The sequence below is a fragment of the Anabrus simplex genome, chromosome 11 (assembly GCF_040414725.1).
Source record: "Anabrus simplex isolate iqAnaSimp1 chromosome 11, ASM4041472v1, whole genome shotgun sequence".
Lineage (NCBI taxonomy): Eukaryota > Metazoa > Arthropoda > Insecta > Orthoptera > Tettigoniidae > Anabrus > Anabrus simplex.
The window spans coordinates 40617443-40761621 of NC_090275.1; the positions used below are offsets into that span (position 1 = coordinate 40617443).

Sequence of the window (144179 nt, forward strand, 5' to 3'; positions counted from 1 at the left end):
CAAACGTATCTCGAAATGTCGAAACTAAATGAGTGAAGTAACTGTCTTAATAACATCACTTTTCATTGGATTATTTCGATTGCCTCATTCGTTCGAAGGCAGTTCCGAATGAGTAATCGAAAAAATAATCGAATGGAAAAAATCACTATTCGATTGCCTCATTGATTCGATTGGAGTTTCGATTAAAAAATCGAAAAACTAATCGGATGGAAAAGATATTCACTATTCGATTGCCTCATTCATTTGAATGAATATTTGAAAGATAATCGAATGGGAAATACAACGAGTAAATGAAATAATCGAATAAGCGATTTTTTGTATTCGATTATCCCATCACTATCGCAAACGTAATATCGTCGGGGTCGGAAGGGAACAAGAGTTGGCCAAGGGATGTCGAAGAAAAAAAGGTGAAGGTGGGGAGCTAGTAAGAGGAAGCAATTCCAGACTCAGCTAGTGGAACCGTGGCCGCCAAGTCGAGAGCTCCTAGTCCCGCTAAGTCGCCTTTTGTGAGAGGTGGGGGATACCATAATGCATTCTATCAGCCCTACACACAGGGAGAAGCATGCATGTACGAGCATCACGAAAACACGGCTGAAGAGAATTTAATAAAAATCGGTATTCAAAGTCGGGGAATAAGTCACTACACTCTAGGCCATAAATAATTTTATTCACGCTGAGTGAAATGGTAGTTTAGGGGAAGGTCTAACATTTAATTCTCAAATATTTATGTTATTAGTGGTCCTGTCGATAAATACTCCATAACTAAAGTTATATAGTATTGAATTTACGATCATTTATGTCTTATTCATTTTTTTGTTTTGCTAGTTGCTTTACGTCGCACCGACACAGATAGTTCTTATGGCGACGATGGGATAGGAAAGCCTATGAATGTGAATGAAGCGGTCGTGGCCTTAATAAAGGTACAGCCCCAGCATTTGCCTGGTGTGAAAATGGGAAACTACGGAAAACCATCTTCAGGGCTGCCGACAGTGGGGATCGAACCTACTATCTCCCGGATGCAAGCTCACAGCTCCGCGTCCCCAACCGCACGGCCAACTCGCCCGGTCTTATACATTTTTACCGTACCGACTATGATAACAGAGGTTTTCATAAGTTTGGATTTTTGTTGCTCTAAGTCCATATCAGCGCCGAGTCACGAGAAAATGGGTAAACAGAATTTTATGAAAAACGGAATGTATACGTAAAGTCAGGGAATAAGGAACTACAGTCTAGGCTATAAATGATTCTGTAAGACCCCCTAATAACACAGAATCGAAAGAAAACTAAATGTGTAGACCTACAATATAGAAAGCTCATAAAACTGATCAATAATTACAACATTGACCATTGTTTGTTGTGATGTGCTTTGTGTCTTCTGTTGCCACTCATCTCCGATAGATGGGATTACTGCTGCGTACCGAGTTTCTTTTTTAAACTTGCTTTACGGCGCACCGCCACAGATAGATCTTTGGCGACGATGGGATAGGAAAGGGCTGGGAGTGGGAAGTAAGCGGCCGCGGCCTTAATTAAGGTACAGCCCCAGCATTTGCCTGGTGTGAAAACGGGAAACCACGGAAAACCATCTTCACCGATAGTGGGGTTCGAACCCACTATCTCCAGGATGCAAGTTCACAGCTGCGCGTGCCGAACCGCATGACCAACTCGTCCGGTCGTATCGAGTATAACAGCCTGCCTAGATATTGGCGGTAAATAGCTGGGGAGTTCGATAACTTTCTTATTTAGCATGCCACTCCTCTGGTTTATACATTTTCTGAGACTACTAGTATGTAACACGCTGGTTCATCGTAGCATTCGAGCTATACAATCCCTACTATGAGGCACTGATTGGATTGAGCAGTGCGTATATTTAACGGAACAATGGCAGACGAGTGTTCATGGCTGTCTGCGGCTTGGTCATTCCAGCACTGGAACTTTGGACTGTTAGATCGGCACCGTAGTACTGTTCGTAAAAATGAGGAAATGTGCGGTTTTTCATTTGATCGAGTATTTAATATGATAGGATTTCTTTCAATCGCTACATTCTTACTGACGTTTTTGTAATGACCCATGTTGACTTCAGTTAGAAAACCACAAAGACGGTTTTCTGAGAATCCTGTAGCGAAGCACGGGTACATCTGTTAGTCTATTATAATCATGTAATTTCAGCACAACATCAAACGTCTAATTCAACTCAACCATAGTAACTGAGACAATAAATAACAATGTATGTATTTGAGCTAAATCATGGGTGTAGAGTAAAATTCAACAATGTAAAAATTAAATAACAAAGATGGAGAGAAATATTTTGTAAAACCATAATTTTTGACAAATGGGAAAATAAAGACATTTCATACCAAGGGGGGTAGGCCTAGTCTCACAACCCCCCCCCCCAATATATCCCGTCATTTAATAACTTTAAAAAATGGGTCAGTCACGAGTGTGAATTAAATTTCAGTCATTTTAGAACCGGGCGAGTTGGCCGTGTGGTTAGGGGCGCGCAGCTGAGTTCGCATCCGAGAGATACCGTAGTGGGTTCGAATCCCACTGTCGGCAGCCCTGAAGATGGTTTACTGTGGTTTCCCACACCTGACACATGCTGGGGCTGTACCTGAATTAAGGCCACGGCCGCTTCCTTTTCACTCCTAGGCCTTTCCTGTCCCATCGTCGCCATAAGACCTATCTGTGTCGGTGCGACGTAAAGCAAATAGCAAAAAAAAAAAAAAAAAAGTAATTTTAGGACAAAGTCATGAAACCACAGGTATGTAGCTCTTCAGATAACATTATTACAGGGAATCGGCCTGGGGTAGTGAGAACACCCCGCTTGGTAATGCGAGGGTTAATGCATAAGGAATTCTTGAAAGGAAAAGTCAGGTCGCTGCATTCGTATTCCACGTGTAATTGGAGGTCCTGTAGCTATGATCACGAAATCACATAGATCTACAAACTTTTTGAACTTAAAAAGTGTGAGGTGTACATGGCGGCAATGGTGTCCCAAATGATTGTGGCAGGTTTCACTATTATTTTCTTATCCAACCTCTGCATGCCAACACTTATCCTCTTACTATCCCACCGCGGCAGGTAGGCTACCGGTAGTAGATTCACGAGACATTAGGTGTGTTCGTTTTCCAGCCTTCCATGTCTCTCTCTCATAGATTATCTATTTGTTTTTCACCTTAAAAACTACAAAGCTAGTATTGCAGTCTTTACTTTTCATCAATAAACCATGTCTCATCCTAATACACAAGCTATAGGCTACTGTATGTGTGTGTGTTTGTTCTAGGATAAGAGTCCTTTAGTTGGAATGATGAACGGTTTGGAATTTTCATTTATTAATGAGCATCATTATGTTCAAAAAGTTAGTTAGTTACTCCTTGTCAGAGGTGAAGATCATTGCGTGAAAGTTCAATATCACTCCGTGTTAAGTGTTGTGTAGTGCGGAATTATTATGAGATAGGGAGAGATCGAAACTCGGTGTCGGCGCATAGCCTACTCCTTTCAAAAAGCATCGAGGGGGATCTGCTCTAGATTTAACATCTCGATCCGACGGACGAATCACGATCAACAGCGTTTCACTCTACATGAGCACTGTGGCGAGGACTGAATAGAATAGAATAGAATAGAATAGAATAGAATAGAATAGAATAGAATAGAATAGAATAGAATAGAATAGAATAGAATACTCTTATCCCCCAGTTTCCGAGCACCTGAAACTGGGAGGGAGTAATCATTTATTGTAACTTAATCCAAAATGTGTTTTTATGCATGCATTCCTTTCCCTATTACTACATTAAACATTACAATTAAACTTACCAGGTGTATGCATAAGTCTTTTCCGGTTTCACTAAGAGATGGCGCCAGCGAACAGTACGCAGCGTATGAATTTGACACATTCGTCAGTTTGTTCGTCTGACAATAACCTTTACCTAACAACACACACAAGTTGAGTCCGCCAAACACTAGCGTCTGCGTTGAATCGTTCAGTGATCATGTCGGCGTTTGTGCCTGAAAAAAAAACATTTGCGGCACGCATTGTTTTCTTATTTAATCAAAAGGAAAAGGCTGTGGAAAGTCATCGTTTGCTGGTAGAAACATATGGTGAACACGCTCAATCGATTAGAACATGTGAGACATGGTTTCGACAATTCTTGGGTAGATGCAGAGTTGGTCTCGGCCCATAAGTGGCCACGGCTGGTCCGTGATCTAACAGCTCTGCACTCTGACCGGCCAACCGAGCAGAGGAGGGGTGGCCACGGCACTACCGTGGCTCTACGCCTCTGCATTCGGTAGACGGGACAGGGCTGGACCTCACGGCCCAACCGTCGGCTGTCCTGAGAATGGTTTTCCGTGGTTTTCCATTCCCCTGCACTAAGGCGAATGCCGGGACAGTTCCTAATATAAGCCACGGCCGCCAACCCCCTCACCTTCTCCGAACATCTTCTTCACCGAACAAATCTCCCGGCCTGAGAGACGGCGTCACCGTCTAAGAGGCCCGCCTCCCCCTTCAGGGGAGGAATGAAAATATTTTAGTAGTAGTAGTTCGGCAATTTAAACGTGCTGATTTCAATGTGAAAGACAGTGCGCGTTCTGGTAGACCACAAAAGTGCGAAGATTTTCAGCCCGGCGAAACCGTTAATGCACAACGATATCGCCAACAAATGATTCACCTAAATCACGCATTGATGGAAAGACGACCGGAATGGGCCAGAAGACATGGCAAAGTGATTTTGTTACACGATAACGCGCCGTCTCATACAGCAAAACCAGTGAAAGATACCTTGAAATCACTCCGATAGGACATCCTTCCACACCCGCCGTACTGCCCCGACCTGGCGCCATCTATCACCTCTTCGCATAAATAGGGCACGCGTTCTCAGAGCAGCACTTCAGCAATTTCGAGAAAGTTAGAAAATGGCTCGACGAATGGTTTGCCGCAAAAGACTAGTTTTTCTGGCATGGTATTCATAACTTACCTGAGAGATGGGCGAAGTTTGTAGAAGCCGATGGACAATATTTTGAATAAACAAGACATTAATTTCCCTTGAAAATTACGTGTTTTATTTACCACAAAAAAACCAGCAAAAACTTATGCATACACCTGGTATTAACTATTTCAATCCAGTTTCTAAATTGTAATTTTTTTATTCTTTAACGTTTATTTATTTACTCTTAGACGTTAACAGAGTTATAGTTGGGCCCACGAGAGTTGAAGTCTGACATTTGAGTGGTGAAAGCAGTAACTACGAAGCACCTCAGTCTGCGACATATCACCCTGTCATACAGGCTGAATACTTAATCAACTATGTTGGCCTAATGTAATTCAATAAACTTTGACCCGTTACTAAGCTCGTGCTGATAATTCCGGCATTTAAGACAGAACACGTCATTGCCGATAAATATGAGCTTTAATATTCACGAAACTGGCAATAACCTCAACAAATACACTAAATAGAGATCAGAACTGTACAACTAGCCACTGAATTACTTACAAAAAAATAAACTAACAACGAAAATAATATTCAGGAAACAAACATGTAAATAATTACATAAACCAGCAACAACTAATACAGTACCACTCGGAATAATATCACAAAAGCGACTGAGAGCAAGACAACCCACATGATGATAGCATCCTTAAATGTGGCATCTCTGTTATCGTTGCATTAGTAAAGAGCTCATTTTCGAGCAGCGTTTTTCAACTTTTTCTCGCTGAACGTCACACTTCAACTCTCGTGGGACTAACTATAATCTAGGACAAACATGTATCTCACCCTCCCTGAGTTGTATTAGTGCTTACTGTTGTGTCACCAGTCTTTATAGAGTTATCCTACAATTAAAACATACATTTTGAATGAGTTGAATGACTGAGTGCCATATGAATTAGTGAGTGAATTATTTCATGATTGAATTTATTGTGCTCGTGAATGAATGAGTGGATAAACACTCTTCTCACCCAGTCACGGATAGTGGCGAGGGCTGCAACTGGTACACAATCAAGTGATTAAGAATTGTATACTACCACCTCTCCTTACCCTGCCAGCCAACATTCTGAGTAGTGTCTTGATGCTGAGTTGATGCCTCACTGACCATGACCACCAGGTGGCCTTATACAAGCAATACTCTAAAATCCAAATCGGTCCATTAGTAGAAGGTTAGACTGAGGCATCTTAAAAAGTGATCTTAGCTTCAAGTGAAGCAGTATGTGATACAAGAAAGCTTTCTACCGTGACTGGCACATTATAAATTACACACTCTTCATCAAGATTAGTTCCTCTAAGGGAAAAAAAGACCAGTCCCATTACTCGTTAAAATAGCCTGAGAACTGAACCAGTGTTAAGACCCATACATTAGGTGGAGTGCCATTTGGGCCAGGTGTGAGAGGAGATCACGAAATGAAACAGTAAACAAAGCAGATATTAATCTCCTTGGAGTCTGACATAGGTGCAAGAAATACGAATAGGAACGAAAAATAATTTAATGGTCATACATTCATTATTACATCTACGAAATACTTATCACTAGCATCGCTTCTTTCATTAATATGATTAGGAATGTAATACAGCAATGTGCACAAGATTTTCATCAATTCTAAGTACCGATGTTAGAATTGATCGTTGTTTTATGGAACGTGACAACACGGTTATCAGCCTTCTGTTACATTAAGTAAATCGAAGAATGAGTAAATCGGCCCCGTGATCTAGGGGCAAAGAGACTGCCTCTTATAGGGAGGTCCCAGGTTCTATTTCCTGCCAAGCTGGTGACTTTTACCTGGATCTGAAGGCTGGTTCTAGATCTAATTAGTCTACGTACGAACAACTGATGTTGAAATAGCGGCTCCAGTCTAGAAGGCCAAGGATAACGGCCGAAAGGATTCGTGGCGCAGATCACTCCCCAACTAGTAATCTGCATGCCTTCAGGGTGAGCAGCGGTCGCTTGGTAGGCCAAGGCCTGTAGTACCATGGGAGGAAGAATGGGTCACGGGTAAGGCAAGACAACGGTCAAGAAAGGCAGGAAAATAATAGACTCCCTAGATTCTGCCCAACGTAGTACCGTTGATATTAAGAAAAGATTAAGAAATTATGATGCTTGTGTGAAGGGGCCTAACATCTAGATCATCGACCCATTAAGAAATGACCCAAGGAATTTAGACCGTTGGTGGAGTTTAAAAAAAACCTATGGCATGCACATCCTATTAAGGCCCTTACTCTACTAATATGACTGCTGCCTAACCAAATGAACAGCGTGAATCGAAGTGTCAAATGACCAGCGTTTTGACATCCTAAGTCGTATTGTTTAGCTTTCTTGACCGGATCCATTGGCTTTCATGTCAGATAGCTCATAATTTTGTCTCACGATTCCAGAACTCAACTAGAGGGGGTGGTAGTGATAATTGTTCAATCTTATTTTAACATCAATCGAAATAAGAGATCCGATCCTTCGAGGAATGAAGGTATCAGCAAAAGAAAGAGCAGGATCCCTATGATCTGCCACAGAGTTTCTGGAGAATGTTATTTAGAGTTTTGATTTCGGCAGTTCTGTTGCTCATGCCCGCAGTTTTAACCTTCACAATTACCCTGTATTCCCTGGCTGGTGCTAAGCGAGCAACAACATACTGGGAACCAGACCATCCTCGACATCTTCTGGTAAACATTACACCAAACATCAGAACATGAGCCTAGTACAAATACGCCATGACAAACACAACTTGATCCCACGGTCGTCTTGAAGATTGGTGGTGGTGATTTTCGTTTTAAGAGTTCATTCAACTGAGCACTAATCAGAGGCAAAAGTGGAAAAGATATAACCCTTTGAAGAATCAATGAAAGAGAAAGATCCCTCGCAAATCTTAAACTGTCGGGAATGAAGAAACAAGAATTGAACAAGGGAGATCGGATAGGAAGGGAGAAAGTAGGGAGACTGGTACAAGTAAGTAGAAACAATCGTCTGAAAGATTGTGAACCTCTAAAAGATTTTTAGTGCTCTAAACAAAACTTTCTTCTTGGTCATTTGCAGTACAGTGAGTACCTTTCCTTTCACTGACTTATTCAGTTTAAGATACACTTAAAGTCATCAATGCCGGACCAAAGATTGAACAAGGGAAGTTTCTATCTTTTGTAAATGTAGGTATCAGTTAAAAATGGAAATAGTTAATGAAACATGAAAATAAAAGATTCCTTATTCTTTGTAATCCTAATTCTGTCGGAATCTAGAGACATATTGTTCATGAGAGACAAATTCTTCTTCTTCATCTGTTTACCCTCCAGGGTTGGTTTTTCCCTCGGACTCAGTGAGGGATCCCACCTCTACCACCTCAAGGGCAGTATCCTTCATTGGGTCAGGGGATACAACTGGGGAGAATGTCCAGTAACTCGCCCAGGCGGCCTCACCTGCTATGCTGAACAGGAGCCTTATGGGGGTTGGGAAGATGGAACGGACAGACAAGGAAGAGGGAAGGAAGCGGCCCTAGCCTTAAGTTAGGTACCATCCCGGCATTTGCCTGGAGGAGAAATGGGAAACCACGGAAAACCACTTCCATGATGGCTGAGGTGGGAATCGAACCCGGGCCTCCAGGGGTCGCAGCTAATCACACTAACCACTACACCACATAGGCGGACGAAAGACAAATTGCTAAAAATAAAACGGATAAACCAAGCACAAAAATGATTATAGGCATTAACGAGTGACAGGCCTTTGGCAACAAGTGACAATATTACGGAAGTAGAGGAGCCTGTTTCTCCTCAGCACACCAATAAGTTCTGCTTATTAATCTCATACTCCAGGAACAGTGATAATGGCATTTGCATGTCCACTCCACATGGAGTCAGTGTTGTTATACAGGGTAATTCAAAACCCAGCACACCGGGCGAGTTGGCCGTGCGGTTAGGGGTGCGCAGCTGCGAGATCGCATCAAGGAGATAGTGGTTTCGAACCCCCACTGTCGGCAGCCCTGAAGATGGTTTTCCGTGGTTTCCCACTTCACCTCCAGGTACCTAACTTAAGGCCACGGCCGCTTCCTTCCCTCTTCCTTGTCTATCCCTTCCAAACTCCCCATCCCCCCCACAAGGGCCCTGTTCAGCATAGCAGGTGAGGCCGCCTGGGTGAGGCACTGGTCATCCTCCCCAGTTGTATGCCACGACCCAGAGTCAAGCTCCAGGATGACGCCCTTTAGGCTGTAGAGGTGGGATCCCTCGCTGAGTCCGAGGGAAAAACCGACCCTGGAGGGTGAACAGATTAAGAAGAAGAAGATGAAGAAGAAGAAGAAGATGATATGAAAAGTCTATTGTGTTTTCAACTGCTGTTGATGATGAACGAACTCTCCGTGTGCGCACTGTGGTTTACAGTACGCTCTGTATCAGTAATTTTTGATCATGTTCAGCACTGAAAATGAAATGGCGTATGGCTTTTAGTGCCGGGAGGTCCCAGGACGGGTTCGGCTCGCCAGATGCAGGTCTTTTGATTTGACTCCCGTAGGCGACCTGCGCGTCGTGATGAGGATGAAATGCCAGGGAAATTAACCAATGATGGTTAAAATTCCCGACCCTGCCAGGAATCGAACCCGGGACCCCTGTGACCAAAGGCCAGCACGCTAACCATTTAGCGATGGATCTGGACATGCATTTCAGTGGGCTTGGCAGACTGATATGTAATAGCAACTTCTGGCTCAGTGAGGAAAGCAACGGGAAACTACCTCACTCCTGATTTCCCTAGTATGCCTCTTCAGTGACTCCTAGGCTATCTATGACAGCTGTTGGTGGAACTGTGGAGGTTCAAACCAGCCTTCGGGCTGAATACCCAACATACATACAAAGGTTACAAGGGACATGTTTTGCCCATAACTAAAGTTATACAGAATTAAATTTTTGATCATTTATGTCATATACATTTTTACCATACCGGCTCTGATAACAGAGATATTCATGAATTTCAATTTTTGTTGCTAAGTCCACATCAATGCCGAACCATAAGAAAATGTGTGAACAGAATTTAATGAAAATCGGTATGTTAAGTCTGGGAATAAGGTGCTATAGTCTAGGTTATAAATAATTTTTATTCATGCTGGATGGAATGGTAGTTTAAGGGAAGGTGCCTAAAATTTAATTTTGTAATTTTGTAGTCCTTTTGGAAAGTATTACATACTGTAACGAAAGTTATAGAGATTACAAGTTCCAACCTTTTATGTCTTATACAGTTTTACCATACCATGTATGATAAATATAATTAATGAATTTAGACTTTTGTTGCTTAGTCCATATCAACACCAAGCATTGCTTACATGGAAATATTGTTTAACCCGCGAGGGGTCGCGTCCGGTCGTTTCAATCATTTGTGTTTATTTTTATTAATCCTTCCGCAAACACTGTTTATTATACGTCCTACCCCTCAGTACCTTTCAATGGACTCATCCACACTTCTGTCACACGATTATCCCTCTTCACTCCTTCAGTGATTGACCCGGTCAATGACTGGAAAACAGGTTGTAGGTTTTCATTATGTTAAAAAGTGTTTGACTGTTTTTAAATAGTATTATATATTATTGTAACAATACATAGCGTATTAAGTAAGCATTTGGTGTTTTATTGATTTCTGGTCGAAACGACCATACGCGACTCCTGACGTTATACTCGGCACACGACCTCTCGCGGGTTAATTGAGTTAACTGGCAATGGTTTTTGTCATGATTGTCTTAAGGTATAAAACCGTGAGGTCATCGGTCTGTATGAACAAGCAAAAATGTGAAGATTATTATAAAAAATGAGAAAAAATTGTTAAGGAACGATTGCTTGATGGATAAGATGAGAGGGAGTCGTGAAAGAAGGAAGGGCTGCCTTTACATTATATGTTGCAATATCCCAGAGTCAGAAGAAAACAAATTGTGAAGGCCTACAATATCGAAAGCTCATGAAACTGATCAACAATAATATTATATTGAACATTGTTGTGTTGTAATTTGTCTCTTCTGCTACTCATTTCTGATAGATGGGATTACTGCTGTGTCCTGAGTAAAGCAGCATGCCTGAATATTGGCAGAAAGTAGCTGGGAAGTAAGATAACTTTGCACATGCTATATGATTTTCCCGTCAACAATGGGTACTACAGCTAGTATGTAGAAAAATTACTTACACTTCAATTACAGCAAGAAAAAGAACATTTTCCTTTAACACGTTAAATTCATTGTAGGCAGTGACAGTACAGGGCACACAAATGATATGCAAGAAACTATTCCATTTATTTTCAGACTTTCATAACTTACCACTTTCTAGCACTTCAACACTTTAAGAGTAAAAGAAATAACATTACTTTTAAACCACTCATAGCCTATTTATTACTCGTGAGAACACTACACACAAAAGTAACAATAGCTTAGAACACAAACTTACAACTACTATTGAAGATACTCAGTTTTTCCGGTCCACAAATGTGAACCTCAGTGGCCTATCTGGAACTCCCATCAGCCTTGCTGTGGCATTGATACTTCCATAATGGTACTCAATTCGGAAGTTACGAACAAGCTGGAACATAAACAAAAACAAAAGGGGTTACTGATAGTTGATCAAAAGCATGGATTCAGTTAAGTGAGTCAGTTATTCTAAAATCCTTTTATGTCATCATAACTCCCAAGAAGGATTAAGATTTATCGAGTGCAAAAGACTTACTAATACTTTTAGATTATCAGTTGACAGATTAAAGTAAAATTTCCATTAATGCCGAAATACTGTTTAACCAAAATGACCAGCAGCTTTCTTTAAAAGTTTAATATTAGTGTTTTCAATAACCCCCCGCAAAGAAAAGAGCAAAGGCAATGACGGTGAGTCACTGGATATTTTGCCATGAGTTACTACCAAACTAGTGTCCGATCATCAGGGGCCGGATTTTGATGATGTCATCTTTTAATTGGTGAATCGTACACATTACTAACTTGAATCCTAATCATTGCCTCCCTAATTACAGGAATGTGTATTTATTCCTTTTTTTGTCATTATTTTGCCACTTTTTACTTTTACATCATTTTTTCAGTTTTGCCACATCATTTAGTCATTTCCAGCAATTTGTTATATTAATTTCTTGTTTTAAATCCATTTACTTTTATTTTGTATTATTAGTCGATTTTGTGCACTTTCGTAGGGTAATCAACATATCTGAATATTGCAGACATTTCAATACACGAGAATATTCTAACATCAAAAGGTGTTCAGCCCCGCGGTGTAGGGGCAACACGTCTGCCTGTCACCCGGCGGCCCCGGGTTCGATTCCCGCCCGGGTCAGGGGTTTTTAATTGTAAATGATTAATATCCCTGGCCTGGGGACTGGGTGTTTCTGATGTTCTTAATATTCCTTTCCTCACATTCAACACTCTACACTTCCGCCATTTCAAAATACATGCAGGTTCACAACATATGGTGCAAAGTCGGGGCAAAAGATCTTCTTAGGTCGACGCCTCGAATAAACAGCATTATTTTTTTAAAACATCAAAAGGTTCACTATCCACTTCAAAAACTGCAAAATAAAGTAATCTCCTACAACACTCATCTTTATTTTGGGAAATCTACATCACTGGAGAGCGATAACATATATGGCTTCTAAACTGGATGGGCTTGCAATGAGAGAGGGAGGTATTTTTTACTGTCTGTTTGTTTGTTTGCTTGTTTTCCAACCCTTGCCCCATTTCTCTACAGGATCAGGTATGAGGTGAGATGAATCTGTCATGGAGGGTTTTTAGGACTGGATGCCCTTCCTGATGTTAACCTCACCAGAGGAGTTAATGAGATGAAATGAATGATACAATATATGATAGTAGGAAGGGAGAAATTTAAACTTGATGCTGGCACATAGCCCACTTCCTGTCGAATAGCACCAAGGGGTCTGTTCAAGGCATAACGTCTCCATCTGACGAATAACTATCAACAGCGTCATATGCCCTCACTCCATATGAGCACTGCAGAGAGGTTTGGAACTTAATCCAGGCTTTTGTACGCAATCTAGTGATAAGAAATTGTGTACCACCACCTCCTCTGCCCTGCCGGCCAACATTCTGATGGTGAAATTTTTTTCGACCAATGGGTTATCCAAAAATGTCCTTGTCACTTTATAGAAAAAGCTATTGTATATGAAATGTAATTACTGTGTCGCCTTAAAAAAAAGTATGTACTGTATTGTCCCTATCACGAGCCAGAGGCTCAAGGGACCTTTTGTCACCAATAAATAATAATAACCAGCTAACCACGGTGTCAAACCGTTTAGATTTCAATGCCCTAATGATCATAACCACCAGGCAGGCTTAGGTATTTTTCACTGTATCAGGTAAAAATTCATATTTAAGTCAGATTGTTGAAGTAAACCTCATCAGAAGAGTTAATGAGATGAAATTAATGATGTGATATATGATAGTAGGAAGGAAGAGGGTGAAACCCAGTGCCAGCACATAGCCCACTCCTGTCAAATAGCACCAAGGGGTCTGCTCAAGGTTTAACGTCTTCATCCAATGGACAAATCACTATCAACAGCAAGAGAAAAAAACACTTTCCTTTAACACACTCAAATTCAATACCTGAAAATTTTGAAGCATATATTGCACAGAGGAAACTTGCAACAAATACCCTCACGTGAATAAGACGTGAACAACATAAACAACCAAGACAAAATAGGACAGGATTTCCTGTGAAATAATTCCAGAGAATATTACAAACAACTTAGACCCAACATAACAGATAATAGAGCTATTTACAGAACTGGTAAAAACCAGGAAAGTTTCTTACTTATGTATGTATCAACAACATGACCAGAAGGATAACAACAGCATGGTAGCGATGGAACCAAAAGTTATGCAAGTAGTTTAAGGGGTGCCAAGTGGAACAGTTGCACTGGAGACTAAGTACGGCAAATCTCTCATTCCTGACTGGACAAGCACAAGACAAGTAGGATCAGGCAGGATGAGTAGGAATAGGGAGAAGAGGGCTATATGTACGTCTGATGACTTGGTCCAGTAGACAATTCTTGTTCCAGTGTTCTCTTCTCATTCTGGTGCTCTTAACATTACTGGTTCTTACTCTGTACTTATAAAAAAACTCTGCACAGTCTTACTTCTAAATTGAAGTTTTGCAAAACAAATGAACATCATCTTTCCTCTGTTACCAGCACACTATGCCTGTGAGAACAGCTGATGCAATACGACCGTGGTAAACAGCCCTAGTAAAATGTAATACCATACTCAGAAAAACAAATGAATATGGATTGAAAATAAATTCAGGTCATTAAAACATAATCAGGGTCCTGATTAGTCATGATTTTGAGGTGTGAGTTATTGGCTGATGGTGCCCAATATATGGGAGGAACATGTCCCAATTATGATGTTAATAATAAAGTATAAGTCCTAATTATTAGAAATAATATACTATATTGAATAGGTGGACCATTTTTAAAAATATATTGATATTTTAATATTATACAGTATTTAATAGCATATCTTGTTGTTGGAGATCATGTGATTTATTTCAGACTCAGACTTCCTACAACAGGCTTACCTAGATAGACAATATTTTACCTATGGATAGCCATAATTAAGTGGGAAGGGGTAACAGTGCTCTATAATCTATGGCCCAGTTCCAAAGCATATACAGGGTCTTTATTTATGCTTGGAAGGGACTTTCTCACTCGACCTTGGCCGCCAGTGACGGTTCAGTTGCCGGCTACCGCGCGTGCGTATGTACAGCAGAATACAGTGCTCAAAATCATTATCATGCATTTTACTCACCATGCTTACAGTTTATGCTCAAAAATCATTATCATGCATTTATCATGCATTTTACTCGCCATTTTTGCAGTTTATGCTGAAAATGTTCCCCATGCGCTGCCCAAATAATCGGCATCTCCTAATGAAGTTTTCGGTTACTCTACCAAGTTCTTCAGCACTGATGGATGCAATTGCAACTCTTATATTGTCTTTAAGTTCATCTAGTGTGTGAGGGTTGTTCCCATAAACTACATTTTTTAACATTCCCCACAAATAAAAATCACATGCCGTTAAATCTGGGCTACGAGGAGGCCACAGATTTTTACTTATGATCCTCGTACCAAACATGCTTCAGTAAGGAGATAACGACCTTTACGTCTATTTTTATTGTTTACTGAACCTGTAGGTTTGAATCTCTTGGCCACTTGTTTTATTGTCCGACTGACAGGAATGGGTCTCCCTGGAAATTTCTCTCAAAACTTTTGTCTTGTCCTAGCGTACGATTTCCTGCACTTAATGTAAGTATTATGCAGATATACACGTTCAAGTAACGAATATTTCACACACATTATATCACTGTACACAATCACAAAAAAACACTATACAATACGACATACAGTACGCAGTAGCTTCATTGAACACCCTACTACCTTGGAGTTCAGCTCTCAACAACTGCAGAGTGCCAGAAACCGTGCGCGCCAGCGGCCGGCAGCGACTTGTCATCGGCAGCCAAGTTCGAGCGATAAACTCCCTTCCAAGCATAAATAAAGACCCTGTATAAGCAGCATGTGCTTGTTCGAAGTGAAAGTATAATTTAAACAAGCTATAGAATCAGTGAATACATGTAAAAGGTATGGCATCAAAGTGTATGGATTCATCCCAGAATACCATGTGTCAATGCTAAGATTATGAAACTTGTGTTTATGCACAAAACTAGTGAACGGCGTCATATCAGTGTGTACAGTCGAGCCACTGGCTGTCCGACTCTGACATTTCTCAGACAGTGTTGCCGATTTTGAACTATACGATATAAACTCACATCTAAAATATTTCACGTATACGTAGATCAGATTCTGTGTTAATGCGATCGAAATGCGTACAGAAATGTGCGAAAATTACTTCTAATATATTGAAAACCAACACTAGTGCAATCATAATAATAAAACGTTCCAATTAAAATTAACTGCACTCCAAGAACTGAGTAAATGTAATAACAAAACACTCCAGTCAAAGTTATGCATATTCCAAGAACAGCGTAAAGATAATAACAAAACATTGCAGTCAAAATTAAGCTAATTCAGAGAATAGAATAACCGTAACTCACGAAACAGTAGGCTATAGACGTAATATAAAATAACAACATTAAAACCGAACTGTGCGAATAGTATCACCGTCATTTTAATAAGTCAGAATAAAAAATAAAACCCTGAAAATACTATCAACGTGGTAATAAAAATGTCGCTGTTATAATAAAACCTCAATATGCTCATAGAATAGTAGTGCCACAATAATAAAATATTGTAATGAAATGAAACAAATTATGTAGCCTACTCACAGGGACTAATCCAAAGGGAATACGCCACACTCTCCGAAAATATCGGTGTCTTCGTCCTTGTCACTAATGTCACTGCTATCATCCTCATCCAGGGAAATAATAAGTTCTTCCACTCGACATTCAACAATTTTATCAGCTTCTTTTGCCTTGTATAGATCTTGTATAGATCTTCCCAGGTGTGACTCACAACACTTTTCCACTTATCCGCTGTAACAAGTTTGACTACCTCGTGCACTAAGCGTTCAACATCAGTGAGGTGGAAAGATTGGTTATTTTTGGCAAAATATCCTTTAACTTGTGCCCAAATTAACTCAATTGGATTAAAGTGGCAGTGGTAAGGAGGAAGCCTAATTACCCTATGACCCTGAGCCGTAGTGGTGGAGTCTACTTCGTAGGTGCAAAATCTAGGCTTATGGAGTTTTACACTTTGTAGCGGCTCCGCCTTTGTCAATTCTGCAGATATCCCCGGTACATTATTTCCCACCAACCACTGAAGAATTATATATTTCTGTCTTTCATTGTCGGTGCTTTGTTTAGTTGCACAAAGTGATAGGGGGCATTGTCCATAACAATTACGGAATCGGGACTTATGTTTGGTAGCAAAGAATTTTTAAACCACTTTGTGAAAGTAATCCCATTCATTTCTTCGTGATAATCATGAGTGCTCTTTGATCTGAAAAGAAGCATAGCTCCCGGAAAAAAAAAATCCATTAACGCCACCTGCATGAAGCAAAATAAGCCTACTTTCCTTCCCAATAGGTGGTTTGAAAGTCCCTGCTACAGTTTCATCTGACTAGGCCACTGTTTTACAATGTCCAGCATTTACCCACGTTTCATCTAACTACACCACTCTATCAGGACTAATCTTCAGAATTTCCCTCAAAAATCTACCTCGCCATGGTACAATTTCACTTCTCTCCATCGCAGCTAATTTCCCTGAAAATTTCTTCCAACAAAAGCCAAGTTCTCTCAGTATTTTACTTAAACTGGTCTTCTTCCACTGAATAAGCAAGATTCTTTCAAAGAGTCAAGTAATTTATCATGCGTGGGAAATACCCTCCTCTTGTAATAACTATAAATATGTTGCCTTATCGCATCCTTTTCAAATGCATCTAGTGATGTCTTAGGACACTGTCTTGGTCTTCGTTTTTCAGGAGTACTCAGCACTTCAGAGGGTGTATTAAGATCCACTGGCCACTTTTCTTTTGTAACACTTTTCACAATTGTCCTACCTACTTTTAAAGCATCACAAACTCGATCCACCACTTGTAACAGGAAGAAGAGGCCCACCGTTATCACACTCTTTCTCAAAATATTATATAAATTCACGGCTTTGGCTCTTACAACAACTGATTTTTTCCTTAGTCATTTCCGATGATCCGCTGGCCATGTCACAATAACAAAAACAAACAGCTTATACACACAGTGAATGCATGCACTTCATGCAGGCTAGCAAGCAACTGAGGCCACACGTGTTTCTCTTCAAAGAGTGGCATCACCACACTAGCAGTACAAGAGAGGCATGGCGACATGAATGGTGACTGGTGCTTGCTGTTAAATCTTAAATCTGGTGCGCCAGTAATGTCAGGCATTGCAAATCGTGACGATTATTCTACCACTAGCAGAACTCTTAGTATTCTTTGTGGTAAAATAACTTTAATTAAAACAATAATATCAAATTGACGAGGGGTGTAGGTTTCAGTGATTTTATATTAAAATCATACGGCACATTGTAAATTCATAATAGTGTTTTCAAGGTTATAGTTTCAAATCGCCGCAGGTTGGCAATACTCTTCTCTACTCTTATTTTTTCTTTTCATCACAATCTGTCAGGGCCGGACAGCCAGCGGCTGGACTGTAATCATTTCATGTCATCGGATTCACTACAAATTGTAGTCCAGTCCTCGCTGTATTTTCCACCTGCTTTTGTTACAAGATCATTTTGTTGTATATAGGGAGAATTGTCCAGCATTAATAATATTTCAACTGGTGATAGCCGTCGTTACAAATAGCAATGCTCAAGCATGAGGCGAGTATTAAAGTAAGATTTCGGGTGACAGTTTGGTTCTGGTCCACACAACAATACTATCATCCTAAAAAATAATGGATCTGTCAAAAGCTAGATTATGAGTGAGATAATGAACAAAGGCAGCTATTGTTAATTGAGAAGAAATATGTAGCCTTAGAAGTGAATTTTATATATGAAAAGAGGGCCCATATCAATGTATGTGAAGATCCCCAAGAACACAAAAAGATGTGTTCGACATCATGAATGACATCATTACCAAAAAGGCAGAAACAGGATTCATTATCGAAGATGACCTGTTTCCAGTCCTCTCTTGGCCAGTTAGCCCACTAAAGTCATAGTGTTTTGTGTAGTTATGTTGGAATTGGGTTCTTGTTGGATATTCTAGTTGAGATGTGAACAAAATTCAGCTCCCTGCCTAGCGTTCAATCTGAAATTGGAATTTGTGGTCCATTACTGATGATGTCTGCAACTGTTGCCTCTTGGCAAGGGACACTTCATATGAAACTTGCATGGAGTACTTTTATGACCAGAGTTAACATATTGGTTTGATATCCATCACATTTCCTTCCACTGCCTAAACACCAGTAGTGACCTATGGGCTGAATGACAGGTGAAGCTCATTTGGAAGCAAGGATTCTGCAACCAATCCCCTACCAATTGGATCCTTGTAAATAAAGAACAATTTGAAGTAGTTTCATCAAGCCAGATAAACAATGGAAAAGGAAAATACAAAAGGATAAAGATGATTACAGATGGCAACAGAACAGGAACACAGGACAAACACAAAAGGAGGAAAGGAACGGAATTGGTAGGTTTTCTTCTTATCCCACGTTTCCCACATCAAGACCAAAGACCTGACAAGGCGGCCACTCACAGTGAATGTTGAAGCTAGGAAGCAAAAACGAGCACATCGGGGACTGAGAGGAATTGGGATTGATGAGGAGAGAGCCAAACTATCTGTAGATGGCAGTGTATGAAGACGTGGAGATTGTCCTTGTCTTTTTGTGTTTTATTTCTATTTCTCTCTCTCCCCACAGTGACCTGTCATTGTGTTATTCCTACTATGTATTCATTTCATTGTTCCTGTCTTTCTATATATGACTTAAAGTAGTTTCGATGTTGCTTGAAATTACTCTTTACCAAGTGTGTTACTGTAATACACTACTTACTATATAATTTTGCAGATACACTCCACATGGACATATTTTATTACACTGTCACTTCTTATTATTCTTTTATGACCGCATAGGATCACTTTAGTCAGTCCATCATTCAGGTATCTTTGAAGGGATTGTTCAGGCTTTGCGGTCCTCCCAGTACTTCTTCAAGATGCTCCGATCTTCGTGCCCTTTCCTTAGTTGAAAATGCACGTGGTGTTGGTTTGTTTTGATATAAGAGTAAAGCAGAGGTTTGTATTCTTCAGTTTTGCATTCAATTTCATCTTATTTGTGGTGTCTTCTGTTGTGAGGCCTATTTCCTTCAGATCCTCTCTTACTTCTTTCATCCATTTACATCTTGTTGTGGTATTTTTTTGAGATGAGATTGTGTTGTACTAGTTGTTTCAGAAGTCTCAAATCCTGCATCCTCATGATATGTCCAAAGAATCCCAGTCTCCTCTTACACATAGTATCTGTAAACTGTCACTTATAACAAGACACTAATTAAATGTGAAACTGTTCTTTCTTTGACCTTCACTGCATAATAGATCATAATATACTGCACTAGGGAAATCAAAAGAAGAATAGCTCTTGCTAAACAAGCCTTTCAAAATAAAAGAACTCTTTTAACAAATACCCACAAAGGTTTAGAAACAAGAAAGGCTCCTGTAAAATCCTTTGTCTGGAGTGTACTACTTTATGGTTGTGAGAGCTGGATTATAGGAAGAAAGGAAAGAGATTCACTGAAAGCAACTGAAATGTAGATTTGGAGGAAAATGACAAGAGCATACTGGAGTGAAAAGAAAACAAAAACGAATCCCGATGTTCTAAAGGAAATCAATGAGATGGAGACTGATAAAGGATTAGGGAAAAAGGAAGATAAAACTTGCAGTCATATTCTGAGACATAATTACTTCCTAGAATGTCTTTGAAAGAAAAATACTAAGAAAGGAAGATATATTTCGAGGATGTCAGAAACTTGATGGAATGTAGAAACTACAAGAAGTGAAGAGAATGTCAGGATTGAGAGAAGAATGGTTGCAGCGACAAGGCTTAGCCTTTAGTGTGTGATGATGATGATGATGCTGTACTTATAAATACAAATCTAATGACTCTGCTCAAAAGACAATCATGGACTGAAAGTACTGGTACTCAGAAATGAATGAGATATTTACAATCAGGAGGAGAAAAAGGGATGGCTTAAAATGTACTGCTCCTTCTCTCTCGGCAGTGTCAATGAAACAGAATAGCAAGGGAGGCTACAAGGAGCTTTCAGTGGAACACCTCTCAATTCTCTAGCAGGGTATTTTCCAAGTTCAGCATGCTGGGCAATGACACTATACTCCTGAACTTACCATACTCTATCAAGTGGAAATGAATTTCCACCCCCTTGGTCCTCTTCTTGATATGGGATCAGAGATGAGGTGAGATGAATTTATACTGCTTGATGCAGTATCATATGATGCAACCATCGCGAGCTGGGCCAAAGTCAGTGGTACACCAACGGTGCCGATTCAGTATTCTTCAGTGAGTTTCATCATGCTGAGAATGTTGTTTTACAAAGAGTTAACACTGCTGAACTTAGTTCTTAAACAATCAACTAGGTTGCATAATGCTCCCTAAGAGTGGTGATGGTGGTGATTATTGTTTTAAGAGGAAGTACAACTAGGCAACCATCCTCTATATAACACTAATCAGAGGAAAAAATGGAAGAGATCTGACACTTTGAAAAATGAAGGTATCGACCAAAGAAAGACAAGGGCCACGAAGGGCATGAAAATGAAAGACACCCTAGCCCTCACAAACCTAATAGCGTCGGGGTTGGAAAAGAACAAGAGTTGACCAGGTGAGGTCGGATAGGATAGATGAAAGTGAGGAGCCTGGCACAAGTAAGTGGAAGCAATGCCAGGACTCAGCTACCGGCCCCATGGTCACCAACCCACGCTCCAAAGTTCAGAGCCCCTGGGGCCCCTTTTAGTCGCCTCTTACGACAGGCACTGTGGGTGTTATTCTACCGCCCCCATCCACAGGGGGTTGCTCCCTAAGAAGTACAGCTCCCTTCAGGTGAGGCTCACTAGCTACCAGTGATGTCAATAATTTCAAGTTGACCGGGCGAGTTGGCCATGCGGTTAGGAGCGCACGGCTGTGAGCTTGCATCCGGGATATAGTACATTCGAACCCCCTGTTGGCAGCCTTAAAGAGCATTTTCCGTGGTTTCCCATTTTCACACTAGGCAAATGCTGGGGCTGTATCTTAATTAAGGCCACGGCCGCTTCATTCCAACTCCTAGGCCTTTCCTATCCCATCGTCACCATAAGACCTATCTGTGTTGGTGCGACGTGAAGCCACTAGCAAAAAAATTTCAAGTTCACGTCATTAAGCATCTTTATATTTTTCTTAACCCTGCAGTGGTCCCACACAATTCTGTGTTATAGAAGGTCACGTGGCACCTGAGAAACACTACTTTGGTTGTGAGGCAGTTATGCTACTCCAAGTTTCGAATAAAAATTGACATTAATTTCAGCAGGTTTTGAAAGGATGAATGTAAATTAGTGAATCTAATTTATTGATATAAAAGCAACAAGGCATTAGAGCAGGAACCTAAAACGTCTCTCTGACACAACCAGGTAGCATTGTTCTACACCCATCGTATTGCTAGCCCAAATTTCCTTTGCATTTGTGTGGTTATCCTCCCTTTCAGAACCTAAGTATGGTATGCCAATTAAGACCTTTTTTTCACATATATCGGTAGATCGAGTGGCCCTATCTCTGCTGTAGTTTGTTTGAACCTCTTCAATTTTCCCATTTGTTCACTCCACTATAGTAGATTATCAAAGAATAGTTCCCAGCATTCTTTAGGAGTTTTAGCAAGCTTCGTAATCCCTTTCACACCAGATAAATGCGTGACAAAATTCATTGCTGCGTTTGAATATTTCTAGGAGGATTAGCTTTACGGCACTTAGAAAATCCATTTTACCCTAGGAAATTATCACTGTCATTTTCTCCCATTTCATCGCTACTGTCTGCATCTTGTTCAGTGTCAACACTTTCGCTTCTGGTTTCTAGAATATCCTCCTCCTCATCATTGCGCAATTCACCCTCTTCATCATCATCATCAGCAATCAAGGTTATATCTCCTCTATTTTCCATTCATTTTTAGCATTAAAATATGAGAAATATACTATTTTGCAAAAACTATGCAATCTGAGACATTCTGAAGAATAATTGCTGCAATAATATTGTAGGTAATACTCCAAAATGGGAACTTAATTTGTAGTGGTGAAATTCGTGTGGTGTCTATCAGAGGCCATTGACACTTGTGTAACAATAGATCACCACCCCCGAGTTAGACCATTGCCTATGAGATATTAAAGGTCGGGAAATACAGCACACTAAACTCAGCCTCAAGATACTTCTGACTACCGCCACTAGAGTTCTCTTTACTGAGCTGTCTCGCCCGCTCATTGCCACACATTTGAATATGAAAAACTATAAATGTTCATTAAAACTAGAAACTTCAGAAGTCACCAAATAGATATGAGATAACAAATAGGCCAAGAACAATTGTAACACTTATTTTCAATAACGTATTTTTTACACTATACTAAAACGAAATAAGTAATTGATGAAAACTTTGTGATAAATTAAGACAAATACGTCAGCAGCATTAGCAGTTCAGGGGTTTTCAATTCTGAAATTCTTGAAGGCATCGCCCTGATTGGAAATTTCCTTGGTGTGATTGTCCAGAATCTGTTTTGGAAACCTTGTTTATTTTACCTAGTCTTTCCTGGTCACAACAACCAACACAGTGAAAGCATTGTAGGAACTTGGGCACAACATAGACATTTAGCTTCTTTACCAGGTTTGTTTTTCCCAAGTAACGCAAAGCAGATCATGTGAATTTTAAAATGTTTCTTATTAAATACAAAATGTTTCTGATGGATACTGCATTCTAATTCGGTGCGTTAGAGAACTATCACTGGTGGCCGATGATAGTCCTTGCAGGCAGGTGTCACAGTGTGTATGCTCCTCAGCCACTCTTACCAAATAGCCAACTATAATTACCAGGGAGACAAGCTCCTAAAATGACCATTTTTACCATTCGTTTCAATTTGGTTTACTTTTTCGTGAAGTTCAGATACCTTTTTTTCTGATTTCATTACCTGTATTGTACTTTTCAATTTAAAGATTATTTTTCTTAATCTGATAGCCAGGCTGAGTGCCTCAAGACAGTTGAGGTGCTGGCCTTCTGACCCCGACTTGGTAGTTTCAATCCTGGCTCAGTCCGGTGGTACTTGAGGTGCTCAAATAAGTCAGCCTCATGTCGTCAGATTTACTGGCACTTAAAAGAACTCCTCCGGGACTAAATTCCAGCATCTCTGAAAACCGTAAAAGTAATGAGTGGGACATAAAACTAATAACATTAATCTTAATCTGATATTTGATTTTCTCATCAATATATATTTAGATTTAACTGAGCTACTTCTAGCCTTTCTTTGCCACAGAAACAAGACTTGTACTGCTTTTTCTTTTGTGGCTGACATAGAACAGTTATTTGCTGAAGATATGACATGTTCATCATTATCTGAATAAGAAATTTTACTAAATTTTGTTGGTAATTCATCATTTTTGGGAGCTGGATTCTGTCTGCATTTGACACTGGGTTTGTGAATAGGATACACACTAAAGACAGAATGAACTTTGTTGGGAAGAATTCATTTGATTGATGTGCTTACACTGAAATTTGATGTATTTAAATGCAGGCTACACACTCGGGAAGGTTTGTTAGGTATCTAAAGGGATCCAACTTTATACCACCTTGTCTCGAAATAGCTTGCCTGAATTTCTCTCTTAAACTGCTCTCCAAAGGGAAATTATGGAAGGTCACATTTTCTTGTTTTTTACCGATATCTGAAGTACACTGAGGTACACAACAGCGCACCATCTTCTCATCTTCACAGACCATCACAGACCTTAGCCTACAAGGAATACAAAGCCTGCTCACTCGCAGTGTTCTCTTCAGAAACAGTGTCCGCCTGGCAGTGCGCATCTTTACCGCTGCAGCGCTAGTATACCACCTCACATCAGCACTCAGTAGCATTGGTAACGGGAGTTAAAACCAGCACAAATTGACCTATATACTATACTTTCCTGTATATTATATACATTACTGAGCAGAATGAAGTAGAAAATAATTAATGTTCACCTTTTACCCCTAAGAGTTCAATTCAGCTGTGGATTTTCATTTCAGATAACACAGATAACTGTAGAAATTTATGTCTGGCATTTAAAAGCATATATGGTCTGCACTAGATATTTTACTACCGCACCATAGATTTTCAGTGAAAAGGAACGACTTTAACTATTTTCCTTGATATTTTCTTCTCATAAATTGTTTTTCTTGTCGAGAAGTATTCTCAGCGATACTCATCTGTCAAATATCAGAGAGGTGCAGAAACTTCTGCAGTATTATTCTGCTTTGTTCCTCAGGATGATCACTTTTCCCACACTGTAGAATAGGATTTTTAGCAACACGTGGCAACAGTATTTCGGTTAATGTTTGTGCTGTTTTTGGACTGCCCAGCGTTACCGATAACATTTCGTCCGTTATTTGCCCCAGTTTCATCAGCAGTGAAACAAAACTTGGCTTTGGATACCTGAGACCACTTCTGTCTTTGATTTTTATTAATGACGTTAGTGGAGATGGACTCTGGATACTACTAATTTTATCAACACACTCTTGACATGGCATGCAGTCTTCGACAACTCTTACCAAATACCCTCCAATATATGCCATTGCAGCACTTGACGGAGCTGTCACTAAGGTTCCATAACTTATTCTTGGTACCAGCTACACAACAGAATAAGGAAATTATTATCATCAGAATAGGAGCAATAATAATAAGTAACCTAATTTTTGCTGTCTCATGGTCTGCCTATTTACTGTATCATACCTGGTCTGTTTATTGCTTTAATCCATAATTCCCTAGTTGGCTCTTAGCAAGGGAATTCATGGAAACTAGTTCCAGGAACTTTATTTCTAGAGCCTTGTTTACAAAACAGAACGCAGCAGTTCACCAGCGTAATATGATTGACGTATTTTAACCATATCCTTTTCCCATTTGGCCAGTGTGTGAATTAAGCAGAAGGTGTCAGGTTCCAATTCATCCTCAATTTACAAGAGCTTACTCGTTTCACATTGGATGGTAAAATTTTCTGCGACGTTTGCAGCAAGAGGTGAGTGAAACTTGTTTTATATTTCCCCATAATGAATTATTATCACTTTAACAAAATCAACACGGTGTTTTAAATAATGCATATTAAGATACATAAAACTGCAGCTACCTAAAAATACTCTAGAGCCTGTTTGAGAGTCTGTTTTAGGCAGTTAAAATAACATTTTAGCACCTAAAAATCCGAGGTCTAGTAATCACTATATCAACAAACACAAACACCAGTCCCCGAGCCAGAAGAATTAATTAGACGTGATTATAATCACCCATCCGGCCGGCAATCGAATCTGGGACCTTCTGAACCGAAGGCCTCAACGCTGACCATTCAGCCAAGGATTCGGACAAACAAAATCATTATTGAGTTTCATTATTTCTATCGGTATTAACATTCAACTTTCGTCACCAGTAAGCATACAATATGTAGAAATACCGCCAACCGACGTGTTCATGTGAGGTTGAATTGCAGCGCCTCTAGCGGCAAATATAGCATCCACATGGTGGACAGCTATGAGTGGCTATTGGGCAGGCTTTGTATTCCTTGTAGGCTAAGCACAGACACACAGAAACCTGACATCTAGCGGCCAAACCGTGAACAGGATCGGGTCATCTTTTCAGCCATATATTAGTAGCTATGTTCCGGCCGTGTATATCTCATAGGCAATGGTTAGACTAACACTGGCATGCTGATTCTTTGTTATGTTGGTTGTGAATAGTTACTTGTAAGGTAGATGGTATTTCCTATCAGTGACCTTGGTAGTTTCCTTGCAATGACAGAAATAATCTTGTGTAGTGTCTCTCAGATGCTGCCCGACAACTCCAGGGTTAATGTACATTGTATTCAAGAGTTGCTGGGATGACCCAATTTTCATGGTTCAAACTTCTTTGCCTTTCATTTATTTTACCTTTGCTGTGAGCATCCACAGCTGCAGCTCTGCTAAACTACGCCCCACGCAGGAACGGGGACCATGTCCAAATGGAATTGCAGCAAACGGGTGGATGTCCTGATCATCTGTGAGCCAGCGCTGTGGCTTGAATTTATAAGCATCCTCAAAGTTCTCTTCCCTTAATGATGATACATGGCTAGCCAGGAGCATGTATGTCTGTAATTGAACAGAGAAAAGTTTGGGATGAGCAAACATGAAGATGGAACAATTATAGTTGATTAGCTACAACATCAAAATAAATGCAGGTGGTTATATTATTGACATTATTATCAAAATAAATCTCTAATAGCAATCATAGCACATGAGTTATCACATACAGTATACATATTATATTGAGTGTTAAAGTAACACTCTATTCTATTGAGCTAAAATATAAATTAGAATTCATTCATCTCAACATCAATACACATTTAAGAACGAAAATAGATAAATATAATGCTAAATTTGATGCCATGGTCTGCTGTCTGATGGCTTCCTTCCACAGAATAGTACTTGATAGGTGGTGGCGGTGATTATTGTTTTAAGAGGAAGTACAACTGGGCAACCATCCTCTATTAACACAAGGAAAAGGTAGGAGGGGTCCAACACTTGAAAAAATGAAGGTATTTGCCAAAGAAAAATAAGGCCCTTGAAGGGTGTGAAAATGAAAGACTCCCTAGGCCTCGACACCTAATACAGTTAGGGTTACAAAAGAACAAGAGTTGACCAAGGGAGATCAGATAGGATAGATGAAAGTGAATAGCCTGGCACAAGTAAGTCTCAGTTACAGACCCCATAGATCCATGCTCCCAAGTTAAAATCCCCTGGAACCCTTTTAGTCACCTCTTATTAAAGGCAGGTGATACCGTTATCCTACTGCCCCCACTAGACAGTCAACACTATTGTCAATTTTTATTATTACCTAGGTGGAGAAGAATAGGAATGAACACAAAAAGTAAATGTGATAGGTCAGTGTGAGCTGCACAGATAAGAGAACAGAGACTGATGAGGACAGAGCCCATCTATAAATCTAGCAGTATGTCAAAATGAAGAGCTTATCCTCTTTAGGAGGTAAGAATGCATAGATCTTCCGTGACCTACCCTCAGCCTATACAAAACTACAGCCTCTCTCTGTGAAGACCTGAAAGAGGACTGCCACGAAGCAGTTGTCTTCTTAATGGTTCTCAGCTTATTGGGAGTTCAGATAGCTAGCCAGTCCAAGACGTCAAGATGGTTTGGCAAAGCTGAGAACAAATATCCATAACAGGTATGTTCATATGTCTATGTGGTAAAAGTACTGCTTCTTGCACAGCTTGATCTGCCAGTTCGTTGCAATTTCCACATAGCTTGGAAGCCCTGTGAAGGTGATTCTGGTGCCACCAACATCACAAAACCTGGCTTGAAGGTCAAAATCTACTGCACCAGTGGGTGTTGCAGAAAACATGTATCAATAGACTGTAAAGAACTTAACGAGTACATACACAGGAGAAAGCAACCCTGTTTGTTTCTTAGCGCAAACTGCAGAGCTTATAAGATGGTGAAGAGCTCTGTAATATGTATGCTACAGATGCTGGGAAGTGAGGCTGATATCAATGAAAAGGAACGAGCATTCAACATTATCTCAGAACCCTCCGTGAAGACAAGCTGTGTGATTGGATATTGATGAAAAAAGTCATGGAAATACCTCTGATGAACAGAGGCTTTTGAGTTCAGCTTCAGCCCATGGAGTAGATTAGCCATATATCCAGTTGTGGAACAAGGAATGGAGGTACTTCGCTCAAGACAACAGCCTATTGCCATATCCACCTCACCACGTAAGCTGTCAATGCAAGTCCCAACTAGTCGTGTGGCATTCAGCCGGTTTTCGTACCTCAGTATCAAAGAGACACATAAATACTATCAAAAAGGTTCAATGCAGTTTTTTATGCTGAACCATATGCCACACTACCTTAGTCAATACGGGAACAACTAGGAAAACATAACAGTCCCATACAAAGTGCGGTTGAGAAACTTAAGCATATTAAGTCTCTTCATAAACCTTCAGCTGATGAATGTGTGGCTGCCATGTTTGTATCTTATCAAAATGGAGTTCCAGAAACCTGCAGCTCTGGATCAGATTGTAGAAGCACTTTGGGGTTGATAAGGAGAGAGCCAATCTATTTGAAAATGGCATTGTATGAAAATGTGGAGATTGACCTTGTCCTTTTGTATTTCCTATTTCTCACGTTTCTGACACTGATGGTGGTGGTGGTGATTTTTGTTTTAAGAGGAAGTACAACGAGGTAATCATCCTCTCTGAACAAATAAGTGGAAAAGAAATTTAAAATATAAAACAAAATTATTTATTCAACAAAGGATTTTGGAAACGCAGTACAAAATAAAACAAAACATAATTATAAAACTAGGCCGAAAGGATTACTAACGTATCAAAAGGGAACGTACATTCCCTGAGTAACAGTACACTTGTAATTTACATACCCTTGATAAGTCCACTGTCGCACATAAAGCGGATGACGAGATCAGCAGTAGTCGCGTCATCGGCTAGTATGCGTTCGAGTGTTTCCTGCAGGCCGAGGCTCCGTCTTAGGCCAGAGAGATCGGCACACTCTGTGAGGATGTGGGCCACGGTGAATTCGGCACCACAAGAACACACTGGGGGATCTTCCCTCTTTAGGAGATAAGAGTGCGTAGATCGTAAATGACCTATCCTCAGCCTGCACAGTACTATGGCCTCTCTCCGTGAAGGTCGGAAAGAGGACCGCCACATGGCAGTTGTCTTCTTAATTGCTCTCAGCTTGTTGGGAGTTCCGATATCTAGCCACTCCGATTCCCAGAACGCCAAGATGGTTCGACGTAGCTGAGAACAAACATCCTTAGCAGGTACATTGACGGGTCTTGGAGGTAAAAGTGCAGCTTCCTTTGCTGCTTCATCCGCAAGTTCGTTTCCCGCAATCCCACCGTGGCTTGGAAGCCACGCGAAAGTAATTCTGGTGCCAGCACCCCTTAATCTGGCTAGAAGGTCATGTATCTGCCGCACCAGTGGGTGTTGCGAGAAACAGGTTTCAATAGACTGCAGAGAGCTTAACGAATCGGTACACAACAGAAAGTGGCTTCTTTCGTCACGCAGTGCAAACTGCAGAGCCTCTAAGATGGCGTAAAGCTCTGCAGTATACACGCTACATACTTTAGGGAGCGAGATCTTCGTACTCATATCATCAATGACAAAAGAGCAACCAACATTATCTCCGATTTTAGAACCATCCGTGAAGATAAGTCCCGCGGCCGGATATTGGTGAACAAAGTCCTGGAAATACCTCCGATGAACGGAGGAATCCGTGTTCACCTTGGGTCCACAGAGCAGATCTAGACGTATATCCGGTCGCGGAACCAACCACGGAGGTACCTCGCTAAGAGTTCGTTCAAGACAACCACCGATATCAATATTCAAATCATGACACAAGCTATCAATCCGAAACCCAACCGGCCGTGTGGCATTCGGCCGGTCTTGGCACCGCTGGTGGTATTGGGTGCGATAGATGCATTGATAGCTTGGATGTAGCGGCATTTCACGAATTTTGGCAGTGTACGTTAAGAGTAACTGCTGCCTCCTTATCCGTAAAGGTGGAACTCCCGCTTCAGCAAGCAGGCTGGGAATGGGGCTAGTACGGAAAGCACCCGTTGCCAGCCTTACTCCACTATGGTGAATACTGTCTAAAAGGCTCAGCGTAGATTTTGATGCTGAGCCATAAGCCGCACTTCCATAGTCAATTCGGGAGAGGACCGTCGCCGTGTAAAATCGTAGCAGTACATCACGGCCAGCCCCCCACGAAGTGCCGCTGAGAAACTTAAGCATGTTAAGTCTCTTCATGCAGGCAACCTTTAACTGACGGATGTGGGGCTGCCACGTAAGTCTCTTATCAAAATGGAGACCCAGGAATTTGCAGGTGTCAACCACTGGTAAGACACTGTTTCGCAAGCGGAGCTCTGGTTCCAGATGCACAGGCCGACGTCAACAGAAGTGTACAACTGAGGTTTTCGCTGCTGAAAATCGAAAACCATGTTGCAGGGCCCATCTGTCGACTCGGTTAATAGCTTGCTGTAGCTGTCTCTCTGCAAACGCCACACTTCCGGAGCTGTAATGCAGAGCTAAGTCGTCTACATACAGCGATGGAACGACTGCGGGCCCAGCAGCGGCAACTATGCCGTTGATGGCGATTGCGCACAGCGTGACACTCAGTACCGATCCCTGAGGTACTCCATTTTCCTGAACGTAATATTGAGAAAATGCATTCCCTACTCGGACTCGAAAGAGACGGAGGGACATGAAGTTCTCAATAAACGTAGGCAAATTTCCCCGAAATCCCCACTGGTGTAGAGTGGAGAGAATCCCATATCGCCAGGTAGTATCGTAAGCTTTTTCCAGGTCAAAAAACACGGCGACTAGGTGTTCCTTCCGGAGAAAGGCCTCCTGAATGGCGCTCTCCAGTCTGACCAGATAATCAGTGGCAGACCGATGAGAGCGAAAACCACACTGGTAGTTAGACAAGAGGCCCTCCCTTTCCATGGCCCACACAAGACGCCGGTTAACCATCCTTTCAAATAGCTTACAGAGGCCACTTGTAAGGCATATTGGCCTACAACTATCCAGAAGTTTTGGATCTTTACCTGGCTTGGGAATTGGTATTACAATTCCCTCACACCATTGAGATGGAAACACTCCCTCACTCCATATTCTGTTGAATAGGGTGAGGATATCCTTGAGACATCTGTCACTCAAATGCTTCCCTCACTCCATATTCTGTTGAATAGGGTGAGGATATCCTTGAGACATCTGTCACTCAAATGCTTAAGCATTTGATTATGGATTTTGTCCGGTCCAGGAGCCATATCTCTGCATAGCGCAAGTGCACTTCGCAACTCCCACTCCGTGAAGGCCACGTTGTAGGGATGCGAAGCACTAGAGGCAAAAGAGAGATGGTGGGCCTCTGCTTCGCGCTTAATTGGAAGAAATGCAGGGTCGTATCTCCTAGAGCTGGACGTATCTGCGAAATGTGACGCGATGTGGTCTGCAATGACTGAAGGAATCGTAACTATATCTCCATTAATGGAGATTCCGGGTACTGAGGGCACATTCTGTACTCCGACAATACGGCGGAGTTTTGTCCACACTTGTGATGACGGAGTATGTGCCGTGATGGATGACACATACTTTTCCCACGTAGCTTTCTTATTTTCTCGAATAAAAAAACGGGCCTTCGCGCGCAGACGCTTAAATGTGATATGATTGGCCATCGTAGGATTCCGACGATAATGCTTAAAAGCCCGTCGGCGATCACGTATGACTGCTGCAATTTCGTCCGTCCACCATGGGACCTGTTTCCGGCGACGAATACCGGACGAGGAAGGAATTGTTTCCTCTGCAGCAGCCAAAATTCCAGTAGTAATGGAAGAGACGTGGTCATCAACAGACTCCAGCATATCATCAGCCATCACTGCGCGTTTTGTAAATTCTGGCCAATTTGCCCGCCGAAGTAACCAGCGCTTGGGTACTTCGGACTGTCTTTGATCCAAGAGAGACAGAATTATCGGTAAGTGGTCACTATCACAGAGGTCGTCGTGAACTTGCCACCGTAGCAGGGGAACTAGCGCACGGCTACACAAAGTGACATCCAGGTGTGAGAATGTGCCATGCGCGCTACTGAAATGTGTCGGTTCCCCTGTATTGAGCACACAAAGATCAAATAGGTTGATCATTCGCTCGAGCTTCCTCCCCCTAGAACAGGAAGACGGAGAACCCCATAGTGTGTTACGGGCATTCACATCCCCCAGGATGAGGAAAGGAGGAGGCAACTGAGCGATCAAATCTTGTAGTGCATGCATATCAAGGTTATAATCCGGTGGAAAGTACACGTTGCAAACCGTTGTCATTACTGGCAACGGAGTGCGAACTGCAACTGCATCTAGCTGAGTATGGAGCGGTACTTCTTCGCTGAAGATGTCGGAGCGAACTAGGGTACAAACGCCCCCAGTTGCCGCGCCATCCACAGCTACTCTGTCTTTGGAATAAAGACGATATCCTCTCATAGTCGTGTCGTGTCTAGGTCTCAAACGAGATTCCTGTAGACAGACTATGGAGGCCGCATAGACGGATATCAGTTGACGTAACTCAGCTAGGCGACAGTGGTAACTACTGCAGTTCCACTGCAATAGTGCCATTGTGTGGATTGGTAGTGTTGCGAAATTAGGACAATTGCTTGCCCTTCTTTTTGTCAACTACCTGCCATTTTCTGCCGTTGTTGTCGGTATTGTCGTCACCATCCACGACAATGAGTGGTTCAGTCTCCATTGTCTCCTCAGAAGAAGGAGGCGCGGTGACTGGACCCTCCGCGGACGGTGATCTTATTGGTCTGGAACAGTGGGCTTTCTTCCTGGGAGAACTAGGTTCTCCAGAAAGTGATCGAACAAGAGGGCGTCTGGCCCTCTCGCTCTTGCCCACCGTTTCTCTCTTTTTGGGAGGAGAGCGGGCAGATGGCTTGCCGGATTTCTTCGGTGATCCTGTGGACCCCGACTGAGTTGGAGAAAGCTTCTTCTCCAATGTTTTAAGGGAGCTCTGTGGCTTCACCTTCTCCTCCTTTATGATCTGGGCATTGGAAGGAGGGCTGGACTTTCCAGCCCTATTAGGGGAAGTCTTTCCCCCCGCCCTGTTGGGAGAGGACTTCCCAGCCGAACGTTCCTGGGAAGGGCCCTTCCCAGGCAACGTCGACAGTAACGCTCTTTTCAGTGCTTCACATGCTGAATCTCCAGTTTCTTTAGTTACTGAATTTTGTTGCTGGCTTTGACTTTTCAATGCATTTTCAGTACCGGTGTTCTGTACAAAACTCTGTGGAGTGATCCGTACGTTTGCGACCTTTTCCGCGAATGAGATGTAGAACTCCGGAGCAGCCATGGACTTGAACTTCCTCCGGGCGTCTGGATAAGATAGCTTATCCAGCGTTTTTATCTCCTGGATCTTCTTCTCCCGCTTGAATGTGGGGCACTCCTTGGAGATTGGAGCATGCGTACCCGGGCAGTTGACGCACACAGGTGGTGGTGTGCATTCAACCCCAGCATGCTCGCACTTCCCACACATTTTGCAGGTCGTCGAACCTGTACATCTCAATGAGGTGTGGCCAAACTCTTGACAGTTATAACACCTCATTGGTGCCGGAATGTACGGACGAACAGTCAGACGATACATTGCTACCTTTATTCGTTCAGGTATGGTCTCAGCGTCGAAGGTAAGGATGAAAGCACCCGTATCGAGTAGCTTATCACCCACATGCCTCTTCAACCTCTTCACGTCGGTTACGCCCCGACGTGCTAGGTACCGGATCATTGTATCATCGGAAGACTTAACCAAATCCCTGTGGAATATTACTCCCTTGCAAGAGTTAAGGGTTTGGTGCTTCTCGATTTTCACCTCTACCTTTCCGAATAACTTGGCTTTAAGTAGCCGTCTGGACTGTTCAGCCATAGATGTCTTAATAAGTACGGATCCATCACGGAGCTTGCGCATCTCGTCGACTTCACCAGCAACAATTTCTTCGATGGAATTGCTGATCATGAAAGGACATTCATCAAGAAAACTCTTACCATCGACCCTGGAAGCAACCAGGTCGAGGAAGACGTTCGTCACTTACATAATCCACTGGAACTGGAGTATACCGCTTGCGTTTCTTGGCAATCTTGGACGCAGTTTTTTGAAGGGTGCCACCCTTTGAATTAGTAGAAAGTAAAGAGAGAGGTTCCGTTTCTTGGTCCCACGAGTACTCACGGAAATATGACGTCGACCTCCGGCAGAGCCAAGGAGATTTACCGGAGGCAAGGCTATATACTCCAGAGGGCGCCCGGTATCTGGAGGGGGTCGCTTGGAACTACTCACCCAGTAGCCATGCATCACCTCGCCACGACCCGAAACTTGTGATTGGGGGAGGATAAAACCTCCGTGCTAACCTAATTTTTTTAAAAATTTAATTAAAAATTTTTTTTTTAAATTATTTTTTTCTGTAATGTCTAACCTAATCTACCCGAGGCAGAGAGGGTGGCCAGACAGGAAGAGGAATGAAATTAAAGATGGTGAGAATAGAAGTGTAGAAATAGTGATGAAGAATAAAGAGCACAGACACCTCTCAAGCAACTCGGGGGACACCTTGTTAGTCTGGCCCTACACCGAGGCCTATCCAGCATGGGTAACCCTGAGCTGGCACAGCCCTCGGGATCAACAAGCACACAAGCCCCCACACCGACTTCAAGGTCATGGTGTCCCTAGAGGGGGTTCTGACACTGATCTGTCTTATGTTTTTCCTATTACAGTTGAAACTGTTTATTGCTTCACAGGTTTTAACAATGTATTGGATACAGTATAACAGCAAAATCTAATGGTCCTGTCTAAATCCTATATAAACAATGTATTTTAAAAATTGCTTAGTATAATGTCACTTATTACGATATATCATGTAAAACAGCATATTTTGATCACATTTCCAGATAAATGTATTGGTTAAAACATTCAATATTATTTTTTGTTTGTTACATATTTGGGGATTGCTGACAAAAATGTAACATTTATTATTGTAGATTTCAAATCAGTCTGTCAAATAGTCGAGGCAAGCATCGCTGTGAAGATGACGTAAAAGAAAAGGAAAGTGTTTAATATTGAAGAAAAGTCAAACATAATATGGCGATTAGAAAATGGGGATACAAACCTCAGCATTACAAGATATTAGAATCATTCCATATTGACGGTTTTCACTTTACAAAGGTGAAAAATGAGAGTATCCTCCTAATTCAATACAATAAATATTCCGTCATTCCGTGAAGGAATTGGTCGTATCACACTCAGTGATTTCTGCAATTTAGAAGGACAGAGGAAAAGTAAGTCAGCTCATCTGAGCACAAAGATATTAAAGAATCATTAACGAAGATGGTTTAAGCTGCAAGGAACGAATAATGTGCCGGTCAGTGGACCTATTCTTCAAATGAAAGCCAATGATATTCCTTTTAATCCTACTGCACAAATACTGATTCAGTAGTTATTTCAGTTATGTTTTTGATGTTTTAACTTAAACCTTTTAATTAACCATGTAAGTGCACAGTCTATAATTTACAGGTATGACATTTTTAGCAACAACAAAAAAACTGTATGTGCGACTATCGGCTATAATAAAGGTATAATAAAGGTATATCGGCTATAATGACCTTGATTGGTTGGCCCTTCGCAGTTGTTATAACTAATTTCGACTGTATATGTTCCTTTCACTCACAGGTTATGAATTTCATTATGGTGCTTATTTACAATTGATCACTATCAAAGGGTAGAGAAGGTTGCACCTAATGGACTAATGGTATTGAATAAGTGAACCCTTTTCTACCCTTTGGTAGTGTTCCTTTCACTGTTCTTATCTTCTATGAAAGTGCTGATTTACACTGGTTGTTCCTTTCATTTTACTAGATATTTTCAAGCTGATTATATATCTCCTTGCAGTAAAAAGTAAATGATTTTCACTCACCCCTTTAGGAATTCTGTAGCAGTGTAAGGCAATGTCCTTGGGCAGTATACGTGTTATCACTGGGATAGGAGGCTTTAACCTGTAACACATACATTATACACCTGAATGATAAATTACTTTTCATCGCTGGTGATGAGGATTTTGGAGGATATTATTGAGGATGAGTGCAATTTGCAACCAGCTGAAGAATGGTGGAAACAGTTAAAGAAACGGAAGAGGCATAAAAGGCTTACAAATGTAACACCACTCGGGTTAGAAAGAAACAAGAATTTACTAAAAGGCTGGATAGGAATAATGACAAGGAGAAGTCTGGTAGAAGTAAATGGAAGTAACACCAGACTGAGTTGTGGTGTCCTGAACACCATAAAATACCTCATTATATTGTAAGTCTTTAGGAGAGAAGTGCAAATAATACAAAAGGGAAAGGGAAACAAATTTATTCACAATACAGTAAGACAAATGGTGATGGAAATTATTTGTATATATTGCCAAGTATATGAACCTCTAATACAAAGATTATAATTACCAGTGAACATGTTCAGTTGGCGCCAGTGTCTAGGGATAGCGAGCCTGCCTCTTACTGGGAAGATCCGAGTTCGATTCTCGGACAGGTCAGGTCCTTTTACCTGGATCTAAGGGCTGGTTTGAGGTCTACTCAGACTATGTGAGAACAATTGATAACCATTTAAAAATGGCGGTCATTAATATTGTAACAGAGAACGTGGGGGCTGGCAGCAGGTAAGTGCTGGTGGAGTGATGAGCAAATAAAATAGCCCCAGCGAATTGTTGTGGCATATGATAAGGAAGTTCACTAAGCTTCTTCACAGATTTTGGAAGCAAGCTAACAATGAAACGGCATCTGCAATAATTTGGAACTGCGAGATGCGCTGGCATTAATAAAAAGTCCAGCTGGGAAAATGTAGTCAGCCTGGAGTGAGTGAGTCAGTAACAAGTTGCTCGGGAATACACAGCAAAGAGTAAGACGGTCTTGAGTCAATAACAAGAAAGTCCAGTGCGAGTTGGTCAGTAACCAGTCATTTGAGAGGTCAGTGAGCCACCACAAGAAATAAACTTCATAATTAATCTGTATTGTCAACCTTAACAAGATGAAATGAAATGTCGTATGGCTTTTAGTGCAGGGATATCCCAGGACAGGTTCGGCTCGTCAGGTGCAGGTCTTTATATTTGACTCCCGTAGGCGACCTGCGCATCATGATGAGGATGAAATGATGATGAAGACAACACATACACCCAGCCCCTGTGCCATTGGAATTAACCAATTAAGGTTAAAATCCCCGACCCGGCCGGGAATTAAGACCCGGGACCACCTGATCCGAAGGCCAGTACGCTGACCGTTCAGCCCACGAGTTGGACACCTTAACAAGATAGATCTTATTGATTGGGTAATTCCACCTTTAAAATACTGTACAATATTATTCCTTTTTATTTTCTTTTAAAAAGCGGACATGTTTTGTCTCTACCCACTTTTTGTGCTATCTTCTGCTGCCCAACACTTGGTGTTGAGTCGCTGCCTGGGCAGTCTACTTTTTCTTATAGCAGGTGCTATTTATACTGTGTGAAGTTGTGTTAAGAAAGAAACTGAACTTTTGAAATAGCACAACAACCAATAGAGGAAGTACGGCTAATGAGCACACATAGCAGTGGGTTTAGACAACAAAGAGCCATTTGCCACATTTTGCTCTGATGAGTTGATGAGCTACAGCCACTGAAGTGAGCACTTGCACAAGCTGTTCCTCGGATTCATGCCAAAGTGACACTGAAAGCACTTGAACAATCTTTGTGTGTATGAAATTTTGTTACAAACTTGGTAAAACTTTTATGGAGACATCATAACAGGCAATGAGATGTGGGTTTATGGCTATGGTGTTGAAACAACTCCACCACTGTCTGGTCGCAAGTTGGGAATGGGAAACGAGGAGGGTTAGCTGGCTTGGCAACCAGCTGTAAAAATTGCTAACACCAAGTGCCGAGCGGCGGTAAATAACTCGACCCCCCATAGCGGCCAACGGCTTCAGGCGGATGTGCCCCTTTGGATGGGGTGATGGTCTCCTCAGTGAAGGAAATGACACTGCAATCCATCATCTGCGTTTTTTGCCCAATGGAAAAAACGGACGGAGGAACCTCCTTTTTGTGGTTTTCAACGGTCGTGGAGGCAGATGAGGTCATGCCAGACAGACTGGCTGTGAAGGCGCAACTCAATAGTATTTCAAGTCTGTGACAGTCTGTTGCAATCGTGCTACTAGAGCCTGTATGTCGCACTTCATTTGTGCCGAAGGGTATAGTTCCGAGATCATAGTGTGTGGGTCACTTCCTTGCAAGTTGCAAACCACCTTAAACAAAATCCCATTTGTGATAAGTTTTCCTGCTGTCACGCCCTTCAACCCAAGCTCAACGGTGATGGGATAAGGATGGTGGAGGCAGGTTTTCAGATGAAACTGGAAGCCTCCAGTTCAGACTGCACGTTGGCAGCAGATTCAGGACAATGCGACAAGAGATCTGTGTGCCATCCCAGAAAGTGTGTTCCAGGACATTTTCCAAATATGGAGGAAAAGATGGGACTTGCATATTGCCAGTAGAGGAGACTACTTTGAGGGGAACAGTACTTAAAGTGTTGTACAATAAGTGATAAAGATGTTATAGCAAAAGTTTGGTTTCTTTTTAACAGCCCTCATATAGCAATGCAGAAAGTAGTTTATTATAACATGAGAGATGGATCACAAAGAGAATCATTATCATTTCTCACCTAGACCTTACATTCCGAGATTTAAAAATTACTCACTCACTCACTCACTCACTCACTCACTCACTCACTCACTCACTCACTCACTTCGTAGGCTTCTGAGAGACGTTAAGTTCCCGTGCCGATCTCACAATCCTCTTCCATCCTTTTTGATCTTGAGCCTGCTCTTCCCAGTTATCAATTTGGAGGGTCCGGCATACCTTGTTGATCACCTTCTTCCAGGTGCTTCAGGGTCTTCCTGAAGGTCTTTTCCCATTGTATAGATCTACTGGTGCTCTGTTATCCTGCATCCGCAGTACATGTCCAGCCCAGTATAATCTGTTGGATTCTATCACACCCATTATAGTGTGTTGTTGAGAGAGGGTGGAAATCTCATAATTAGATCTTTTCTGCCAGCTTTGACAGATAGGATTGTGCCGTGGACCAAATAAACTTTATTCTCAGAGACTTGCAACTGCTGCTGCTCTTTCTTGGTTATACTCCATGTCTTGGAACCATACAGAAATACTGGTCAAATGATTGTATTGTAGACAATCATTTTTGCATTCCTTGTTAGAAACTTAGAGCCTAATATAGGGCTCATAGAGTAAAACGCCATATTTGCATTCTTAATTCTAGCTTGGTGTTCCTGTTGCCTTCAGTTTTACTCATCGATTAATATACCAAGGAATTTAAACTCCTCTACCCTCAAAGGCAATTTGTCAACTTCCTCATGCTTCAGTCTCTGTACAACTATGTAATGTGTCTTTATAATTTACCTGTAAACCAATTTTTGCTGCTATTTCCTCTAGTTCCATGAATAACTGCCTAATTTCTAATTCACTGCAGCCAATAAGAACAATATCATCCACATATGCAAGGAATTTATGTTGTCTCCCCAATATGATGCCAGCAGGTACAAGAGCTAATTTCCTGATAATCTTTTCCAGTGCAATGTTGAATAGAAGAGATGGTGCATCCCCTTGTCCTGTCCACTTTTATTCAGGAAGGCACTTGATTTTCTGCCCTTGAGCAAAACACAGCTAACATTACCATCCACACACAGTTTGTACATGTTAATTAATTTTATGGGAAAGCCAAACTCCATCATGATGTTCCACAACCCTTCTCTATTGATTGAGTCATATGCCTTGAAGAAATCTATAAAGAGATAACGAACTTACTCCTTGTGTTCCCACACCTTATCATTAATAGTCAAAATTGCAAAAATATTGTCTGTAGTGGATCTGTTACTACAAAAACCATTCTGATAGTCCCCAATAACATTTTCAGCAAATGGTTTTAAACACTGTAAAAGAATAAAAGACAGAATTTTGTAGACCGTGTTTACAAGAGATATACCACAATCATTTTGAAGTTCTTCCTTATCCCCTACTTCATGAATTGGACAATAAGTGATTCCTGCCATTCTTTTGGAATAACTTCATCATTCCATATCCTTAGAATGATCTTATATATGTATTTATGTAATCTTTCTCCACCATATTTAATAAGCTCAGCAGGATTTTTGTCACCACCCAAAGCTTTGTTGTCTTTTAAACATATAATACTTTGTAAAACCTCTTGATACGATGGCTCTGGTATTTGTTCTTCTGATGGGGAACTAGATGGTTTGCCAATACAGGTTTCTGGACCAGCACAATTCAGCAAGGAATTGAAGTATTGCTTACAGTAATTTGATCATTTGTCCTGATCAGTAATTAAATTTCCAGACTTATCTCTCATAATACTTGATCTTGGTTGAAATCCTTTTTTAATTGTGTTGACAGTTCCATACATCTTGTGGATTTTCCTGTTTCTGCAGTCATCTTGGATTGATTTTGTTTGTTTTCTCGGGTAGATTTTTTTTCTTTCTATAAATTAATTTACTACATTCTTTCTGTTTTTCTCTGTATACTTCCTCAACATCTACATTCTTATTAGACTGCAGCCACTTATTATGCCATACTGCCACTTCATTAACTGCATCTTAACATGCCTCATCGAGCCATTCCATTTTCTTACTAACACCTTTTGGTATCAGTTTCATTGCTACTGTTGTCATGATTTGATTTGTGTCATTCCACATTCATTCACAAACTTCATCATTTGTTTCGTCAATGTCTTCTATAGGATCCTCTCCCAGAATATCAAATCTGTTTGTATTTTCCACATTATACCTTAATCTTTCATCCTCCTGCTTCAGTTTCTCAGTGTCAACTTTGCATCTTTCCTCAGTCTGTGACTTACAAGAGGTTTTCAATTTAATTTTAACAGAAGCAATTATCATATTGTGATCAGATCCTCTCTCAGCTCCTCTGTAAGCTCTGATATCAGTTATGGAGCTTCTATGTCTGTTATCAATTACTACATGATCTATCTGATTGGCAGTCTTACAGTCACACGAATACCATGTTTCCTTATATGTTTGTTTATGTGGGAAGGTGGTACTCCGCACATTCATGTTTCTGGATGTAGCAAAATTTAGTCTAATGGCATTATCATTGCTTTCATCATGCAGACTTTCCCTTCCTATTGTTGGCATAAAAATTCCTTCCTTTCCAACTTTTGCATTGAAATCACCCAAAATCATTTTGACATCATGTTTGGGTAATATATTGCACAGTTCTAACAAATCCTCATAAAAGGAATCTTTAACATGATCATCCTTGTTTGTGGGGCAGTTCAAATGTTAAACCATTTAGAGTGTAACCCCAAATAGCATAGTCTTTCACATCTTCAAAGGACAGCACTGATGATACTAGTAAATTTTGGACACAAAATGCAGTACCCAATTCGTGGGGCCCAGTTTCTTTACCACTCTTAAAAAGTGTGTACTTCTCCATGTCCATGTCCTCCATGTCCTGTATACCATTAAATAAATAAAAAATTACATGTTGTTAAAATTGTAGCAAGGTATGCTTACCTTAATCTCTTTAGAATCATGTTGAAGGAACAAATCTTTCTAAATAAAATTACCTCAGTAACTCAGAGAACTGATTCATACAAACTCTCACTGCAATATCCAGTAGGCCAACTGCTAAAAATAGATCCCTGCCCTAAATTCTGCTGTAGGGAAAGACAGCAAATGTTACCTCACTTTAGTTGGTGCTACCATCAGTGGCTGCTCGTGCTGAATAATGTTGGTGGCTCTGCTCTGTGACACCCATTCCATTGCAGTAAGTGTAATAGACAAATCTAAATTTGTATTGCATACGGGAAGTGTCAGCTGAGCTCGTGTGAATCCTTCCTCCAACTGTGCGGAAACACTTTACTCCATGTCCTATCAGTGTGAAGTTCTCAAAAATGTACCAAAATAATACAGGTAGACGTTCATCTCAATTTGTAAGACTCCGATTTAGAGGGACATCGACCATATACTGTAAATAACCGACTTGTACTCACAATTAAAAAGTTACAAAAATAAAGCCCCTCTTCCGCTTATCGAAAAAAAACTGTTGACCTATCGACACATTCATATTTACAAAGGTTCCGAGACCTGCATACGTCTTTGGGAGCTGACTTTCTTAATGGAGGGGGAACATCATCTGATGGTACTAGCGTTTCTGTTTTCATTTTCACAACTACCTAACTCGGAAGAATTCACTACCATTACGGAAAAACATAGTCATGATTACTTGTAGGCCTAAGAACTTGCTCATTCACTTCGTACGAGAGAGAATGTTTTCGGTTGTTTGATAGAATTATGCTGAAGTCCTAGTCATTTACACAAAAGATAGAGAAATATGCATACCCCCAATCTTAAGGTATAGTACGTGCACCTTTTAGTGATACATGGACACCCTAGGGCTAAATCAGTCGACCTCGGTTATCTTCGAGATTCGTATTGGCAACCTTTGAAACACAAACTATGAATCGCTTATGTCCCCCTGTGGGTAGGGGCGGTAGAATAACACCCACGGTATCCCCTGCTTGTCGTAAGAGGCGACTAAAAGTGGCCTCAGGGGCTCTGAACTTTGGAGCGTGGGTTGGCGACCACGGGGCCCTCAGCTGAGTCCTGGCATTACTTCCACTTACTTGTGCCAGGTCCTCACTTTCATCTCTTCTATCCGACCTCCCTTGGTCAACTCTTGTTCTTTTCTGACCCGACGGTATTACGTATGGAGGCCTAGGGAGTCTTTCATTTTCATGCCCTTCGTGGCCCTTGTCTTCCTTTGGCCGATACCTTCATTTTTCAAAGTGTCGGATCCCTTCCATTTTTCCCACTGATTAGTGTTATATAAAGGATGGTTGCCTAGTTGTACTTCCTCTTAAAACAATAATCACCACCGACACCTGAATCGCTTATGCATCACTGCACGACATCTGGCGTACACTTTACGTACTAGTACTGTTGGTGTTTACACAGCAAAGCCAAAATATCGAATTAATGCTAGGAACAAGATTCGTATTGAGAAGTGTTATATAATATTATATAATGTGTGTTGTTGGTTTAAGATAATAAAGGTTTAAAAAATTCATATAGATCGATCATATTGATTCAATTCAGATTTAATTTCCATTTAGTTGGCAGTATGACTGGAACCGGGAGAGCTCCCTCCTTACTCCTCACCCCTGTACAAAAATCAATCACTAAAATGTGTGCGAATAATACGTTGTTTGAAGACTTAACATGAATAGTAAATTGATTTTGTGTTACTTAATTACAACCATCCTCTTTTGTCACGCATTTATCCTGTATTTAAGCTATCTGGGCTTTCTTTCTACTGAACAGAACTATCACAACTATACTGTAGTATCTGAGAATGTTGACATGTAAGAATTTTAAACCATATCAATATCCACACAGTTTGGAAAGTTCTCTATTTACACTGATGAGTACAATGGAGGGAGCTTTCCCCAAATAGTAGAGATTTCAACATGCTCGCTCGCTGCAGCAATTTGGTGGCCCTGGTGCTACCTCTAGTGTATTATTTACTAACTCGATGGTCACGGGAATAGGCCAGACATATTGCAAGGCATGCAGTTCATACAGAACCTTATGGGCGACTCTTAGCCATTTGGAAAATTCTAAATTCCCATGGAGGGAATTAGATATTTTTCACCAATAGGGCATGTCAAAAGATTTATCTCCCGTATGCAGTTATCAGACTGTGCCTCTTATAAGGGCTTCTGATAAGTTCACCTGTATACACCCCAGCGTCAGTGGGTAGGGTCTGACACATCCCACTCTGATGACTCTAGTGACAGACCTAAGATGAAACGCTGGTTAATAGAGCAAACGCCTGAAAAGCCTTACATCTGATATGTTTTTGACATTCTTAGCTTCCTATCGGAAGAAAGCTGTAGTTAAATGTGCTCTCCTAATGTTCTGTCATTGACAGATCTAAACAGGGTTGCCAGATCACCAGCAGCTGTATGGGTATTCATCTTTGGCTCGATATAAACACTCAATATGAAAGATGGGATCGCTAATCGCTGTATATTACCGTATATCTTTCATTGTGGTGGTTCTGCAGCTCTGCAGATAGTATTATGTAGTTGCGCCTGGCTACCAAGCAGGTGGTCTGAAGAAATGCTTGCTTAGATCCTGAGCATCAAGTATAGAGTGTATGGTCAGGCAGCACAGTGAACATGGTTATCAGAAAGCGTGCAGAATGAATGTTTAATTTATGAGTGGAGTTCTTGTTGAAGGTACATTATTAGTGTTGCATTCCTACGCTTATTGTTGAACATTATTTGTATTAACTATCAGTATGGTGATGCATAGTATTGGACAAGAGATATTTCCAGTTGAGACATTTCTCCTGAAGAAGAAATTGTATGACCATTCGCGAATTTCTACACCATTTCCATGGCACTGCAATGTCTTTGAGATAAAACATAATTAAGTTATTCATGAAATGGTGAGAAACAGGTTATCGATGAGCGGATAATTAGTTGTGGACTTAGGCCCCCTCTTTCCCTCAATTTATCCCGTAAGGACCCAAGGTCAAATTTAGATATTTTAAAAATCTTTTTTGTGTTAAATGGGTTCTTAGGGAACAGAATAGGACAAATCTGCAAAAATAATACTTTTGATGGCAGTGGGGGCAAACAAGTCACACTAATTGTGTGTGCACAAAAAACATAAAATGCCTGATGTGTCATATATTATGATACAGGGGATTGCTAGAGGTTAAGTGTCTGTGACTTTTAGTTCTGGGTAACTTTACAACAGAAAATATGCAAGAACAATCCATGTACTCTTGAAGCCCTGGAGAATTAAATCAGACAGCTGATACATGAAATTTCAGAGGTGGTGATACGAGTGGTTCGGAAATATTGACGCCGATGCAACATTTGTATCAAGAATAATGGACATTATTTTCAACACCTGCTTTGATGAAAGATAAAATTAGTTCTCAACTTCATTCATTATGAACTCTTAACTAATCATTTAGGCTTACCGCAATGAAAATGAACGCCTGCCTACACTGCTATATTTTACCGGTGAATCTAGCAGTGGATTGTGGGTAATCTGTTCTGCCAACATATCCACTGCATAGCACGGTAACTTTCTGCTGCCCCTCCCTGTACTAGAAGTTAAAATGTTAGTAGCTGTGTTAAACCTACCGAAGGCTCTCCTTTACACAGGCTGGAAGCAAGCGCAGCTTGAAGATGTTCCTAACAGTCATCTTAGTGTCCTTGTATGGTAGGATGGGGAGTACCTCATCATACAACTCCCGTTGTATTCTAGGAGATTTCGAAAGGTGGTAGAGCAGGAAGCTCATAGCATGTGCCGTCGAGTTGACACCTATCAACAACATGTCCAGCAGCACAGTTAGAATGTCCTCAGGAAACAGCCCCTCATTCAGGAGGAGTGACTCCAGCAGAGGTAGAGTTTCGGTATCCATCTGCTGCTCCTTGTTTGACTCCAGCTCCTTTCGTTTCTGTAGATTCTCCTGAGCTGTCTTTATGTGATTGGCTAATATGCTGCAACAGAAACATACATTTATTTATTTATTTATTTATTTATTTATTTATTTATTTATTTATTTATTTATTTATTTATTTATTTATTATAAGATTACAAAAACATCCTATATACTGTATGTAACTGAAAGATGAACATAAAGAGAGCAATGAAAATACATAAGCCCACCTCCATGGTGAAGTGGTTGGCGTTTTTAGCTGCCACCCCCGGAGGGCCAAGTTCGATTCCCGACTCTGCCAGGAAATTTGAAAAGTGGTACGAGGGCTGGAACAGGATCAAATCAGTCTCAGGAGGTCAATTGAGTAGAGGTGGGTTTGATTCCCACCTCAGCCATCCTGGAAGTGGTTTTCCGTGATTTCCCGCTTCTCCTCCAGGCAAATACCGGGATGGTACCCAACTAAAGGCCACTCCTGCTTCCTTCCTTCTTCCTTGTCTATCCCTTCCAATATTTCCATTCCCCCACAAGGACCCTGTTCAGCATAGCAGGTGAGGCCGCCTGGGAAAGGTACTAGTCCTCCTCCCCAGTTTTACCCCCTGACCAAAAGTCTCATGCTCCAGGACACTGTCCTTGAGGCAGTAGAGGTGGGATCCCTCACTGAGTCTGAGGGAAAAAGTAACACTGGAGGGTAAATAGATTAAGAAAGAAAGAAAGAAAGAAAGAAAGAAAGAAAGAAATAAACACATAAAAATATACAATATAAAGTCACTGAGTGGAGTGACTGCTATGGAGCCAAGCTCTGCACTCGGGAGATGAGTGGGTTCAAATCCCACTGTTAGCTGCACTACGAATTTTCTGTGGTTTCCCACTTTCACTTCCATGCAAAGTCCGGGACGGTTCCTATTCATAAGCCCAAGTCAATTCCTTCCATCTCCTTACCCAATTTCATTCATTTCATCTTCATTAGGTTTTCAGGGATGAAAGGATGCGAAAGGGCTAGGACTGGGAAGATAGCAGCCATAGCCTTAATTAAGGTACAGCCCCAGCATTTGCTTGATGTGAAAATGGGAAACCATTTTTAGGGCTGTTGATGGCGGGATTCAAACCCACCATCTCCTGAAAGTAAACTCACAGCTGTGCAACTCTAACTGCACAGCCAACTTGCTCAGTTGCCCTCACTGCAGTGATCACCAATACCAGGAAGACCTCACACGGGACAGGAAGGAGATGAATGTGGACCTCACATTTTGCAGTCCAAGCAAAATATTAGTATTCAAGGAAACAAGAACAAGAGATCACATCAAGCATTAAGGTATACAGAAGGTCATTCAGGACTTCTGGTGATGAGTCTGAAGGCCGCTGGTGGCACAGTTATCAACTTGAGCATGTCAAAACAGGGAGTGATGATTCACGTCAGTACTCAGAACGTGTGTGTAGAGTTTTGTGACATTAGCTGCAACGACACCGAAGTGGATTGACCCTTACTGGGAGGGCTATGGAACAGCCATTCCCGATGCTAAATATAGCTATTCTGAAATCTAAGCAATGTGCAAGAAGCATGATTTCTTGATATTAAAGGTGGTGATGGTGGTGGTGATTATTGTTTTAAGAGGAAGTACAACTAGGCAACCATCCTCTACATAACACTAATCAGAGGGAAAAATGGAAGGGATCCGACACTTCGAAAAATGAAGATATTGGCCAAAGGAAGACAAGGGCCACGAAGGGCGTGAAAATGAAAGACTCCCTAGCCCTCGCAAACCTAATAGCGTCGGGGTCGGAAAAGAGCAAGAGTTGACCAAGGGCGGTCAGATAGAATAGATGAAAGTGAGGAGCCTGGCACAAGTAAGTGGAAGCAGTGCCAGGACTCAGCTGAGGGCCCCGTGGATCGGTGCTATATGGAAAATTAAAAAAAGGCAAGTGCTGATGGGGCTTAATTCCAGAGGGTAAAAAGAAATACATGCAAATCCACGACCAGCCACCAGCCCTACACCATAAGTGGTGAGAAAAGTGAAGGCCCTTGTTCAGATGGTAACCCTGTCCCCCAAAGGACTATCATCTGTTTTAACAGTTAACACCATAATCAAGAAGGACCTGCAATTAGAAAAGCGGCATGCACGCTGAGTTCACAAGCTGTTGCCTATCACATTTTGGAACGTCGCACTAACGCAAGAAAGCTTTATGAGGGCTACCTGCTAGGGGACAGATGGAAAACTGAGGCAACATTAGATGAAGCATATGTGTGCCTTAGTGACTGTAACAAACCCCATTTCATTTACTACCCTCCTAGAAACAAAAAAACAATATATATATATATATATATATCAAACATTGTATAAAGAAAGACAGGAATGAATATTGAATTTTCACGACCGCATTGTGGGTTCGGATCCCACTGGTGTCTGGTTGGCCATTTTTGTTCTGTACTTAATATCTCTTCAACACGTACTAAGTGTACGTAACACGACCTAATAGGTTGAAAGTTGGTTTTGAAAGCCAGGAATGTTTTTAAACGGGTTTCATGATCATTGCTGGATACTGCTACAATGGCAAATTAACCCTTCGCCGTGTTGCTAATAATATAAAGGTGAACTCTACATACTCTCAGCAAGAGGAATACCCATTTACAACACAGATATCCCAGCACTGTATAGGAGAGCAAAAAGTCAGGTATGGGTATATCAAGATAAAGCATCCAGCCAAACTTCTCATTCCACTCATCTGTTCTTAGAGAGAACGGAGATTGAAACAGAAATCCATGCCATTCCTTTTACTGGCATTCTGATGAAGGCACCCGATGGGTCACCCAATGACTTCTGTGCATATGGACTCCTAAAAAGAGCCTTAGGAAATAGACGGCCATGTACTATCAATGGCCTCTGGAAAGCCTGCCAAGAGGAGTGGGATAAGATAGACATGCTAGCTCTGTCAAAAAGTCTGTTGCAATGGAAATTACATTGTTGGGCTATAGCTAGAAATGCTGGCTTTGCAATTGAACATAATCGTTAGTGGAGACATGGCTTTCCATAAGCTAATTACCCTTCAAACATCGTCTCTAGAGATCCCGAACGATCTTCTGTATTGTACTGTCTTAAGAAAAAATAATAATGGTGTGTGATTTCCGGAGAGACCTGGTGCAGGTCTTTCGATTTGACACCCTATAGGTGACCTGCGGATCTGTGAGGATGAGGCCCTATCTAAGATGAAATCTAATGCTCCCTAACCATACCACGAATTGAACCCAGGACCCCTTGAACCACAGGCCAGCATGCTAGCCATTTAGCCATGGAGTCAGACAGAAAGAAAATGAATATATTAGATACCATTATTACATGATAATACTGTATTTTTAATCAATTTCTAGTTAATAACATGTTTTTCTACTAAATCTACATTGTAACAACTCTTTAGTACATTGAAGAGCAGCACAGTACCTGTCAATATCGTCGCATCCTTTCACTAGTTTACACCAACTGGGAGTCTCCGCAAATCGCCACATTTGGAAGCCTGCTTCACATTTTCGTAGGGCAGCTGTAGCACTCAGCAAGGATCGCATTAGATGACCTGCCTCAGAGTGGGGCTGAAGGCCTTCATCCAGGCAACCAAGACGCTTGTTGAAAGCTACCAGGCCAATGCCTAACACCAAAATGATCCTGTATGAATAAGGTAAGCTACTTGTGAAATTTACGTAATGAAAATGAAGTAAAGGGTAGGCAACTAGGGAGAGGAACTAAGAATTAATAAAGAATAGAAAACTAGGAAGGATGATAAGAACACACACAGGGATAAACACAATGATAAGCTAGTGTGGCCAGAGGAAGATTTGAGCTTTTTGTTGTCCTTTGGTGTTTTTGTATTGCTCATTGTCTCTTTTTTGTTGTTGGTGGTGGTGTTGATGATTATTGTTTTAAGAGGAAGTTCAACTAAGCAACCATCCTCTACATAACACTAATAAGAGAGAAAAAAATGGGAGGGATCCAACACTTCGGAAAATGAAGGTATTGCCCAAAGGAAGACAAGGGCCATGAAGGGTGTGAAAATTAAAGACTCCCTAGGCCTCGCGACCTAATACCATTAGGGTCAAAAAAGAACAACGAGTGGATCAAGGAAGGTTGGATAGGATAGTTGGAAGTGAGGAGCCTGGTACAAGTAAGCGTGAGCAATGCCAGTACTCAACTAAGGGCTCCATGGTTAACAACCCATGCTCCCTAGTTTGGAGCCCCTGGGGCCTCTTTTAGTCTCCTCTTATGACAGGCAGGGGATACCACCCACAGGGGAACACCCTCACATCATACTGACCTTAGTTTTCATCCTTTGTTATCTTCCTAACCTTGTACATAAACTTCTATCTTTGATTTATAATATTTATTAATCATTCACCCTTCAGTAACATTTGAAAACTTTGTCCCAACTTCATGGCCTATGGCATATCAAAAATATGTATACACACACTTTAACAGATGGTATTGTAACGTCGTGCGTCAATTCGAACGTTAACATTATTTACCCGATACCTCCATTTCTAACTCGTTGTTGGGCTGCCTAATCAGATGAAATGGGGTCGCTCAGCGGATACCTCAGGGTTTTTAAAGGCCAAGTAAGACATGTAATCCTACTTCAAGATACGCTTAACGTGAGTACGAAGAGAGTAACAACTCACAGGTGACGCCTATAGAGACACATGACACAATATAACGACCATCAACAATCCTTTTTTTAAATCAGAGTTTCAACCACGTGAGAACTGGTCATGGCTAAATGGAGTACTTAATCAAGAAATTCTCTTAGCTAAGCAACTAACTTACGAACTAGGCTACAATGAAAGAACTCATGATACATAAAGTTGTAGAAAATAAACAAGATATTTATTGATTAAATATTGGACTATTAAACTGGAATGCAAGGCATTACTTGACGTTTCACATTACAAATGTAGATTGTGAGTCAGCGCTGGCTCGTAGAAAGAGAAATAATATGTAGTCATAAACTATCTAGATCAGTTCCTTTGTGAAATAAAATTTGCGTATGTACATATTTACAATCGATCACTGGACATCTAAGGTCCATACTGAAGTTAGTCATTGATATAACACCAACATAATCAAGTTGTTATAAGAGCTCATTTTCTTTAAGATTAATTAAACAAGTCTGAATTAAATACACGGTTACGCTGAAATGTCTATAAGGTCCACTAATAAACTCAAACTTGTAATTGAACCAAATCACAACTTTAAATTGCAGGACTAAACTGTATATCACAGATATTTAATTGCCAATCATATTAGAGTTGAGCGTTGGGAATATTCCAGTAAATTGTAGCTGATACTCAGTAAATGACGAGTCACTAGTAAGGAAAATCTATATAAGTAACTCGACTAAGCAAATCTAGATACATAAATTTAAATGCATAAATCCATATGAATAAGTCTGTATTAATAATTCTGTATTAATAAATTTGTATTAATAAATCTATATTAATAAATTTGTATTAATAAATCTATATTAATAAATCCGAACTCATGCTTTATTGCCACGTTCTCGTTGTGCATGGATACTATTTACGAACTAAGGCACTTGTTCCTAGTGCCTGTCAAATTAGGCTCCTACTCTGACATTTCCCTAGCTGTAGTTCGTTGAGAAAATGCAAGTTCAAACAGAGAATATGTTAATCTATTCAGCTATCTAACTAACTTCAACATAATCTTTGGCTGTCATACACATGTCTTTTAGGCTCAATGTCCCTTTCCTTCGTTATATTCCATAACATTCTACTTCAATGCAAGCTATTTTATTCATACGCAGTTACAATGCAAGCGCTATGTTGCAGTATTCAGACGCATAATATCATATTCCTCGGTGTCGTGAATGCCTTCGGTCAAATACAGCTATAAAACGTATCGTTGTATTCCTATATTCATACAACACATCTAAAGTTGACATACGATCCCATCACAAGCATAATTCTACAATAGTAAATTCTGTTCATACCTTGGCTTATGTTACTCCAGCGGTGTGGGCAATCTCACGTATACGAATCTAAAGAATGTAGTGTGGCATATCTTAAACTGCAGGCACTCAATGGCCCCTACGTAGTGCATATAAAACTTCTCATATCACTATATAACTCGTACTTTTCCTCAAGCTAGCACAATTGCAATGTTACTTCAACATCCATATAATATCTCAACATCGTAGCCTCAATATTAACTCGTCGCGTTCCCAAATACTTGACCATGTCAAACTACCACACTATGTTTCTTAAAACACCATTTTAAAGTTGCTATATCTCATAACCTATGATTGAGTTCAATGCCCTTATTGCGAATAAAAATAATGAGTGATTCTATATGTTTATTTTACACCGCACGCAACCAATCGTGACGTTGACTTGTAGCATTCCCAATACGAAATCTCTGCAATCTGCCAGTATGTCATTACAATCAGCTGTTTTCACAAATTCTTTTTCAAACCTCGCGCAACATACGTGTATTTTGACCGATATACGATGACGTATATATCCAACACATTAGAATCTTATGCTATGTTGCTAGATCACGTAACTACGGATTTAAATATCTCACACTTCATTGGTAACATTCACTTGCATTTCTTATATATCGGTTTATATTTAGCCCATCGGCACATGCCTAAGGCACACGTGTAGGCAAACCAAAAATTATGCGATTAAATATTGTAAATGACTTAGCTCGCTCATGGTTGGTCCTGGTCCAGCTGTTCTGCTCCCAAATAGATGTAGTTGGGTCTGCTGTTAGCTCATGGGTTGGACATCTGGAACATCATCTGCTTCCTCATCACGGGATAGCTGTCGGTTTCCCGACGCCTTCCTCATCATGGCTCGGTCGTATGGTTTCCCGTCGCCTTCCTCATGATGCCTCGGTCGTATGGCTTCCCGTCGCCTTCCTCATGATGCCTCGGTCGTATAGCAAGATGTACTGGTCCCCAACTTGGTCCATCATGTATATTTAGCACATCATCCTTATGGTCTTCTTATCAGCAACTAAATTAAGGATTATAGTGCGGTGAACAGCCATTGTATAATTCTTTTTGATGTCCGTAATCCTTAAATATATTATTTCCTTTGTGGCTCTCCGACGTATATCTTCGACCTCGTTGGTGTTGATTCCAGTGAATGTATCTCGGTCGGTCGCTTCTTGTAGATCTTGGGAAACTAATTTCTATTCTGATTCAATAATTTGAGATGTATCTCTTCTTGTATGAGATCCTTTTTTTTAATGCTGGTTTGGTTTCCCTTTGCAGAGTCTCGATCAACTGCGCTCCGTATCCACCCATGCTTATCTCGTGGTACTTAGCTGATTCCTTTTAATGTCTCTAATCAACTCTGCTTATTTTTTTTGATAACTTGACTTATTTTCCTCTCGTTTCTGACGCTTTTTCCTATATTATAGCTTCTGATCCTTTCTTCTCCTTAAAAATTATATCGCGGTCGGTAGTTCCGTCTTCACTCTTCGTTGAGAAAAATTAAGATGGAGATCTCTTAACAATCAAGTTTTCTACTTTTTTTTAAAAACAATACAGTAGACAGTCCACTGTCCGTTTCACCCTCAATACTCGACCGTTCCATGACGTGTATGGCCTCTTACGTCACCGCAACTGGTGTCTATTCTTTGCTTCCTATAGGTTAAATGGGCCATACCTTCTCTCGGCGCCATTTTGAAAGCTGTCGCGGAGGTGTGAACGGGCACAGTATCTGCATATTATTTTCAGAGTTGCACTAAATTATCCTTGGAGTATGCAGCATGGTGTTTTTTTCAACAAATGTTGTTACCCATACGACTCTCATGACTAACATGTGACATATGATAGTGAATCAATATGCCTGGAGCACGCTTGACTTTTGAGGAATGAAGGCTCATTTTAAAGTGGTGGTTGAAGTTTGAAAATGTTGCTGAAGTTCAACACGTGAGGAGGGATCAATTCGAAACACAACCTTCAATGCGCTTGACAATTACACGGCTTTGAATGAGTTTGAGACGCATGGTACCATTTATGAAGTGTAAAAGGGAAGATCTGGAAGAGTGGTGGTGGTGATTTTTGTTTTCAGGGGAAGTAAAACTAGGTAATCATCCTCTCTGAACAAATTACTAGGAAAAAATAATTAAAATATAAACAAAACTATTCAAACAACCTTCACTTACAATACTCCTGGTATTTTTCAAGTAACAAATTTATTTAAGAAACATGATTTTCAAGTGTCTTTTTCAACCCATAATAATAATTGCCACTTGTTTTTTAATCACAATGTTGTAAATTCTAGCAGTGATCATTTGTCTGGCTCAGTCATATATAGAGACGAGAATTATAGGCACTAAAAACAGTTAAAATTGGCAGGCATATAGGCTCTTAAATTAGCCAAAATAGGCACATAAATAGGCACTAACGTGTAAAATAGGCAACAAAATAGGCATGAAAAAATTACTTAATTTAATAACACACTCAATTACTATAAAAAGAATTTACAGCAAGCAACTTTTTAATGTTTTCCGGTCAAAATCTTGTTCATCTGTCATGCAGAATGATTTTGTACTGAGGGAAAGATCTCTCAACATCACATGAAGTGATCAGACAAAACTTCAGTGAAGTCACTTCATCTGGTTTTAGTTCAATTGCTTCATCTACCTCACTTCATAGCACCCTGGCTACTTTAACCATCACTTTCCATCCCAGATTCCGCTACAGGACCCTATCGAACTTCTTGCTGACAGCGGCTACCTTCCCAGAGGTTCTGTCTAAACTTCCCCTTGACTTCTTCCACAATCCTGAATGACATGCCACTGTTCTTCAACTTGGTGATTGCTGCCGATAGCTTGTTGAAGTTTGTTCCCTCTGTGGGTTGGTGCGGGGGCGGGTAGAATAACACCCACGGTATCCCCTGCCTGTTGTAAGAGGCGACTAAAATGAACCCCAGGGGCTCTCAACTTGGGGAGCGTCATTTGGCGACCACGCGGCTCTTAGCTGAGTCCTGGCATTGCTTCCACTTACTTGTGCCAGGTTCTGCACTTTCATCTATCCTACCCGACCTTCCTTGGTCAACTCTTGTTCTTTCCCGACCCTGACGGTATTAGAGTACAGATCAGATGTAAGGCTTTTCAGGCGTTTGCTCTATTAACCAGCGTTTTGTCTTAGGTCTGACACTAGACTCATCAGAGTGGGATATGTCAGACCCTACCCACTGATGCTGGGGTGTATGTAGGTGAACTTATCAGAAACCCTATATAAGAGGCACAGTCTGATACCTGCAATAGGGAGATAAATCTCCACAATGGAATTATTGTCCGCCTAAAAGTACTTGAGGCCCTTCGTGGTCCTTGCCTTCCTTTGGCCGATACCTTCATTTTTGAAGTGTCGGACCCCTTCCGTTTTCTCTCTCTGTTTAGTTAGATGATGGTTGCCTAGTTGTACTTACTCTTAAAACAATAATCACCACCACCATCACTGTTGAAGTCTGAAGGTGCTCCAGTTTTTGCAGGATTATATTAGCTCCCACCATTGCAGTGCATACGTCTGAAGAAAATTGTTGTTGGTCACTGTTCATAGTGGATTGGCGCAGAAAGGCTGCGTTGATATAGCTTTCTGTAATTGTGTCAGATGCATTGCAATATATCTATGCTGATCTATTTGGCTTTTTTTTTTTCAAATTTGATCTGAAAAATAATAAAATTTACTTAAATTACGATATTCCTATATCTGTCCGACTTGTTGGCTGAATGGTCAGCGTACTGGCCTTCGGTTCAGAGGGTCCCGGGTTCGATTCCCAGCCAGGTCGGGGATTTTAACCTTAATTGGTTAATTCCAATGGCTCGGGGACTGGGTGTGTGGCGTATTCAACATTAGAAATCATCCTAGGTAGGGCCCTCATCTTCATCTTCACAGACATGCAGGTCGCTAATAGGCTGTCTACTAGAAAAAGACCTGCACCAGGCCCCTCCGGAGGCCATAGACCACTATTATTATTATTATTATTATTATTATTATTATTATTACTATTATTCCTATATCTTAAATTTCTACGGTTGGGCTAATTGGCAATAATGCTAAGTATATGCATTTGTTTCATAAAGGAGACTTTTTTTTGCTATGTGCTTTACGTCGCACCGACACAGATAGGTCTTATGGCGATGATGGAATAGAAAGGCCTAGGAATGGGAAGGAAGCGGCCGTGGCCTTAATTAAAGTACAGACCCAGCATTTGCCTGTTGTGAAAATGGTAAACCATGGAAAACCATCTTCAGGGTTGCCGACAGTGGGGTTTGAACCCACTATCTCCTGGATGCAAGCTCACAACCGCGTGCCCCCAACCGCACGGCCAACTCGCCTGGTAAAAAAAACTATTAGAGATTATGTTTCCAGAAGTACGAAACTTTAAAGTAAGAACAAGGGAATTCGTAATTTCCATGGAAATATATCCTGAAAGAGTTTTCAATTATAATTTGGCAGTATCGTGTCCAGTTCAATGGGTGAAAAAATAATAAAAATGACGTAAAACGATACCTGAGTAACGTAGAGGAGATACCCTTCCCTTATGCTTGCCAGGGACCCACCAAGCTGCCCTAGCAGTATTCTTATTTATCTAGAAGAATTAAAATGGAGGCACTATAAATCTCAGATTTGTGAACATTTTGTTGCTATTCGCCGGCTTTGGTCAGCCAGGTCAGCTGTCATGAAGACTATTTTCCATTGCCTGCAATAGATCCTGCATCATATGTGCCCAGAAGGCTGCCACCCTCGTTAAAAATTAGAAAAGCGCATAATTCGAAATTGTCGTGACAGGCGCCCCTAACCTTACTTTTTGTCACAATTTAGAAAGACTCTAGAGGGGATGCTAGAGGCTTATTGGCCGCTTTGCGGCCCCAACCTGGGAGCTTAGGCCCCCCAAACACTCTTTGCATGCGTCCAGCACAACGGTTACTAACCGGATCTCACCAATCCAGACCAACGTTCTTTTCACTGGCCTGTTGTTGTAAAGATAGCGTTGGCAGCCTTGTAAAACACACTGTGACATCATCCTAGCCGTGCCAGATTGGATCTGCAACCTATGGTTCGCGAAGGCTTAGCGGAAGTGTAATAGAGTTCACTAGAGCTTACACATAGCGCTGTGAAAGTTATGATTTTTTTTTAAATTACATTTCGGTTTTAAATCTCTATTTTCGCAGGAAATGAATCATAGTTCAAAATACCAACTTTTAAATTTTCATCCACTCTGTGAATAGAGACCACCAGTGTTCTAACTATTCGTTCAGTAATTAAATGTTTGTTTATATTTTAGTGATGTAAATGATTGGAAATTCACAACTAATACAGCATTTCAACAAAACAACTTGCCACAATACATAAATTAATAGGCCTATAAATGCTACAATGAAATGCAATCGTAGTTCTCAATCACAAAAGAAAAAAAAAAAGGAGCAAAGGAACTTGCTATCTTACAATAAGCTTGGTAGAAGACTACCCTTCCATCCGTAGTGAAATTGGGATCCCCTTTAATCCACTTCTTCAGCCAGTAGGACTTCAACAATTTTTCTTTGGGCATTGCCACAGGCACACTTATTTTTCTTCGCCACAATAAATCACAACACGTTCTGAAGATAAAGCGTACGCGTACAACAGTTCGCATCGTGAGGGAGGTATAGGGGACATGGGTTGTGCAACATAGGTTGACGTTGATTGGTTCTCGCATATATCTTAGGAGGTTGGAGGGGTTGAAGGCTTCGAGGTCAAATTGTACCTTGTTTCTCTTGATGAAAATTTCCCAAGAAGTATTTCTGGTAACTTCCAAGAATTCCCATTTTTGTTTGTGGGGTAAACAGATATTGAGAAATGAGAAGATAATTCTGTCGAGCATACCAGCTACAATATAATGCACTGGAAGAAAATCAGCTTCTTTAAATTACAGTCAAAATGCACCAAATAGGCATTTTTACTCCAGACACAAACACCTGAAATAGGCATTTATAGGCATAATAAAACCAACGAAATCTCGCTGAAATGACCTTAAAACAGATATCTCAAAAGCCTACGTTTCTGACAACAGGAATAAAATAGGCAAATAGGCAAATTCCCATCTCTAGTCATATATAGGCTTGCCTGCCTCCATTGTAAGGCTTCTTACATTGGGCAGACACATCGTAGTTCTACAACCCTATACCTGGAACATGTTAATGCTAAAATCCTCGTAAGTTTTCTCCACTTCACTCCTATATCTCAATCAATCAAGATTTGACCATTTTGCAAAGGGTTAGCATAGACAACCTCATAAATGTCCTACAAAACATATTCATATCTTTGGATGTTACATAATCTATATATGACAAGAGTTTACTAAAACAGCTTTGGCAAATCCGTACATCCGTTCTATTGGACCGATTTGCTTCATTTTTGATTTATTCTCTCTGTAATTACCTGCTGGTAAATCAAGAGACATTTATAGGACTTAACTTCAGCCAACTTTGAATAAGCATAAAATCAAATCATTAAAGGAGCACTCCAATAATTGCAGGCGAAGGCTTACCCTAACCTGCAATACATTCTGTACTTAGTGTGTTGCTAAGCGACTACTGTAACACTTCATTAATATTCTGATATATGATTTTCATCCTTAGTAATGTGATTGCATGCAGTCGTGTTTAATTACTACCTGTCAAGCCAGAGAGTATACCCTTCCAGTGATCTTGAAGAATACTATTTTCTGCTAGATACTCTTTGATTCTCTGACCTTCCCCAGCTTCTAAATATACTCAACAGATGGCAGAACATTGATAATCTACTTACCTGAACCAGTATTTACTCACTGCCAAATGTATGTTGCACTATCTCAGGCAAGATCGTTATAAAATGTTAAGATCCAGATACTCCTGAATGGAAAGAAGTGTTACAAATGATATTACAATTGAATTATGTACCATTGTTGAATGTTCATAAAAATTACTGAAAAGGGCAGGCAAAACAATGACTGCGACAGGCATATCAAGACGAGTTATCTGACCTATTTATAATGAATGCTGCGGAGCAGTACGTGTCCACTAGTAATAATTTTAATACTCACTCATTCCATAGGCTTCTGAGGGACGTAAACTTCCCGTGCTGATCTCACAATCCACTTCCATCCTTTTTGATCTGGAGCCTGTTCTTCCCAGTTAAATAATTTCAATAATAATTTTATACATTTTAGAAAATAAAAGTCCGTTATATGATCAAATCCCTTCTTTCCTTGATTTGCTCGTAACTAATAAAACTGGATTCTTTGTAACTAAAAAACTCCTCCGCTACATTTCCCTCACTAGCGCATCTTCCCTTCCTCCTTCCCTCTCGCCACCCCCCTCTCTCTCTCTCTCACTCTCCTGATCAAGCTCCCTCGCACACCAAGGCACACGGTTACAACATTAGACATGCAACGGCAGCCGCTAAGACCGGTCGCGCCACCTGAGGAGTGTCATCTGTGAGAAATAAAAAGGGGGTGAATGTGTTTTCTATCTCTTCCTGTTTACACTTTAAGCCCTCATCATTTTTTCACTTTATTTTTTTGGTATTGCTTCTTCTTCTTCTTCTTCTTCTTCTTCTTCTTCTTCTTCTTCTTCTTCTTCTTCTTCTTCTTCTTCTTCTTCTTCTTCTTCTTCTTCTTCTTCTTCTTCTTCTTCCAGAATCCCAAATAGAATACAGCATTCTGCAACATTTTCCACAGCAGTTTACAAGATCTGTATTGTTAAATTCAACCTTCATTTCAACCTTGTGAAGTCCTCTCTTCTATACAATTTAGGTTAATCACTACCTCAATTATGGCTTTGAATCATCTGGAAGATTGTTATGAACAATGTTTTCAAAACGAGACCAATTATACAAAGACCTCGTAAAATTTTTAAAAGGGATATTTTTAAATATAGCAAGAACAAGTGTATGTATGTTTTTTAATGTCTTTTAATCAGTGTTTTTTATGCACTATTTTTCTGATCTTAGTTGACATAAATGGATATTTGTTATTTATAGGAATCATGAGTGTATGACAACTCTTTACTTCCTGTAGATGTCTATGCTGGAAACAAGTGGCTGATGATGTCCCAAAGAGACGAAACAAGCCCTTGCAAATATTTTGTTATTAACGTAATTTAATCGCTAACATGATTTTATTATGCACTGAAAAAGTGGAAACCTCAGGTCTTTTTGTTTTGAAGTAATATACCACTTAGTCAAGCAGCTTATCTCCTTTCTCCCAAGTCTTCTCAGCCTAAACTTTACAGCATTTTCATCATTCTACTCTTTTGTCGGAAATCACCCAGTACAAATCGAGCTGCTTTTCTTTGGATTTTTTCCAGTTCTCAATTCAAGTAATCTTGCTAAGGGTCCAATACACTGGAATCATACTCTTTTTGGGGTCTTGTATGACAATTAAGTATGGGCAGAGGAAGCAACCAAAAGGAGAGACAAAGATGGACAAGAAAGGAAATCCTGAAATAAGGAGATATGCCATATCTTCACAATTTGCTCCCTTCACGGTGGCTCTCTCTTTATTATACCCAGGTCTTCTTGATCTCATTCTTTTCAGCTTTTGACAAGCTCCTTTCTAGTTCCCTGTTTCATCATGGGAATGAGCATTCTTTGTCCTTGCTCCCTTCGAGTATTTTGGTTTGTCCTTATCTCTTTTTGTGTTGCTTCCTAAGTCCACACTGATCTATACTGTGTTTATCCTTGTGAATATACATTTCATCATTTCTAGTTTTCCTTCTTTGACATGTGTGCATTCCTCATCTGTTTCTAGTAAGTCATTATTGCTCTGTTTTGCCTTTCCTTAAAAGGAAACATAATTCTGAACAGAATTATCCTGTGGATTGATAGCAAAAGAATTCAACTGACAATCTTACTTACATTCAAGGCACCATTTGTAAATCTCCATGTAGAAATTCTTAGGAACTTCTTCCTGTCTTGAGCGGAGGTTCTGAATTCTGTTAGAGAAAAAAAAAAAAAAAAAAGGAATGAAGATTATATTTAGAAAACTTTTGTCTGTATACAACTAGTATATAAATCATATTATACACCCATCTTCACGTATAGCTTGGAAACTACCACGTTAACGAGACAAGGCAACTCAAAACTCCAAGGTGCAGAAATGAAATTCCTATGCACCATTATACAGAAGACCAGGAAGGTCAAATTCAGTGGTGGTGGTGGTGGTGATTTTTGATTTAAGAGGAAGTACAACTAGGTAATCATCCTCTCTGAACAAATTAGGGGAAAAGAAATTTAAAATAAAATAAAATAATTTATTATATAAAGGAATTTGGAAACGCAGTATAAAACAAAACAAAAAAATTATTGGATTATTGTAAAAGGGGTGGTGGTGGTGATTATTGTTTTAAGAGGAAGTACAACTGGGCAACCATCCTCTATATAACAGTAATCAGAGAGAAAAAATGGAAGGGATCTGACACTTCAAAAAATGAAGGTATCGGCCAAAGGAAGACAAGGGCCACGAAGGGCGTGGAAATGAAAGACTCCCTAGCCCTCGCAAACCTAATAGCGTCGGGGTCAGAAAAGAACAAGAGTTGACCAAGGGAGGTCGGATAGGATAGATGAAAGTGAGGAGCCTGGCACAAGTAAGTGGACGAAATGCCAGGACTCAGCTGAGGGCCCCGTGGTAGCCAACCCACGCTCCAATGTTCATAGCCCCTGAGGCCCCTTTTAGTCGTCTCTTATGACAGGTAGGGGATACCGTGGGTGTTATTCTACCGCCCCCACCCACAGGGGGAGATTAGGGAAAAAAACTACTAACGTATCAAAAGGGAACGTGCGTTCCCTGAGTAACTGAAAAAGTCCAAGAGCAGGTGGGACTAGGAGACTCCCTACTACAGAGGATTCTGAAAGAAAGACTGAAGTGGTTTGGCCATGTAAGAAGGATGAGTGCAAGAAGGACTGCAAGAAGGGAATATGAAAGAGAATTAAAAGGAAAAATACCAGTGGATAGACCCAGAGGAGAATCGACAGATCTGGTGAAGAAAGATGTCGAGGAGAGAGGAAAAGATTGGGAGAAGATTATGAGAGAACAGTGGTTCATGGACAGACAAAAATGGAGCGGGCTCGTACACCATACCCGGGCAACTGGAGATGGTCAATGATGATGACGACAGCTAGTATACTAAGATGCTGTAATTTATTTCCTTCCAGTCCATACTCTTAAGTGAGGACTCTCTTGCATTATAAACATTGTTGATTGAGATTTCAATTTATTTATTTATTTATTAGTGTGGCTACAGAAAATCTCTAGCTTTAGAGATGAATTTTGAAAACATAAAAGCAAGTAAGGAGAGATAAATCTATATAAATAATAGAAATTTAATTTACTAATCAATTTTGGTATAAACATGGTCCAACTGATAATATGGTGAAATGGGACATATCAGCAATCATGTTTAAGAATAACAAAAGAGAAAACAGAAATATATCTAGTTTCATCATAAATAATGTTACATCTATATATATAAAATAAGAGCTTTGTCTGTACATTGCTCAGAATTTGAAAATAATGGTATTTCTGTATTGGTCATGTCCACATTAATGAGGAAATGCACTTTTTACTTTTCTGTAATTCCTGTCTGTCTGTCTGTCTGTCTGTCTGTCTGTCTGTCTGTCTGTCTGTCTGTCTGTCTGTCTGTCTGTCTGTCTGTCTGTCTATCTGTCTGTATTGTACCAGGAAAATTTATGGAGCACAAGAGCATCGGAAGGATCTCAGGTAGTATACGGTCTTTCCGAAGCAGGTACAGAGAAGGAAGCTTCGCAGGGCGAATAATAGATGGTATTAAATTTTTTCTGATAAATTTATTAATGATTTAAAGAAAATCACCCTGCTCCTATTACTCATCCAAATATCAAAGATTGTCTTGAAATTAAATCTTCCATCAACATGTTCAAATTGAAATTACTGTAAGTTGCAGAATTTTTAAATGCTGGTATAATTCAACAAATATAATCTTCGTTGCATATATCTTCTTGATATATGTAAAATGTCCAGAATGAATTATTGTTCTCAATAATTTCAGTTAAATAAACCCTAAAGTCCAATTACGTTTTCACTTATGAATTCAAATTAAATGAAACTCAAGATAAAAACATTGCTCATAAACCTTAAATTTAAATTACTTCGTCAACTGGCTAAGATTTCAGAGTTCAAATTAAATCTTGCAAATTACTTCTGTGAAATCCTGAAGTCTGTCTAAGTCATTATAGATTGAATATGATTTCAAATTACACTTGCTTCAGAAAAATCTGGAAGTCCAATTAAGTTGTGATAGAATGATTTCAAATTATTCACTCAATTCAAATATCCTAAAGCCTTTTTATGTCGTTATAAATAGACCTACAGTTCTGTTAATTTACTTCCAATGGTTTCTATAAGTAGTAGAGTTGAAATTCACACGACCAAAATATTTTTATGGATTAGGCACTTCCACTTGACTAACGTAGCACTAGAGTATGGTGATTGATAGAGTGCTTTGGTAATAGGTTAGTTAATGTTTTAGTGCAATATGATGAGATTATTCACCCAAGAAAGATTGTAAAATGCACTTATATCACCTGAATTCAAGTTGAAATGCGGCTCCGCAGATCGGCGGCTGGAACTCCCATGGTGATCAGCCTGAGGTCGAACTCAGCACCAACAGCAGCAAACCACGTTTCATCCCTCGATGTTACCACGTCTTATCCCTCGATGTTACCACATTTCATCCCTCGATGTCACCACGTATCATCCCTCGATGTTACTACGTATCTCCAACATTGCAGCCTGTCCCACATTGGATTCGGTGTTTAAAGCAATATGATGTTTCGACACTTTGCCAAGATTTCCAGTGTTTGTCAGAGTGAATGGACACACGGGAAAGTTCAATTGGCACGATAATACAAGACGTAGCACTGTCAATTACGAGTGATTAGTGTTGCACTATACACTTATATGAGTTTACTTTGAAGGTTGAGTCAAATGTTCCACCTTTATAATACCAAGATTCTTTATTATCTAATTATTTAAATATCATTTTTTAAAATATGACAGGACATGTTTCGTCTAACTTGTAGACATCATCGGCCGCAAAAGTCTTTAAGAAAAAGCAACAAGGACAAGGACAAAACAACACAGTAAAATGATTTGGGTATCTGAATACGTCAATTAAATTGGTGAAGAGTGTTCAGGATTGTTCAGAGCACAACACTTGAAAATATATGTTGACATTAAAATTAAAATTGTCCACATGGGATGATTCAGTAAAACTTGGTGTTAAAATTCTTCTTTTTTAAAGGTGCTGTGTTGACATACAATGTTCTGTTATCAAAAACATATCAGATATAAGGATTTTCAGGCGTTTGCTCTATTAACCAGTGTTTCGTCTTAGGTCTGACACTAGACTCATCAGAGTGGGATGTGTCAGACCCTACCCACTGATGCTGGGTGTATGCAGGTGAATTCTATTCTTATTCAAATAGTTGTTTCATTCTCCCCGTGAGGGGAGCGGGCCACCAGTCCAACAAAGGGACTCTTTGGCCGATTACATGTACAATAAATTGTTGTGAAATGTTTTATATGAGTGTGTGCTAATAGCACATTTTATGAAAGTTTAAAAAAAAGTCTTCTTTTGTAGAACACATCAGCAGAAATGAAAGTCTGTTTTTGAAGTACGAAGCACTACAAACTAAACATAAGAACAGTAAACATTGTTTTCTTGAAGAGAAAGAATATGGAATGAAATGATAAACAAGATTGAAATTTAAATGTACAAGCAATGACATAATATTATTAACCAATTCTTGTCCAAGTGAAAAAGCCAAGTCGTCATAAGTTCTGAGAGGTCACACATACACTGAACACAATTGTAATCAGAGATGGCGGTGGTATCGCCTTTAATTCCACTAAATGTGTAAGGTGGCAATGGAAAAATAACCGGAATAAGAACCTCAGTCAGAATGGAGCTATCGGTAGTGGTCCATAACTTTATGTGTGTTTAGCTTTAGTCGTGGGCTGAGGTCGATGGTGGAAAGAGGTGTTTGATAAGAGGTGTTGGTTTTACATATATTGTGTGGGTACAGTTTGAGGGAAGTGGTGGGTAGGGTCTGATACATCCTACTCTGATGAGTCTAGTGTCAGACCTAAGACGAAACGCTGGTTAATAGAGCAAACGCCTGAAAAGCCTTATATCTGATATGTTTTTGACATTTTTGACATGCTCTATTGGTGAAAAATATCTAATTCCCTACATGGGAATTTAGAATTTTCCATTCGGAATTTCTAGGCAGGCAATAATTCCATTGTGGAGATTTATCTCCCGTATGCAGTTATCAGACTGTGCCTCTTATATAGGCTTCTGATAAGTTCGCCTGCATATACCCAGCGTCAGTGGGTAGGGTCTGACACATCCCACTCTGATGAGTCTAGTGTCAGACCGAAGACAAAACGCTGGTTAATAGAGCAAACGCCTGAAAAGTCTTATATCTGATATATTTTTGACATGCTCTATTGGTGAAAAATATCTCCATGGGAATTTAGAATTTTCCATTCGGAATTGCTAGGCGGGCAATAATTCCATTGTGGAGATTTATCTTCCATATGCAGTTATCAGACTGTGCCTCTTATATAGCAAGAGATGCACTTTCACCATTATTGTTTATTATATTGATGGATTAAATCATAAAACTTGTAAAATAGAGTATCAGTAGTTATAAAGTGAATGCTTTGGTTTTTGCGGATGATGTGGTGATTTGGGAAAAGGGAGAAAAGGAAGTAAAAAGGAGACTGGACATTTGGAATGAAAATATGAAGGAGTTTGGAAAGGTAATTAGTGAAAAGAAAACTATAGTTCTGCATTGTGGAGAAGAGAAAAAGAGAAGCCAAGTGAACATAGACGGAGAACGGTAAGAGAATATAGAACAGTTTACATATCTGGGTAGCATTATTAATGGAAGTAATGAAATCAACCCTGAAATTAATAACAGACTAAGTAAAGGTACAAAATTTTATTATCAAGTTAGAGAGCTTTTATGGGATGACAAAGTATCCAATTGAACGAAATTAACATTATATAAACAGTATTTCACACCAATTGTAACATACTGACTAGAAACGCTGGTAACTAATAAGAGAAAAGATAGTAAGATCCAAGCAGTAGAAATGAAATTTTTAAGAACATTGGTTAAAAAGACAAGAAGAAATAGAATCCAAAATTATAAAATCAGAGAAGAGCTAAATATAGAACCGTTAGTACAGAACATACAGAAAGCAAGACTGAGATGGTTCGGACATGTAAACGGAATGGGAAAGGAACGGATAGCAAGAAGGGAACTAGGTAGAGAAGTTAAGGGAAAGAGACCAGTTGGAAGATGGAGAAGAAGGTGGATAGATCAGATTTGGAAGGACATTTAAGAAGCTGGATTGGATGTGGTGGAAGTAATGGAACAGGAAAAGTGGAAGGACAGAGAGGAGTAGAGGAGGCTTGTTAACCACACCCGGGTGACTGGAGTGGGACATTGATGATGATGGTGATGACTGTTCAAGATACAGAAAGCAAGTCAGCAAGTATTTTATTTCCTTGGAATAATTAAAATAATTTTAAATCAATTTAGAGATAAAAATGGGAATTATAGAAATCATCATCATTTAACAGTTCCAGTTTCCCGGGTACTGCTGGCGAGCCTCTTCCATTCTGTCTTATTGAGATACGTTCTGTTGTTAGTGATGTCCTCCAGTGTCCTTCCCCGATCTGCAATGTCCATCTTTACGATGTCCATCCAGTGGGTTCTTGGTGTTCCCACCATCTGTTTCCCTGACATGTTGCTCCAAGTTAACATATGCTGTCCTTGTTGGATCCATCCTCATTACATGCCCAAACCACCTCAGTCTGGACATGTTGATCCAATCTAACAATGATGTAACAATCTCAGCTTCCTTCCTAACCACATCATTCCTCAACTTGTCCAGGTTTTTATTTTTTTTTTATTTGTGAATCTAAGGAACTTCATCTCGGATGCTGCAACCTTGATGAGTCTTTCTTAGTGAGGGTGAGGTTTCAATACCATAGGTTAAGACTGGTATGAAGTACTGATTGAACATCACCAGCTTTGATTTTGTTGGTACTTTGGGATCCCAGAGGAGTGTTCGTACTTGCTGGTAAAAGTGAGAGCTCTTCTGCACTCTATTTGCCACCTCCTTTGTGGCTAGTGAATCTAGAGATATTACACTGCTGAGGTATGTAAAGCTTTCCACACTTTCTAGTGGAAGGTTTCCTAGCATGATGTTCGCTGGTCGTCCCTCTCTGTTTATTGCCATCATTACTGTTTTGAGTTCACTTATCTTGATTTTGAAATCCTGGAACTTAACCTTCCATTCATTCAGTCTCAACTGTATTGTTTCTCAATTTCTCTCCAGATCATAACATCATCAGCAAAGCCCATTGCATTTAGTTCACCAGGAATATAATAGAAATATAAGCAAACATAGGTTCTAACATCAATTTAGGCATTTTTAGGCACTATAGGATCACCATTTCTAACCTTATAAAACCATGAAACATGTAAATACAACTTCATTTTAAGCCCTCTCTTCAGAAACAAAATAAGTTTTTGCCTAAAATCCAATGTCTAATGATCATTATAATTATTAACACTATTCGTATTTCGAACAAACTCACATTCTTTTTGCAACCCACGATTTCTTTCACAAATGATCAAAACATTTTTTTTTTTTTTTTTTTAAGAACTCATTTTATAACCAGCGGGCAGGTAGAGACAGACATACCGAACAACCATTTCATCAGCTATTACATCCAGATGGTCACAGTACTGGACTATACAGCGCTGTAAAGGTGTTTCCAGCTTCGTTCGTAAATCTTCCCATTTGGGGCCGGATCTGTAACAATAATAAATTTGATATAGGTAATTCCTAGTAATGCTTATGTCCTGTAAAGATAAGCCAAGTATACAAATAAACATGAAAGATAGAAAGCAAGGAAGGATAGGAAAACAAAACAAATGTCTTGATATAAGCCAAATTACTGACAATGGGTGTAAAGACAAAAAACTGCATTGAAAAGACACTTTCTTCCCAGCCCATCATCATATTTTTGTTAGTTCCAGCTATATTATTAACCAAATTCTAATTAAGATTCATTAATATAAAAATTCCTATTTTATCACTACAGATTTGTTAACAGTTAACCTTTCATTACAAGTAAATGGTGCAACAAATTTCCACATAGAAATGATTTCTTCATCCAGACCTTTTTGCTAATTGCTGTCTGGCTCCATGGCTGCCATGGTTTGATTCCCGACAGGGTTGGGAATTTTAACCATCATTGGTTAATTTCGTTGGCACGGGGGCTGGGTGTATGTGTCGTCTTCATCATTATTTCATCCTCATCACGACACGTAGATCACCTACAGGTGTCAAATCAAAAGACCTGCACCTGGAGAGCTGAACATGTCCTCAGACACTCCGGCACTAAAAGCCATACACCATTTCATTTTTTCTAATTGCTTGAGATCCACACTGTATGTGGATTAAACCCATTTTTATGGTCGGATGCCCTTCCTGACATCAACTCTATGTGAAGGGATGTATTAACTGTTGTGTATTTCTGTGATGATTGATGTGTGGTGTGGACCATTATACGTAAAGGAAAAGGAATGCATTGAGAATAATGCAAACACCCAGCCCTCGAGCCAGGGGAATTAATCAGATGTGGCTAATATCCCCAGCCCAGAAGAAAATCGAACCCTGAGCCCTCTGAACCAAAGGCCACTACACCAACCATTCTGTCAAGAAGCCCGACTTTAATATAGAAGTGATATTTGTAACAAAATAATTATTTACAATGAATCTCTATTCTTTCATTCATGCTGTACATTTCATTAAAAGATAATGAGATTTGTTTCTTATGTAGGACTACAGGCTTTCTAGTACACAAAGCATTCGAAATGTCTGTGTCTTTATAATCGAGATGGCGATAGAATAATGTCTTCTAGCAGAGAGGAGTCGGCTGTTCCACATGTAACTCATAAATATTATACAAATAATACCTTAGAAGTGCAATATTGAATCCCTTACTGCCACCAAGGCCACCATGTTCGTAAATTTATCTGATCTTGCAGCTTACAAAAATATATAAGTCTGGCTGTTATTATGCTTCTAGCTCCAACTCAAAGACCCACTACTTCTATAAATGTTCTATTATGGAACTGTAGGTTTGTAGGCATCACAGATTTCCTTATGTACTGTTTAAAAATTTATTAATGAATTAATTAATTCACTCATGTCAATCGTGTTTTACCATTTGCTTTACATCGCAGCAACACAGATAGGTCTAACGGCTATGATGGGATAGGAAAGGGCTAGGAGTGTAAGGAAGTGGCCATGGCCTTAATTAAGGTATAACCTCAGCATTTGCCTGGTGTGAAAATGGGAAACCACGATAAACCATCTTCAGAGCTGCTGACAGTGGAATAAAGAAGTGAATCACACTAACCAAATTTGCACAACAAATGATTTTTGTCCAGAACTGCACCAAACCTACAGCATTATCACTGGTAAGCAATAAGTCCTGTTCCAAGCATGAACATTTGCATAAAGGACACTGACACATTCTTTGACAGTCTGTTCTTCCCCACAAATGTAGTTGGTGTCTTCTGTCTTGATATCCCATTATTTGAGAGCAGATTTGGACCAGCCCATATAAGTTGTAGACCACATATTTTAAATATCTTGGAGCTACAGTGCAGCAAGATGGTGAAAGTGCAGCTTGATCCCAAGACTCAGGGCGGCTCTTAAATGCACTGAAGAGAAATTTCCTTAACAGCCCACCTGTGACTAAATCCACGAAACTTCTGTATACAAAGTGATAAATCTCCCTACCTTGCTCTATGGCTGTGAAACTTGGACATTGACCAGGAAACACCAGAGTAGGATTCAGGCATCAGAAATTTGATTTCTCTGCAAATTAGAGGGGAAAACAAGAAGGGATAGAATCGGGAACCAGACACTCAGAACTAGTCTTGACGTCTCACCTGTGCTCGAGAAAATGGAACAGAGTCAGTTATGATGGTTGGAACATATCCAAAGAATGGATGACACCAGAATGACTAAACAAGATTTGGATGCCAGAACGCAAGGAGCAAGATCGCGGGGGAAAACTCGAAGAACATGGAAAGAAGACGTGAAGGCAGCTACAGAAGCCAGGGGTGGAGAATGGAGGAGAGTGAAGGTGCTGGTCCAAAACAGAACTCGCTGGAGTATCCTCTGGAAAAACCTCAACACAGGCGAGGCGAGGTGAGGTGTTAAACAGTTAAGTGACCTCCACACACTCCAGTCCTTGTTGTGGCCAACTAGAAGTTGTTGACACAACTCCATCTAGTCTTGAGATTTTGACTTCCACATGGTTAGTAGCTGCTTCCACAGGAGAACTCTTGCTTTGCCTGAAGTCTCTTTCAAGACATTTGATGTACACATGACCCTTTTCCTGAATTTTAGTTTTGAATGAGGCAGCTGGTAGCCAAACAGTATGTGGGCTTCATTATTGTTAGCCTGAAGTTGTTCATGGTCAGCAAGAACTTCCTAGTGAATGGTTGGAGGAAATTCAGAAATGATGAAGTGCTGCTAAGGAAAATTCTTGCCTTCCTTGCTACCAACAAATGCTTGTCATTATACTATACAATAAAAACTGATAACAGAAAGTAAAATTACTAAATTCTGATTTTAAGCTTCAGAATGTTATACCGAAATAGAAATCAACTTCTTGAATGAACCTTAATATTCAGGAAGGGCAGTTTTTGAACTTACAGCATGAAAGGTCCTGAATTACGAAGCTTGCGATAGCTCAGCCGATACAATTCAAGGGAGTCGAGTGCCGAGCGTACAGGGTAACGTCCTTCCTGTCGATACACAGTCTCGATGTGCTCAGGACGATTCACAAACACTATGTCTCCTCCAAAAGGACCCTGGAGTCGCACTACTGGACCATACTTTTCGAACATGTGACTGAAAGGACGGGCTGCACGATTCCATGTCATGTTAGCACCTGTAAAGCAAAGAAAGTTCTTTAGTATCATATTTGGCTCTATTGATCTCTCTTCCAGTTGTCAATGACTACAGAGTGGACAAATACCATTTTATTAGTACAGTAACATTCCTCTTATGCAATACCGGGACACAAGTTTCATCAATGGACATAGTATATGAAATGGACACGAACAAAGAAGAATATTGATCTATATACTGTGAATCACAGTCCTGCATGATAGCTCACCATAAACATAAGAAGATTGAATATCAGGTCAGGAATACAAAGCTGGAATATAAAATACTTAGGATGTGTATTCTCCCAGGATTGTAGTGTAGTAAGCAAAATCAAATCAAGCTAATGCAGTGAGCTCACAGTTGCAAAAGAAGTCAGCTCTCATATGAGATTTTCTTTACATTGATCTGCCTTCAGACAAAATTTGCTGTATGGGAGTGAAAGTTGGGTGAAATTCAGAATATATTATTCTTAAGTTGGAGGTAACAGGCATTAAGGTAGCAGGAATGATTGTTGGTACAAACAGGTGGGAACAATGGCAGGAAGGTAAGAGAGTGAAACATAACACGGGCCAATTATAATATTTCAGATTTGCTGTACGATATAAATCCTGCAATGAACAATGCATGTCAAAAACATCAGCGCTCTCAAAGATGCTGGATCATAAAGTGGGAGGGAAGTAGGCCTACTTGAGTTTTTGTGTGTGCTAGAGAGGGAAGTAATTTTGCTGCTCTGAAGTAAAATTCCACTTCATTTGAATATTTCATTCTGTACAACCTTCAACATTCATTTTTTTGTGACTGTCCCAACAGTGGGGACAATCATAACTGTCAATGATGCAAATAAACATTTTATTTCTATTATTCCCAAACACATTTATTCTTAACCTTGTGGATGCAGAGAAAATTGTAACACTTTTTTATAGAGAAGATTGTGACATATTTTCTTCTCTTATGGTTTAGATTAGACCGCCTCTGTGGTGTAGTGGTTAACGTGATTAGCTGCCACCCCCGGAGGCCCGGGTTCAACTCCCGCCTCTGCCACAAAATTTGAAAAGTGGTACGAGGGCTGGAACAGGGTCCATTCAGCCTCGGGAGGTCAACTGAGTAGAGGTGGGTTCGGTTCCCACCTCAGCCATCCTGGAAGTGGTTTTCTGTGGTTTTCCACTTCTCCTCCAGGCAAATGCCAGGATGGTACCTAACTTAAGGTCACGGCCGCTTCCTTCCCTCCTCTGTGTCTGTCCTTTCCAAACTTCCCCTCCCCCCCCCCCCCCCCACAAGGCCCCTGTTCAGCATAGCAGGTGAGGCCGCCTGGGCGAGGTACTGGTCATTCTCTCCAGTTGTATCCCCCAACCCAGAGTCTGAAGCTCCAGAACACTGCCCTTGAGGTGGTAGAGGTGGGATCCCTTGCTGAGTCTGAGGGAAAAATCGAACTTGGAGGGTAAACAGATAAAAATGCTTGTTGTTTTAAGGGGCCTAACATCGACGGTCATTGGCCCAAACAGATAAAAAAGAAGAAGATGGTTTAGATTACTGAATTAATTACAGTATAGTTTAAGAGCATGTATTCATTCATTTTCTTAATTTACCGATAAAAATTAATTTACAAATTATACAGTACAGACAGTTAAACTCAAAACAATATAGAAAAATCATAAAATGAAATTAATTAAGATCAATATTAACACAATTTTGAGACTGCTTCAAACTTAAACAGAACATATTACAAAAGAAAATTTTTTAACACTCCAGTGGTCGCGTGGATCACAATAGTGATCCAGCCATTTAGTTTCTTTCTCTCCTGTTTTTCGGTATGACTATTGACCTTGATCATCTGTGTACCTTTCTCGCGCCCCATCCCCTCTCTGACAACGTAGTAGTATGCTAAACTTTACTGATGGTTGTTAAGTTATAAAGCAATTTATTCTTGTAGATCACAACTGTGATCCGTGCGACCACTAGCGTGACTTCTTTTAACTTTGTTTGCTTTCTTATTATGATGTCTAATCTCAGTTCATATGCATACATCTACTCTGTTTTATGAGTTTATATTAATTATTGGTATATAAGTACAAAATGGATGACTATGAGAATATAAATCTATGGCTGAATGAACCAGACAGTGAGGTGGTGGTAGTGATTATTGTTTTAAGAGGAAGTACAACTAGGCAACCATCCTCTATATAACACTAATCAGACAGGAAAATGGAAGGGATCCGACACTTCGAAAAATGATGATATCGGCCAAAGGAAGACAAGGGTGTGAAAATGAAAGACTCCCTATCCCTCGCAAACCTAATAGTGTCGGAGTCGGAACAAGAGTTGACCAAGGGAGGTCGGATAGGATAGATGAAAGTGAGGAGCCTGGCACAAGTAAGTGGAAGCAATGCCGGGACTCAGCTAAGTGCCCTGTAGTCGCCAACCCATGCTCCAAAGTTCAGAGCACCTGGGGCCCCTTTTAGTTGCCTCTTATGACAGGCAGGGGATACCGTGGGTGTTATTCTACCTCCCCCACCCACAGGGGGTACAGACGGTGAGGTACCTCAAAAACATTATGGAGGGAGTAAGTGAGACAAATCACAATATCCGGTAATTTTTTTTTATAAATGCATGCATACTTACATTATATTGTACAGAAAATAAAGTTTTTCATAATGCATAATCATATTCATTGAATAAATAGCACAGAATAGCATTATACCACAAAGAAAGTACGGATCACAATTATGATCCATGCGACCACTGACGTGAATTTTCTTCGCGTGACCACCGGAGTGTTAAGATGAGAAAATTTGCCAGTTAAGATGAACTGTGATATGTTCCAAACTGCTTCTCTGTGTAATACGTACACATTTTTCCTCCTTGTGTTTTTTTTCTTAAATCTCAGAACATTTCATGATCTCAATGGACTTCTTCAGTGAATCACTTATTGCAACTGATTAACATGAAAAAGAAATGCTTCCATGATTTTTTGTTGTGTTATTTTGTGATAAACATGTATGGCATGATGTGGCATGATCCCATTAATATACTGTATCCTGAAATAAAAATTTCCATGTTACAATTGACCCTTGAATCTTTTGTGACTGTCCCAATAGTGGGGACAATCATAACTGTCAATGATACAAATATATTTTTATTTTTATTTCCCAAACACATTCATCCGATTCATCTGATGAACTTGCTGTTACTTTGCAATGCACATACGATGTGACAAGAAACATTTTAATTTTAGCTTACAAGGGGAGGTCACGATGTCCGCATCACCGATTTTGTTTGAACTTTATAGGTTGGTAGTACTACATCACAAAAACACACTGGCAAAGTAGTAGCATGCAAATCTCAAAAATTTTCGAAAAAAGCAGTTTTTGAAAATGTCAAAAAAGTTACAAGAGGTTTAGCATGCCAGGTACCATCAAGCAAGAGACTGTGGTGAGGTGGTCGACTGGTTGCACTTAAATGTGTATGTATACCTATCCGTTGGTCTTGTTTCCTGATACGAGGTCGGGGATGAGGTGAGATGAATTTATATGGCATGTTTTTATAGACAAGTGTCCTTCCTGATGTCAGCCTCAGTTGAGGAGCTAACGAAGATGAAATGAATTATAGTGAATGAATTAGGGTAAGGATGTGGAAGGATTCAGCTGCGGCCTATGAATAGGAACAGTCCCATCATTTGACTGGATGTAAAAATGGAAAACCACAGAAAACCATTATCAGAACAGCTGACAGTGGGATTCGAACCCATGTGTCTTCCAAATGCAGAGCTTGGCTCCATAACCGTAGCACATTAACATGCATGGCCACTCCGCTTGGTAGGTTGCACTTAAATACATACTTTAAAAAAGAAGGACATCCGGCCTTAAAACAGGGCCAAATCCACCTGTGCGACACAGTTCGCACCCACAACCCCACAGGTGTGGGAAAAGCGGTATGAAAAGAAGAAGAAGATTAATTAATTCAGCGCGTGTCGCCTTCGGAGAGGTCAGGTGCAGGTCTTTGATTTGACTCTTGTAGGCGACCTACACATCGTGATGAGGCTGAAATAATGATGAAGACGGCACATATACCTAGTCCCTGTGCCAGAGGAATGAACCAATTATGGTTAAAATTCTGGATCCTGCCAGGAATCGAACCCAGGACCCCTGTGACCAAAGGCCAGCACGCTAACCAGTTAGCCATGGAGCTGGACTATTCATGATCTGTATAGTGCTTGTACAACAGCATTGTGCTAAAAAAATGACACAACAAATTCATTGTTGGTTAACACTTCTGAAGATGAAATCACCACATACCTGAAAGAAGATCTGTTGTTCCCCATGTCTAGTGTTTACGATTACCACAAAGTTTACAAAGCTGTGATGAAATATTTATGTATATCACCAGCAGCAATATTTTCTGAGAGACACAGCAGGACTCATGTGCAACAGAAAGAGAAGTAGGCTCAATGCCGACAGTGAAAATGTTTGTATTTTTGAACAAAACTTATAATTCGGTACTATTTAGTTACTATTTCGCCATCCATTTCATTTTAAAATTGTTTTGAAGTAGTGTCAACACTTGGTTTGTGGAAAGATGTATAACTAGAACTACATAGCACAATATATTTAAATTTAATGTACAATTATGCAGATATTGAAGTGTTAACATAAAAAAGCCTATTTGTTAAACAATAATATATTTAGAAACATGTATTTTACTATTTTATTTCAAAAATGGAAGTACTGGAGTATTGAATATTGAGGTAAAAAATCATATATTGGTATCGAGTATTGAAAAATATTAGTATGGACCCATTTATACTAATAGATTAAACCATGAAAGGTATTGACTTGAGTTAAGTAAGCTTTCAGACATAAAAATAATTACCCCACCAACCCCTTTATGTCAATATATATGGTTTTGCACCATTACCTCTGTACCACATGACCCTCTCACCACAAGCATGTCAAGGTAGGCCAATGAAAGAATATGACAGACTGACAAAGGCATGTCCATAGACACACAATGAATGGCATTAGCTGATTCGCTGGAATATCACCGTAGATTCCCCAAAGTGTCTACCAGGAATGATATACCACGCAAGACATGAATCTCAGTGTCAGAACTTTGGTCGCAAAAAAATTCTATCCCGGAGATGTGGTGGTGGTGATTATTGTTTTAAGAGAAAGTACAAGTAGGCATCCGTCCTCTATTAACAATAATCAGAGAGAAAAAATGGAATGGGTTCGATACTGCAAGAAATGAAGGTATCTGCCAAAGGAAGACAAGAGCCACGAAGGGCATGAAAATGAAAGACTCCCTAGGATTTGCTTTTTTTTTTGCTACGGGCTTTACGTCGCACCGACACAGATAGGTCTTATGGCGACGATGGGATAGGAAAAGCCTAGGAGTTGGAAGGAAGCGGCCGTGGCCTTAATTAAGGTACAGCCCCAGCATTTGCCTGGTGTGAAAATGGGAAACCACGGAAAACCATTTTCAGGGCTGCCGATAGTGGGATTCGAACCTACTATCTCCCGGATGCAAGCTCACAGCCGCGCACCTCTACACGCACGGCCAACTCGCCCGGTCCTAGGATTTGCAAAACCAAAGATAAGTGTCATATATGTCAATGAAAACCAGTTTCAAACTCGACAGGAATAGCTACAGTCCACAAATGCTGATATATACGAATAAATTTCTGCAAATGCTGGTACATACCAACCAATTTCTGAACAAATACTGAGAAGGGAACTGCATGCAATGAACATATTTAGTTGAATACCATGCAAGAGGCCACTTCTCACATCAGTGTATAAAACTGCACATCTTGAATGGCCCACAGAACACCAATACTGGACTGAAGTAACTTGGAAATATGCAGTGTGGTCTGATGAGTAGCGATTTTGTCTTCTTTCCAAAAAAATAAAGAAGTAAATAAATAATCATAGGACCTCAGTTACCTTGGTGCAGACCTTCTGAAGTGGTGACATCTAGGAGGCCAACCTACCAATTTCAACCAGTGTTGCCAACTTGGCGGATTTTCCGCTAAATTTGGCGGAATTAGAAGACTGCCGGTGGAGAAATATAAAATTTAGCGGACAGCAGATTTTTTGGCGGAATTCTAGATTTATTATAGCGGAATTTAGCGTTCTATCCATTGTGTGTTTTTTAAAAATTTCTACTCCAGCCTGTCTCCGAGCTATTCTGTATTTCTTGTCAGGAGCTAGCAGTCACATGAGGAAAACGTTATTTGGATTTGATGTTACGAGATCGTGGTATAATAAATTTGTAATGCGTGGGGAAAGGGTACTTATCTCTTAGTTGAGGAATGACGACAGATAATGAAACTATTTATATTTATGCTATGACGGAAGACCAGATAATGAACTGGCCTGTTCTGTATGTGGGCCTTGAGGTAGATGATTCACCTAGTTTGCACCCGGTACTAAAACGCCTACAAGTTTTAGCTCGCTGCCACACAGGCAGGGTGGCAGCACGGGCGATCCACGTCCTAGCACTAGCACAGCAACAGACGAGCCCGCCTTTGAACTCTTTGACGTGAATGAGGATGACTAATTGACTTTTTAAGAATATTCCTCTCACCAGTCCCAGTGAAACTCAGAGATCAGGTGAGTGTAGATATTTACTTTTACTATTATTATGTCCGGCTCCATGGCTAAATGGTTAGCGTGTTGGCCTTTGGTCGCAGGGGCCCCGGGTTTGATTCCCAGCAGGGTCAGGAATTTTAACCTTAATTGGTTAATTTCGCTGGCTCAGGGGCTGGGTGTATGAGTCGTCTTCATTATCATTTCATCCTCATCACGACGCGCAGGTCGCCTACGGGAGTCTAATCAAAAGACCTGAATTTGGCGAGCCGAACTTGTCGTCGGACACTCCCAGCACTAAAAGCCATACGCCATTTCATTATTATTATTATTATTATTATTATTATTATTATTATTATTATTATTATTATTATTATTATTATTATTATTACTCATTTTTATTGCTCATTATTTGAGATTGGATTTCTTGGTGGAAGTTTAGCGGATTTTAAGTAGTATTTAGCGGATCTTGAAAATATAAGTTGGCAACAATGATTTCAACATTCTAAATATGCTGCCATCTATCAATGACAGCAGAATTCTACTAGATGGATGCTATAGCTAATTTTGTCGGATGACTCTGAGAGCGCCCCAAGAGATCTTTAACTTGCCAACAACAATGACATACCGGTAGTGCAAAGAATTTTTATTGCCCTTCAAAAAACGATCACCTTGGCTGAGCTCAAACCAGCAAACTTGGGATAATGAGTTGGAAACTCCATTGTTGATCCAGTGAATGATGCAAGGAGTAGAGTGCACCGACGGTTTAATGAGGCATTTCATATGCAATATGTGGAGGGTATGGTTCAAATGGGTACTGGGGTCTATGATGGCACAGGGGTGTTTTTCATACCAGATTTGAGTCAGGAGCTGATGATCTAGATGATATGTCACTTTAAAAAACAAGCATCATTATCAGCATCAAACACTTAAGTTGTAACTGTGAACATGAACCAGCATGAGTATCTGGACATTTATCCAAGATTTCTATGCTGACCATGCTGTGGACACTCCCAAGATGACTGTCATGTTCCCGGAGCTCAATGCATGAGTGCACGGTCTGAGAAACATTTAGGCACCCTGTCATATCTGGTGTGGCCCACAAGGAATCTCCATTTGAATATTACTGAAAATATGTGGGACATTTGGAGCAGCCGATCAAACACAGATATCGGTATCCACATACTTTACTGGTATTATGGGATCTTCTGAGGAGGGTGTAGATTCACCTTGATGCGATATAGGATACCTGCACCACCTTTTGGAGTCACTTCCTCATCGAATCCATGCAATTATCCAGACCAGAGCCAGTGTTACCCAGTATTATGTTTGTTCTAAAGGGGGTGACTAATTTTGTCTGGGGTGTTAATAAAATAAATTAAACTTCTCACGTGTTGTTATATTAATGACTAGCTGATGTACCTGTGCTTCGCTACGGGTTTCTCAGAAAAACTAACTTTGTGGTGAAGACAACATAGGTCATTACAATGATCTTGGTAGGAATGTCGCAGTTAAAAGCAATGTTATATAAAATACCCAATCAAGTGAAAAACCACACATTTTTTCACTTTTAACGAACAGTACTACAGTGCCAATCTAATAGTCCAAAGTTTCAGAGCTGGAATGACCAGGCCGTAGACAGCCGTGAACACTCCTCTGCCATTATTCCGTTAAATATGCACACTGCTCGTTCCAATCAGTGCCTCAGAGTAGGGATTGAATAGCTCGAATGCTATGATGAACCAGTGTGTTTTATACTAGTAGTATCAGAAAATTTATGAACCAGAGGAATGGCATACTAAAGAAGAAAGTTATCCAACTCCGCAGCTACTTCCCACTAATATTCAGACAGGCTGTTACACTCGGTACGACCGGGTGAGTTGGCCACGTGGTTAGGGGCGTGCAGCTGTGAGCCTGCGTCCGCGAGATAGTGGATTCGAACCCCACTGTCGGCAGCCCTGAAGATGGTATTCCGTGGTTTCCCATTTTCACACCAGGCAAATGCTGGGGCTGTACCCTAATGAAGGCCACGGCTGCTTCCTTCCCATTCCTAGGCCTTTCCTGTCCCATCGTCATCATAAGACCTGTCTGTGCCAGTGCGATGTAAAGCAACTAGAAAAAAAAAAGAAACTTCCTTCACACTCCTAGCCCTTTCCTATCATCGCCATAAGACCCATCTGTGTCGGTATGACGAAAAGCAAATTTTAAAAAATACTCAGTACGCAGCAGTAATCCTATCTATCAGAGATGAGTGGCAACAGAAGATACAAAACACATCACAACAAACAATGGTCAATGCAATGTTACTGTTGATCAGTTTTATGAGCTTTCTATTTTGTATGCCTTTGCTGGCAGGATGTAGTGTTTACAGTGCACTATGTCTTCTGGTATGGGCTATATCAAATTTGTTACTTTCATTGACCTGTCTCAGTCTCATCCTTGGCTTTGACAATATGAAAGTGACCGAGGTATGAGCGATTCTAGTAATACTGTTCCTTATGCAGCCAGTCCCTGTTATGAGTGGGTGAAAATATTGCTCATAGGGTTGGTTGGTGCATGCATTTCAGTGGGCTTGGCAGATTGATATGTAATAGCAACGTCTGGCTCAGTGCGGAAAGCAATGGGAAACTACCTCACTCCTAATTTCCCTAGTATGCCTCTTCAGTGACACTTAGGCTATCTATGACAGCTGTTGGTGTAGCTGTAGAGGATCAAACCAGCCTTCGGGCTTAATACCCAAAATACATCTATTTTGTAGGCCTTCAAATTTAGTTTTCTTTTGACTCTGTGATATTAGGGCATTTTATAAAAATATTTATAGCGTAGACTGTAGTTTCTTATTTTCCGAATTTACATACCGATTTTCATTAAATTCTGTATACCCATTTTCTCCTGACTTGTCACTTATTTGAACTTAGTAACAAAAATCATGAATATCTCTGTGATCATAGCCGGTACGATAACAATGTATAAGACATAAAAGATCGGAAATTTAATACTATACAACTTGAGTTTTATGTAGTATTTATTGATGTGATCACTAATAACATAAATACTTGAGAATTAAATTTTAGGCCTTCCCTAAACTAGGTACCATTTCACTCAGTGTGAATAAATTATTTATGACCTAGATTATAGAGACTTATTCCCCAACTTTACATACCGATTTTCATTAAGATGGGACCACTAATAACAAATATTTGATAATTAAATTTTAGGGCTTCCCCTACCATTATTCTCAGCGTGAATACAATTATTTATAGCCTCGATTGTAATGACTTATTCTCCGACTTTGCCTACCGGTACCAATTTTTATTAAGATAAGACCACTAATAACAAATATTTGAGATTAGCTGATGTACCCGTGCTTCGCTACGGAATTCTACATTGTATACAGAATTGTAGGTTAAGTAGAGTACTTGTGAGCAAGACTGTATTAAATTGCATAGCTCTTAACGTTACCCGGGAACACGACGGAGAAATCACCAAAGGTCTTTTCTCATACAAAGACTGCGTTAGGGAATTTTCATTGTAATGGTAGGCCCACTTGCCTACCATCCGTCACAATCAGGTTGGGGAATTGCATTATAACGGCAGACACTCAACTCTCCACCTGCCTTTTTACATCCTCAGAAAGACTGTCGTAGTGGTTTCCCCAACTGAAATGAACATAGGTCATTACAATGACGTCAGTAGGAATGGCGCGAGTAAAAGCTATGATTTCACATGAAATACTCGATGAAATGAAAAACCACACATTTTCTCAGTTTTAACGAACAATACTATGCTGCCGATCTAACAGTCCAAAGTTTCATAGCTGGAATGACCAGGCTGCAGACAGCCATGATCCGTGAACACTCTTAGTCTTTTTTCGGAGGGGGGCTCGATTAGTGTAGAGTCCCAGGGCAAAAACAATGCCCTTTTACTAATCTGTTTCCTAGGAGTACCCGATGAGTCAGAAAATCTCAATTCACTACACTGGCGGCGAAAAAATCTATCTGACTCGGAGGCAATTTTTTCCTCCAAGCCAGAGGAGAAGCCCCCTCTTCACTGGTAATTTTTAATAAAATGAATGTAGAATTTAATAAAAGTGAAGAGGAAGAAACTCTTTTTAAGAAAATGCTTTTTTCAGGGTTGACTTTTGAGTTATTTAGTGAATTGTGGTGCTATAATTTGAAATATGTCTAATTGTAATTCTAGACCAGGTCATACTACTACTACTACTACTACTACTGCTGCTGCTGCTGCTGCTGCTGCTGCTGCTACTACTACTAAGTGAGCCTCTGCCTTAAGAGTGCACACTGCTCTCTCAAAACAGCACATCAGAGTAGGGATCGAATAGCTGGAATACTATGATGAACCTGTGTGTTACGTACCAGCAGTATGGTATCAGAGAATGTATGGACCAGACGAATGACATGCTAAAGAATAAAGTTTTCTAACTCCCCAGCTATTTCCCACCAATATTCAGTCAGGCTGTTATACTCGGTACGCAGCAGTAATCCCACCTATCAGAGTTAAGTGGCAGCATAAGAGACAAAGAACATCACCGCAAATAATGGTCAATGTTATGTTATTGTTGATCAATGTTATGCGCTTTCAATATTGTAGACCTTCACAATTAGTTTTCTTCTGACTTTGAAATACCACTCTTATAATAGTCGTTAGAGTAAAATTGAATAAAACATATATGGTCGGAAATTGTAGTCTCTATAACTTTTGTAATGTAGTACTTTTCGATAGAACCAATAACATAGGTATTAAAATATTAAATTTTAGGCGCCTTCTCCGACTCTATATACCAACTTTCATTAAATTCTCTTAACCCATTTTCTCGTGCCTCGGCGTTGATATGGACTTGGCAACAAAAATACAAATTCATGAATATCTGTGTTATCAAAGCTGGTATGGTAAGAATGTATGACATAAATGATCAGAAATTTAATTCTATATAACTTTAGTTATGTAGTATTTATCAATAGGATCACTAATAATATAAATATTTGAGAATTCAATTTTAGGCCTTCCCCTAAACTACCATTTTACTCGGCGTGAGTAAAATGATTTATAGCCTAGATTGTAGTGGCTCATCCCCTGACTTCACATACTGATTTTTATTAAATTCTCTTCAGCCATTTTCTCGTGATGCGTGTACAGACAGACAGACAGACAGACAGACAGACAGACAGACAGACAGACAGACAGACAGACAGACAGACAGACAGACAGACAGACAGACAGACAGACAGAAATTACAGAAAAGTAAAAAGTGCATTTCCTTGTTACTATGGACATGACCAATACAGAAATACCATTCTTTTCAAATTCTGAGCGCAATGTATAGACAAAACTCTTATTTGATATATAGAGATTTAAATTGTAGGCCTTCCCCTAAACTACCATTTCACTCAGCGTGAATACAATTATTTATGACCTAGATTGTAGCGACTTATTCCCAACTTTGCATACCCATTTTCATTCCATTCTCTTCAGCCACTTTCTCGTGATGCGTGTACATACAGACAGACTGAGAGAAATTATAGAAAATTAAAAAGTGCATTTCCTTGTTACTGTGGACATGGCCGATACAGAAATACCATCCTTTTTAAATTCTGAGCAATGTACAGACAAAACTCTTATTTTATATACATAGATGGAGGATATTGTCCCTTGTTGAAAACTTAATTGTCTAACACATGTTATTATGAAGTATCTTTGAAGTGTAACATGAGAATGGCAACCATTATCTTGCTCATTTAACTTAACCAGGGAGTTTCCACTGAGAAACGAACATTCATAGCGGGGAATATATTTCGACTGAAAACGAGTTAATTCATCAAGAGTATTACTCTTCCGCGAACAACGAAGGAACTCATCCTGCCCATTATGCATTTCAGCGAGTGACGAAGTGCATGCAGGCCTCTTTTATTTTGTTTTTTTGCTAGTGGCTTTACGTCGCACCGACACAGATAGGTCTTATGGCGACGATGGGATAGGAAAGGCTTAGGAGTTGGAAGGAAGCGACCGTGGCCTTAATTAAGGTTCAGCCCCAGCATTAGCCTGGTGTGAAAATGGAAAACCATGGGAAAATATCTTCAGGGCTGCTGACAGTGGGATTCGAACCCACTATCTCCCGGATGCAAGCTCACAACCGCGTGCCCCTAACCGCACGGCCAACTCGCCCGGTCATGCAGGCCTTTGAGGAAGACGAGTTATCTAGTCCTGCCAGTTTTGCCATAAATATGTCTTATGACTGATGGACATCTGAAACAGAAGTTAGCGTCACAAAATAAGTAACAGAAGTGTAACCCTGGCAGCCATGCAGGCTGTAATGTGAGGTATGGATTGATGGTTAGATAGTGTTACCTAGCAACCGTGCTGGCTATGTCTTATGACTTGTGGTAATTTGAAATTAGCAGCCATTGATCGATGGTCATGTCCGAGAGATATATTTATGATCATTTGATTTTCACACAGGGAAAAGTGTTTTCTTTTTATTTGCATTTCCTAATTCAAACTGCAGTTCGGTATTGCATTCGACTTCTTGCAACTACATTATGATAGCCTACTACGTCTGATACTAAATAACAACCAATAAAATGATGCTACTATTGTAATGTATTATTATTATTATTATTATTATTATTATTATTATTATTATTATTACATTTTATGAATTTGTATTATATAACAATATAGCAAGAAAAGCAGTAAAAAATAGAAGTACTGTACTGTGCATGATGTTACAAAAAGATTATTCTAAAGCAATTCTCAGAATCATGTTCCTTCAATGACTCTCTATTTATAATGGTACAGAAGCAAGCTCACTGTGAGTTTCACCACTTCTGTTAATCTCTCTATCCAAAGAGCTGTCATTTAAATCATCTGAATCAATGAGATCAAGAATAAGTTCATCATCCAAACGAACATGCTTAGCAATTATGTATGGAAGAAAATGCAATGAAATATTGGTGTACAATGTGACGCAGCAAGTCTGGATCCTATTGACATCTACAAAGCGATCACAGAACTACACTCAGCAACAAAAAGTTATGAGATAACACGTCCCACCAAGCAGACAACAGCTTTTGGAGGCTCTAGACGAGTTAAATCGTCATTATCCCATTGAGTAATAGTTATCCCCAGTTAAGAGGTTAAATACAAAATTACATTTTCATTGTGAGATATTTGATATAGAGGGAACTAACTTACCTAACATATTTATGAAATAGGACATGGCTCCTGCTGTGAACTGAGTACTGACAAGAGGAAGATAGCTCCAAATTCTTGCCATGATCTTGAGAATTTCAGGTCCAGGCATTTCATCAAAGGATATGGCAATCTTCAGCTTGTCATCTTCATCTTTACTGACATCCAGAACAGCTTTGGTGTCGGGTACAAACAGTTGCTTTGGACGAGGTACTATTTCAGGTTCTGATATTGCAGTACTCCTCACCTGAGTAAGAGGTTCGGCTGATGGTTCAGGTTTTTGTTGAAGGTCCGGTTTTGGCAGGGGAGACGATTTTGGCAAGGGTGCTGCTCTTGACGAGCTAGACGTTTCTTGGCGAACCTGAGTAACTCTCCGTAAATCATATTGTGGTAAACCTTTTGTTAATTGTCTTGAAAAGGGACGGCTCCACATTGCAATTGTTGGTTCCTACAGAAGAGAAGAAAATGGAAAATATTCCATTAGATCATATGAGTTAATTGATTACTGTTGAGAAATATTTGAAATATAAAAAGAAGCCACATATCTTAATAAAACTTAATAATTGCATGTTTCATATTAAATTAAGACAACTGAAGCATGTTTGCTCATGTACATAATGTTTATATTTTGGACATCTGTGGATATTTCAATGCTAAGAGCATAGGTATTTAGTATATATTTGTAATTTTTTGTCAGCCTCCATATTTTGTGATGACAATGGTGATTGAAGTTGTTTTATGGAGTAATCAGTCCTTTTAAACACTAATTAAAGGAAAAATAGGAAGAGACTCAATGCAGAAACAAGGTCTGTCTGTTAGGTCATCAGCCTAGAGCAGAAGTTTCCAATTACTACGGGCTCGAGGGCCACATTGGAAATCCTATGTATGATCGCGGGCCGCACTTTAGTAATAAGCCAATTTTCATAGCTCAACTGAAATGAAAGTTTAATAATTTTAATTGCTTAAAACACTATTTTAACATTGCATTAAAAAAGTGAAATAAAACATAAACAAATATTATAACACCCAGGACAATTGAATTTGGAAGAAAAGCACCCAACAATGCCAGATCATTTAAGAAAAGGCTAGGAAAACAACAGATAGGGAACCTGCCACCTGAGCAACTGCCCTAAATGCAGATCAGTAGTAACTGAATTTTGATCATTGGAATTAATATTTGGAACTCTAGTTAACCAGCATTGTGATTCAAAATGCAAAATCTTATCCAGGATTGGACAAGCAAAAAATATGTTCAATACCATGAGGACCTTATTTACCAGCCGAGAACAACCTCCAGCTCAGAGTTCGAATGCTATGGTGTTATGTCTTTCCTGTCCTTCTATATGGTTTTGAAGGGTGGACGCTTAGAACTTTATTGGAGAAGCGTATTGAATCTTTTGAAATGTACTTATACAGAAGAATACTCCGAATATCTTGGGTAGAAAAGAGGACAAATGAAGAAGTCCTCAACATCTTGAACAAGAAGAAAGAGCTTCTCATAACCATCAAGGAGCGTAAGCTCAGCTACCTCGGGCACATCATGAGAGGTGAACGATACAAACTTCTCCAAATGATCATTCAAGGGAAGATTGATGGGAAAAGATCTGTGGGAAAACGGAGAAATTCCTGGCTGAAAGACTTGCGGCGGTGGTATGGACATACATCGATAGAAATCTTCCGTGCTGCCGTTTTGCGTGTAATCATAATCAATTGGATTGCCAACCTTCGAAGGGAGACGGCGTCATAAGAAGAAGAAATGACAAAAAGGGAAAACAATACCTAAAGACAAACTAGAATTAATAATGTAGTCAAAACAGAACTTATACAAGAACAATTTAGTGGGAGTAGTGTGAAGGGAGCAATGATATACAGTTGTAAGAGCCTACAGTCCCATCAATGTACTTCCAAGAGCACTTCCCTGAAAATTTCTGCCCCGTGTACCAACCAGTAACACCAATGAGAGAGGAATGAAGAATTGAAGCCGCTTCTTATACCAATGGCAATTCATTGCATGCTACATTGCATAAAATGTCAGCAGTAAGGTTGGCATGGAGTTCAAGATTTGGTATGGTTCCCATAGCCATTTTTATAATGGTTAAGACCTAGCACTAGCATTTGTGAGGGCTCATTTTCTGCCAAAGTTTGTATTTTAATTTTTTAAATAAAAAATAATCTATTCAGACCAAGTGAATACTTAAAAACAGGAAATAATATTAAAGAATGAATTAGTTCTGACTTGGGTCTATAAAGGGTATAAAAATTAACACATTTTTAATGAGCTATGAAATATTTTTTAAAAATTTTCTTCACATTAAAATATTTCTTTTTAAAGCCCTAATGACCACCATTTGGAAACCCCTGGCCTAGAGGCTGGTTGGATCCTCAAATAGCTCTACCAAAGGCTATGCAGTTAAAGGAGAAACCGCAAAAAACAATGGCAGCACCAAAACGAAGCATACTAGGCAAGATGTGGAGTGAGGTAGTTTGTCACTGCTTTCCTCACTGGGCCAGAAAGTGTTGTAGAGCATGACTGAGTGGTGGTGGTGGTGGTGGTGGTGATTATTGTTTTAAGAGGAAGTACAACTAAGCAACCATCCTCTATATAACACTAATCAGAGGGGTAAAAATGGAAGGGACCCGTCACTTCAAAAAATGAAGATACAAGGGCCACGAAGGGCATGAAAATTAAAGACTCCCTAGCCCTCCCAAACCCGATAGTGTCAGGGTCAGAACAGAACAAGAGTTGACCAAGAGAGGTCAGATAGGATAGTTGAAAGTGGTGAGCCTGGCACAAATAAGTGGAAGCAATGCCAGGACTGAGCTAAGAGCCGTGTGGTCGCCAACCCATGCTCCAAAGTTCAGAGCCCCTGGGGCCATAGCATGACTGACCCTATGAGCAACACCTTTCATAACACTCAGATACATTAGTCGTACTCTGATGTCATTACTCACCACCACTCATACCCCAGCAGCTTCCATTTTGTCACAGCCATGGATGAGACAGGGACTTCGGAGGAAGCTATACTTTGCTCTGGCAGAGAAAGAAATATCAGATAATAAAAGCAATGAGCTTTGAAGAGTAAGGCAATGAGTCTTTCTAGGCTTGTAATCCTCAAGGTTGGATAGAAAGATAAAAAAAGAGTGGCTTAGCACATTTTCAAAGATATTGGTTTAAATATCCTTTTCAGTAGATACCTAAAGCACATGAATCTCAGAATTTATCAAGGGGAAGAAGTAGATAATAAAATTCTGGAGCAAGAAGAGTCTGTTGTACCAGTGGTGGTGGTGATTTTTGTTTTAAGAGGAAGTACAACTAGGTAAATCATCCTCTCTGAACAAATTGAGTGGGAAAAAAAAAATTAAAATAAAACAATCGGGAGGTTGTGGGTTCGGATCCCACTGGTGTCCGGCTGGCCATTTTTGTTCTGTACTTAACATCTCTTCAACATGTACTACATGTACGTAACACGACCTAATATGTTGAATGTCTGTTTCGATTAAAACAATTGTATTTATTCACCAAAGAAATTTCAAACTGAATTACAAAATTAAATCAAAAATGATTATATTAAGCTGGAAAGGTCATTAACAAATCAAAACAGAATAAAAGTTCCGTGAGTATACCCTTGATGAATCAACTCACACATAAAGCGAATGATGAGCTCAGCAGTGGTCGGGTCATCAGCTAATGTGAGTTCTGAGTGTCTCCTGCAGGCCGAGGTTTTGTCTTAGGCCAAAGAGATCAGCGCAGTCTGTGGGGATGTGGGCCATGGTAAAGTGTGCACCACAAGAACATTAGGAGATAAGAGTGTGTAGATTGACAGTGACCTGTCCTCAACCTACACGAAACTACGGCCTCTCTCCATGAAGGCCGGAAAGAGGACCGCCACAGTGTAGTTGTCTTCTTAATTGCTCTCAGCTTATTGAGAGTTTGGATAGCTAGCCACTCCAATTCTCAGGACGCCAAGATGGTTCGACGCTCAGACCAAATATCTTTAGCAGGTACATTCATAGGCCTTGGAGGTAAAAGTACCGCTTCCTTTGGAGCTTCATCCACAAGTTCATTTCCCGCAATCGCAACATGGCTTGGGAGCCACACAAAAGTGCTTCTGGAGCCAGCTTCACTCAATCTGCCTAGAAGGTCATGAATCCACTGCACCAGTGGGTGTTGCGGGAAACAGGTGTCAATGGAGTGCAGAGAACTTAACGAGTTGGTACACATGAGAAAGTATTTTCTTTCGTCACCCAGTGCAAACTGAAGAGCTTCTAAGATAGCAAAAAGCTCTGCAATATACACACTACAGACACTAGGAAGCAAGATCTTTATACATATATTATGGGTGACAAAAAAGCAACCCACATTTTTCTCCTGTCTTAGAACCGGCCACGAAGACTTGTCTCGCGGCCGGATACTGGTGAATGAAGTCGTGGACATACCTCCGATGACCAGAGGCATTTGTGTTCAACTTGGATCCATGGAGCAGATATAGCCATATATCCAGTCATGGATCTAACCATGTAGGTGCCTCGCTAGAAGTCTACTCAAGATGATCACCGATAGCCACATCTTACTAATTTAAAAAAGAATAAATTAAAATTGAGCATATGTTTGTGTTCCAATTTTTTTAAAATTCATTTACCTTGGTGTGGTATCTTATGCTTCTCACTTCACTGTCTCTCACCAAGACACCATTAGAGAAGTACATACTTTTATAAGATTTGACTAAAAGGGAAATATTCTGGGCCTCAGGAGGTTAAGACAACGAGGACTGTCCTGTTCAGTTAGTTTTTGAGGGAAGTGTAGGTAGTAGGAATCATGGGGGTGGATCAAGGCATGAATATGACAAATAGATTAGGCCTAGAGAAGAGGGAGAATGTAGCATTTACACTAGAGTCCCGTTAATCCAAACCCCGTTAATCCGAACGTCTGGTTAATCTGAACTGAAATATTCAATTTTTAAAAAATTCTCCTTATTGAAATGAAAGAATAAAATATAGAATGCAGATTTACTTGCATTTTATTAGTCATATTTTACTAGAATAACTTAATGTAAACATAATTACACATCATAAACCATCAAATACTGGTCGTTTATCTTTATGAAGTATGTTAGTTTCTTTTGCCGTAGTGATTGGAACCTACTCGAAGATGCAGCGTTAAACCAGCGTCTCATATACATCACATCAGTGGGCGTAGCAGCGGAGTGTTGCTTGACGTAGCGTACGTCAAGTTCTAAGGCGGCCGCTGCATCTGAATGTGACACTAGTTGTTCATTGTGGTCTTCTTCATCGTCACTCTGTTCCTCATCAGTTCCAGACTCTTTCTCTACCATAGCTACACTTGGTCTGTTTGTAATTGATGACAGTCAGCTTCCATCCAATCACTATTAAATAAACATCACAAGCAGGTCTTCGCATCCCGGGCACAATGCAAAAGTGTAACCCGTTATCATTTAGGAAACAAGTTTTAACCTAGTTCTAGTTGTTTTCTCCTCTACGGGTTCTTAACTACCCTACTGTAATTTGATACAGTATTTTATTAATGTAACTATAAAGAATGGACATTTCATGTACTGTATTGTAGAAACTATTTTCCTCAGACAGTTGAGGCGCTGGCCTTCTGACACCAACTTGAAAGGTTCAATCCTGGCTCAGTCCGGTGGTATTTGAAGGTGATCAAATACGTCAACCTCGTGTAAGTAGATTTACTGGCACGTAAAAGAAATCCTGCGAGAGAACATCCTGGCACCTAGGTATCTCCGGAAACCGTAAAAGTAGTTAGCATGACGAAAAACAATAACATTATTATTAGAAAATATCTTCCGGTTAATCCGAAAATTTCATCATCCGAACAGACTCCGGTCGCAATTAGTTCGGATTAATGAGACTCTACTGTACATAGAAATGGAAAGGTTAGCACAGGATAGGGTCAGGTGAGAGGCTGCATCAAACCAGTTAATTGACTGACAACAAAAACTACAACAACAAGGCCTGGATATTTCTTATTTATTTAGGTATGTGGCTTATGAATCCATATAACATGCTATCTTATTTGCCATGCCCTTGCCTACAAATAGTGCTGGGCTGAGTAGCTCGGACGGTAGAGCGCTAGCTTTCTGAGCACAACTTTGCAGGTTCAAACCTGGCTTAGTCCTGTGGTATCTGAAAGTGCTCAGATATTTTGCTACTTGCTTTATGTCACACCGACACAGATAGGTCTTATGGCGATGATGGGATAGGAAAGGTCTGGACTGGGAAGGAAGCGACCATGGCCTTAATTAAGGGGGAAACCACAGAAAACCATTTTCAGGGCTGCTAACAGTGGGATTTGAACCCACTATCTCCCAGATGCAAGCTCATAGCTGCGTGCCTCTCGCCTCTAACCGCACGACCAACTCGCCTGGTGAAATTGCTCAAATATATCAGCCTCGTGTTGGTAGATTTACTGGCACGTTAAACTTGTGCAAGACAAAATTCCAGCACCTCGGTGTCTCAGAAAACTGTCAAAGTAGTTAATGAAAAATAGAATTAATAACATTATTATTATTACCCACAAATCATATTGTTTACATTGGTGAAGCTTCCCTCTTCCTACAGCGAGTACAAAGATTCAAAACGGCGATTCAGGGTTCATTCACACACAGAAAGCTAGGGACTAGTTGATTCACTGTAAAAATATTTTTTTTCTCAAACTCTTTTCTTTGTACATTAAATTTAAGCACGTTGCTGCATTTTTAATTGATGTTGTTGTTCAAATACTAATTTATGCTATATTGAACAGTCCCATCTTTTGTTACAGGAATCAGACAAGTTGGCTGTGTGGTTAGAGGCACCACGGTGTTGAGCTTGCATCCGGGAGATAGTGGGTTTGAATCCCACTGTCAGCAGCCCTGAAGATGGTTTTCCATGGTTTCCCATTTTCACACCAGGTAAATGCTGGGGCTGTACCTTAATTAAGGCCACAGCCACTTCCTTCCAACTCCTAGGCTTTTCCTATCCCATCATCGCCATAAGACCTATCTGTGTCAGTGAGACGTAAAGCCACTAGCAAAAAAACAATTGTTACAGAAAGTGCACACCTATAAAAGAAAAACCAAGAGAGCAACTTGCCCCCAGAAATAATGCTACAAGCAGCAAGAATGATAAAACTGGAACACATCTGTGTGAAGTGTATCAACAGATCTTGATACATCCCATTAAAATCCTTAGCAAGATATTGCACAAAGCATACACAAGAGGAGTTAAATGACAAGTATTATAGCAGTACAAAAAACAAATTTGGAAATGAAAAACATTGACAAAAAGCTTACTAAAAAAATCCAATGAAGCAATATATTTTAGGTTGTGTAAGTTATCACCAGTGTCATTTAAATTCATAGCAAAATTAACTTAGCCTCAATTGCAAGAGAGGAATTTTAAAATAATCATGTTTTTTATAATTAAAACTGTAACTGAAGTATTATCTAAGAACATAAAGTTACTGTAATTTCCTAGCCCGATGTAATGCCTATACTTATTCTGATATGTTATTTAAAATTATTTTATCCCTTATCCAATCACCCTTTTTTGGTGTGTTAAGGATTTTCCTGAAGATGAAATATTTCTTCTCAAAGCCTACCTCAAAAAAGTAGCTGTTATTAATTAACAGGCCTTCATTAAAAGAAGATCCAAACTTTTGACTCAATTTCATCTTCTGACATGAATCAGAACTCCCAAAGGAGAATTTAACAAATTGGCATGCAGAATTAAACATCACAGATCCACAAACATAAGAAAAATTGGAACTTGCAGGCATTGACTGGTTCACTTCATTTATGAAAAGGACATCCTGGACTGTCAGACAGCACACCGAGAGCTACAATCCTTGTCAGAGCTTCACCATTTAATAAAACCAATGTGGAACTTTTTCTTAATAACTACAATGCTGTACTTAATCATTTTCAAGCGTGGTTCAGCTGATATTTGGAATGTAGACAAAACTGGGGTTGTAACAGCCCACAAATCAGATAAGAGTTCTAGCTCAAAGGGGAGTTAAGCAGTTAGGGAAATTAGTCTCCCAAGGAAGAGAAAATCCTGTGACAGTAACATCAGCAGTGTCTGCTACAGGAAATAAATACTGTGCCTCTTTTTTGGTATTCCCCTGGATTCATTATAAGGACCACTTCATATCACAAGGTCCTCCTGAAAGTGCAGATGGGGCCACTCAGAATGAGTGGATGTCTGTGCCAGGGTTTCAAAATTATCTGAAGTATTCTGTTAGAAACACACGTTCAGTGGATGTCCTCAGTTATCTTGCTTCTGGACATCTATGAAACCCACTTATCCATAGAAGGATTAGACTAACTGCAAGGCAAATGGCATCAATTTGGTGTCATTCCCACCACACTGCAGTCACAAGATGCAGCCCTTGAACAGAAGTACCTATATAAAATTATATTAGCACAGCATGCAATTATTCATTGGCTTTGAACCTGGAAAATTTCTGACCATTGATCATACTCCTGAGATAGGGAATAACACATTTACCTCTTGCAGCAAGTCCTATTAAAATCATTAAAAGGATTTAATGCCACAGGAATTTACCCCTTTTCAAGAATCCGACTTAATATTGAGTTATGTAGGTAACAGATTGGCCAGATCCGAACAAGGCAAACCTTTGTTCCGATGAAACACCACAAGAACTGTAATAGCCCTGAAACAATGGAAAATGTTGGCCATCCAGTTGTGCCTACTAGACCATCCATACCAGACAACCAGTTATCTACATCAACTAGTGGACCTACAATGCCCGAATCAAGGACCGAGTTACCGATTAAACATTTGCAGCGATGACCCCTCAATAAGGCCTTATCCAAAGGCTGAAGTCAGAAAAAACAACTAGGAAAGATAAAAAGAATAGAACTGGCCATACTTTCTGACACACCATAAAAGAAGCTCTTTGAATACAGCTGGAAGCTACCAAAGCAAAAAAGCTGAAGAAACCAACTGCAATCAAAAGACTTATAATAAACAGACACAGAGAAAGAAAAGCACACTCAAAAGATGATGATGATACCTGTGGTGGTGGTAGTGATTATTGTTTTAAGAGGAAGTACACCTAGGCAACCATCCTCTACATAACATTAATCAGAGGGAAAAAATGGAAGGGATCCAGCACTTCAAAAAATGAAGGTATCGGCCAAAGAAAGACATGGGCCATGAAAGGCATGAAAATGAAAGACTCCCTAGGCCTCAAATAGGTACTCTGGCCTGACACAAGTGGAAGCAATGCCAGGACTCAGCTGAGGACCCCGTGGTCGCCACCAATGCTCCAATGTTAGTTGCCTCTTACGACAGGCAGGAGATACCAAGGGTGTTGTTCTACAGCCCCCACCCACAGGGGGGCAGACTAGGAGAGAAATGGATTCAATGCACAGAATGTTGCATACAGGACATATTTCAAGTGTGCTAATTGTACTTCAGATGACGATTTTTTGACTAAAGGTTACGTGAACGAATTGGATCCATGAAATGTCACTGTAATATTTGTCCCAGATGGAAGATGGAAGATAATAATTGCTTTTACTCAAATGAAGTGTAAAATCTGTGGTAAATTAAGAAACAGTACAAAATACTTTACTTGTAGAGAATAATATGAATAGGTACTTCTGGAAGTACACATGGCCGTGAGGTTCACTCAGCCTGCACCAACATATTTTAAAAGTATATATTAAACTCTTCCTTATAATAGGGTACATATTTTATTACCTTACAACTACTTTTTCTGCTACCGGTACGTCGCAGAACATATTTCTCTAGGAACGACCGCTGATTTTACACTTTGTTTGAGTAAAAGCAATTATTATCTTCCATTTGGGACAAATATTACAGTGACGTTTCGTGGATCGGATTCGTTCACATAACCTTGACTAAAATATGTAATTCATAAAGGAAAACTAATAACGAACAATATTCCTGATTAAATATGTATGTCAACAAAAAATTGTATCAACACATGTTTATAAATAATCAGTGATTTGAATTAGCCTATGCCCTATTTTCTCGAATAAGGTATTTTTATAGTGTCAACTTACCCCAGGTACCATGTCAACTTATCCCATAATAGTGGCAGGTTGACACACTAACAGAGTTATAGAAAATGTGCATGAAAAACCAACAATGCTAAAGTAAAAATAAACATATATAAATGTACATAAGAGTAGGCCTACGGTCTTTAGAATATATTTACTTAAGCAAAATAACCTTGGTCCGCCTCTGTTGTGTAGTGGTTAGCGTGATTAGCTGCCACCCCCGGAGGCCCGGGTTCGATTCCCGGCTATGCCACGAAATTTGAAGAGTGGTACGAGGGCTGGAACGGGGTCCACTCAGCCTCGGGAGGTCAACTGAGTAGAGGTGGGTTCAATTCCCACCTCAGCCATCCTCGAAGTGGTTTTCCGTGGTTTTCCACTTCTCCTCCAGGCGAATGCCGGGATGGTAGCTAACTTAAGGCCACGGCCGCTTCCTTCCCTATCCCTTCCAATCTTCCCATCCCTCCACAAGGCCCCTGTTCAGCATAGCAGGTGAGGACGCCTGGGCGAGGTACTGGTCATACTCCCCAGTTGTATCCCCCGACCAAGAGTCTGAAGCTCCAGAACACTGCCCTTGAGGCGGTAGAGGTGGGATCCCTCGCTAAGTCCGAGGGAAAAACCGAACCTGGAGGGTAAACAGATGATAATGATGAAAATAACCTTGAAACACGTAAAAAAATCGTAAATAAAAAACGTATCAATTATCTCCGTCTCCCCTAATCTCAGATCTCAGATCTATCAGTTGAGCAGAATAATCGTACATGAAATTCGACGAATACGATGACAACCGGAGGATTCCATCAGAGATTCATCAATGCATTTAAGGACTTTTCTTTCCGATTCGTCCGACTCGTTGGCTGAATGGTCAGCGTACTAGTCTTCGACTCAGAGTGTCCCGGGTTCGATTCCCGGCCGGGTCGGGGACTTTAACCTTAATTGGTTAATTCCAATGGCTCGGGGGCTGGGTGTGTGTGGCATATTCAACATTAGAAATCATCCTAGGTAGGGGCCTCATCTTCACAGACATGCAGGTCGCTTAATAGGCCGTCTACTAGAAAAAGACTTGCACCAGGCCTTTTTTTTGTACGGCATACGCCATTTAATTTTTTTTCGATTAAAGTTGTGATTTTTTAAAGAACGCTTTGATGAAAGTGCGATTTACTACATGTGCTTGCTGATGACTTAATAAACGTGCCAATAAGATATGAACGTTAAACAAACGTACTGTGCTGAAACCTTCACCACTCACAACTCTTACAAAGCCAGCGCTGGAAAAAACAGAACGATTTGTAGCTCACTTGACTACCCGAGGATTAAGAGGAAGTACAATAGGGCAATCATGCTCTCTGAATGACAAATCGGACTGGGAATTCCCAACGATCAAAGATCTAGAGACAATAGAAAAAGTAAAAGCCCGCTTCCTAAAAAGCAGTCCTCGGAATAGCAAAAAACGCGCCCTCAAGGTTTGCATATGAACTTGCAAGAGAATGAAACCTTCTTCATTGAGGACTTAGAATGTCACTTAATGCTGTCATCAACCAGTCAAGAGAGGAAAATTCTGACCCTCCAATGAATATAAAAGAAAATTTATACTCTACAGACGCCATGAATGATAGAGGATGGACAAAAGTAAACCACGCCATGCGTTCTGCACTGACAAGGCTGGCGATACATGGATTCCACCACAGAATATGCAAGAATACGAAATACCATGAACCCAACAAAGACTGTTTATGGACCGGTATGTAGTTTGTGTGATCAGTTCTATGACAAATATTACTTCTCCTGGTGCAAGAATCGCAAGAGAACCCTACTATAGATTATAGCAGAGACTAACCACACACAATTCTCTATGTACATTTGTACGCTCTTATTAATGACTAATCCGAGGGAAATCGAAGAGGATATTGGCAAAGAAAGCTATTTTTTGCTAGTTGCCTTACGTCGCAACCGACACAGACAGGTCTTATGGCGACGATGGGACAGGGAAGGGCTAGGAGTGGGAAGGAAGCGGCCGTGGCCTTAATTAAGGTACAGCCCCAGCATTTGCCTGGTGTGAAAATGGGAAAACACGGAAAACCATTTTCAGGGCTGCCGACAGTGGGGTTCGAACCTACTATCTCCCGAATACTGGATACTGGCCACACTTAAGCGACTGCAGCTATCGAGCTCGGCAAAGAAAGAGAAGGGAATGAAAACGAAGGACATCCTAGCCCTTGCACACCTAATACTGTCAGGGTTGGAAAAGAACAAAAGTTGACCAAGGGATATCGGATAGAGAAGGTGAAAGGGAGCCAGGAGGCACAAATACTGTAAGTGAAAACAATACGAGACTCAGTTAGCGGCCCTGTCGTCTCCAACCCACGCTTCCAATTTTAAAGCACCTGGGTATCGTAAGGTTTTTCCCTCTTTTCAACAGGATGCATTCTACCATCCGCGTCCTCAGTGCGTAATTCAAGAAGAAATAAAATCCCAAATCTATAGCATTACGGTACGGGCCATTTACAACAATGGGGGTAAGATGATGAGATCGTGAAAATCCTACACCATACAATAACCTTCTTCTCGTGATGCCTGTCCGTTTCGAAAGTTATCGAGCAGCATGGTAACAGATCCTTTATCTGTAACCGATATGAAAAATCCCTTCGACTTTATATTGGACCATGTTCTCAAGTTCTTCAGCCAAGAAATCCTTCTTCGAGGTCCTATATTTCCTTCTATCTTCCCCTAAAACATAAAGCATAATTTATATTGCCTTTCCCCGTTCCTCATGGTATAGGGGCCTACCCTAAACACTCCACTTTACTAGATTTCACTGTCAAAATAATCTTTCTGCTTCCCTATTCTTTCCAGAACAGTGTCATTGTCATTGCTGACGTGGCAATAACGAACTGAAATGAAAATATTGCTAGTAATCACATTTTACACAAACGTAACAGTTGTAAATACACTAAGAACAGTATTCCACATTATCACAAAGCATTCTTTTCTTTTTTTTGACAAATGTTAGAAGTAGGTACTGTATTGGCACTCGAATGTTTAGAAACTATCAGATAATATTCTCACGTTATAAGTAAAATACAACTTAGATTCTTAAAACCCTCTACAACATTAACAAAGTAGATTTTCAAATTACTTACTTTCGTAATAACTCAGTATTATTTTTCTGCTCACCTGTTGAAAGAAAATCCGATAGAAATAGCTCCGTCCTATTCTCTTCCTCTGTAGGAAGTTCTGTTGCTGGCCGGTAACCGACCAAAAGAACAAACACAAATCACACAAGTCTTCTGTTTGTCAACAATACACCATTATACACTGCAGAAAACTTTAAGTAGTTTTGAAAAATAAAATACTAATTTATAAACCGAAGTCAAAATTTTATAACGATACTCTGCATTTCTCCAGTCGAACTAATACCACAATATTATTACACTTGACTCATGACACACAGATTATAACCAATAATCCAAACACTATAATTTTTCAATGTCACATTCTTCAGATCATCCTAAGTTGAACCTTCCATTCTTTATATACAGGTACAGAATATTCAACAACAACATTGCGAATACCTATTAAAATCAATCTCCAACCGCTTTAATATGAAATTAAAACAACTGCCAACTTTAAAATGACTTCTTTGGTTTCGTTGTTCAAAAGGAAGCGAGGACGGCCATTGTTGATTCTTGGCAAAATCTGTGAAATATATTACCATTTACCAATAAAATGTTCGTAAAGTGCACAACATACTTTTCCCTTTATCGCTGTATTTTAATAACGAAGACAGTTTCAAACAGAAGAGGTGGATGAACTTTTTTTTTTACAAATTTCCAAGGAAGATAAATGTCACGGCCTTCTAGCATTCAGATGTGAATCGTTTTTATTTATACTAGTCAGAGCCATCTACTGTAGTCGGCTATGATACAAGTTCATAGATGTTTGACACTTTGAACTTGAAGAACATTGCCTATTTTCGTAATAAACTTCTGAACGCATCCACTCCATAAGATTAGTTTGGATTCGTTTGATGGTGATACAAAGACATTTTATGCGTATGTGGTCATAGAGGGTAAGATAACTAAAACTCATTATATGAAAGGATGGGATTTTGAATATGTCTTATGTCTGGGATAGGTTATTTCAAATTACGCCTACCCGCGCCTACCTACTTTCGAAGGTATTTGTATAACGTGACGCCTGACCACCACCGTCTCGATCCTCCTATACTGCCTGCTCTATGCCACTACTTCAACAAAGGAAGGCGCAACTACCATTATTCCTTCAAGTCGCCGTAAGAGTTCAGTAGTAGACGCACAATCTTCTCTGCCAGTGTGGGTGTTATAGGTGCATGAATGTGTGTGAAAAGCTGAGTTTTTCGTACAATGAGTAAACGTGTCTGGTCACTTCCGTTCGAACAAGAGATATTTTGTGTAGAACTATGAAATGAGCCGCCTCTGTGGTGTAGTGGTTAGCGTGATTAGCTGCCACCCCCGGAGGTCCGGGTTCGATTCCCGGCTCTGCCACGAAATTTGAAAAGTGGTACGAGGGCTGGAACGGGGTCCACTCAGCCTCGGGAGGTCAACTGAGTAGAGGCGGGTTCGATTCCCACCTCAGCCATCCTCGAAGTGGTTTTCCGTGGTTTCCCACTTCACCTCCAGGCAAATGCCGGGATGGTACCTATCTTAAGGCCACGGCCGCTTCCTTCCCTCATCCTTGCCTATCCCTTCCGATCTTCCCATCCCCCTACTAGGCCCCTGTTCACTATAGCAGGTGAGGCCGCCTGGGCGAGGTACTGGTCATACTCCCCAGTTGTATCCCCGGACCAAGAGTCTGAAGCTCCAGGACACTGCCCTTGAGGCGGTAGAGGTGGGATCCCTCGCTCAGACCGAGGGAAAAGCCGAACCTGGAGGGTAAACAGATGATGATGATGATGACTATGAAATGAATTAATCATGTTATGATTATGGATATTTCAAAAGTGATTTTAAGATGTACTTGTTTCTTTCCGTTTGTGCAAGGTATATTTTTTTGTAGAACTGAAACTTCAGATTCTTTCCCAGAAATATTCAACTGTTGTGTACCATTTTGCCAATCTCGGCAAGGTGGTTCGCAACCAGAAAAGATACGACTCCATGAAATACCGTCTAGAAGGGAATTAAGAGAAAAACGGCTGTCGGCTTTATCTAGGCAAGGGCATAATAAAGGAAGTATTTGGATATCCTCAGATTACTCTCGCATCTGTGCCTCCGTGGCTCAGGCGGCAACGCGCCATCCTTATCACCGCTGGGTTCCGTGGTTCAAATCCCGGTCAGTCCATGTGAGATTTGTGCTGGACAAAGCGGAGGTGGGACAGGTTTTTCTCCGGGTACTCCGCTTTTTCCTGTCATATTTCATTCCAGCAACACTCTTGAATATCATTTCATTTCACCTGTCATTCATTAATCATTGTCCCAGAGGAGTGCGACAACCGAGCTCGATAGCTGCAGTCGCTTAAGTGCGGCCAGTATCCAGTAATCGGGAGATAGTGGGTTCGAACCCCACTGTCGGCAGCCCTGAAGATGGTTTTCCGTGGTTTCCCATATTCACACCAGGCAAATGCTGGGGCTGTACCTTAAGTAAGGCCATGGACGCTTCCTTCCAATTCCTAGGCCTTTCCTATCCCATCGTCGCCATAAGACATATCTGTGTCGGTGCGAAGTAAAGCAAATAGCAAAAAATAAAAAAGGAGTGCGACAGGCTTCGGCAGCCGGAACAATTCTTATCCTCGCCGCTAGATGGGGCTTCATTCATTGCATTCCTGACCCGGTCGAATGACGGGAAACAGGCCGCGATTATTTTTCAGAAGGTGATTAAAGCCGTGGAGGATAGTGGATTCCTTGTGATAAGAATTGTGACGGACAATCACAAAACAAACGTCATCATGTTTAGACATTTTGAACAACCTCAAATATCCAGACGATAATATCCCAATCAAACTAGAAACAGGAAATCAGATTCTAAATTGCGGGTACTTGGTTCGTGTTGTTGAAGAGAGGATGGAGTGTGACATTTGCGTCAGCAACCTCTCACTGCCTAGAGCTTCTACACCGCTAAATGGAACTGATTATGCATCAGGACAGAGGAGGAGTTCGATACCCAAAACCTTGTTTTCTTGGTCTGGTGAAGTATCTGCAGGAGTTCGTTTAAGCTGCTGTGCCCTATTGTCGAAGTTCTTCAAACGTACGAGCGTAATACGGGGACTTGCGACGTCTTCCCTTTCAGAATGTGTTTTGTTACAGTGTGAGGTCAAAGAACATCAGCAAACTGCTAGTGATATTATCCTAACCAAGTTCGTAAGACCTCTATTAACTGATATTGCGTTGGCAAGAACACAAAACGTACTGTACCTACCACTCCAAGCCTTCGTCCAGAAAAATCTTCAAATTGTGCACGAAGAGGCCAACTGCGACTTCATACAGGTAATATTGCCGATATTTAATATTACTGATGTAATTTACGAGCTTCAGTGAACATATGACCATACTGCATAGTGTTTTGGAGGCTGTCATCATTGGAATAAGTTTGGAACATTGTGCATCTATGCCTGCCATCTAACGGAGAATTTTTGTCGCAGCCTAGTCGCAAAAAAACTCGCATAGAGCTTAGCCTACAAGGAATACAAAGCTTGCCCAATAGCCACTCATAGCTGCCCGCCCTGTGGATGCTATATTTGCCGCTAGAGGCGCTGCAATTCAACCTCACATGAATACCTCGGTTGGCGGTATTTCTATACGTTGTATGCTTACAGGTGACATTTACTACGAAAGTTGAATGTTAATATCCATAGAAATAATGAAACTCAATAATGATTTCGTTTTGTCCGAATCCTTGGCTGAATGGTCAGCCTTGAGGCCTTCGGTTCAGAAGGTCTCGGATTCGATTGCCGGCCGAATGGGTGATTATAATCACCTCTACTTAATTCTTCTGGCTCGGGGACTGGTGTTTGTGTTTGTTGATACAGTGATTACTAGACCTCGGATTTTTAGGTGTTAAAATGTTATTTTAGCTGCCTAAAACAGACTCTCAAATAGGATCTACAATATTTTTATGCAGCTGCAGTTCTACGTATCTTAATATGCATTATTTAAAACACCATGATGATTTTGCTAAATTGATAATAATTCATTAGGGGGAAATATCAAACAAGTTTCACTCACCTCTTGCTGCAAACGTCGCAGAATATAATTTTACCATCCGATGTGAAACGGGTAAACTCTTGTAAATTGAGGATGAATTGGAACCTGACACTTTCGGCTTAATTCACACACTGACCAAATGGAAAAAATGCATTGTTAAAATACGTCAATCATATTACACTGGTGTACTGCTGCGTTCAGTTTTGTAAACAAGGCTTTAGAAATAAAGTTTCCGGAACTAGTTTCCATGAATTCCGCTGCTAAGAGCCAACTAGGGAATTATGGATTAAAGCAATAACCAGACAAAGTATGGTGCAGTAAATACGCAGACCATGTGACGGCAAAAATTAGGTTACTTATTATTATTGCTCCTGTTCTGATGATAATAATTCCCCTATGCTGTTGTGTAAGTGGCACCAAGGATAAGTTATGGAACCCTAGTGACCGCTCCGTCGAGTGCTGCAATGGTATATATTGGAGGGCATTTGGTAAGAGTTGTCGAAGACCACATGCCATGTCAAGAGTGTGTTGATAAAATGAGTGCTATCGAGAGTCCATCTCTACTAACGTCATTAATAAAAATCAAAGACAGTGGTGGTCTCACGTCTCAGGTATCCAAAGCCAAGTTTTGTTTCACTGCTGATGAAACTGGGGCAAGTAAGGGACGAAATTTTATCGGTAACGCTGGGCAGTCCAAAAATAGCACAAACATTAACCGAAATACTGTTGCCACGTGTTGCTAAAAATCCTATTCTACAGTGTGGTAAAAGTTATCATCTTGAGGAACTAAGCAGAATAATACTGCAGCAGTTTCTGCACCCCTCTGACACTAACTACGCTAATGGCATGACAGATGAGTATCGCCGAGAGTACTTCTCGAGAAGAAAAACAATTTATGAGAAGAAAATATCAAGGAAAATAGTTAAAGTCGTTCCTTTTCACTGAAAATCTACGGTGCGGTAGTAAAAATATCTAGTTGAGCCCTTATATACTTTTAAATGCCAGACATAAATTTCGACAGTTATGTGTTATCTGATATGAAAATCCACAGCTGAATTGAACTCCTAGGAGTAAAAGGTGAACATTTATTATTTTCTACTTCATTCTGCTCAGTAACGTATATAATATACAGGACGTATAGTGTAGAGATAAGTTTGTGCTGGTTTTAACTCCCGTTACCAATGCTACCGAGTGCTGATGTGAGGTGGTATACTAGCGCTGCAGCGGTCAAGACGCGCACTGCCAGGCGGACACTGTTTCTGAAGAGAGCACTGAGAGTGAGCAGGCTTTGTATTCTTGTAGGCTAAGCATAGAGCAGGCAGTATAGGAGGATCGAGGCGGCGGTGCGCCTGTCGCGACAAAATGGTTGCGGAAGTGTAACCATAGCAACCGCGCAGGCAGTGACTTTTTTTTTTTTTTTTTTTGCTATTTTGCTTTACGTCGCACCGACACAGATAGGTCTTATGGCGACGATGGGACAGGAAAGGCCTAGAAATGGGAAGGAAGCGGCCGTGGCCCTAATTAAGGTACAGCCCCAGCATTTGCCTGGTGTGAAAATGGGAAACCACGGAAAACCATCTTCAGGGCTGCCGACAGTGGGGTTCGAATACACTATCTCCCGGATGCCAGCTCACAGCTGCGCGCTCCCAACCGCACGGCCAACTCACCCGGTGGCAGTGATGTAAGGTATGGATCAGGTATGGACGGATAGTCAGACAATGTAACCTAGCAACCGTGTATGCTATGCTTTATGGCCGCTTGCTATCTGAAATTAGCAGCCGTTGAAATGAAATGGTGTATGGCTTTTAGTGCCGGGAGTGTCCTAGAACATGTTTGGCTCGCCAGGTGCAGGTCTTTTGTTCTGTAAGCGACCCACCCCTCGTGCTAGAGAAATTAACCAATGATGGTTAAAATTCCCATCCCTGCCGGGAGTCGAACCCGGGACCCCTGTGACCAAAGGCCAGCACGCTAACCATTAGCCATAGAGCCGGACACGAAAGAACTGTTACAAATGGATATGGAGCAAGCATGAGGCACTAGCAAGCATGCAGGAGCCTGTGAATTCAATCTATATATAAAATAAGAGGTTTGTTTGTACGTTGCTCAGAATTTAAAAAGGATGGTATTTCTGTATCAGTCCTGCCCACCGTAACAAGGAAATGCACTTTTTACTTTTCCGTAATGTCTGTCTGTCTGTCTGTCTGTCTGTCTGTCTGTCTGTCTGTCTGTCTGTCTGTCTGTCTGTCTGTCTGTCTGTCTGTCTGTCTGTCTGTCTGTCTGTACACGCATCACAAGAAAACGGCTGAAGAGAATATAATGAAAATCGGTATACAAATTCGGGTAATAAGTCGCTACAATCTAGGCCATAAATAATTTTATTCACGCTGACTGAAATGGTAGTTTAGGGGAAGGCCTAAAATTTAATTCTCAAATAATTGTTATTAATGGTCGCATCTTAACGAAAATCGGTAGGGGAAGTCGAGGAATAAGTCGCTACAATCTAGGCCATAAATAATTGTATTCACGCTGAGAAAAATGATAGTTTAGGGGAAGGCCTACGATGGAATTCTCAACTATTTATGTTATTAGTGGTCCTATCTTAATGAAAATCAGTAGGCAAAGTCGGGGAATAAGTCGCTATAATCTAGGCCATAAATAATTTTATTCACGCTGAATGAAATGGTAGTTTAGGGGTAGGCCTAAAATTTATATTTCCGATTATTTATGTCATACACTGTTACCATACCGGCTATGATCAGAGATATACATGAATTTGGATTTTTGTTACTTTCTTATCAGCGCCGAGTCACGAGAAAATGGGTTAAAAGGATTTAATTAAAATCGACATGTAAAGTCGGAGAATAAGGAACTGCAGTCTACGCTATAAATAATTTTATAAGACGCCCTAATATCGCAGAGTCTAAAGAAGACTAAATGTGAAGAACTACAATATAGAAAGCTGATAAAATTGATCAACAATAACATTACATTGACCATTGTTTGTTGTGATGTGCTTTGTCTTCTGTTGCCACTCATCTCCGATAGATAGGATTACTGCTGCGTACCGAGTACTTTTTCTAAAACTGCCTTACGTCGCATCGACCACTTAGGTCTTATGGCGACGATGGGATACGAAAGGGCTAGGAGTGTGAAGGAAGCGGCCTTGGCCTTAATTAAGGTACAGCCCCAGCATTTGCCTGGTGTGAAAATGGGAATCAACGGAATAACATCTTCAGGGCTGCCGATAGTGGGGTTCGAATCCACTATCTCCCGGATGCAACTCACAGCTGCACGTCCCTAACCACACGGCCAACTCGCCCAGTCGAACAAGTGTAACAGTCTGCCTAAATATTGGCGGGAAGTAGCTGGGGAGTTAGGTAACTTTCTTCTTAAGCATGCCATTCCTCTGTTTCATAAGTTTTTCGATATACTGGTACGTAACACACTGGTTCATCACAGCATTCGCGTTATTCAATCCCTGATTGGAATGAGAAGTATGCATATTTAACGGAATAATGGCAGAGAAGTGTTCATGGCTGTCTGTGGCCTGGTCATTCCAGCTCTGGAACTATGGACTGTTAGATCGGCACCGTAGTACTGTTCGTTAAAAGTGAGAAAATGTGTACTTTTTCATTTGATCGAGTATTTTATGTGATAACATTGCTTTTAATCGCTACATTTCTACTGACGTTTTTGTAATGACCTATGTTGACTTCAGTTAGGAAAACCACAATAGTCAGTCTTTTTGAGAATCCCGTAGCGAAGCACGGGTACATTAGCTAGTCCTATTATAAATCGAGCACGAGCATTGTAAACAACACGCAATAATAATTAATTACTGTACCGGGTGGTACACCTCTACGCCGCACATTTAAATCTTCCGCCTTAAGGTACTCCTCTACAGGAGAAACAGTGAACAGTGAACTTGGATCTAGACCAACTTAAATTTTTCCTCAGAAGATGTCACTACCGTAAATTTTGTGATTACGAAATTGCCAGTACTGTGTGAATTTCAACTTGTTTTGTTTTCCATTGATCAAGAAGTGTGGACATTCTCTCATAGATGTCACTACAAAAACTATGATCATGCACCATGGTGCGAAGTGAAGGAACCTTTTTGAAGAAATTTTGTATTCATAAGTTTTTTCTTTACTAAATTTTGTTCATTCATTTTTGGGTTGGCAATATTTATATTTTCCTTCCGCCAGTTTTGAAGTTAGCCAATCAATAATTTCTGTAATTAATTTTCAGCCAATCCCGTATTTCTTCTTCTATTTTGTGTGTAACTGTTTTATGTAGCCAATAAAAACCTGTGGGTGTGTCTTGATTATTCATGGAAGGTCTCGAACTTTCCCCGAGGGTTTATAAACTGCGGATTTTATCGTCTCTCGGCCACTTCAACACCATCTAACCAAGTGTGTGTATGTGAAGCTGGAGGCGGGAGGTGTCTCTTTCATCAGGCAGCTGCTCTTCAGCAAGGTAATGGCCGTTTAACATCTTATTTCTTGCTAGCTCAGCAGTTTAACCCGCGGGAAAGGTCCGAAACTTTAATATGTAGCCAACTTCTCTAAAATGTAAGTTCCACCGGCTTATGTAAAAAACTTATAAATCTGTAACTGTAATTCGGGGATAGAGAGTGATTTACCCTCTCGAGCTCCCCTTCATTTTGGTTTGAGGTGATTACGTTTTGGTAACTAATTTTCTTCTCTTCCTTAATGTTTTAAATTTCTTTCTTATACGAGTCACCTCCATAGTTTGGGAATAGCCCCTGTGTCATCGGCCTAGTGCCCTTTAGGTTTTAAGAAGTCACATCGAGGAGTGCAAGTATTGGCCTCCTTTCACTTAGTATTCGGGCCATTTATTTAACTATTAATTCTTTTTCACGAAGGCCCTATAGGTTAGGTACGAGATACCCCTGTTTCTATTTTGTAAACTGGGCCAGGGAAGGCAAAAAGGTGTAAAATATTTTGGGTTTTGCCTTGAATAGGCTTGAAAAACTAAGAGCGTGTCTGCTCTGCTCTAGTGTTGTAAAAGTGCCTCTGGGAGGCTTGAGGTTAAAAGTTGGGAGCAAGTGCTCCATGTGTTAGGGGTTTTCTGCCCCTTTGAACATATTGCGCTTTTGTAAAACTAGGGGCGTGTAGCCCGAGGGTGTTAAAGTTCTGGAATCTTGGATCTTTCTAGTCCTGTTTCCAAATTGTTATTTCACAAAGTGAAAAGTTGTTAAGGTTTTGTTGTTGTTGATTATTAAAATTAAAGAATATAACCTTTATTTGAAATTTTAAATTACCTTTGATTCTGTTGTTAGACCCATTCATCCCGGCACCTTCTTTCACCTCTGCAGATCCACCAACCACGATAACAATTACGAAAGATCTTGTTAAAGTAAATGGAGAGTTCAAAAGAAGGCATAACCACGAACTATACACGCACTTGAAAAAGATCACTAACACAGTTTGAAAAGAGAGGATTGCCTTTTAAGTTCACCTGACACAAATGTGCAAAGGGAGATTAATCAACCGAATTTTCATCGATTTTCTAGATAAGAAAACTGAAGGAACCTGATTCATCGAGGCGGAGAGGAACCTGAATAATAATAATAATAATAATAATAATAATAATAATAATAATAATAATAATAATAATAATAATAATAATAATAATAATAATAATAATAATAATAATAATAATAATAATAATATGTAGGCCTATTTAGCTTTGCTTTGCTGACGTTTAACGTTGCAGCAAATCACACAGTTTTCTTCTGCGCCGATAGGATAGAAACGGGCAAGGATTAGGAATTAAGGTAATCCTTGGCATTTGCCTGGCTTGAATATTTGAAACCATTGAAAACCATTGAAACTATCTTCAAAGCAGTCGACGATGGGGTTGGACTCCACTATCTCCAGAATGCAAGTTTACAGTTTCCAGCTGGCCTTGACCGTCAGGCAGAGTTCTAGTCAGTGCTGAGGGGTACAGGCGCCTTAATAGGTTTGCGAGACTTAGGGCCGTTTTCCCCAAATGAGTTTAAACTAAGGTTTATTTTAATCTGGTTTAAGTCTGAGTTTAAACTAACATTCATTTTCCCCATATTGGTTTAAACATGGTATCAAGTTTAAACCTGGCTCAGAGTTAAACCTTCTATATTGTTGGTTTAAACTGCTGTTTATATTCAACCTTCTTGACATTTTATTAACGTATCTGTGATTTTCCTAATGGAAGGGTTAGTTTTGACTACCAGTACTGCAGCACTTTAATGAAAAACGTAGTAAAATTATAACCTAGTATTAGCATTAGAAAAATGGGAGAATTTATTGAAGTCTTTGGTTAAATAGGAAATAATTTTGATGTGCAAGAGAGGTTAAGAAGCCGCGTTCCAACAAAAGTTTACAATCTTGGAAAATCGGATGTAAGGGAGTTCTTTGATGGATTTATAATTCATAAGCGAACAGCAAGGATTGTCTAGTATCGAAGAAGGATTCATTTCAAACGTCAACTGCACGAAATAATGCTATTTCGCTAGAAGCAATGATTCTGGTTGCTTTAAGATATGATGCAGCAGGCATTTTTTTCATTAACAACGGGGACCACAGACCTTAAATTGCAGTCTCCTTATAATATTATATACTGTAAAATACTGTTCGTGGTATGAATACTGTAATGTGAAGCATAAAAATATTCCTACATAAGTGGTGTAATACGTCCCATCTTCATGCGGTACCTGGTGGCTGTGGTCGCTAAAGCGTGAAGTCAGCATCGTCCGAATCTGTGATAAGACGGTTCGAGTCTAATTTGTCGGAAATATTTTTACCATCAGAATGTTGACCGACACGGTAGGAGAGGCGGTGGTGTACAATTTCTTTTTTTTTTTTTTTTTGCTTTACGTCGCACCGACACGGATATGTCTTATGGCGACGATGGGACAGGAAAGGGCTAGGAGTGGGAAGGAAGCGGCCGTGGCCTTAATTAAGGTACAGCCCCAGCATTTGCCTGGAGTGAAAATGGGAAACCACGGAAAACCATTTTCAGGGCTGCCGACAGTGGGGTTCGAACCTACTATCTCCCGAATACTGTACAATTTCTAATCGCTAGATTATATATTTATAGGATCAGAAAAACAATAAAGTATTTCATGCTTGCTAGTAAACTTGTAATAGAATAGATTATAGTTAAGAATGTTTCATCGTATCTATTGCCAGCATACCAGCAATAGAAATATTAATGCTATAGGGAGAAGAGTATTATGCATACAGTACGACATATCGCGAACTTATGTTATAAACGAATATGGAATCAAGTAATACATCTCCAAATAATACATCCTCAGTGGTCTGTCAGTCCGCCTCTGTGGTGTAGTGGTTAGCGTGATTAGCTGCCACCCCCGGAGGTCCGGGTTCGATTCCCGGCTCTGCCACGAAATTTGAAAAAAACGTGGTACGAGGGCTGGAACGGGGTCCACTCAGCCTCGGGAGGTCAACTGAGTAGAGGTGGGTTCGATTCCCACCTCAGCCATCCTGGAAGTGGTTTTCCGTGGTTTCCCACTTCTCCTCCAGGCAAATGCCGGGATGGTACCTAACTTAAGGCCACGGCCACTTCCTTCCCACTTCCTTGTCTATCCCTTCCAATCTTCCCCATCCCCCGCGAGGTCCCTGTTCAGCATAGCAGGTGAGGCCGCCTGGGCGAGGTACTGGTCATTCTCCCCAGTTGTATCCCCCGACCAAGAGTCTGAAGCTCCAGGACACTGCCCTTGAGGCGGTAGAGGTGGTATCCCTCGCTGAGTCCGAGGGAAAAACCGAACCTGGAGGGTAAACAGATGATGATGATGATGATGATGAGTGGTCTGTTTGCTGGATCCAAGGTTTGTGAGATTGATCCCGGCCGAGGGCGATGGATTTTGATAGGAGATAGATCCCGAGCATGCTTGGAATTTGTTTACTTGAAATTCACATAAATGTTGATTTTCTGAGGAAAGGAATACCGTAGGCCTATTGCTGAAAGACCAGGATTTTAATATTTCAACGTTCCCGTGTGTTCCGTAAGACAATACAGACATCAAAAGACACGTATTAGGTCCACGGTACTTGTTTATGGTAAAGCATGACAGAGAAAAATAAGAAATAAAAGTGCGTTCCAATAAATTCTAGACAGCAATAGGTAGAATTATATGACACAACACTTCGCACAAATGTAAACAATTTATTTATCAGTAAAGCTAATATCCCGCCGAATTTGTTCTTTATTCACTACGTGCGATAGCATTAATTCGCCACAAAAGGCTGATATTATTACAAAAATGTCGGTCATTGAATTACTTGGCTCTGATTGGCCAATTCCAATCGACCATGCCTTCGACTATTCCTTCAGTGCAGCCAACGTTAGCGCCAACGACAGCTCGCCCGTTTAATCTAAACGAGTGTCAGAAATTGGTGGAGAAAATGGACGCAACTTTAAACTAGGTACTAAAGTTAAACGGGTTTAATTTATACCAGGTTTAACTCGATTTGGAGAAAATGGCCCTTAGAGAGTTTTAGTATCATGGCCTTCGTGGCATTTCACCATCTTCTATCAATATCTTCATTTTACTTCCAATTTTCTCTTCTGATTAGAGTTAAGAAAGGATGGTAGTCATCTTTTTGTACTTTTCGTGGAAACCATAATCACCACTAACACCTTCAATTGCGCTTCCCACCCTCACCGGGTCAGAGCCAGAACGAAGAGGATGATTAATCGTCACCATGACTCCAATACAAAATGATATTCTCTACTCTCGTAACAGGTGACTAAAAGAGGGTCCAAGGGCTTTCAACTTGGGTGTGTGGGTGGGCGACCTCCGTTTCCTTACCTGACTCTGGCGTTGCTTTCACTTACATGTCAGGCTCCTCACTTTCATCCTTCCTATCCGACCTTCCTTGGTCAACTCTTGTTCTTTTCCGACTGTAATAGGTTTGTGAGGCCTAGGGAGTTTTTAATTTTCATGTCATTCGCAACTTTTGGCTAATCCCTACCTTCATTCTTCCAAATGTCGAATCTTCTCCATTTTTCTTCTAAAAAAAAATTGTTTCCTGCCTCTTGAAACAATAATCACCACCACCACCATCACCACCATACTGGGAGCGTGGATTGGCGACCAGTGCGCCCCTAGTTTTGTCTGCTATAGCTACCAGTTACCTGTGCTAGCACCTGCCGTTCATCCTTCACATCCAATCTCACTTGGTCAACTCTTGTTCTCTTCCGAACTCGACGGTATTAAGTTTGCGAGGCCTAGGGAGTCTTTCATCTTCACGCCTTTCGTGACCCTTGCCTTTCTTTTGCCGATTCCTTCATTCTTCGAAGTGTCGGACCTCGTTTACCCCCTGTGGGTGGGGGCAGTAGAATAACACCCACGGTATCCCCTGCCTGTCGTAAGAGGCGACTAAAAGGGGCCCCAGGGGCTCTGAACTTTGGAGCGTGGGTTGGCGACCACGGGGTCCTCAGCTGAGTCCTGGCATTGCTTCCACTTACTTGTGCCAGGCTCCTTACTTTCACCTATCCTATCCGACCTCCCTTGGCCAACTCTTGTTCTTTTCCGACCCCGACGCTATTAGGTTTGCGAGGGCTAGGGAGTCCTTCATTTTCACGCCCTTCGTGGCCCTTGTCTTTCTTTGACCGGTATCTTCATTTTTCGAAGTGTCGGATCCCTTCCATTTTTTCTCTCTGATTAGTGTTATATAGAGGATGGTTGCCTAGTTGTACTTCCTCTTAAAACAATAATCACCACCACCACTCGGACCTCGTTTATTTCCCTTCTGATTAGTGTTAATACAGAATGGCTGCCCAGTTTCTACTTCCTCTTAAAACATTTTTTCTTCACAATATGTTGTACGTGGCACTGACACAGACAGGTCTTATTTTTTTTTTTGTTAGGGGCTTTACGTCGCACCAACACAGATAGGTCTTATGGCGACGATGGGATAGGAAAGGCCTAGGAGTTGGAAGGAAGCGGCCGTGGCCTTAATTGAGGTACAGCCCCAGCATTTGCCTGGTGTGAAAATGGGAAACCACGGAAAACCATTTTCAGGGCTGCCGATAGTGGGATTCGAACCTACTATCTCCCGGATGCAAGCTCACAGCCACGTGCCTCTACGCGCACGGCCAACTCGCCCGGTACAGGTCTTATTGCGACGATGGGTAGGAAAGAGCTAGGAGTGGGAAGGAAGTAGCTATGGCCTTAATTAGGGTACAGCCTCAGCATTGGCCTGGTGTAAAATGGGAAACCACGGGAAACCATCTTTAGAGCTGTCGACAGTGGGGTTCGAACACACTATCTCCCGAATTCAAGCTCACAGATGTGCAACCCTAACCGCACGGCCAACTCGCTCGGTGTTCTTAAAACAATAAATACCACCACCACTTTTCACTTGTCCGGAACACCATGTCATCAACCGAAAAATTCTTCGCTATTTCTAACAATATTCATTCCAGTTAATTGTTTCAAAACTTCCTGAAATGAAGTAGGATTTTTCGATAAAACCTTCCTGTATTCCCGAGAAATGCTTTACCTTACGTCGTTAAAGGGGCCGCGAGTCATATCTGAGTTACCGTCGCTAAGTAGAGCTGTTCTAAGTATTCTAAAAAGAGGTCTATGTCGCAACTATTCGCACACTCTTATTTTACATACATTACGTTCTGCCACTGTCCACCATGTTAGCGTGCTTGGGTGAACAGCTTTCTGTTAATGCAGGACTTACACAGCCACCCACCTTCAGTTTACCGGAACGAAAAACTGTCCGAAAAAATGAGCGAGAAACTTACCGAAAACTTGAACCGAAGATGAGTGGAATAGCCATTCCCCCCCCCCCCCCCATCAATTATCGGTTTATGTGCCAATTCTGGCGAAATCAAAAATGAAATGGCGTATGGCTTTTAGTGCCGGAAGTGTCCGAGGACATGTTCGGCTCGCCAGGTGCAGGTCTTTTGATTTGACTCCCGTAGGCGACCTGCGCGTCGTGATGAGGATGAAATGATGATGAAGACGACACATAAACCCAGCCCCCGCGCCGGCGAAATTAACCAATTATGGTTAAAATTCCCGACCCTGCCGGAAATCGAACCCGGGACCCCTGTGACCAAAGGCCAGCACGCTAACCGTTTAGCCATGGAGCCGAACAAATCCGGCGAATTTCGTCGTGAATGTGGTTGCTACGTGTTTTATAGTGTCTAAAGAGATTGAAAAAATGAGCCAGTACAAAGTTCAGTAGTATGTTGGCTGCTTCGGCTTTAATCATCATCATCATCATCTGTTTACCCTCCAGGTTCGGTTTTTCCCTCGGACTTAGCGAGGGATCCCACCTCTACCGCCTCAAGGGCAGTGTCCTGGAGCTTCAGACTCTTGGTCGGGGGATACAACTGGGGAGTATGACCAGTACCTCGCCCAGGCGGCCTCACCTGCTATGCTGAACAGGGGCCTTGTGGAGGGATGGGAAGATTGGAAGGGATAGGCAAGGAAGAGGGAAGGAAGCGGCCGTGGCCTTAAGTTAGGTACCATCCCGGCATTCGCCTGGAGGAGAAGTGGGAAACCACGGAAAACCACTTCCAGGATGGCTGAGGTGGGAATCGAACCCACCTCTACTCAGTTGACCTCCCGAGGCTGAGTGGACCCCGTTCCAGCCCTCGTACCACTTTTCAAATTTCGTGGCATAGCCGGGAATCGAACCCGGGCCTCCGGGGATGGCAGCTAATCACGCTAACCACTACACCACAGAGGCGGACTTTCGGCTTTAATTTTGTCCTAAAAAAATAAGAAAAACGGGAAGAATGGATAAGTTTTTCAATACTGTGTACTTTATTAAACTGAAATTCTTCTGAAAATCTTGGCTGCACCAGTGAACACTCATTCATGAATTTGATAAGACGAAACGAAGAGGTACTGAGTTTTCAACTTCTTCGATGAAAGGTAATTTACACGTCGCAAACTTTGGTCAGGAGTTTCTTGGTTAACCAGGAAGAGAAGGTCATTTCAGTACCACAGTGACGGCTCGTAGACGTCGTCAGGGAAAGTTCCAGACCATTTGGTGTCGTTTACTTTTAAGAACATTTTTCTAAACGTAGGTTATTAATTTTTTTAACAACACTTGTCTCGTTGCATAAGGTTCAATTAGTCGCTGTTTTTCAATGAGGCTGTCATGCGCGTCAGCCTTCTTCACTCTGTTGGAGCAAAACCAATTTACAGGTGTCCCACAGCTCGGGAAACGAACGGTAAGCCTCGATGAAAGACAGAGTTGCCTCTTAGTTTGTAACCTGTCGTCTTTCCTTGATAAGGAACAGACGATAACTGTCGGATCCGTGAGATTACCTGTGTAAACTGCGTAGTTCTCGGATAAAAAGAGGACCCGTTTATTTAGATCTAGCACCTGTGTTATTATCGGTACAAACTGCGCAGTTTACTCAGTTTATCGCTCAGACACGCAGTCACACGTGAAAATCGTTCCGATAAACTGAAGGTGTCTGGGCCGCTTACTCCGTGTGAGTCTGTGAGTATCGAAGCAGAGTAGTTTCGCGGAGTATATTACAATAATGTTATTTGCTTTACATCCCACTAACTACGTTTTTTCGATTTTCGGAGAAGCCGAGGAGCCGGAATTTAGTCCCAGAGGAGTTCTTTTGCGTGCCAGTAAACCTATCGGCACGAGGCTGACGTATTTGAGCACTGAGCCAGGATCGAACCTGCCAAGTTGGGGTCAGAAGGCCAGCACCTCAACCGTTTGAACCACTCAGCCCGGCAAAAGTATATTATCAAAGTATTGTGTGTTGTTTGAGTCATCAGTCCATAGACTGGTCTGATGCAGTCCATCCAGGCCACCCTATTCTGTGCTAACCTTTTCATTTCTGCATAACTACAATTTCTTACATTTGCTCTAATCTGCTTGTCATATTCATACTCTACCGTTCTTACCGCCGACACTTCCCTCAAAAACGAACTGAACAAGTCTTAGAATGTCTTCTTCTGGTCAAATTTAGCCAAATCGATCTCCTCTCACCAATTCGATTCAGTACATCTTCATTCGTGATTCGGTCTATCCATCTTATGCTCAGCATTCTTCTGTATCACCACATGTCAAAAGCTGAGCTAGTTATCGTCCATATTTCACTTCCATACAATGCCACGAAAATCTTGAAAAACATCTCTCTAATTCCTATATCAAAATTCGAAGACCTTCTTTGCTTGTGCTAGTTTGCATTTTCTGCCACCGTTAGTTATTTTGCTACCCTTCTTCTTCTTCTGTTGACTTTCCAGGGTCGGTTTTTACCTCGGACTCAGCGAGAGATCCCACCTCTACCGCCTCAAGGGCAGTGTCCTGGAGCTTCAGACTCAGGGTCGGGGATACATCTGAGTAGGATGACCAGTACCTCGCCCAGGCGGCCTCACCTGCTATTCTGAACAGGTGCCTTGCGGGGGGATGGGAAGATTGGAAGGGATAGACAAGAAAGAGGGAGGGAAGCGGCGGTAGCCTTAAGTTAGGTACCATCCCGACATTTGCCTGGAGGAGAAGTGGGAAACCACGGAAAACTACTGCCAGGATGGCTGAGGTGGGAATCGAACCCACCTCTACTCAGTGGACCTCCCGAGGCCCTCGTACCACTTTTCAAATTTTCGTGGCAGAGCCGGGAATCGAACCCGGGCCTCCGGGTCTGGCAGCTAATCACGCTACACCACAGAGGCGGAGCCCCATGACAATTAATATCGTAATTTGCAACATACACTGTGTTCGATATGTGATGCGCATTTATGAAACATAATACCTACGTTACAGTCACAGCATAACTTTTCATTGTGAGCTGCAACTCGCCACGTTGGCTCCAAACCTGCTGTTGTTCCGGTGCACGTTTCTCTTGCAAGTCAATTGAAGGAGAAAGGAGAGAAACCTCGATCTACGATGCCCTCCTTACAGCAAGCGAGGGATCGTCTTTAAAGAATAAATGAAAGCTGATCTGTCGTGCGATGGTGGTGTAATGGTGAGCATAGTTGCCTTCCAAGCAGTTGATCCGGGTTCGATTCCCGGCCATCGCACACTTTTTTGAAAGTATAATATCATTAAGAAATTAAAGTTAAGATCAAATATAACACAACGCATGAATGGATTATGAATTTTCGTTTACTTCCAAAAAATGTTTAAACAGAAATGTTGGTTAAATGATTTGCTTGACGTTTTCACGGTGTGGTTTTGGGTATATCGCCAATATATTCATTTTTCCGAAGGAGGGCCCAATTATTTTCCGAACGTTTTCTAAACGTTACACTTCAGTAGGCTATATCTGGGTCGTTACGTAATACTTACGTTAATAAATAAAATGTTACTGCAGCCATAAAATAATATAATAATTTCGTGTGGCTAATTCTAGCCGGGTGCAGTCCTTGTAAGGCAGACCCTCCGATGAGGGTGGGCGGCATCTGCCATTTGTAGATAACTGCGTGTTATTGTGGTGTAGGATAGTGTTATTTGTGATGTGTGAGTTGCAGGGATGTTTCGGACAGCACAAACACCCAGTTCCCGAGCCACTGGAATTATTCAATGAAGGTTATAATTCCCGACCCGGCCGGGAATCAAACCCGGGACCCTCTGAACCGAAGGCCAGTATGCTGAGCATTCAACCAACGAGTCGGACAGCCATAAAATTAAATTACATAGATAATGCATAAAGTTTCATTTATGTATTAACGTAAGTATTAGTTCTTTTTAGCCGGCACCGTGGTGTAGGGGTGGCGTGCCGGCCCCTTACCGGGAGGCCCCGAGTTCGATTCCCGGCCAGGTCAGGAATCTTTACCTGGAGCTGAGGGCTGGTTCGAGGTCCACTCAACCTACGTGATTAGAATTGAGGAGCCATCTGACGGTGAGATAGCGGCCTCGATCTAGAAAGTCAAGAATAACGGCCGCGAGGATTCGTAGTGCCTACCATACGACACCTCGTAATCTGCAGGCCTTCGGGCTGAGCAGCGGTCGCTAGATAGGCCATGGCCCTTCAAGCGCTGTAGTGCCATGGGGATTGGATAAGATTACGTCTTTACCAAAATTTCTCTGAGCGAGAGATAAGTTTCGTTAATAACTATTAATTTTATTTCATGGTTATAAATATCGATTTAAGGTTAAGTCCGCCTCTATGGTGTAGTGGTTAGTATGATTAGCTGCCATCCCCCGGAGGCCCGGCTTCGATTCCCGACTCCGCCACAAGATTTGAAAAGTGGTACGCTGAAACGGGGTCCACTCAGCCTCGGGAGGTCAACTGTGTAGAGGTGGGTTCGATTCCCACCTCAGCCATCCTGGAAGTGGTTTTCCGTGGTTTCCCACTTCTCCTCCAGGAAAATGCCGGGATGGTACCTAACTTCAGGCCGCGGCCGCTTCCTTCCCTCTTCCTTGTCTATCCCTTCCAATCTTCCCATCCCCCGGCAAGGCCCTTGTTCAGCATAGCAGGTGAAGCCGCCTGGCCGAGGTACTGGTCATCCTCCCCAGTTGTATCCCGACCCACAGTCTGAAGCTCCAGGACACTGCCCTTGAGGCGGTAGAGGTGGGATCCCTCGCTGAGTCCGAGGGAAAAACCGACCCTGGAGGGGAAACAGATGAAGAAGAATTTTAATGCTATTTAAGATCTCCTCGTTGGACAAAGAGTATCATAATAAGTGTACCGGGCGGTACACCTCCACGCCGCTAATTTAAAATGTGCGCCAGTTGAAACTCCTCTGCTGGAGGAAGTCTGAACCTTATTGACGGTATTAATTTTCAAGTTTTTCAGAAGATGTCACTACCTGGAAATTTTGGAGTTTTTGAACTGTGTCATTTTCGGCGTATTTTTGTTTTGCTTGTAGTAAGAAGTGTGAACTTTCTCTTCTAGAGGACACTACTGAAGATCAACAATAGTGCACCCTAGTGCGGAGTGAAAGAACTATTTTTGGAGAAATTTTTATTTCAAAAGTTTGTTTCTTGTTAAATTTCTTTCTGTTATTGTTTAAGTTGGCTGTATACCCCTCTCTTTCCCCTTGTTTTGTATTTAGCCAATCCCGAATTTCTTTTATTAATTTCTGCCCAATCGGATCTATCTTCCCCCAACTTGAATATGTTGCTGTATCCTACCCAATAAAGAGTTTGTGGGAGGGTGTTTTCATTCCCCTAACGCCTCGAACCTTCCGCGAGAGGATATAAACTGCTGATTTTAGGGTCTCCGGGCCACTTCTGTTCCATCTTTCAGTGTGTAAAGTACATAGCAGGGGGCGGGAAGCACCTCTTCCTTCGGCGGCGGTCAACAACAAGGTAATGGCCACTTAATAACTTCTTTCTTTGCTAGCTCAGCAGTTTAACTCTCGGGGCGGGTCCGAAGTTTTTCCATTATGTAACCTTCCTTAAAATGTAAAGGAACTTGTATCTATCCCATCTTTTAAACTGCATATCGGGATAGAGAGTGCTTAACCCTCTCGAGCTCCCAATCATATTGTTTTGAGGTGAACTTATTTTTCTCAACCTATTCTTCGTTAACGTAAAACAAATTGTTCTTTTCTAAAGTCACCTCTGTAGTATGGGATTAGCCTTTGCATTAGTGGCCTAGAGCCAGATTAGGTTTTAAAAACAAGTGTATTAGGAGTGCAGATCGCCTCCTCTCAAATTGTTATTTTAGAGGTCATGTAATTACCCCTTTTCATTTAATAGACCTCAGTAGGTTGGGTATTTTACCCCTGTGTCTATGTCGAGTGAGGACAACTTGAAGGTGGAGTTTGGTGTGGCCTTTGAGAGGCTTAAAGTTGAGAGCGAGTGGCTCTTTTTCGAAAATTGAGTGTTGTATGCCTCGTGGAGGCTTTTCAGTGTAATTTGGAGCAAGGGCTCCTAGGCATGAATGGGGTTTTCTGCCCCTCTGTTGAAACTTGTGTTTGGGGTAAAACTGAGCTGATTGCTCAAGGATTTTGATCGCGGGCTCGAAGCCCAAATCCTGTAAATATTGTAATTGTACTTTTGTTGCCTTGCTACTCTGTACCTGCCATGTTTGTTATTTCTTTATTTTTGAAAAGAAAATATAACCTTGTTAAATTTGAAATTAATTTTACTTTCGTAGTTTGAGACCCGTTCACGCCCGCACCTTCTTTCACCTCTACCTACCACTAAAACACGGTAACAATAAATATCATAATAACTGCCGGTAGTGATAAGGAATGAAGAAAATGAATAATAACATTACATACCAGTATATTTTTGATTAGTTTCTCTTTGAAGAGTCTGCCAAAAAACAGAACTCATTCTAGGGCATGAAGTGAGATGAATCTTCTTAGAGAGTTTTTACGACCGGATGCCCTCCCTGACGTCAGCCTCATAAAAGGACTACCACTATAAAAGTTTTCATTCCGTCCCTGAAGGGGACGGCGGGCCTCCTCGACCCTAACGCCGTCTCTCAGGTCAGGGATGTGCGGAGAAGGTGAGAGGTTTGTCGGCCGTGGCCTGTACTAGGAACTGTCCAAGCATTCGCCTTAGTGCAGGAGAATGGAAAACCACGAAAAATCATTCTCAGAGTAGTCGACGTTGGGGACCAGCCCCTCTCCGTCTCCCGAATGCAGAGGTGTAGAGCCACGGTAGAGCCGTGACCACCACGTCTCTGCACCAACCGACCATCTCTCCTACCCTGCCGGCCACATGCTGATGATGACATGTTTTATTCCAACGGGACTTGACCCGACTAACCACTGTGACTTGACGCCTTAACGCTCATGGCTACCAGTAAGTTTATTTGTTCCTGATACAAATCTCCACTGATCAGTATCAAAATTCACGCCTAGGCGCACAAGGCACTCGGAAGGGTCGTAATTTTAATTCCATGTTATAAGGAGGTCCGCCTCTGTGGTGTAGTGGTTAGTGTGATTAGCTGCTACCCCCGGAGGCCCGAGTTCGATTCTTGGCTCTGCCACGAAATTTGAAAAGTGATACGAGGGCTGGAACGGGGTCCACTCAGCCTCGGGAGGTCAACTGAGAAGAGGTGGGTTCGATTCCCACCTCAGCCATCTTGGAAGTGGTTTTCCGTGGTTTCCCACTTCTCCTCCAGGCAAATGCCGCGATGGTACCTAACTTAATGCCACGGCCACTTCTTTCCCTCTTCCTTGTATATCCCTTCCAATCCTCCCATCCCCCACCAAGGCCCCTGTTCAGCATAGCTGGTGAGGCCGCCTGGGCGAGGTACTGGTCATCCTCCTCAGTTGTATACCCGACCCACCGTCTACAGCTCCAGGACACTGCCCTTGAGGCGGTAGAGGTGGGATTCCTCGCCGAGTCTGAGGGAAAAACCTACCTTGGAGGGTAAACAGATAAAGAAGAAGAAGAAGAAGTTATAAGGGGACACAAACAAACAAACAAACAAACAAACAAACAAAAAACTCCATAAAACAGGCAAAATATCGGAAATGTCGTAGAAGGGCTGTACACAACTCATTTTATTCCCCTCACTGCGAGAAAATTTTATTCCCCTTACCGCGAGAAACAGGACTCTATAAACATCGGAGGGTCACCGGACACATTTTAAGTTCCTAAAATCAACCGTTTCCGAGATATTTCCAAAAAAAAAAAAAAAAAAAAAAATACTACAAGAAATTTACGTGTACTAACTTCCTCCTGACTCATCATTTTCAGAAATTTTAGACTACCCAACATCATTCCCAGCTTTCTTGTGCACTGGCGTCACATACCTGAAACCAAAAAGATGAAGATCTGCAAAATCCAGCGAAGTATCGGCCCATAACATGTTTACGTACTGAATGTAAGATATTTACATCTATAATAGCCAACGGAATTCTAACTTTCTGCGAGAAAAACCACATCATTGCCGAGGAGCAGAAGGCCTGCAGAAAGAATACCAAGGGATGCAAGGAGCAACTGATCATTTACACTGTGGTCCTCGAACAAGCACATAAAAAATCCAGGAACCTACACACGTACCTCATTGCCTCTCAAAAGGCCTTTGATTCAGTACCTCACACTTGGCTCATACATGCTCTGGAACTATATACATTTGACCCCTCAGTCATTAACTTTCTGAAAGCAATGGCAGGCTGGAACACCACACTTCACGTTTCTCGGAGAAACAACAATTTTACAACAGGACCCATACAAATACGACGAGGGATCTTCCAAGAGGACTCACTAAGTCCATTACGGTTCTGCATGAGATCCAGAACACAAGTGGGTATGGATTTAATATTAAGAACAAGTGAGAAGAACTATAAAAGATCAGTCACCTACTCTATATGGATGACATTAAGCTGTATGCCCCTACCAAACTCCACCTCCAACATCTTGTCTCAATTACCAAGACCTTTTCTTCAGATAGAGGCATGCGGTTTAAATTGGACATGCAGAACCCAATTTGTCATCAGAGGATGCTACTCAGCACAAGGGATATTTTCTAGTTTAGACGATGAACCCAAACGACAGCTAGAGGAAGAATAAGTGTAAAAACATCTCGGATTTCATCAAAGAACTCGTATGAAGTATGCCGACATCAAGAGAAAAGTCACACAACAATATATAGCACGCCTCACCAAAATACTATCCTCGAAAGTGACAGCTAAATACCTCATTAAAACTGTCAATACGTACGCCATACCACTGCTCCCAAACTCCTTTGGCGTGATAAAATGGACCCAAACAGAACTTCAGCAGCTACAAACAAAAACAGCAGTCTCACTCACCCGGTACCATATGCATTATCCTAAATCTGCTACCGAACATCTTACACTTCCGAGATCGCAAGGTGGTAGGGGTTTCTCATCCATTGTAAATTTACACAACAATCAGATATCAAATCTACGAGAATATTTCCACTCCAGAGCTGAAAAATCGTGTCTTCATCAAGCTGATTGCAGAGCTGGTATAAACTACACACCCCTCAATCTATCGTCGTCGAAAATGCCTGTATCAACCCCACCTCGACCTAATGGAAGCGAAAACCTCTTCACGGGAAATACTCGCTCGAACTGGATCAGCCTCATATCGACAAGCCAGCGTCGCACGTTTGGCTGAGTTACTCTGGTCTTTCCGCAAAAACAGAGGGATTTGTTTCGGCCATTCAAGAGCCAATCATTGCTACACGGAACTGTCATAGACATCTGCCGCCGCTGCTCCAGGAATACAGAGAGTATACAGCGTGTCATTTCTGGCTGGCCACATTTGGCCAACACTGAAAGCACCGACATGATCAGGTAGCTAAAATCATTCATCAAAAACTTCCTGCAAAATGTGAATTTATTCGGTCATCAACTGCATATTGGAAATGCAGGCTTTCATCCGTTCTCGAAAACTCTTCATGCAAGCTTCTTTGGGATCGAGTGCCATAACCAATGTCACGCTCAGCAACAATTGGACATACAGTATGTGTCTCTGTTATTCGTACAGGCTTCAATTTCTCATCAAGTCTCGTATATTCACATTAACGATTGAAATAGTGAAATAAAACGTACATTACGGATAAAAATATGGTTTGTCAATGACAATTCGTTAGTGAAAACCATACTTATTTACATACAGGCAAGAAGATTCGATATTAATGTGCCGGCATCGACAAACGGGTGTATCAGTTGTATTCGTACACATGGACATGATGATGCCCACCGTTTGGTTGCGATGCACGGAAAAGTCTCTGTGACGGTATACGAGTGGTCAAGTGCGATAGTCTCCTTCCTAGTGTATCTGTGGTGGACATCGGTAGGAATGCAGATTTAAGTACGGAGCTCATGAACACTATACTTAAACTGACACTTAAAGGACGTTTATTACGAAAGATTAAACAGCTGGTCAATAGAATACATTCTACGGTGCAATATGTGGTTGATACACTTAAATACAAAGGCAGTATTAAGAACACGCCAAGGGAACCCAAGAGAAAGTGTTTAACTGAAAGGAAAGAACGGCTTGTTGTTCGGCTTATTAAGTTAGATTCCAATTACGTGCAGCAGTATTGAGTCAACTCACCGAGGAACGAACTGAAAAGATCAGCAACTCCACCATCCGTCGGATCCTGTATCGGCAAGGGTACTATGGAAAAATTCCTCGGAAAAGGCCATCTATAAGCATAAAAAGCATATACTTATACTGAGATTCGCTAAGGAGCATATAAATAAGGATAAAGAATTCTGGAATGATGTTATCTGGTCTGATGAGACAAAAATAAACCTTTCTTGGGTCAGATAGCATCCACAGAATATGGAGAAAAATTGGTACGGACAATGATGTGGCGAATACACTCCCAATTGTAAAATACGGTGGTGGGTCTGTAATGCTTCGGGGCTGTGATGTGACCGTGAGGCCACAGAGGAGTGAACAGGTGTTGGTGCGGCTTGTGTTCGCTTGTCGGCGAGATGGGGTGCGCGCGACCTTGGACAAGGGCGAGAACGAGTTTTTTTGTGCAGAGAGCGGCCGGCTGGCTAACGGAATAAAAATAAAAAAATGAAGGTTGGCGAGTGAAAGAAGGAGGCCAGCGCGTGTCACCTGTAATTGCGAGGAATGATATGAATGAAATATTTGTAATATCTTTGGTGGCGACGTGCATAATTACGGAAGGCTCAAGGATTAAATCAAAATAAACTGGATAAAAGAATAGCACATATGGAGGATAAATTAAAAACTGAAATTTTGGAATAATTTACACGACCTTGTGGCTAAAATGGTGATGAAGTTGTAGATTCGTACAGTAGAAGAATTTAGTTCCTAAATTGACTTTACTTCCGTGCATGTGCACCAGACATGATATTTAAGTCATGTGATACGAGTACCCACTCTCACACACACACTGGCGTGTCTTGGACTATCACCTTCAGTCGCTCAGCGTGGAACGTCGTGAATACTGGCTTCACTCCTGTACTCTACACGTCTGAAAATTGGATACAATTTAGAACAGTGCTGTGATCAGACGTCGAATGTGCAGATATTAATCCCTTAAGTACGTGTCATTTCCAAAATACAGTTACGTGTGTGTTTGGAGCCTACTCTAAAGCATTTTGTGTAAGTTTCAGCTTTCTTACGAGTGGACGCGGAAGACGTGGACGTGAATATTTCCAGAAGAGGACGGAATCTCACATCATGGATTACCAGTGCTTCACCATGAAGTTCTAAACCTTTGACCATCGTTGGCGGCGTCGGGATGCAGATTCTTTCATCTTGGCATGGCTGATTGAGAACCCAGACTTCCAGACATGAAGATTTCTCTATAAGTTAAGTCGATTACGTCTCATTTATATCTGTTCTATGTAGTTTTGTTCTATTCTTTCTTTCTTCTTAGTAAGCTATTTTGACACTTTTTATGGTTGTTTATTTGCTCGAATACGTCGTAAAACTGACACATGTGATTACTTAATGACCATGTGGCCATGAATTTGACAGTGAGGGTTCTGATAGAGTTATCCATGTGTTATCGACACCATCTTTGCTTATTGAGTAAATTTCGTCACGAATATGAATTAATTTATGTCTGATGGATTTAATGGTAGGATATTTCGTCCACATTTTCTATATTTTCCTTGTATTGGAACTTCTACTTGTACCTCGTGTCTGAGACAACGTGTCATCGGGATATTGAGTCCGAATTCTATGTACGAATTTAATGTGAACATGTGCATTGGGAGCATGTGATAATCAGTTGGAGTAATTAATCATCAAGACACTTTTAAGTGGATATTATGTATTTGTAGGACGTTGGTAGGTCCTGATATTTCGTGGCTACACATATTTGAGATTAAGATGCGACAAGTTAGGGTCGTCATTGTGGTACACTGTACGTGTAGAGTATATGGAATAATTGGCATGAATCTTCGTGAAACTGAGCTTTTCACATGTTTATGGATTATTCGCGATAAATGCAGTGTAGCCTAATATTAGTGTCTTCAGATGAAGAAAATGAAAATCCATGTTGATCGATGTACTTTTTAATTCGTGGGAATATCCCAAATTTTCTCAAGTAATCCAGTAATTTCAAGCTCAAGGTACAGATGAATGTTCGAGAAGGCCTTAGGTCTGAAGAACAGGTCTTCGACGAAATATCTAAATAATATCTGATTCGTGACTATATCAGCTCATTCGTTGATGCAATTTTTCGCTCTCATGTGATAACTCAATCTTGCTGTAACTCAATAAATTCGTTAACAGGAGAGTAATACGGTTGATCGACACTCGTCGACATGTACATAGTGTAGATATTTTCTTCTTGGTACTCACAGTCTTCTTGACAATTTCCGTAGTTAGCTGTAGAAGTAGTAATTTGTTAGTATTTAGAGGATTATTTTTTATGTGTTCTGTTCTGAAATATGTGACACTGATATTATCGATTGATAGTGGACAGGATTTCCACATGGATGGTATTCTCCCCATTTACTTACGTTTGCAAGCCCAGGAGGCGTTTTATTTTGTTTAATTATTGGTCAAATACTTAACGTTCAGTATAAATTCTCACGAAAGGAGATGTGAGACGACGTGAACAGGTATATCCGACGTCTCGGATTAACTTAGAGAAAACCAAGGCAAATTCAATTTTTCATTTTATTGTTAGATAACGACTGTAAATTTTATTTTTTTTGCTATGAGTGTTAACTTTTTGAATCTTGGATATTTCTTTATTATACTCGTTCTTACAATTACTGCATTTTTTCCAGATTGTCGATGAAGGCTTGGCCCAGACCTCATTTTTTCTGAATGAACATTTTTAATTCAACTTTAAACAAATAACTTAATAACTTTAAAGACGATAAAAAAAATTTTCACAATGTAAATACTCTGTTAGAATGTCAGGGAAATAACTGTCGTGTACCATCCCATTAGTTTGCGCCTAGGTTTGTTACATCAAGAGCCATATTAAATTCCGTAACGTAACGATCATAATCATAATCACAGATTTCAGGATGGCCAATACTGCATTTAATTAAATAAAAGTGTCACATTTGTTCTATACTTGGAACGTGCTTATTTGATGAACCCTATGATAATCCTGCCACATTCATTTATTTTATAAGCCTACAGCCACCGAACTGAGCACCCCTGGGGTGTCTCGTGTTCGCAGACTGACTATGTCAGCCAGAGGTGTGGTTAACATACATTTCATCGACGGAATAATGAACAAGGAGGGCTATAATGCAACCCCATGGGCAAACGTGAAGCAGAGTGGCGAAAATATGGGGATGCCACCTGTTTACATATTCCAACATAATAATGAACCAAAACACACTGCTGATATTAATAAGACGTGGTTGATCTGGAACATTCCCAAGCAACTTAGAACACCTTCCCAGTCTCCGGATTAAAGTCCCATCGAACATCTTTGGGCTACGTTGAAGAGGAACCTCCGTAGGCAACGTTTGCGTACGAAATAGGAACTTAAAAGTGTGATTCTTCAGGAATGGCAGAAAATCAGCCCCAACATGTGCAATAAATTAGTGTATTCTATGCGGCGACGATGTCAGGCAATTAAAAAGTCGTGAGGACATTCCACTAGATACTAACATGTTCCAGGAACCTTTATTTTTTTTTTTTTGTTTATTTCAAGTGTTCAGTTTGCTTGTACGAATAGGAATGATACAAGATTATGGGCGCGCTTTTTTTTAAATTAGAAGCTGTATGTTTGTTTAACATGATTGCAGACAGATACAGTAGATATATGTTTTCTGAAGGCTTTGTTGAATGTATGTTGAGTGAATAAAATCCTCTTCAGTTTATTATTTTCTTGCAGTGCGTTGAAGTACTAACGCAAACAGCCCGTACGAATAGAATAGGTACATACTGTATATTATTCTAATCGATAAATCAAAAAGATCCAGCTCCCTTATAGAAATTACTTTTCCAAACACCTCCAATCTGCAAACAACAATAACCACAAAAATATCACTGAACTGGCAATAGAAATACATCGCGGTGCGACCTAAAAAAAAAAAAAAAAACATCGCTTGTGGAAACTAGGATCAGTTATCACAGTTCCAGTAGTAATATCATGTACTGGTGTTATTCCGAAACCTTGGACATCTCTCTGGCCGCATTAAACCTGCATCACCACACATACGCTGAACTACAGAAAGTCACCCTTCTGAGCACTGCCACATTATGAGAAAGTTTCTGGGAACGACTTTTCTTCTGAGTTACACTAAACAGCATAAATATCCAGACCCCAGTTCAGGTGATACTGAAGGACACATTCCCCCAAGAAAGGGTAGATGAAAAAAGTGTTTAGAGACATCATTTGTGCATATTTGTTGTATATAAGTGTGTTGTAATTATTTCGGTTGTAAATATTAGTGGATATCTGTATAGTTTCATAATCTCCTTGCTTAGGCCAAGTCAGCCCATAATGTTACTGACACAAGCCTAGTTTTCCTAAATGGATCTAATAATAATAATAATAATAATAATACATTTTTGAGGTTCGATCGCTAAGGAATATTACAAGTCTTTTCAGTTATATGTACCGATGAAGGGCACGTTATGGAATAGAATTCGCTCCCATTTTTTTTTTTTTTTTTTTTTTACAGTTTGCTTTTCGTTGCGCCGACACAGATAGGTCTTATGGAGACGAAGGGATAGGACAGGACTAGGAGTGCGGAGTTGCGGCTGTGTCCGTAATTGAGGTGTGAAACTAAAAACCACGGAAAAACGTCTTCAAGGCTGCCGACAGTGGGGTTCGAACCATAATGCAAGCTCACACCAGGAAAAAAAAAAAACCTCAGTAGGGTCGTTGATACACATTAGAAATAGAAGTTATATCAAAACATAAGTATTCTTGGAATCTTGCGTTTGGCAATGAGTTAAATAAATGTCTCGGATTGTGAGGTCATACATCAGCCCCAGGCCTGCTTATGACAGTTTTAATAAGGAGAATATGAAGACATTTCTGAGTTAGCCAGCAGGTGTTGATATACTGTAAGGTTCTCTTTTCCTTGTTCCAGACATGAATAGCAGTCGGTGAAAGTCTACTTAATTGAAAGGTGAATGCCAAGAGCAAGATCGTTACATCAGCCAGTCAGACGGGGACTCCTCAATACCAGTGTTGTTGACCGCGTCCCAGGAGACTTTGAAAACAATAGTTCTAGGAATTAACTGCTGCTGATATCTTTATTTTAGTGATGGTGGTGATGATTACTGTTTTAAGGGGAAGTAAACTGAAAGAGGTCTGACACTTTTGAAGAATTAATATATCGGTAGTAATAATAATAATAATAATAATAATAATAATAATAATAATAATAATAATAATAATGGCGTATGACGTCCGGAGAGGCCTGGTGCAGGTTTTCTTCTATTAGACGGCCTAGAGTCTACCTTTTTGTCTTTGGGGTTCAAAATGGTCCGAGCAGAGTTTTTTAAAAAAAGTTTACAATTTGTTTTACGTCGCACCGACACAGATAGGTTTTATGGCGACGACGGGATAGGAAAGGTTTAGGCGCGGGAAGAAGGTGGCGTGGCCTTAATTAAGGTACATCCCCAGCATTTGCCTGGTATGAAAAGAGGAAACCACGGAAAACCACCTTCAGGGCTGCCGAGAGTGGCGTTCGAACCCATTATCTCCCGGATACAAGCTCACAGCTGGGAGCCCCTGACTGCATGGCCAACTTGCCCGGTGAGGAGAGAAAAAGGAGACACAGTGAGCAGATGGAGTATTGGAGGAAGAAGAAGGAACAGCAAATGATGAAGCATTGAAATTGTCACGTGGTCCCTAGAAGACCCTAACGGAGAAATAATAATAATAATAATAATAATAATAATAATAATAATAATAATAATAATAATAATAATAATAATAATAATAATAATAATAATAATACTTGTACCGGGAGGTACACCCGCCCCGTTCATTCAGATGAAGCGCCTTGGAGAATGTCATCTGATATATGAAGTTTGCAACAACTAATACAAGTAGTTTGAACTTTTCTCTACAGATGTCTCTACTAAAAAACTGATGTTATGCCCTCTGGTGTGAAGAGGAATGATTAAAATTCTAATTTTTTTTTTTTTAAAATTTTGTTTTCCTAAACTGAATTGATTATTCTTTGTTTTTGGCATATTAAAGTTTACAGCACTTCTATCTCTGCCCACCAACTTCAAATGCTGACCAATAGAAAATTTTGTATGTTTATTTTTCAGCCAATAAGCTCCGTCTTGTATCTATTTAAATTACCCAATGAAATTTGGAGTGTGTGTCGGGCCTTAGCCCAGAGTTTTCTGGAACCTTCCTCTCGGGTATATAAGCTGGCCCATTTTTTGAGCGAGGTATGTTTGCTTATTGATCGTTCCAGTCGACAGAGTGTGTGTTAAGAAAGGAGGCGGGGGTGCCTAACCCATCGTCGAATAGTCTCAAGGTAATGGCAGACTTGGTTTTACTAAATGATAGTCTCTGGAAGCTACCTCGAGGGGAAGGTTTCCGAACTTTAACTATGTAACTTCAATTTTCTGAAATGTAAATTCCAAGAAATTTCAAACAAGTCACAAGAACTTAGCCGAAATCAGGGAATAGAGAATGTGATACCCTCTAGGGTTCCCTATTAACTTGATTTTGAGGTGACTATAATTTTGTAACAGTTTTTAGTTTGTAATCCGTGTAATTGAAATATTCTCTCCATCTAGTCACCTCAGTAGTATAGGCTTAGCCTCTATAACTTCGGGCCATAAGCCCAAGTAGGGTTTTAAACTTTCATTTCAATTTTCAAGGAGTGCAAATGTCCGTCTCCTCTCCATTTTGATTTTTGGGCCAGTAACTTAACCTGTTGTTTTTCACAAAAACCTGGTAGAATGGGTACTCGATGCCCCTGTGTCATTTCTTTTATGTAAAGTTGTAGACTGATGAGCACATACGGCAGTGCATACTGCTTGAATTGTAAAATGGAGGTTGTGCCTTTGATAACCATGGAAATTTCTGGAAATAGATTCCTAAGTTGTATAGAGCAAAGACACTCATTAAAAAATAAACAAAAAACAAAAAAAGGGGAAGGAAATATAACCTTAATTTTAAAGTTTTAAATTAATCTTCTGATTACCTTCTATCGGCCCATTCATGCCCGCACCTTCTTTCACCTCTGTTCATCGCGATATCTCTGTAATAATAATAATAATAATAATAATAATAATAATAATAATAATAATAATAATAATAATAATAATAATAATAATACCCGCCTCTGTGGTGTAGTGGTTAGCGTGATTAGCTGCCACCCCCGGAGGCCCGGGTTCGATTCCCGGCTCTGCCACGAAATTTGAAAAGTGGTATGAGGGCTGGAACGGGGTCCACTCAGCCTCGGGAGGTCAACTGAGTAGAGGTGGGTTCGATTCCCACCTCAGCCATCCTCGAAGTGGTTTTCCGTGGTTTCCCACTTCACCTCCAGGCGAATGTCGGAATGGTACCTAACATAAGGCCACGGCCGTTTCCTTCCCTCATCCTTGCCTATCCCTTCCAATCTTCCCATCCCCCTACAAGGCCCCTGTTCAGCATAGCAGGTGAGGCCGCCTGGGCGAGGTACTGGTCATTCTCCCCAGTTGTATCCCCCGACCAAGAGTCTGAAGCTCCAGGACACTGCCCTTGAGGCAGTAGAGGTGGGATCCCTCGCTAAGTCCGAGGGAAAAACCGAACCTGGAGGGTAAGATGATGATGATAATAATAATAATAATAATAATAATAATAATAATAATAATAATAATAATAATAATAATAATAATAATCCGCTTAGTGGCCATGATCGGACATAGATTCTATATGGTCTGACACCGTGGTTAGCGTGTTCGAGTCAACTTGTAAAAACATGTGTTTTAAAAATATGAGGACATGTGCAGTGAAAAGTGGACCATAATTGACAGAGAAGAGAAAATAGAAAGCTTGAAAATGTTGGGTTACAGAGGAACGTTAAAGTTTAAGTGGGACGATTGGACCAGAAATGAAGATGTATTGAATCCAGTTGGTTAGAAGAGTAATTTGGGTAAACTTGGCCAGATGAAGAAGTAGATTGACGGGAAACATCCTGGCTCACTCAAAACTTATTCAGTTGGTTTTTGAGGAACGTTTAGGATTTATTATAACTGTTAGTTCCTGCCGAAACTAATTTTGAATACATTGTAAATTATAGTACTTGAAAAAGAAACACGTCCGCCTCTGTGGTTTAAATGCTGGGGCTGTACCTTCATTAAGGCCACGGCCGCTTCCTTCCCTCTTCCTTGTCTATCCTTTCCAATCTTCCAATTACCTCGCAAGACCCCTGTTCAGCATAGCAGGTGAGGCCGCCTGGGCGAGGTACTGGCCATCCTCCCCAGTTGTATCCCCCGACCCAGAGTCTAAAGTTCCAGGACACTGCCTTTGAGGCGGTAGAGGTGGGATCCCTGCTGAGTCCGAGGAAATAAACGACTCTGGAGGGTAAACAGATAAAGAAGGAGAAGAAGAAGAAACACAATTATACCTAAAAAGGAACAACTTAATTAAAATAGAATGACCTGTTTCGTTCTTGGAAGGCCATTATCAGATTCTATCAAATCACACTCAAAATATTTAGAAATGCATAAAGATTTATGTTTAGGCTGTTTCTGTTTAAATTCTTAAAAACTTGCTATTTGGAACTTATCTTTTCTCTTCACTCTAGCATAGAATGCAGAAATTTAGGCGCTAAGAATGGTAGACTGAGGAGGTAACCGTACTCAGGCTTATAATATGTTAATTTTAAACCTCGGCAGTCTCAAATAAAAATTGATAACTGAAACTTTGTTAAGACAAAAGAGTACCAGGAAGCCACAGAACACTCTTCCCTGCAGTAATTCCCCGATCAGCTACGGGGAAAGATCTCTCTTCCTAGAAGTACAAAGTTTACTGCGACTTCTCCATCTATATAAACTGAGAATGTTTCATCTTCAGCATCATTTGCAATTCGACCAGTCACACCTGCTCAGCACCAACAACAAGAACAACATGAAGTTCCTGACTGTAATGGTATGTATAAGAACAGCTAAGTACATACAGTATTTCTATGTAGTATCCGCCTCTGTGTTGCCATCCCCAGAGGCCCGGCTCTGCCACGAAATTTATAAAGTGGTACGAGGGCTGGAACGGAGTCCACTCAGCTTCGGGAGGTCAACTGAGTAGAGAGGTGGGGTGTCGATTTCCCCTTCAGCCATCCTAGAAGTGGTTTTCCGTGGTTTCCCACTTCTCCTCCAGGCAAATGCCGGGAGGGTACCACACTTTTTTTCTATGTAATCACGTCGCACCGATACTGATAGGTCTTATGGTGACGATGGGATAGGGAAGGCCTAGGAGTGGGAAGGAAGCGGCTGTGGCCTTAATTAGGGTACAGCCAGAGCATTTGCCTGGTGTGAAAATGCGAAACCACTGAAAACCACCTTCAGGGCCGCCGACAGTGGGATTCGAGCCCACCATCTCCCGGACGCAAGCTCACAGCTGCGCGACTGTAACCGCACGGCCAACTCGCCCGGTATATACCACACTTAAGGCCACGACCGCTTGCTTCCATTTTTTCATGCCTGTCCTTTCCAATCTTCTCATCCCCGCACAATGCGACTGTTCAGCATAGCAGTGAGACCGTCTGGGCGAGGTACCGGTCATCCTCCTCAGTTGTAGACCCCGACCCAAAGGCTCACGCTTCAGGAGCGATAGAAGCGGGATCCCTTGCTGAGTCCGAGAGAAAACAAACCCTGGAGGGTAAACAGATTAAGAAATAAATAAATAAATAAATAAAGAAAGAAAGAAAGAAAGAAAATAAATATTTATATCTGTATATAGAAAGAAAGATTACAACTCGAGTAATACCTAACTTAAGGCCAAGGACGCTTCCTTCCCTCTTCCTCTTCCTTGTCCTTCCTTTTCAATATTCTCATCCCACCACAAGCCCCCTGTTCAGCATAGTAGGTGTATTCTCCTGGGCGAGGCACTGGTCCTCCAGCCCAGTTGTATCCCCCGTTGCCGTGCTGAGTGGCTCAGAGGGTTGAGGCTCTGGCCTTCTGGCCCAAACTTGGCTGGTTCGATCCTGGCTCAGTCCGGTGGTATTTGAAATTGCTCAAATACGTCAGCCTCGTGTCGGTAGATTTACAGGCACGTAAAAGAACTCCTACGGGACTGAATTCCGGGACCTCGCCTCTCCGAAAATCGTACAAGTGGGACGTAAAGCCAATAAGATAATAATAAAAATATATTATTATTATTATTATTATTATTATTATTATTATTATTATTATTATTATTGTATCCACCGCTCCAGGACACTGCGCTTGAGGCGGTAGATGTGAGATCCCTCGGTGAGTCTGAGCGAAAACTAACCCTGGACCGTAGGCCTAAACGGATCAAGAAAGAAAAAAGAAAGAGAAAAAAGATGATAACTCTTTTAACTGGAGCCCAACATGTAGCTGAAGCGTAACTCTGCTTAGTCGGATCACTCGCGGCTGGCGCGGTCCCATGGTGTAATGGTTAGCACTCTGGACTCTGAATCCAGCGATCCGAGTTCAAATCTCGGTGGGACCTGCAATTTTAATTTCGAGATATTAGCGGTTTCTTAATTATCTAATGATCTGCTAACCGTTTTCAAATATTACTGTAATATTGGCAGTATTTCGCTATAGAAGTTACGATTGTAATTGTTCCAAAAGACCTCTTATCCATGTTACTGGAGGTCATTGGCTTCAGAGAAGGTTCGTTCGTTCGTTCGTAATCTGCTTACCCTCCAGAGTCGGTTTTTCCCTCGGACTGAGCGAGGGATCCCACCTCTACCGCTTCAAGGACAGTGTCCTGGAGTGTGATACTTTTGGGTCGGGAGATACAACTGGAAAGGAGGACCAGTACCTCACCCAGGCGGCCTCACCTACTAAGCAGAACAGGGGCCTTGTGGAGGGATGGAAAGATTGGATGGGACAGTCAAGGAAGAGGGAAGGAAGCGGCCGTGGCCTTAAGTTAGGTACCATCCCGGCAATTGCCTGGAGTAGAAGTGGGAAACTACGGAAAGCCACTTCTAGGATGGCTGAGGTGGGAATCGAACCCACCTCTACTCAGTTGAACTCCCGAGGGTGAGTGGACCATGTTCCAGCCCTCGTACCACTTTTCAAATTCCGAGCCGGGAATCGAACCCGGACCTCTGAGGGTGGCAGCTAATCACACTAACCACTACACAACAAGGGCGGACCTTTCTTTCTTATTTTCTTGGTTTCTTCTTAATCCGTTTTTGGTCGGGGATACAACTGGAAAGGAGGACCAGTACCTCACCCAGGCTGCCTCAACCTGCTTTGCTGAACAGGGGGCCTTGTAGGGGGATGGAAAGATCGGAAGGGATATTCAAGGAAGAGGGAAGGAAGCGGCCGTGGCCTTAAGTTAGCTACCATCCCGACATTTGCCTGGAGAAGTGGGGTACCACGGACAACCACTTGGAGGATGGCTGAGGTGGGAATCGACCCACCCCCCTACTCAGTTGACCTTCCGAGGCTGAGTCGACCCCATTCCAGGCCTCGTACTACTCTTCAAATTTCGTGACAGAACCGGGAATCGAACCCGGACCTCCGAGGGTGGCAGCTAATCACAATTATTTAAAAAAAACAATTATAGAAGCCCTGTTGTCCTATCAGCTAATTAGTTCCTTTCATCATCATCATCATCATCTGTTTACCCACCAGGTTCGGCTTTTCCCTCGGACTCGGCGAGGGATCCCACCTCTACTGCCTCAAGGGCAGTGTCCTGGAGCTTCAGACTCTTGGTCGGGGGATACAACTGGGGAGAATGACCAGTACCTCGCCCAGGCGGCCTCACCTGCTATGCTGAACAGGGGCCTTGCGGAGGGATGGGAAGATTGGAAGAGATAGACAAGGAAGAGGGAAGGAAGCGGCCGTGGCCTTAAGTTAGGTACCATCCCGGCATTCGCCTGGAGGAGAAGTCGGAAACCACGGAAAACCACTTCCAGGGTGGCTGAGGTGGGAATCGAACCCACCTCTACTCAGTTGACCTCCCGAGGCTGAGTGGACCCCATTCCAGCCTTCGTGCCACTTTTCAAATTTTCGTGGCAGAGCCGGGAATCGAACCCGGACCTCCGGGGGTGGCAGCTAATCACGCTAACCACTACACCACAGAGGCGGTAATTAGTTCCTTTACGTTCTTTAATGATTGATAAACCCGGGCATTTTTGGTTGTCTGCAAAAAAGTTTGACTCCCCACCCCTTCCATTTCGAACTCCCAAACGCCACTAGTGCTTTGTAGGATCTCTACTGACCCTGTGGTCCCATGGTGTAATGGTTAGCACTCTGGACTCTGAATCCAGCGATCCGAGTTCAAATCTCGGTGGGACCTAGGATTTTAATTTCCATATATTACCGTTTTCTTAACTGTCTGATGCACTACTATACCTTCTCAGACACTAATGAATGGGATCTGACAATGTATGCAGATGGCATGGTACTCGTATAAAAAAAAAAAAAAAAAAAAAAAAAAAATGCAGGCTGCTTTCAACAAGCTGAACATTTGGACTGAGGACAATAAATTGAGAATTAATCGACAGAAGACGGTACAATGATCTTCCGCAAGGGAGGCAGAATAGCATCAACAGTGAAAATTTACTATGAGAACGGAGGAGAAACTATGCCAATTGTAAACTACTTTAAATATGTGGGCATTACACTACACACACCGGGAACTACTTATACTAGTCACATCAAGGAAAGAGTGGCTGCAGCCGTAATAGCGATGAATGACATCTTTATCTTACGCAAACTCTCGGTTGAAGTTGCTATGAAATTGTTCGTTCGTTCGTAATCTGTTTATCCTCCAGGGTCGGTTTTTCCCTCGGACTCAACGAGGGATCCCACCTCTACCGCCTCAAGGGCAGTGTCCTAGAGATTCAGACATTGGGTCGGGGATACAACTGGGGAGAATGATCAGTACTTCGCCCAGGCTGCCTCACCTGCTATGCTGAACAGGGGCCTTGTGGAGGGATGGCAAGATTGGTTGGGACAGGCAAAGAAGAGGAAGGAAGCGGCCGTGGCCTTAAGTTAGGTACCATCCTGGCATTTGCCTGGAGGAGAAGTGGGAAAGCACGGAAAACCATTTCCAGGATGGCTGAAGTGGGAATCGAACCCACCTCTACTTAGTTGACCTCCCGAGGCTGAGTGGACCCCGTTCCAGCCCTCGTACCACTTTTCAAATTTCGTGGCAGAGCCGGGAATCGAACCCGGACCTCCGGGGGTGGCAGCTAATCACGTTAACCACTACACCACAGAGGCGGACATGAAATTGTTCCTTGCAAAAATATCCCCGATAATGACGTACGGGCCAGAAGTGATATGGGAACATCTCACTAAAAGAAATATTCGAGACATTGAAAGTGTAAAAACAATCTACAAGAATAAGCTATTGTGTTTTTCCAAATTCACTCCTTCAAGACCATGTTACGAGCTGACAAGAGAACTCTTCTATACAAAAGAACTAGGACACAAACAAATATTGCCATCTACAGATGCATTTAATCAGTTACAAACGGAGCTGCAAACCAAAAAGGGAGATATATGGGGAAACATTTTACACCACAGAGGCAATGACCAGTACGGATTGGATGAAGGCAGACTATGAATTCAGGCACGTAGGGCCGATTGCAGAAACGATGACTTAGACAACGTCTACCTAAACAACGTCTAAATCGATCACGATCTTCCATTGCATAAACAATGTTCAGCTGGTGTTTAACTAGACATCGTTTAAAGTTTCAATATTGGTTAAAAATGGAGATAGAGGTTTCTTTCATGCACACACTACCCACACTCCTTATCTTGGCATTAAAGAGGACTAGGGATGGCAACGATTTATCGGTTTTTATGAAATACCGATATTTTCCTTTCGATTTATCGATATATCGATATCGAAATTTTGATTCGATTTATCGAATAATATATCGGTTTTTCCATTAATATATCGTTTTTCTTTGAATTATTACTTTCATTAACAACATCCGCACTAGAGAACGCCGATAATTCTGCAAGAGATGGTGCTAGTGAAGGTGGAATTGCAACCTGGAAATATCCAATCTAATCAATACCTTGCTCTGAGCCTCTGGTAGGCCGGACTATAATTTGAATACAAACGGTGGAATATGTAACACAGTTGCCTCCGCATGGCAGTTTACACAGCGCGAAATACGTTCTAGTTCAAGAGTCACCTCTAGACTTCGTGTTAGCCCTCCACCATTTAACAACACAGACTATATGGAAACTGTGAAGGAAAAAGGTAAGTTTAGGTGAGATAAGCCTTAAAATTCATTTGATTTGTGTATTCAGCTTGTGATGAGTATATGTTTTATATTTAAACGTAAAGTTATGAAAATAGAAGCCTCCGCGAGTCAGGTGACAGCGCGCCAACTTCTCACCGCTGGGTTTCGTGGTTCAAAACCCGGTCACTCCATATGAGATTTGTGCTGGACCGGTTTTTCTCCGGGTACTCCGGTTTTCCCTGCCATCTTTCATTCCAGCAACACTCTCAAATATCATTTCATTTGTCAGTCATTAATCATTGCCCCAGAGGAATGCGACAGGCTTCGGCAGCCGGGAAATTTCCTATTCTCGCCGCTAGATGGGGCTTAATTCGTTCCATCGCTGACCCGGTCAAATGACTCTAAACAGGCTGTGGATTTACATTAAGAAAATGTTTTGTGCATATTGATAAATATACAAGAGCCGAGAGAGTATTTATTGTAAACATTCTATTCACAAGATGTTTATTGCGCGTGATAAACAATGGTTTATTGCTGTGCACCATTCTGCAAAAGTAAACTTCAGAAATATAGTGGCATTTATTTCCACGAGCAAATGTGGAACTACGAGAAAAATGGGTCTTAATTATGTCATGTCGCGGTGACGAGAAAAATAGCATTTGGCAACCTTTCTCGAAGTCTGTAGTATGTAGTGAACATTTTGAAAGCACGTGTTTTAGCATTTCTACTAAAACTAGTCGCAATCAATGCCAACACTTTTTTCAGGGTATTTGCATGGCAAGACTAGGTTACGTACTAATACTAAAATGTTTTAATTCCTCCCCTGAAGGAGGAGGCGGGCCTCTTAGATGGTGACGCCGTCTGTGAGGCCGGGAGATTTGTTACGGCGAAGGAGATGCTCGGAGATGGTGAGGGGGTTGGCGGCCGTGGCCTATACTAGGAGCCCTCCCAGCATTTGCCTTATTGCAGGAGAATGGAAAAACACGTAAAACCATTCTCAGGAAAACCGACAGTGGAGACCAGCCGTGAGGTCCAGCCCTGTCCAGTCTCCCGAATACAGAGACGAAGAGCCACCCTTCCTCTGCTCGGTTGGCCGGTCGGAGTGCAGAGCTGTTGGACCACGGACCAGCCGTGGCCACTTGTGGGCCGAGACCCACTCTGCATTCATCGACGAAGGCTCTGTGAATACTGCAGTGTTTTAAAATATACTATGAAGTATTTTCATTTTTATTAGGATGTGTACTTTCCGGTCGCAATTATACTACCTGATTCGTATGAGCTCATCTTGAATTACTCGGTGATACATTTATTTTTCTTCATTAAACGTCATAGAAATATCACTTTCCTACTCAAAACGCAATGTTTTATATTTGTAATGTGCTTTTATGTGCAAGTTATTATCGTAATGCCAATTGGAATCGTGCTGAGGAATGGAGGGAAAACCTCACATCCAGCGGCGATATCTGAACTGCTGCTACTTTTCAATTTAGTACTTGAAGAGACCGTGCATGCTGAGGCCTTTACTTATCTCGTAGGCATCGATAACACCTAGGGACGTTCCGATATAATAAATATCGATATTTCATTCGATATCGACATGCCGATATTATCCTACTATCAAAACAAAATAGCGATATATCTCGATATAAAATTATTTCTTTTCCAAAACACAAGGATTTGAAATTATATTGAAGTTCTATAAATCGGGGATCTATTAACAATATGCAACGTGTTTGAAGCCATCAAGAAATATTTAATTTGTTTGTATCTATCTGTACATAATACTGAATGATTAAAAATTTTAATTTGTTTGTATATAATTCCGAATTTGATTGATTCCTTACTTTATAAGGTAAGGCGGCAGCTAAGAATTTAAGTCCGTTAAAATGTGCAGCATGCTTGAAGCCATCAACAATGTTTTGATTTGTTCGAATCTGCTTCTATGTATTACTAAATGATTGGAAAATTTCATTTGATTTTATGTCATTCTGAATCTGGTTTGCACGTAAATTTGAATGTTTCAACAAAACAGTTAACCAAGAGACGTAAGCGTGGTAAGACCTCTGTAGTGTAGTGGTTAGTGTGGTTAGCTGCCACCCCCGGAGGCCCGGGTTCGATTCCTGGCTCTGCCACGAAATTTCAAAAGTGGTACGGGGGCTGGAACGGGATCCACTCAGCCTCGGGAGGTCAAATGAGTAGATGTGGGTTCGATTCCCACCTCAGCCATCCTCGAAGTGGTTTTCCGTGGTTTCCCACTTCTCTTCTAGTCGAATGCCGGAATGGTACTTAACTTAAGGCCACAGCCGCTTCCTTTCCTCTTCCTTGTTTATCCTATCAATGCAATGATAAAACCATAAATACTTGCACGGTAGATGCTGCATCATATTCTTAACATCAAGCATTACTGACACTACTTCTTTCACTCTAAAAAAGCTTTTTATTCAGGATCTATGCCTCGACTGCTGTCTTGTGGCTGCGGGTGAATGAAAATTTGTGTTATGGAAGTATAACCCTAGCAACCGTGCAGGTTAGTGGTCATCTGAAATTAGCAGCCGTTGATGGATAATTTCCATGGATAATTAAACCGCGAATTCCAGTAGCAAGATAAACTCAACCAACCAGTCGCGTGCACAGGCAGAATAAACCAATATTGATATATATGCATTGAGATCTGGTGATGATATTGTAGTTACTCTTGGGTTACGATATATCGATATCGCTTGAATATACCGATATATTATGTGCAATAAATATCGATTATGGAAAATAAGTTTTCAATATATCGAAATATCGATATATCGGTATTTTTTAAAAACTGCCATCCCTAAAGAGGACGGACGTGTTTGTTCTGGCTCCCTTATCAATCCTGTGCATTGTTGCATGTGAGCGGGAAGTGTACCTGGCAGTGGATTTAGTTATCCTTACCTTGTGTGCGGCATTTGTGCCCTTAGTGTTGTGTTGCGGTGCTGTTTGTGCATGTTTGTTTGTCTTGCTGGTTTTTTGTCTTGTGTTGTTGGGTGAATTGCATGTTTAAGTGCCTGTAGAAATTAGTAGATATGGCTTGCGCCCCGCCGGGAGGCGGGGACACTCCTGCATGCGCTAGCGATTACCCTCAGTGTTCTTCTGGGCCTGCCTGCGATACTAATAATAGCATGGAAACTAGCAGTATCACGGTACTACCCGAAATCAATCAAATTGACCCTAAAATTCTAGCTGATTTAGTTAACACAGGGAATGTATCCTCGGTGGTGGCTAACCTGAAATCCATCCCTGCATGGCATACCCTGGTGAAGGGAAGGAGGAAATCCGCCCCTAAGATGCGCCTCCGTAAGGCGGCTAAGGTGGCTTTCAGACCTGTGACCACAGAAAATAGATTGAGTGCCCTAGCGACCCTCCCCTCTAGCGGCGAATTTCCTCCTCTACCTTCTCCATCTCAACCTCTAACCATGCCAGCTATCCAGGTTGCTCATTCGCAGCCTTTAATAAGTAACACGGCTGCGAATCAGCCCGAAAATGTGGCCCCACCTCAGTCCACAGAGGTGCAACCTGGAACCAGCTCAGCGTCCGCTGGTATCGTGGACATTGAAATGGAGAACGCTCCAAAAAAGAAAATTGCAATCCCCCCCATTGTAGTGGCAGATAAGAGTGACTACCAGCGTCACTATAAATTTTTGAAATCCCGTTGCACTGGCGATATCAGGGTGATTAACACGCGCGATGCCCTGAACTATCACGCAGATAACGTTGAAGACTATAACCTGATCAAACAATACTTTGAGGAGTCCAATGCTAACTTTTACACCCAGCAGCTCCCCGGCAACAGGCTCCTTAAAGTCATAATTAGAAATATAATTTCAACCGTAGGTGTAGACTGGGCTCGGGAAGAGCTCATGGAGATGGGGTATGAACCCCAGGATATTCACCAGTACACCCGTCGTGACGCCACGACAAAGAAAGAAATACCCCTGAACGTCATGAGCCTTACCCTCCCGAATACTGAGTATTCTAAGACCATCTACTCCGTGCATTATTTGTGTGGGTCGAAGGTCAAGATTGAGGCATTCAGGGGCCGTGAGGGCCCATCTCAGTGCTATAAATGCCAGAGATGGGGCCACACGGCCAACTATTGTAAGATGTTGCTAAGGTGCGTTAAGTGCGGCGAGAACCACATGGCTGCAGCGTGTCCTCTTCAGGACAATGCTCCAGCCAAGTGCGTAAATTGTGGTGGAAACCACCCAGCCTCCTTCAGAGGCTGCTCTGTGTATCTCTCCATTATGGAGCAAAAAGCGGCTAAGGAAGTCTCAAAAGCTAAGAAAATTAAGACTCTCCCTCCCTCAAGAGCAGTTGACCCCAGCTTCTCTTTCGCCCAAGCGTCAGGAGGAGCCGCCCCCACCTCCGCCCCCGCCGCACTTAGCGCGCCGACAGCAGACCCTGCCCCTCAAGCGGCGGCATCCCTCACGTCCGACCTCTCGGGACTGAGGGATATCGTAGACCTCTGTAGGCAAGTTAACTTCCCTAAACTGATACTTATTATTAAAGACACAGCGACCAAATTAAGAACATGTCCGACAACAATGGACAAAATTATGGTGCTGATAAATGCTGCTATGCAGTATTTCTCTGAGCCCTAATTTTAAGGTTCATTCTGTTCTGACATGGACTTAACAATCTGTGCTTGGAACTGTCAGAGTGTTGTTGGTGAGAAATATGAGCTTGAAGCTTTTATTTCTGACCACAATATTGATATAATGTTGTTAGGGGAGACTTGGCTAAAACCACATATGCCCTTCAAAATTAAAAACTTTACTGTCTATCGTAAAGACAGACTTCACGACAAGCACGGGGACGTGGCGGTGCTGATTAAGTCTAAACTTACGCGCAGCCTGTTAGACACTCTTCCTCATGGTGCTATTGAGTCTCTCGGTATCGAGATTAGACATGGGAATTATCACTATCGCATTTTTGCGGCCTATTCTCCTCCCTAAACTCCGCTACATACAGCGGAACTAGATTTATTATTAAACAACCCGTCCAGAGTCTCCTCTTTCATCATTGGTGACTTAAACGCCAAGCATCCAGATTGGAATTCACGAGTGACAAATCCTAAGGGAAGAACGCTACATAAATATATGAGGGAAAATGACATCGGGGTCTTTGCACCCACCGAACCTACTATCTATCCCAGTAATGGTTCGCGTCCTGATGTCATAGACGTGGCAGTGACAAAATTTTATAATCAACCTATAAACTTTACAGTACCTAGGGAATTAAATTCAGACCATTACCCCATTCTTTTTCATCTTTCTTGGGTTGTAATAAGTTCACTTGGCATGTTAACAAAAATCTTAAACCTTTCGAAATTAACAGCCGGGATGATATTGACCGGGCCGTGGAGCATCTTACTAATAAGATGCAAAACGCCCGTAAATACATCCTGAATGCTGCTCGAAATTCAGCAAATAGCGATAGGGGCAACAATGACAATCGTACGCCCACACAACATGGCGGGAATACGATACGTCATTCCTCCCATATTAATAATAATAATAATTTTAATATGGGAAGCCGCATAGCCTGCCAAGATGACTCCACTCCTGAAATTATCAAGGATTTAATAAAAATTAAAAATGCTTATCGTAAAAGATGGCAAAGATTTCGGGACCCAGCGGACAGAGCGGAATACCGCGAACTCGCTCAAGAAGTCCGAAAACTCTTACTGGAAAGAAAGGTGGAAAGATGGGAGGAATTCTGCCGTACCCTCACTGAAAACGAATCAGATCACCAGTTCTGGCGGGTTACTCGTTCTCTGAATCCCCCCCCCCCCCAGACGTGCAATTCACGGCCGCAATGGATTAGCGTTCTCCCCTTACGATAAAGCTGAGGCCTTCGCTGATACAATCGAAAGTCAAAGTGTACCTCACGATCTTTCTGACGATGACGACGACGATAACGAACTACGGACCCGAGAGGTACACAGAAAGGTCTCATCTTTTTTACAACAATGGACGCCTGACAATGACATATCTGACGTAACGCCTGCAGAGGTCCGCATGGTTATTAAAGACCTAAACGAGAAGAAGTCTCCCGGGGATGATAGGGTTACCAACAAAGAAATTAAATCTCTGCCCTACAGAGCAGTAATCTTTTTGGCAACCATTTTTTCGGCATGTTTTAAACAGGGATACTTCCCCAAGGTTTGGAAGACGGGCCGAGTGGTCGTCCTTCCTAAACCGGGGAAGGACAGATTGTTCCCTCAAAATTACAGACCTATAACCCTATTATCCCACATCTCTAAGATACTCGAGAGACTTATTCTAAACCGCCTCAATGCTTGCCTGAACGCCCACAATATACTGCGGCCGGAGCAATTTGGGTTCCGGTCGAAGCCCAGCGCCGGTCGTGCAGTATATCTGTAGATCATTTAACATACAGCGTAGCGTGCCAGCGGTATTCTTTGATGTAGAGAAGGCATTTGACACCGCCTGGCACAAAAATTTAATAGCCAAACTTTTGGACCTACATGTCATTCCAAATTATATTATCAAAATTATCACATCCTATTTAACACATAGGAAATTTTACGTTACAGTAGACGGAGAAAAATCCACCCCTCGGAGGCTACGAGCTGGAGTCCCTCAGGGTGGAAAAATCTCCCCCATACTCTACGCCCTATACGTAAATGATCTACCCCAGTGGCAGGGAGTAGAAATCCAGCAATATGCGGATGATATAGCTGTTTACGCCTCTAAAAGGAGAAACAGAGATACCATCACTATATTGCAATCTTGGATCTCTCTGTTCGAGAAGTGGTGCCTTCGGAACAGAATTAAAATAAATGCTGGCAAGACCCAAGCAATTATTTTTTCTCGCCGAAGGCCTAGCCTTGGTCATCTTATTTTACACGATACCCCCCTGTCCTGGTCTCAAAAAATCAAGTATCTCGGCTTAACAATGGACAAAAGTCTTATCTGGAGAGGGAACATAGAACAGGCCCTGCAACGAGCATGGGCTCGTGTGGCAAACCTGGCACCTCTGCTTTATAATAGATACATCTCGACTTCCATCAAGAGAAAGCTCTATTTAGCATGTGTCAGGA

The 144179-nt window shown here is 41.1% G+C and overlaps 1 protein-coding gene, 1 long non-coding RNA gene and 3 other non-coding genes across 5 annotated transcripts in view; 4 read left to right on the top strand and 1 right to left on the bottom strand.

Moving 5' to 3' along the window:
* Positions 1-11393: 11393 nt before the first annotated feature.
* LOC136883116 (probable cytochrome P450 301a1, mitochondrial) lies at positions 11394-89986 on the bottom strand. Its single transcript, XM_068229599.1, has 11 exons — positions 89797-89986; positions 88687-88937; positions 84657-85101; positions 70624-70861; positions 67588-67698; positions 60681-60757; positions 49220-49421; positions 45487-45846; positions 36171-36249; positions 26602-26799; positions 11394-11507 (listed from the first exon to the last, which is right to left on the bottom strand). The coding sequence occupies exons 1-11, from the start codon at positions 89984-89986 to the stop codon at positions 11394-11396; spliced, it is 2265 nt and encodes a 754-aa protein (XP_068085700.1).
* Positions 89987-115867: 25881 nt separating this feature from the next.
* On the top strand, positions 115868-115939 carry TRNAG-UCC (transfer RNA glycine (anticodon UCC)). Its single transcript has one exon. It is a non-coding gene; the product is annotated as a tRNA-Gly (tRNA).
* A 15823-nt stretch (positions 115940-131762) lies between these two features.
* LOC136883520 (uncharacterized) overlaps positions 131763-144179 on the top strand; it is a 21416-nt gene continuing 8999 nt past the window's right edge. Inside the window, exon 1 of the long non-coding RNA XR_010861263.2 lies at positions 131763-131826. This is a non-coding gene — a long non-coding RNA (uncharacterized lncRNA). The remainder of the gene's footprint in view (positions 131827-144179) is intronic.
* Positions 133297-133368, top strand: TRNAQ-CUG (transfer RNA glutamine (anticodon CUG)). The gene has a single exon. It is a non-coding gene; the product is annotated as a tRNA-Gln (tRNA).
* On the top strand, positions 135103-135174 carry TRNAQ-CUG (transfer RNA glutamine (anticodon CUG)). Its single transcript has one exon. It is a non-coding gene; the product is annotated as a tRNA-Gln (tRNA).

What these genes read in the sequence shown, in the direction of transcription:
- LOC136883116 (XM_068229599.1), bottom strand. Translation starts at nt 89,986, where the DNA reads ATGGTAGAGAAAGAGTCTGGAACTGATGAGGAACAGAGTGACGATGAA. An exon ending in TGTGTAAAGGAGAGCCTTCG is followed by an intron (nt 36,250 to 45,486) that starts GTAGGTTTAACA and finishes TATGTGTTACAG; the next exon opens with GTTAAAGCCTCCTATCCCAG. An exon ending in TGTGGATGCTCACAGCAAAG is followed by an intron (nt 11,508 to 26,601) that starts GTAAAATAAATG and finishes TTTATGTTCCAG; the next exon opens with CTTGTTCGTAACTTCCGAAT.